The 120,571-nt window shown below is 45.1% G+C and overlaps 6 protein-coding genes and 2 long non-coding RNA genes across 18 annotated transcripts; 4 read left to right on the top strand and 4 right to left on the bottom strand.

Annotated features, from left to right (window-relative positions):
- Nucleotides 1-2,029: 2,029 nt before the first annotated feature.
- KLHL8 (kelch like family member 8) lies at nucleotides 2,030-26,345 on the bottom strand. Of its 5 annotated transcripts, XM_080366436.1 has the most exons (11): nucleotides 26,228-26,320; nucleotides 25,360-25,470; nucleotides 17,161-17,407; nucleotides 13,330-13,878; nucleotides 10,665-10,851; nucleotides 9,874-10,017; nucleotides 8,556-8,667; nucleotides 6,297-6,465; nucleotides 5,558-5,717; nucleotides 4,380-4,581; nucleotides 2,030-3,941 (listed from the first exon to the last, which is right to left on the bottom strand). In XM_080366436.1, exons 3-11 carry the CDS (start codon nucleotides 17,365-17,367, stop codon nucleotides 3,818-3,820), a joined length of 1,854 nt encoding a protein of 617 aa, XP_080222562.1. In that variant the 5' UTR covers nucleotides 17,368-17,407; nucleotides 25,360-25,470; nucleotides 26,228-26,320; the 3' UTR covers nucleotides 2,030-3,817. The 5 variants fall into 5 exon arrangements, with proteins under 5 accessions (XP_080222562.1, XP_080222564.1, XP_080222560.1 ...); XM_080366438.1 differs by lacking the exon at nucleotides 25,360-25,470 and having other exon boundaries at nucleotides 13,330-13,650; nucleotides 26,228-26,345; XM_080366434.1 differs by lacking the exon at nucleotides 25,360-25,470 and having other exon boundaries at nucleotides 26,228-26,344.
- On the top strand, nucleotides 8,675-13,569 carry LOC308056344. Its single transcript, XR_013924790.1, has 5 exons — nucleotides 8,675-9,109; nucleotides 9,922-10,035; nucleotides 11,010-12,565; nucleotides 12,676-12,736; nucleotides 13,432-13,569. It is a non-coding gene; the product is annotated as an uncharacterized lncRNA (long non-coding RNA).
- A 104-nt stretch (nucleotides 26,346-26,449) lies between the features above and the next one.
- On the top strand, nucleotides 26,450-52,559 carry LOC308056415. Of its 2 annotated transcripts, XR_013924822.1 has the most exons (4): nucleotides 26,450-35,330; nucleotides 40,471-40,659; nucleotides 44,405-46,930; nucleotides 52,219-52,559. It is a non-coding gene; the product is annotated as an uncharacterized lncRNA (long non-coding RNA). The 2 variants fall into 2 exon arrangements; XR_013924823.1 differs by lacking the exons at nucleotides 26,450-35,330; nucleotides 40,471-40,659 and adding an exon at nucleotides 43,956-44,193.
- Nucleotides 35,862-43,655, bottom strand: LOC308055860 (estradiol 17-beta-dehydrogenase 11-like; the record flags this gene model as incomplete). Its single annotated transcript, XM_080370393.1, has 7 exons — nucleotides 35,862-36,559; nucleotides 37,675-37,791; nucleotides 38,066-38,203; nucleotides 39,543-39,649; nucleotides 40,821-40,952; nucleotides 41,593-41,700; nucleotides 43,446-43,655. The coding sequence occupies 7 exons, from the start codon at nucleotides 43,653-43,655 to the stop codon at nucleotides 36,472-36,474; spliced, it is 900 nt and encodes a 299-aa protein (XP_080226519.1). The 3' UTR covers nucleotides 35,862-36,471.
- LOC308055800 (estradiol 17-beta-dehydrogenase 11-like) lies at nucleotides 47,462-55,707 on the bottom strand. Its single transcript, XM_080370273.1, has 7 exons — nucleotides 55,355-55,707; nucleotides 53,343-53,450; nucleotides 52,569-52,700; nucleotides 51,443-51,549; nucleotides 49,966-50,103; nucleotides 49,578-49,694; nucleotides 47,462-48,159 (listed from the first exon to the last, which is right to left on the bottom strand). Exons 1-7 carry the CDS (start codon nucleotides 55,562-55,564, stop codon nucleotides 48,072-48,074), a joined length of 900 nt encoding a protein of 299 aa, XP_080226399.1. The 5' UTR covers nucleotides 55,565-55,707; the 3' UTR covers nucleotides 47,462-48,071.
- Nucleotides 55,708-55,884: 177 nt separating this feature from the next.
- Nucleotides 55,885-67,579, top strand: NUDT9 (nudix hydrolase 9). 2 transcript variants are annotated; one of them, XM_080369738.1, is made up of 8 exons: nucleotides 55,885-56,035; nucleotides 58,007-58,243; nucleotides 62,287-62,382; nucleotides 63,171-63,257; nucleotides 64,564-64,675; nucleotides 65,095-65,241; nucleotides 65,492-65,576; nucleotides 66,970-67,579. In XM_080369738.1, exons 2-8 carry the CDS (start codon nucleotides 58,050-58,052, stop codon nucleotides 67,143-67,145), a joined length of 897 nt encoding a protein of 298 aa, XP_080225864.1. In that variant the 5' UTR covers nucleotides 55,885-56,035; nucleotides 58,007-58,049; the 3' UTR covers nucleotides 67,146-67,579. The 2 variants fall into 2 exon arrangements, with proteins under 2 accessions (XP_080225864.1, XP_080225863.1); XM_080369737.1 differs by lacking the exon at nucleotides 55,885-56,035 and adding an exon at nucleotides 56,101-56,370.
- Nucleotides 67,580-70,261: 2,682 nt separating this feature from the next.
- LOC308054313 (uncharacterized protein) lies at nucleotides 70,262-120,043 on the top strand. 4 transcript variants are annotated; one of them, XM_080366910.1, is made up of 5 exons: nucleotides 70,262-71,122; nucleotides 117,011-117,085; nucleotides 117,187-117,234; nucleotides 117,720-117,974; nucleotides 118,134-120,043. In XM_080366910.1, the coding sequence occupies exons 2-5, from the start codon at nucleotides 117,032-117,034 to the stop codon at nucleotides 119,403-119,405; spliced, it is 1,629 nt and encodes a 542-aa protein (XP_080223036.1). In that variant the 5' UTR covers nucleotides 70,262-71,122; nucleotides 117,011-117,031; the 3' UTR covers nucleotides 119,406-120,043. The 4 variants fall into 4 exon arrangements, with proteins under 4 accessions (XP_080223036.1, XP_080223035.1, XP_080223037.1 ...); XM_080366909.1 differs by lacking the exon at nucleotides 70,262-71,122 and adding an exon at nucleotides 97,753-97,854; XM_080366911.1 differs by lacking the exon at nucleotides 70,262-71,122 and adding an exon at nucleotides 115,864-116,189.
- Nucleotides 77,122-97,623, bottom strand: SPARCL1 (SPARC like 1). 2 transcript variants are annotated; one of them, XM_080366223.1, is made up of 11 exons: nucleotides 97,417-97,623; nucleotides 89,451-89,569; nucleotides 89,269-89,322; nucleotides 85,599-86,765; nucleotides 84,395-84,464; nucleotides 83,631-83,749; nucleotides 82,917-83,037; nucleotides 81,991-82,127; nucleotides 80,109-80,257; nucleotides 79,007-79,155; nucleotides 77,122-77,581 (listed from the first exon to the last, which is right to left on the bottom strand). In XM_080366223.1, the coding sequence occupies exons 2-11, from the start codon at nucleotides 89,502-89,504 to the stop codon at nucleotides 77,553-77,555; spliced, it is 2,049 nt and encodes a 682-aa protein (XP_080222349.1). In that variant the 5' UTR covers nucleotides 89,505-89,569; nucleotides 97,417-97,623; the 3' UTR covers nucleotides 77,122-77,552. The 2 variants fall into 2 exon arrangements, with proteins under 2 accessions (XP_080222349.1, XP_080222350.1); XM_080366224.1 differs by lacking the exon at nucleotides 89,269-89,322.
- Nucleotides 120,044-120,571: the final 528 nt, after the last annotated feature.

Genomic DNA, 120,571 nt, shown 5'->3' with positions numbered 1-120,571 from the left:
ATCCCACTGCATCTGAAAGAAGATCCTGGAGACCAGGCACCAGATCCCTCCAGCGCCTGGCTGGGATCATTAATCTGCGTCCATGCAGCAGCCCGAGGCTGTTGGTTGATTGCCTGTTGGTTCTGTGGCATAAACGTGCAGCGTCTGCAGAGTCCTCTGAGGGCTTCGTTACGTGCAGGGCTGCACCCCCCTCTACAGGCAGAGATTTCAGTGAAATAATTTTCTCTCAGCTGTCTTCGGAAAGTCTGTAGTCTTCCTGATGGGACTAAGAGGGCACACATACATTTTGTTTACGTTTTTAAACATGCAAGTAGCATGTGCATCGTCCTCTAATGTTTTCTGCCTGCATCTGAATACTTCCGCAGGGTGTCTAATCCAAACAGTTTTGCTGGAAGCATGGCTCTGTTAGGAATGAGATGCCTTTGGGGAAGAGCAGTATTCAAAAGTATTCGAAGCTGTGAAAGCATAATCAAATTTTCACAATCCCCTTTGAACATAAATAAGGTAGGAATTTAACATTATGTTGAAAGGACATATTTTATAAAACAGAAACAAACACTAATACATGCAAGATCCTTGTGTGATCGCGCTGTTACAGCATTTCCTGAAAAAAAATACAACCAGAAATTACTATGTGAATGTAGTGATCAGAAATCTAACTTAAAGGGAGATCTTTGTCTTTTTATTGATCTCCTGTACGTAAAAGTGCTCAGACTAAAATTTTCCAAATACAAACGTGGCTGCGAGTAGTACAGTAGCTGATGCGCTGCCCTTGGCAGCAGCGGTTTGGGAGGACTTGAGAGGCCACAGTCCAAGCCCTGAGGTGAGGAGCAGCAGGAGAGCCAAGATGGGGAGGCAGCACATCCCAGGAGCTGGGGCAGCAGGGTGACACTGGCTGCATGCCTGCTGGAGACACGTGGCCAAAGTGGGCTGGTCAGCAGCGGTGCAGAGTCTGGTCTCGCGCCTCCCGAAGCCCATGACGTGGTTAAAATCAGCAGGCCGGAAATGTCAGTGTTAACTGTGGCCACGCTTGATTCTTCCAAAATTTTTTCTTTGTGTTTAAAGGATGTACTAATAGACATCTTGGGGTTCATGATTTTTGTGGGTGAGGTCAAGGCTTTCAGATGCTGGAAAAACATCATAAACAGAAGCAAGAGCAGTTCCACGTTTGGGATCAAATGTGCATCGTGTTTAGATGCAATGATTTCATGACCCCGAATGTTTGAAGACTTTGCTGTCGCAAATCCCGAGTTTCGTTTTAAATCAGAAGACACGGTGGGAGTTAGAGCCTGCTGCCGGTGGAGGGCTGCCTCACCGCGGGGAACCAGCGTGGGCTGCTCTGCTCCTCAGCCTGGGTAGGTTTATTACTTTGTTATCATGATCCTGTTGCCAGGACTGGAAGAAAAATAAGTTTGCTGGTGTGTGTTAAACCACAACAGCTTTATATGCAGGTAAATCATTACAGTTTGCTGCCACAGTAATCCTATACATTTTAGATAGATATATATATATATACTTTGACATCATTATCACATTTGCAGCAATAGTGTTTCTACAACAGTTCTGCACAAAATATTTGTAGTTCTGGTGTCACCTAAGATTAATAATGTAGACACCACTATACTGGCAACAGGGTTGTTCCTTGTAAACCTTTTTTGCAGTTTTCCTGCCAGTCCTTAACAATATGCCGCATGGATGTTTGGGGGTGAGTGTGTGTGTGTGTGAATCAAAATACACCAGAAGTGTCTGTCTCATGATTGCATTCTGACCTAGTACCATTTGACCTCCAGCTACAGGGCTGACAGCAGAGCCTCCCACACACGGTACAGCGCTAGTGATGTGCTGTAAGCTCTCTGCTGAGCACATGCCTCTCCCTCTGCCTGCAAGGCGACTGCTGTCTTGTGGCCCAGGTGCATGTGGGTGCTGGCACCCAGAGGAGAAATTTCTCAGCTGTCAGGCAGCACTGCCAGGCTACTTGGTTTCATGGTCAACGTTCCTTTGTGGAAAACTTGCCTTTCTGCCCCCCCCCCCCCCCCCCCTTAAGTTTTGTTAGCCAGGACATCCATAGAAGAACCTGTTTGGTTGCAGAGAGGGAACCTGCACCTCTTCTTTCCACCCCTCCTCCTCCTCCTCCAGTCACATCACGAGCCACAGGAGGTGACCACATCCTTGCACAGGAGCGGTAGCAGGGTGGTATGGCTCAGGGCTGTAGCACCAGATTTTCCCTGTTGACAAACGCTTCTTGTTGAGAATTATACTCTGCAGAAACCAAAATATACTCCATGTTGTAATATTTCCCCAAAATAGCATGTTCCAGTCATACTATAGACAAGGTGCTTTGAAGTACAAATGTTTTATTGCAATGTTTCGTTATTTACAGTACCGTTCGCTTTGTCCCTGGGTGCTACCAAAGTGCAAGCTGTTTGAAACAGAAAAGCTAAACGATGGTAACTCAACAGCAAAACAGGACCGTGCCTTATGCTCGTACTCTCCTGCCTCCTCCCTGGTACTGAAGGCAGAGAAGTTTGCTGCTCTCCCTTGTCACTTGGCACATTCTGGCAATGTGAAACTTTGGTCACAAAGGATTGTCAGTTGTTGGTCTGTTCAAGGTGATGGAGGAACAGGAATCTGCAGTCTTCGCAGCTGGACTTTATTGAGAATTCAGGGTTTCTGACTGCGTTAACAAGACACCTTTGTACACAGCACTATTAAGTTCCTATTTCAAATTTTGATGTAAGTACTGGTTCATTTCCAATTCTTTTTGTTGCCGATTCTCTTTGGTTTGCATAAGCTTGAAAGTCATCTACCTGGTTTGAGGCTAGATCTTCCTGGCTTAACTATTTTAAGAGAGCCAGAATTGCCACAGAGTTGCTACTGGATACTGAAATTGGACTTGTCATCTCCTAGAGTTGCATTTAAAGGTCTTTACAAAATACTGCAATTCTTATTATGTGATTCCATTTTGTATAAAAATAGTGATTCAGACACCACTGAAGCCTACATTTTCACACACTTTCATCTCAAAGGAGGACAAATTACACTGGCTGCTTCAGGAATGACCTCTCAACAGAAACTTGCCTTTGTTGGGAGGGGCGGTGGTAGTTAGTATAAATTTATTGAAGACTTGAGAATTCCAGTGTTCCAATGGCTAAATTCAGGTCAAGAATCTTTTCAGCTAAGTGTATTAGCTTGAGAAAGTACTTAGAAAGACAGGTGTCAGACTTGAGTACCTGCAATTGCCACTGCAGCCAGCAGTCCCTTGGGAAGTAGGCAGTGAACTTTTCTGCTCCAGTTACTGTAGTATGAACAGGGCTGTTGTTACCTTTTAAAACTTGAGACACTTTGTGTTACAAAGCCTTGTACAATTAGGAAATGTTTAAGACTGCATTCCTGAAAATAAGTTACTTGAAATGGCACTCCCATCCTCCAGAAAACATGCAGCAGGGCTGTTGGGGTAAGGCTCAGTGCTACTAACAGCAGCGCTCTCTCCTCACCCCGTGCCTGGTTTACAGTTCAATAATGAGTCCCTGCAACAGCTGCCTCAAATGATTCTGAAATTAAAACTTCTCAAAAATGGGATGATTGTAGCTCTTGGCAGGTTTTCCCCTGCGAGTTTTTTATTCCATGTTTTCACAGGCTTTGCTGTATCACTATTGACAGAAAGTCACCAAAAGCTTTACAGTTGCAGAAGGTAACATTTTCACAAAGAAAACGTATTGTTTTCATTTCTCAACCTACCATACAAAACACGGTGTTTAAAAGCTCTGCAGTGCCTCTCTGCCGTCATTCTTCTGGAATTTGAAGGAGGCAGCAGAGCTCACATGCAGTCAACAACGCTGCTGGATCCCTGGCCCATATCCCGGATCTGGCTGCTGAGACAAGAGCACACAGCCACACCTGCTCCTGCCCTGCAGTGGGACACAGAGCCAACGAGCTCCCACCTGAGGAAGATGGCAGAGGGGAAAAAAAAGTAAGTTCCTGTCTTTTCTGAGCAACCTGAAAGCATTTATTTTCTGTGTCTGAAATTCTGTTATACAGCCTAGCTGTTTACTCTGCACAAAAATACACCCCGCTGGTTTATTCGTACTATTTGAGTAAATTTAGCGCAAAATCAGACTGAAACAACCAGAAGAATGTAGATTCTTATTGAAGGAAGGGAAGAGGACAAGGGATGGAGATGAAGAGGTGGTGCTTAAATATTTACAAGAACCACCTAATGCCATAAGCAGCACTCCTGCATCACCAGTCATGAATATTACTCAAAATTATTACCAGGAAACAATAGACAGACTCCAGCTGCACATTATTTCTGTTACGTTGTGTTTTCATATAGGCAGATTTCATTATCTTATTAAGCCAAATACAACATGTTAAATTACCTATTCACTACGGGATCAAATGCTTCCACTGTATTCAGGTACACATTGCCATTATGACCTCCAACTGCAAAAATTTTACCCATCAGTGTCGCTATGCCAACACCACCCCTCGGAGTTGTAAGCTTTGCTACATATTCCCATTTGTTACTGCGTGGGTCAAAGCGCTCCACCGAGCTCAGTGGAGAGTTGTCATCAAAGCCACCTGCAAAGAATCAGCACAGTATCGGTTTTTAGCCACTTCTAGTGCTGGTGATATCCAGCACTGGCATTATCAGGCTATTCTTAGCATTCAGTAGGTAGTGTCCAGCTCTATTTCTTTACGTGAACTTTACAAACTCTTAAAAATTAATCTAACAGCTCTCCCTCCTGTCACTGCACAAGCATCACCGAGAGGGACAGTTTATTTCTACCCAAGTTACGAGAAGAGGTATTTCTATTATTTTTCTCCTAGAATTCATCTTACACATAGTTATAATGAAACAGCTTCTAAACTGGAATAGAAGAAAACTGAGACCAGTAAAAGGATGGTCCTGATCTTATTTTGGCTTGAGCAAAACACACTCTGGTGGTGTTTTCAAATCACAGCATCGCTGAGTAGGAAAAAATAATCCTCAATAAGACTTCAGTGATGCATTCCCCTTGCTGGGGCAACTGTCAGAAGAGCATTTTACTCAAAACTATTTTAGCCACGGTAATACACAAGGCAGAGCTCTGCAACTATCACTGTGGCTTACCCACCTGGCATCTTTCTCCCTCAGGAAAAGCAGGTAAATGCAAGGTAGGGCAGAACAGGACAACAGGCTGTGGGAAAGTGTAATCACCATGCAAAAAAGCTGCTGTTGTCTACACTCAGAATAGAACCAGAGTGCTTTAAAAGTGTGCAAACATAAGAATCGTTTTCCTAAAAGGAAACTCAAGTCTCGAGGATTTTCTATATAGACATGCTGTCCTGAACAATACAGCCCTCCTGAAATGTGGGTTAGGAACTGCTTTTTATTTCCTCACCAACAATACCTTCATTTAAGTGTGCCCTGGTTGTGCTTGCTTGCTTCTCCTCCCCAAGAACACAAAGTATAGGTCAGGTCTGTCTGTTCCCCGGTCCCTCTAGCAACAACAGCCTCTTCCAAATGCCAGTACTTGGCAGAGAGAGCACCACAAAATGCCACACCCCTACTCACCGACGACGTACAAGCAGCCATGGAGCTCACTGACACCGTTGCCAGCTCTTCGCTGACCCATCTCTTTCACTTCTATCCACTTATCCAAATGGGGATCATATTTCTCCACGCTGGAAAGAGATGCTACACCATCGTTGCCACCCACAGCATAAACATGGTTCTGGAAAACAGTTATAGAGAAAGATTATTCATAATGTGCATGCATTTACTCAGCTTTCCATAGCCAATGTGACAAGTATAGGAAAATATGGTCTATCCATTCCGTCCTAATTATTTACTTTTATTTAAGAATTCCAACAGACTTAATTATCTAAACTTGTAAATGCTATCTTCCAACTAAAGTAGTGAAAAATTTATGTAGAGTTGCAGATATTTTGCAGAGTACACATGGCGACAGGGGGATTAAAGTGCAGATGTTTTCAGTACCTTTAAACATAGTAACTTAACAAACCGGAGTCAGCTGGATGAGACACGAAATATTAGCCTGATGTTAGAAGGGTCCTCGTACTTGCTCCCAAGACCTCAAGTACTGTTGGAACAGGGAGCGCAGTTCAATTCAATATGAGTATTATCCTGTATCCTCACCCTTTGCATAGTGCCATAGGCCTCCGATGACTAGAGGTGCAGAGACCCACCAGCTGCGTTTTGTTTAAAATCTTGTGTTCTTCCTTGTAAAAGCAGATTTGAAAACGGGTTAGTTCCTCAGCTGGCCCCGACCTGGGAGGAAACAGTCACTTACCACCAGGGCTACGGAGCCCACTCCTCCCCTGGGAGTGTTCATTGGGGTGACTGCGCTCCATCGATCGGAATCAATGTCGTATCTTTCCACATCGCTGAAGCAAGTGTTGTCATCTAAACCTCCTATTGCGTAAATGGGGCCGCCAAGGGAGGCAAGAGCAATTCCTCTCCTACGAAAACCAAAGGATCAATACCTCAGTGCAAATCCTTAAGGAAAGGTAACGTGAAAGAAATGCCAAGTGCAATGTTTCCTGACTGGCGCCTGTTTCAAACTATGGGAAAAAGGTAATGAAAATTTAAAAAGTGAAGTTGATAATAAATAATGACCAGTAACTGTGGCTGGCCCTCTTGCCGCGGTCTTGCAGCTCTGTCCTGAAAGCCTTTTGTGTGCTGGCAGCCTCCCGTTAGAGGGGCTCCAGAGTTTTATCTTAAATTCACCTCAGCTTTCCCAGGCACCTGTATGTTATTGTGTGATCCGTGAACAGGACTGTTGCAGCTAGAATATTTTCAGACTGCAAGAAGACAAAGCTCCAGTTTGAAAAACAAAAAACAAACAAAAAAAATGCAGGAGGGCATGGAATACTGTTTTAACTGAATGTCACCTCAGGTCCAAGTCCTCTACTTACATGCTTGGATATGTGAGACTGTCTTAGTCATTTGAATTCTCTGTCTTGGTACTGAATTTTACACCTCCTATCTTACTTTACTGAATCTGGTGGAGAACCAAAGCCAGCTGGTTTTAACTTTGTCAGTATAGCTGCTGCTACAATTTGGAAATGATTTTTTGGGGGCTGATATTAATACATATTAAAAAGCAAACCTGCGATGGACATTAGATGACTGAACTCTTGCAAGACTTAATTGCAATTTCTGCCATTCTGTTATTTTCTATTAAGTCTGTGTTAAAATAGTTGTCAGATTTTTTTTCCTACTAAATCTACCAATATGAGTACAATCAGTACTACAAAATGAAAAGTATGGTCTGAAATGTAAGCATTAAGTTTCTGCTTTAACTACCCAGACAGGTGATTTACCATTTCACCAAGAACGTTCTTGTCTCATTACAAAGAGGGCAGGCTGGAAGATACCTAGGCGGGAGCAAGGGAAGCACAGTCTTTCTACAGAACAAACATTGTGGCAATATCCTGGCCTTATCTTAAATTGCCTCAGCGGGTAACACAGATGCATGCCATCAATGGTGGCAGGTGGGTTTTTTTTAACCAAGTATTCTGACACTACCTCTGTGAATGGAAGGAGTGGAGCACAGCCAGGGTACAGCAGCCCTTTCCTTTACCAAGGTACCAAGTAAGAGATGTCACAGAAATCTAGGCCTGATGTTTGCTGATAATATGCCCTGGGGTGATGGCAGGAGGGAGGAAAAGGAGCAAGAAGCCACCTTCTAGGTGTCTGGGTCTTCTACTTTGATTAGGTCACAGCTACAAATAGCTTCAAGAACCATGCTCAATATTTTACTCCTACTTGTACATGATGTTTTTAGAAACAACAAACAGCAAAATGGAATGTAGAATTAAGGAGACTGATTTAAATGACAGCAGAAACAAAAAACTACAGATCTGTGAGTCCAGTAGCTCCTTAAAAGAATCTTAAATATCAAAAGGCAAGAAAATCATCAATCTGACTTCCATTTTCTTAGTGCTTCTGGCCTTTTGTGGCAAAAACATAGGCAGCTACTGGTTTCCTGAGCGTGTAGTATTTCATTCACTGTGCATGTTCCGCAGGCAGTCATCTTGCTCATTCTTAAAAAGAGCAAAAAGCTCACAGAACCAATTAATCAGTTTTAAGTTCTTTATCAGGCACAGCAGAAAGGCCCTAGATACCGGCACGTAAGCACAGCTAGAACAGAAGAGTTCTTTGCTCCAGAAGCCAGCCCCCTCAAAATTAGAAAAAAGGAAAAGGGTAGTAGAGTGACAAAAGAAAGCCAAACGGTAAACATAACCAATGGTACCAGCCAGGGCCTCTCCCTGGAGAGAGGGATTACACAGTTTTGCACTGAAATACATACAGTACATTATGCACAACTATGTGATGTACACAAGTATGCAATGCAGATTTGAGTCTGCTTTACAGCTAGTAAATAAAGATGTTTGACAGCGTAAAGCCCCGAAATGGGAAAAAAATATTCCTAAAACTAGCACAGTTTGGAAACCCAAACAAAGGCAGGACAGACATGTTTTTCAGCATCATCAAGAAATGATATATCACAGACCAGGACTTAAATTTTGGATCACAGGACACATACCTCTTCGTGTTCATTGATGCCTTCATCATCCACTTGTTTGTGAGAGGATCAAATACTTCCATGCTTCCTAAGTGTTCATTTCCATCATGTCCACCCACTGCGTAGACTTTACCTGAACACATATGCATCTTTCAATACAGAAATTGCTTGGCAACGTTTCAGTTTTCATTTATGTAATATCCCTGCCTACGTGGAGACAAAAAGCTCAAATAACAAAGTTTTCAAATGTTTTCGATATCAGGATTAAGTACAGACTTTATATTTTTATATGCTGTACTCAACCAGAGATCTGTTCTAAAGTGGACTTTCATACAAAGCTTGAGAGATATATAAAAAAAAATAATCAAAATCTTCCCATAATTTGAGTACTGCAGGTCAGATCAGTTTTGGATATTTCTATCAGTCTCTCCAGACTTCCTATGGGGAAAAAAATACCGCTCTTCTGCCACAGCGACACAGGGGTCACTGTGTGCAAGGAAAAGCTGCATCATGGCTGCCAAGCTGCTGTGGGCTGCACAGACCTGGTTTCAGAAGATGGAGACCCAAAAAGAAAGGTAGGTCTGCCCTTGGAAGGGTTATGGTCTTAGTGACTTGCCTGTACGGATTTCAGTATGAAGGGAGCTAGTACGCGTATTAACAAATTCTGGGTGACACTGCTGTATAACGCCGTTTCTTTATAAATAGATTTTTTTAAAAAATCACCTATTAAGGCAAGAAGCTCTATAGAATAGATAATTTATAAAATCATAGAATAGTCTGGCTTGGAAGGGACCATCAAAGGTCATGCAGTCCAGCCCCCCTGCAATGAGCAGGGACATCTTCAGCTACATGAGGTTGCTCAGAGCCCTGCCCAGCCTAACCTTGAATATTTCTGGAAATGGGACATCCAGCACCTCTCTGGGTAACCTGTTCCAGTGTTTCACCACCCTCACTGTAAAAAATGTCTTTCTTGTACCCAGTCTGAATCTATGCTCTTTCAGTTTAAAACCATTACCGCTTGTCCCATTGCATCAAGCCCTACTAAAAAGCCTGTCCCCTTCTTTCTTCTAAAGCCCCCTTTAAGTATTGAAAGGCTGCAATAAGGTCTCCCCAGAGGCTTCTCCATGGTAAACAACCCCGACTCCCTCAGTTGGCAGTAATACCTCTCCAGTATGCATGCTCTCAGACTGTTTCAGAATCAAAAACCCCTTCATGGGGAAGAAGCTTTACTAAACTAAGTACTATCCAACATTTAAGCCATTGCAAGACAGATTTATTTAGTAAAAGTATGAATTCCACAAAAGGAGCAAACAAATGCCTTTTGAATAGGGTTACTGACCTCCCACAGAGATCACGCCCACGTGCCGCCTTCTGCTGTTCATTTCAGGGCCGAAGAACCAGTTGTTCTTACTGATAGAGTAACACTCAATGCTGCGAAACGGGTCACCTGATCCGCCTCTACCACCGACACAGAACAGCACACCTGAAGAAGACAAAACTAGTGGGAAGATGGGGGATAAAGTTGTCTAGCAGAGCGAACTGAAAATACAGTAGTTTGGGAGAGGTTGTATTTCACTTTAAGGGGCATGGTCATTGCCCTGCATAATTGGATGCTGGATTTTGGCCTGTGCTTGGCATTCTGCTATGGCAATTAACTATCTATGCTCTTGCAAAACCAATGCGTATTTTAAACATACTTTTTGTGATTTTGCTCAGGGAGATGAACAGATTGTTTGTTAACTGTAACAATGTAAAAATTACGGTTTGCAGTCTAACATTCGTTGCTCACTTTTGGTGTAGGTTAGCCAAAGAGTTTAAAAGTTAGCTCAACCTTCTTGCACCAAAAGGTAAGTGTCCACTGTTCTCGGTATAGCTTTAAGCATACTGCCTGGTCATACCATAGTTAACAGTTCGAGCTTTAATACAGATAGAGCTGATCAGGATAAATAAATAATGCTTTAAAGAGAGAGACTTGCTAGGAAAATGCAGCACATCAGGTACATGATGGCTTTCCCAATTTTGCGTTAAGTCATTAACAACCATTTATACCAAGCTATCTAACCCTGCACAGATGTGCCGCCTTTTCTGCACACCAATCCCTACTGGATAATCAGACACACATTTAATTACCAGCAGTCTGCTTCCTTGGTGTTGTGCGAATGGAGTACTCAAAGTCTGGCACTGCCCTGCTGCTCAGGTGAAGGTGGTAGTTTCTTGCTTCATCCAGCAAATCCCTACATTTTAGATTCTGCTTGACAATCTCTTCCTTTGCCACAACACCCATAAGGAAACAAATGGGCAAGAGAGGCAGCCGTACCTGACAGAAATGAACACAGATGGAGTAACTGGCTGAACTGACTGAGTCTCACCATTTACAGTGACGCACGCGTAACAGATGGCAGCTTCTGAGCCAGCTGGCAGCCCCACGCTCTTCACTAAAAAGAATGATTTACTTTTTTTTCTTTTCCCCCCAAGTAACAGTGATATGAACGGTTCTTTTTAGTGACAAACATTTTCTACAACCATTTGCATTTAAGCAGTAGTGGAGAACTGTCCCTTGGCCCAGGCTGAGCGGAGGACGGAGACAAGTGCCACTGCCTGTACTGCAACTGGGCATGCCTGACATGATGCAGGCAGCATCTACGGCTTTACCAGGACAGCCTGTGTCAGGTTAGTCTGCTGAGGGTATGAATTTGCAGCTCATTGCTATGCCAGTGTAAGAGGGTTTTTGCTAGAATGGCTCATTTTGAACGGCAAGTCAAAAAGCAAACACTGTCACCATGAGCTAAGTGTCTGTTAAGGAGGTACTGCTAGTGCAGTAATGCCCTTCTCTGGTGTGGATGACAGACTACAGGATTAAAAAAAAATAAAATATTGAAAGCTAATTGTTTCCTTCCCATGGTTCCCCATCAGAGAGTGGTGACCAGGCTGAGGAATGGAAGGCTCTTTCCAGGTTAGGCTACAGGTGGTCACTACCCAGAGCAATCCCCAGTGACAGGGCAGATCTGAAATAAGGTCAGCCTCTCCAAGACTGCTTCAAAATGTCCTCCCCGCAATCATTTACGTCAGCAAATCTTTCATTTGTCCTTGTGAGAAAAACAGGAATATGAAGTACAATCAGGCGCAAAGGTAGGCCAGGTGTCAGCAGGGAGGAACTGAAGTAAACCATCATCTGACTTCCTAAGGTTTGGAATCAATGCTGTCAAGCAGCTCCCAGTTAGCTCAGCAGCAACAGTGAAGAAGTCCAGTATCTCTGGTGCTTCTCAGAGCAGCAGGATGGTGCTGTTACACAGCTGGCAAGTCTCTGTGTCTTCAAGTAAGCAAGTGTCTCTGCGAGTTCTTCCTTACCCACTTGCTTTCATCCCACCTCTTCCTTTACTTTGGCCTGGCTTATTTTAGGTTGATTATTAGCAGAACTAGGGTGGTGCTTTTAGACTCATGAGGTTAGTGATGTGGTAAGAACTGAAGGCTGACAAATTCAGAACCTCCTAACAGCAAAACCCGTAAGGCTGGTTATGATGTGGCTGTTAAGAAGCCCAGTCATGTTATCTGCTAGCAATCATGTCCAAATCAGCTGATGGCTCCATATATTCTGGCAAATAACCCATATTTATAGGAGGGGGGTTTACTTTTTCATTGCTTTGTCATAGACTCTGGTTTCCATGAATATAATAAAGCTGTTAATCTTATCTGCTAGCATAACTTGGCATTAAAAATCAATCTACCTTTTTTTCTTTTTTTACATCTCAAACTATAATTGTCTGTAAACTTAGTTATACTGTACTAACATTTTTTTTGTACCAGAAACGTCACGCTGATCTAGATGAAACTGAAGGTTTTTGGAAGCCACCTAATAAACAGTTGTAATCTTTTACCAGGAAATGTGAAAAATGATGCATGAAGACAATGACTGCAGCATGTTAGAAGACCTCTCGTTACTCACAGAACACTGATATTAGTAACTCTGCCAAATGGGAAATATTAGAGTTGTAGTTCTGTGACAACTGAAACAGCACAGTTGATCCTACCTGGTAAGATACATAGCACATTTAGCAGTGCATGGCATTTGGCAGGAGGAGCTCCAACGGGTGTTTAAATTTCAGCTGAGTGACCTTCTGATACCTGTATGTGTTTGTTTCAGAAGCAGTGAACTTGCATCAAATCTAGACGATTAAACTGCAGACTCCTTCTGGATCCTACAGGTAACCAGCAGTGCTAGTCTTGTGAGAATTAAAGGGTCTAGCATATTTTTTCTAGCCTGCTCATAGTGCTAACACATCTTGGTCTTTTCTTAATGAAATAGATAGAACATTCCAGAAGTAGCATGACTTGATGTAACATCTCCATGACAGTTTTACTTTCCTAGCCATGTAAAAAACTTCCTCAACAGCTATGCTCTCCTTTCTTAAGTACAAATACTTACCAGCAAGGGAAGTGAGTGTTTTAGGTTGTAGTAGCATCAAACCAATTGAAGTGATGGTTTTATGTTCTCCACTATGTGTAAATCTAAGAAGTTTCTGCTCTGACACAGATACAGCTTTTTGTTGACTCCCCATCCCCTAGCCACGAGCATAAAGTCAGTACTCTTCTCTCTACAGAAATTGGAGAGTATGACTTCCTCCTGATATTCAAGGTATCTAACCTGCTTCCACAGTCAACTCACAACTGTAAATACCAGATGAGGTACCAAGCACTAAGAACATTTTTCATCTCAAGATCTACCTTAAGTACAAACTGTTGATTATATAACTAAACTAGTGACCAGACAGGCACCTGGCACCTCGGTCCACCCTACCTGTGCAAGTATTTCATCCAGCCACGTGGCATGATGCTGCGGATTGGCTAGAAGCCACTTGATAGCAGCGTTGTAAACTTGCTTTTCATTTTCAACATTCAGGTCACTGGAGGACAAGAGTTTATGGAGGTGCTGTGGTGACACGCTCACAAAGTCTTCACACTCCACCACCTCTGTGAAATGTTCGCAAGCATACTGATCAGCCATGTCCATCAAGTCAATGCGGTTGTGACTCTCTGCAAATGCCCTGACTGCCAGGCAGTTGGAGGGATGGAAGTGCAGTTTCATATATTCACAGCATGCCTTTGCTACCAGTTCCACCTGAAGAATGCAAGCAGCATAAAAGAGAGGCTGGACATTATCCACCGTCAGAGTAAGCCGGGAGGAGTACACAAACTTCACTAGGTCTTCTATTGCATTGCCATCAAAGTCCCTGATCTCAATCAACGTCTGCTTGGCTTCAGCCATTTCCGAAAGAAACATGGCTCTGAAGTAAGGTATAACACAAGCTAGCACTAGTTTGTGGCAGGAGATAAGCTTTGAACCAACCTGAAAAAAAAAAAAAACCAGAACAAAAAATGCCCCAATCTTTTACTGGAATATCAGTATCAGCTATGAAAGAATGGGCAGTTAAGTTGAAATAAGAAATCTGAACTTCATATGCAATGAGCTACTATATTTTGTTCAAACAAATTAACTCCATTTGCCCTGTTCTACTGACAGATCAATGTATCTTAAGCAGATCTGAGTTGTAACAGCCACCGCGGTAGGGCAAGGCCATAAACCAAGGAAGCAACAGCACTGATGCACTAAACTTGCTTTTAAGAGCTGTGTCCTATTTTTTAAATGAAACATCCTTAGGAATATTCTAGATGCATCTTGGAGACAGGAGGAGACTGCTAGGCACTTGTTTGTTTTATGTCTATTCAGAGACTTGGGGGGAGGGTGGGCAGGCGGAATTGGAAAGTGACATTTTTAGACTACTTAATTCAAATCTCTGGACTTTTACCACTGCTGAGGAACTGATAATGCTGTTTATAAAAGCAAATTCATGTAAAACCACAGTAATAACAGCCATTACAGGGATTATTAAAAGTTACCAATCGCTTCAAGATTTTTTAGAAGCTGTTTAGCCACAAAAGGTAAGAGTATTCTCCATAAAGACAAGGTACTTTTCAAAATCCTAATCAGAAAGCTTTTAACTTTAAAAAGTCTGCCTGCGTTCTCTTTTAATGTAACTGGATTCTAAATACTGAAGGTAAATGAATAGTCCACTACTTATTTGTGTTAGAGAAGTACTTTCTTACAGCCTTTGTCATTCTGTAGTCTACACTAACACAAAGGGACGGCCAAGTTAAGCAACCGGTTTTTAAGTAACTTGAATTCAAGTTTTAAGCAACTTGAATTACATGTTCATTTTCAGATTAAGGTGTTAGTGAGCTGTCTGTCTTGCAATTTAAAAAATAAGGATACTAAATTGTAAAGGATAATCCGGAGGTTTTTGTAGCTCTGATTCAATACACAATTGCTCTACCCTTTTTTAAAAAGCGTGTATTATCAACACAAGGGTAACATTAAGTGGGGTACATGAAAGAGTATGCAGATTAAAATAGAGGAAAAGATGGATGGTTCAGTGTGAGTTAATTAGATCACTCCAGAAGAAACAATTCATAGACCTACCAAATGAACAAAAAGGCAAACCAACAGGAGAAAAGCAGATGGTGTGCATCTGCCACTCTCTGCCTTTTAACAGGGATCTGTTCATATGACGGTAACAGTACAGTAGGTGAAATTCCAAATTTTAACTCTTTGGAGCAGAGGAAGTCTCCGTGTGAGCTCCCACAGTTTCTCACTGTTACAGTGTCAGCACTCCCAACTACTTCAGTACTGATGCAAAAAGATGCTACCAGCTGGTCTGCTATACCCGGGGAACGCTCCCAAGCCATTCTCACCTTCAGGGATTTTTGTTCTGCCCATCATCCCAGTCTCTAATTAGATCTTTCTGTTGTATTAAGTGGCTTCACTATTTTACCCAAATCTGCTTAATTTTAATTATCTAGCATGACTTGATATTTCAAAATTAGGAGTTCCCCTCCAGTCATTAACTATCATATTTTAAAAGCCAGCAGTTAAATCAATGACTGGTCTGACAACAGCAAAGCCAGAATTACTCACTATCACAGACCATACACAAAAGCAGCAACTTCAGTAGAGAAATAATTATTCTTAAAACATGACAAATGCCTGAGCACTACAGAAAGAAAAATCAAGCCCTGCAGAAAATTCTAGTTCAAGATACAGTTACCAGTTACGTGAAAATCACTGATTTAGGAAGTCTTACAGTAAGATGTACAGAGGTTGCTCTATACTATCTACTTGAGGACTGGAAGCCAAGTCATGCAATCTAATACTCTTAAATTACCAAAATAGCTCCACACAAATAATATAAATGAACATCAATACAAGTCTAACTTTGGGAAAGTTAAACTGCAGCCACAGTAAAGTTTATTTTCCAAGCAAAGTTCCCCCAGCAAGAGTATACCTTTAACTATGTTTAGAAAATAAGATTTTCTGCCTTTTTTTCAAGGGTGTGTGGAAAGGGAGAAAGGTGAGGATGAGGTCAAGAAAAGGGAAGAGGAAGGTTGTTAAGAGTTCCAGTATGAACCTTCTTCCCCAAAACACCTTTTAAAATTACAGATGTAAAAAGACCTGATGATGAGCTGTCGGGCAAGTTCTGTTTCATGTCTCTTGTGCTGTCTGGAACAGCTTCAGTATTGTCATTCAGTGTCCTATGAGCATTAATTCAACTGTTGTGAGCCACTGGACCTATTCACTGCTGCATCTAGTGCCTGCTCAGCACCTGGTGACAGGCAGTTCAATATCTGCTGTGAAGCACAACAGAAAAATGTTCTTACTTATTCTACTCCTGTTGTCTACTGGGACAGAAGAGAGAGAAAACCTTTTCCTCTCAGAGATTTTCCCCAAGGGTTTCAGAAAGATGAGATGCCTACTGGGGGGCACCACAGACACACATCTGTCAAGGGTTTTCCCTGTTAATACGTAACAGTAAAAGTGGCAGGCAAACAATTTCTCCTAAAGACATCTGTCATTTCTTCTTGGTATAGCAGCTACACTTCATCTCTTTTTCATAAATAACTATCTTGCACTACTAAGATGTCTAGCTAAGCAATACTTAATATTTGCAGGTGCTGGCAACCACCGTTACAGATGCTAGATATAAATTTCTTGTGATCAGGACATAAATAATATACTGCTGAGTTACAAAGAAGGCATTAAAGCAGTGCTATGCAAGAATCATAAAACTGGTCTCCTCTTCCTCCCCCTCTACTCTTTTATCAGCTGTAGAACATCATAATCTGGGGTGGTTTTTTTTTTTTCTTTCTTTGAGAATGCTGGAAGTTAGATTTGTTCCAGAAATCCTGTTTGCCAGGAAAGATCTAGCAAAGCGACACAAAATGCCAAAATAAGAGGTAAAACTGGGGATGAAAGTGAGAACACAGGGGCTACAAGGAGCTGAAATTGCACAGTAATATACTGATTGTGGGAATTTGCTTAGAAGGCAAGTTGGGTGCAGTCACAGTCATGTACTTCTCTCAGAGTGTCAGTATCTAAGTGTTCACATTTCGGTTGTAAACTTCCTAAAAAGAAAAAAAAAACAAAACAAAACACCAGCATATTTAGAGATGCCTCAGCCCCAACAGGTATTCTGTGGCTTCCATACCCCTGCCCAAATTCACAGCCACCTCCAGCACACTTGTTCATAGCTTAACCTTCAGACTGTTAAGTGCAATGGATGTGTGACAGTATCACCTTCAGTGTCACATCGCAGAGCTCTCCAGCTTCGTAGTAGTGAAGAAGAGAGCTGTGAAAATCCTTCCAAGCTTCATTTGCCTCAAATACGAAGATGTCATCTTCACTGTCATTGTTGGAAGACCTAGTCTGCTGCTGTGGCTGCCGCCTTTTTCCCTTTATCAGATGTTGTTTAGCCTGCTCTGGGACCATGGATTCTGAAGCCATTGGCTGTTTCTTCTTTCACTGCGTAAATCTTCGAAAACTCCTGCCAAGACAAAATCCAGCCCATCAGGAGTCAAGTCCTAAAATGCAGTAAAGTACTGTTAATTGTCCTGTTTTTACAAACACAAAAAACCTCAGATGAGACATCAGGTACTGATAGTACCTAACACTTTGGTTACATGTTATAAATACTACCTATAATCTTACTTGGGGAAGGTGGGAGAAGAAGGGGCGGGGGGGGGGAAGACCCACAGTGAAGAATCCTATGCAGGTAATCTTTAGGAAAAGCCATTGTTTGTGAACTTGTTGCCCACACTTCCTGGAAAAGATATGAAAAAGAAAAGGCAAGGATGCATCTTCCAGCATTCCTGATCTCACTGCTGTGGATGGCAGAGCAATAGAAGGGACACAGCCCACAGACAGCTGTGCTGCTTTGGTCCCTAAGCAGCATCTCTTATCACTGCTGCCACAGACAAGACTATCGATCTGACCCTGATGGGTGCTTTGTGTATAATTACTGCTCAGCTTTCCTAGGTCTTCAAAAGCTAAAGCAATCCTTAAGTGTTTTGTGCATTTATGCAAATGGAAGCAAAATATAAAAAGCTTCTACAGAACTAAAGAGCAAGAATTTACACTTACAGAAAAATCTTGGAATTAAAATTACTTCCTTTTATTGAACAACCTTATTAATCCAACAGATTGATATTTAAAGCATGATAATAACTGAAATGCCAAGTTTTCTCCTGCTTGCCAACTTTTATTTTAGACTGTTTACCCAGCTTAGGTGATGATATTTCAGGTGTCTAAGATTTATACAACTTGAGCTAAAGGAATCTTAGCTATACTGACATCACAGCTTTCCCAGGGGTGAAACAGGAGTAACACAGACAACAGGGATAAGGTGTTTTCTGCTTCTGTCACTCAAATATTTTGCTCTTCCTGCTACTGTGAGCTTCCATTAGGTTAAGCTCGCAGTCCACCTTATTATTTGCAAAAAAAAAGTTCAGTAGGGGAAGAGCAAATTTTTTTTTCCAGTTTGGTAGTGTATTTTAAGTTTCAGCTCTCTGTCTAAAAGCCATGAAAGCCAAAGCCAACTCAGTGGGATTTAGGCTGTACAACCACATGCTTTGTGGAAGATTAGGAAGTCCTCAAAAAAAATGAAACACTGTTTGAAAGCATGGCGTTACTGATTCAGCTTACAAGCAAGAGTTCTGTTAGATTTTGGCAAGGGAAGCAAACAGATCTGTAAGGTTTTAAGACAAAGTCTCTGGAGAGCATATTTAGTAGCGCGTTCCCCTCTTCCACTGGCTAGCTTTGGTCTTCATGTTTTCTGGGTAATTTAGTATGCATTTATTCTTCATTCTACACTAAGAGATGATGATTGCTGTAGTTCAGAGATTTCTGCTCATGGACTCTGCTGTTGGAGGAAGTGGAATGGCTGAAGAAACAAAAAATTCTTCTACAATAAAAATGTAAATCACATGTCTGGGAGCAGAACTAATTTTCTTCTGGGCTATTTTGAAAGTATCCATGCCTCCTACTAAATTTACAACTCTTCATGCATTGGTACTGGAGAAAGAGCAGGATCACCTGAGATGATCTTACTCACTTCTGTTGCAGGTCACAGGGTTGTTACCAGCTCTGTGTCCTGTGTGGTGACAGGGCTGTCGGCTGCACTGGGCTAAGCAGGTTAAAGCAAGATCAAACGTGCCTGTAACATTCACTAACATGCCATAAGCAAGGTAAGTATTTCTTCCTTTAAAAGATACCTTACTTCTTCCAAAACCACAAACTAGCTTATGGGATATTCATATAGTTTATAGCAAGGAATACCTTTTCCTGCTGAAAATTTCTATTATGCCAGACTTGACACATTACTAAGATGTTTTTCTAGTTTTTTAGGAGGGAAAAAACCTTAACATCTTGGTTTTCCTCTTTTAACTTCAAGTTAATCCTCCGCTACTGGTACTCACCCCCTTTGCTTTGTTTAACATGTCCTTCGAAGAAGTCGCTACTACCATTCAGATACAAAGTTAACACAGAGCTTCAGAAACAACCTACTGAAGTTACCAAAGTGAACCGAGACAAGAAGAAAAAGAGAAGCTGAAACGCTGTACAAGGGTGTTGAAAATCATCATGTATTATTCATTCAGAGGTAAGACACAGCATGTTTAGCCTACACTTCTAGGGAACTCTTGCTTATTTTGGTCCTTAACTGACACTCTCACTTCACTGCTCCCTAGCTACTCACACCTAACAGTATTTTTACAGCCAAGTAGAAACGCTGCTTTCAGACAGAACTGCCACTGACTACTAAATGATTCGTTCACAGCTCCCAAGTCACAAGGTTTTTCCATCTGGCATATATGCTACATTTATCCTCATGCCTTCACTGCAACTGCACGTGTACTTCCAATACTGTTCTGTGTCTCACTGCAAAAGAGGCTGATGGTGTAAGTTTTACCTATTCTGGGTCGGCCATTGTAAACACCAGCACAAAACCCATGACTCTAAAGATAAATCAGTGCTATTGGGGTGACTTTTTTTAATGTTTTAAACAAACTGAGCAATAACATAAAAGCCAAACATAACTGATATTAAGCAATACTTTTAATCTATGTCTGATGCTTGTATCAAATGAAGTTCTTGCAGGTGATCTGAGCTCTTGCCTTAAGAAAAGACACTGACTGCATATTTGGATTTACATATTTAGTACATGCTAAGTGCACACTTGATATTGCAAGGGAAGAAACTAGAAATCATACCAGAGGAACCAAGGCCATGACTCAGGCACATAACCATAGATAGGAGAATCACATGTACAAGGGAGGTCTCAGTATGGCAATATCAAGTAAGTGTATAGGAACATGACCGCAAGTCAGTTAATGCTCTTCAGATAAAAGAAGTTTATGTGACGTGTTAGAATCTAACATGTTTAATATAACCTTAAGGAAATATTTGGATAGCAATAGCCTGACACACTTCAGTTTCCTTGGGATGACACTGTGACAGATAATAATATCTTCGGTAAAATTTTTATTCATCCCCGAAGTTATGAATTCAGGAGCATCCTGTTTCTGTAATGCATCTCAATCATCTAAATCTTTTTAGATACCTATCCACAAGTCTTCCACTTGTCTTAATTACAGCATCTCACAGTTTGAGTCTTCAAACAATTCATTATCTACTATGGAAAGTACCAGATGTAGCCATAAGACAGCTGTAAAGCTAACTCTCAAGGAGGGCCAGGTCACAGTATATATCCAGTTCGCTCTTAATTGTATCTGTCTTGAGAAATAGCACTGTTATGAATTATACTGTCTATTTGAAAAATCAAGGGATTTTCACAATTGGAGGTTTAATGTAAGTCAAGAGCCACTACTATACTTAGCTTCTGCAAAGAGCCAGTCTTAGCAACACAGTGCACTACTAAACACAAAGAGAAGTAATATTACAGATGTAAAACTCAATATTAAAATAACGCATTGAAGTGTGTGACACAATATATCATGATCCAGACAGAAGGAGAGAAAGGAGAGAATAGATGTTTTCTTTGCAGGGAACACTAGTTTGAGCTGATCTGAATGCTTAGGCCTTTACTGTTGTTATTTTTTTTAAACAGAACAGAAATTACTTTTAGTAGCGCTTGAATCAAGATACTAAACTCTGGAAATCTGAAGGTCAGTATATTTCAACTCCAAACCTACTCCTCCTTCCAGCTTGAAGTGGAATGGTAAATAGTTTTGTCATTGCGCAACCTTAAAGGGATAGCATATGAAAAAAGCAAGAAGTTGAAGTTGTATTTTCACATCTTGAATTACACAGAAGTTCACTAGTTTAAGAAGCACTAGCTAGGAGGATTCATCAGCACTTAGGTTAGCATGCATGATGCTCTGTTAATTATAAGAATCTACAAACTGAGAAGAGTCATTTACAGATTTGCTCCCCAAATCAACAGTAATGGAACAATAACATCCAAGTACTTGAGGTTACTTTAGTACTCCATAAATGCTACACAGCCTCTCCTCTCTAGAACAAAACACTGCCATGGCCATTCAAAATCCCAATATCGTGCTCCCCTTTTATCTTGGCAATTAAGTTTTCCAGCCTCGGTACAGTCTAGTATTTTGACTACACTAAGAGTGTAAGTGACCACCACAGAAAGTGACTGACTCTGAGAAAACTAAAGTCAGTCCCTCATTCGTAACATCATCTGTTACTCCTTGTCACTTTTAATGGAGTGTCTGAATAAAAACTGCCTGAATTAAAAAACCAAACTACACATTGTTTATAGCTCACCATTGTTTTCTGAGAGCAGGTCAGCAATTTCCTTGTTCAAGCTAAATATTTAGAAATATTGATGATCTCTGCTGTTCCCAGAGCGCAGCTGTTCCAGACCCCGCAGCTGGTGTTCTGGTCCTTGGTGCTGGTCCTCAGGCAAGGGACTGAGGATCCCTTCCTAGCTATTCCTCACTATCAAATTTAGAAAAGCAAGCAGGGATGGGAGGGCAGAACACAAGCACATTGTCTTTTATCTGTTGCAATTCAGGTAACAGTAACATCCTGAAGTGAAGCAATTTTGATTCAGACATTCTAGCTAAATCTGAAACTGAATTAAGTGTAAAATTCCTCAAGTCACATAAATTACTTATGTTCAGTAGAGGTAAAATACCTCAATAATTTTGAAGCAAAAAGAAATGGAAGACATTAGACAGCAGCAGGACATGAATGAACATTGCTCTGTTTTCCCCTGTAATGAAAATAAACCCCAGGAATCCTGGCTGACAAGCCAACCTAGATGTTGGACTACATGGCCGCCTCCTCCTGTCAGGTACCCTGGGAGACAGTGCCCCCCAGAAAGAGGAAATGGCCCTCATTTGTCCATTGACACAAGGGAGGAAGAAACTCCAGTGACACAACAGAAACAAAACCAAGATTCCCAGTATAACCGCAACTAGGCAGTGTTTAGATGAAAGCTATTGTGACAGCCATAAATCCAGTGCTCTTTATGAGCAGTGGTACTGAAGTTAGAAAAAAGAAGGCAGTAGTCCAGGAGAAATCAAGATACAGGTGAAGTTTCACCAACTATCCTGTATGCAATTTTGGTTACCTGGCTACAAGACAAACAAAAATCATATCATTATCTGTCCAAAGGACAGTTAACCTCACTCAGAAAACACAAGAAGCTTCTAATAGAAGGAGATGAGAAATGTGCCTTTTTTAAAATGCAAAGTTTGTAGCCCTATGAGGAGGGAGGTTTTGGAAGTGCCTCGAGTACGAACAGACTGCATGCATATAAATATATACAAGTTTGTATGTGTGGCTGTGTAAAACTAACTTGTCTCATACGGTGAGTCTCTGCTGACCTCAAGATTAGATAAGCATATGCAGCGACAAGATCTTCTGCAGTTTGATCTAGCTAACAGAACCAGTCTATCTGTTGTCCTCTGTTGTACTAAGAAAACTTGAACATTTGAAAAGAGGGCAGCTGGCAGAGCTAACCAACAGACAGAGGAAGAGAAACAGGAAAGGCAAGAGGCAGCTACAGTGCAAACTGCAGCCAAGCAGCAGCTTTGACAGGGACTGCACGAGCAGCTGTTCACTGTTCAGCCTGGTTACAGCTGCGTCACCACGAAGGAACACGGGAGGTAAAAAAACTGTTAGACAAAATAGCGTAGAAAAACTTCAGTACTCCCCTCTTCTCCATTCACCAATTCCATCAAAGGAGTTAGGGAAACCTCATGTAAAACTGCTCAGATGACCATGCTAATTAGGTCAAATCAGACAAGGTTGGAAAACTTGGGAAAGTTCAAGTTACACTCTGTATTACAAGCCTAAGCCTACTGTACTTTTCAGCAGGAAATTAATTCAACAGGAAAAAAAATAAAATTAGAAACCACACATCTAACTGGTTTAGCTTGTTTAAAACCATCCAGCTTTCTTTTGTAGAAATAAAAATTTTCTTAGACAACACTAACATAAAACTTCTAGATTCTTTTGGTATTTCAAGGTTTCTTTGTAGCAAAAAATGACATTTATTATTTTGTGTTACTTATCACACAGATAGCTCAGAAACCAGTGAAATGGGTAGGTGGCACCATCTTTCATCAGCTTCTATAACCAAAAAACCCCATCAGTGCTATAGACACACAAACAGTGAATGAGGACTGCCCTTTCTTGGAAAAATGCAACAGAAGAAGGGCACAAGAGGTGTTTTGTAAAGCATGAAAGCATAGTCTGATAAAATCTTATTTTGGAAAGAATTCTGCCTGGCAATCCCTTAATGCTGTTTTGAGACACCTTCTTCCCCACTTCCTTTGATCCAGTATATAAATATGCTCTACAAAGTTCTACTGAGGTTTAATCCCAGTTTCCATTGAACACTAGAAAGACCAACTGTCTTTTGGGCTGTATGGGTAACAGGCTGACAATTTTGTTCAATCTTGCATAATCAAAACCAAACAAACAACTTAATATGCCATGACTGATGCTTGATTTACTTTTGCTGCAGAACTACCACCCAAACCCCTCAGAAGCCCCAGAACAGCAAAGGAAGGATCTGCTTTGCAGATACAGGTATACCTAGGAAGTGATTTATTTACGCAAGGTAACCTTGGGAATATCCAAAAAATAGAACAAAACACAGAAGAAAAAAAAAATGCAAGTCAGTGCAGTTCTTGGGAGCATAATGAAATATTGATAGGTATGTAATAAAAATTTTAACTAGTACTTTATGTTTGTAAGAACACAGAATAGGCCCTTACCAAGGAGAGGCACTATTGTCTTCTCTGATGGACCTGATTAAAAATAACAGTAGTTTAATGGTCTCCACAGTACTGTTTAGTTCAGCCCTTCCTGGGAAGTGTTAACAGAGAGCAAAATAATTTCTAAGTAATTTGCTAGCTGCCCTTTATCCTGATGCATGGTAACCACCAAAGTATCCCAGAGCTGTAGCCAAACACAGTTTTCCATACACCCACCACCCCTATCTTCTCAGGGCTCTCTGCCATAGTTGGCAACCATCATTGTATTCTCTCATCTACAGTCAAGATTCACTGAAGCTGCAACCTCACGTTACACTCAAGTCAAACAGCTCAAACCATAAAGCAGTATCATCTTTCTTTTGTCCCAGAGCTGCAAGGTTCCTTCAAAATCTGTTTGAAATCAAGAGTGCGTAGAGGTAATACCAGACAAAAGGTTTCACAACCCAAGAAGCTGCAGCTATTGATGCAGGAAATGCTTATTACAAAAATCTATCTGGTGAAGCCTGCTGAGGCAGAATGAAGACACTGACTAACCGGGTACCATGCTGCCTTGCATCTCATTACTGGCAGTAATTACACAATGATTGTGCCTGATTAAACTTCCTTTTACAAATAAACAGCCAAATAGAAAGCTGGATGCCAGGCTACTGAGGTCTCACTAACAATTGATAAAGCAAGTTAACGAGTACATTGCTAATCACATGCTGCACAGAAACTACAGGTACAACCTTGGCACATTACAAAGCAGACACACTTACACAGTACAAGAGTTTACAAAGATTATATAGGGGAATCAGCCCAAACTAACTCAAAAACATCAAACTGCTTTAAGAAGGCAGCTCATCCTTTTGCAGTTTAACCTCCATTGCAAGCAATCAAAGCCGTATGTGACACAGCTGCTGTAGTTTTACCTTGTTAACATTTGATGAGCTATTTTACCTGCTGTGGTACTTTTCTACAGTCACACATGTGTGAATTGTTTCTTGATTATACCCCCAGAAGCCTTTGCAACAGGCACAGAAAGCCAGGTACATCTGAGTTTTATAACTTTCACTGCTGCAGCATACATAGGAGCGACTAGGTAAAGGTGAAAATACAGCTATGAATTGGGAGGCCCTGTTTGGTTTGTGAACTACCTCCATGCCCCTTACGGACAAGAGCCTGATTAACTGGTACTTCCATGCAACCTGTAAGTAATCTGCTCGAGTGGAGATGGGTAGGTGGAACTTACCAAAGCAGGAAAGAAATTCAAGCAGGCAATATAAAGAGCTGGCAGAGTTGTGGCATCTGAAATTCTCATTTGAGAAGGAAAGAGAGATGTGGAACTCCTGCGGCTTCCCCCCTGCAGCAACAGGCAATTTCTTGCTGTTTTTTAACACCAGAATTGGTTTGGGGTAACCGAACCGACTCCGGTTGTTATCCATTACAGGATGTCAATGTAAGCCTACCATGGCACTAGTTTCTTGGGCTGCGGTCTCCGCGGTAGGGAAATTAGACGCAGCATCTTGAACCGAGCGGACTACTAGCTCAGTTGATTTCATGGTTTTATCTCCGTGCTTGAGCTGCGCGGCAACAAGCACTCTGTACGGCCAGGACCCCGCGGTGCCTCCCAAGGGACGAGCCCCCTGACGCTGAGGAGAGGCCAGCCCAGGCAGCCGCCACCCCCGCCCTGGGTGATCTGCCCCGCTTCTAGGTTAATTTACAAGAAATCCGGGGTCGGTTTGGGTTTCTGAAGCCGGCCGTGACCGTTCGCAATGAAAGGCAGCCGGGCCCGTTACCAGCCCCACGGCCGAAGGAGCCCCTGAGGGGCGGGCTCGGGGCCGCGGCCGGGGCGTCCCGGGGGGGCTGTGAGGAGGAGGGAAGCCCACCGCGCCAACACAGGCAGGACGGCTCCCCGGCATACCTGAGGGGAGGGCGGGTTACATAAAGGCAGGGCCCACCATGGCGGCGGCGGGCCCTGACCGAGGACGAGCGCGGTACGACGGCGAGGGGCGGCAGAAGCGCGGCCGCGGGGGAAGGGCCCAGGCGCGGGGTGCAGCTCTCCCGCCGCCGGGGGGTGGAGGGGCTGGGGCGAGAGGCCCGGCGCCCGCCCCGCTCACCTGCGCTGCTGCTGCCGGGGAGAGCCGGGGAGCGCTGCGGTGCGGTGCGGCCCGGGAGGGGGTGGAGGCGCCGCCGCGCGGGGCAGGGCGGCGGGCCGGGGCGCATGCGCCGCGGGGCGGGGCGGGCTGGGCTGGGCGCGCGCCGGGGTGCCGCGTTCCGGCCGTGAGGGGAGCCGAGGTGGGGCCGCGCTGCCGTGGCGCCCGCCGGGCTCATGCCCCTGCCGCCTCGCACCGTGACGAAAACCCAGCACCTCGCCCCCCCGCGAAGCACCCCGTTAGGGGGAGGAAGGGCTCGGGCCGCCTCTGAGCTGATACTTCTCCCGGCCGCGCGGTGCCCCCCTGAGGGCAGGAGCTCGGGCGCCCGGCGGCACCTGTAGTTCCGGGCCACCTCTGAAGAAACGGGAAAAACGAGGCGCCGAGGGGAGGGTTGTGCTGGCGTGAAGCGATGTGTTGAGAGGAAAGAGGCGAGCAGGCGTGCTCCGAGCGGGGACGTGCGCTCCGGCGCTGCGTAGCAGTGGGCCAGCAGCAGTTTGTTGTGGCTCAGGCAGTGGATGGCGGCTGCACGAAGCAGCTGCTGCTGCTCCAGGGCCGTGCTCTGATGTGTTGCTGGCTTGAGTTGCTCTGGCCACGCTTTGCCTTCGTGTTCTCCGACAGAGACCCGCAGAGGTCAGCAAGAGCTGGTGGCAGTGCAGGGTGGCTAATCCTGCGGCAGCTCCTCTCGTTTATCAAACGGCCTGTGAGAACAGTTGCTCTTCTTGCTGTAGTTGGTCTGTTACTTCAGCTATTCTTTTTCCATTAGGGAGTGGTTTCTGTGAAAAAATATTTTCCAGGCCAACTAAAAAAAAAAAAAAAACAAAACAAACAAAACCACTGCCAAAATTTGCACATAACTGAAGGTGCTGCTGGAGCACATGCTAGGTATCTATTCCAGGACAGTTTCACAGTGAAAATGAATCTCTTGGCTTGGTATTCACTCATAACTGTATTTCCCTTTTCTGTTTCAATGCCATGTACCAAAACTTACCTGCTTTACTCTTGGCACTTTAAAGAACTGCCCTTCAATGGGAAGGCAGCATAATTCCTGAGTAATACCATCATCCTGTCCCCCAAAATCAGACCTAGTGCAATCTCCTAGGTAATACAGATCATAGTGATCCCACTACAGGTTTTGGAGGAGCTATTCTTCATGAGTTCAGAGAGAGCAGGGAAAAGGCTGTACCAGCTCTTTCCTCCGCACCTGTCCACCAGCTCTGGCCTGTGCAGTATGTAATTACCTGTCTTGCACAGTGCTGCCATACACCCCCTTCAGTGTAGGAATACATTTCCCTATTACACGCTTTCCCCCCAGGTTTGTTTCTGTCTCTGTAGTCTCTCTGCCTGTGGAGCAGTAAAGATAAGTCTTGATCCCATTTTGCTTAAAGCTTGAGTTGAGAACGTTAAGAGAGTTGGCTAGGAACGTTTTACAGACTGTTGGAATTGAAGAAAGACCTTATTAAAGAAATACATGTCCTGGGAAGTATGGAGTCTGCTTAAATAACTGCTTTGGACAAAAGCAAGCATCACTATAGCCAACTGAAAGTGCCCTCCACCTCCAGCCCCACAGCTAAATAGCTCAATAGTTTTTCCGGTTACATACTGCAGAGTTGAAAGCTGGACTCTCACGCTGCATGTCAGGTTCACCTCTATAGATGTGCATAATAATTCTAGGATTTCCTTTTTTTCCTGAATACAGCACAATTCTGCTGAAAAGCAGGAAAAGTGTTTCATAAATCCATGCTTATCTGAGAATGAGTGGCTGGAAGTTTATAGTTCTACACTGAATACACACATACTATGCTTAGGAGGAGATGCACATGTATTTTGGAGTTTTTAAAGGGAAGAATGTCTAGCTAAACACTGCTATTTGAGCTGGTCTGTTTGACATAGAACCAGAACACTATCCATGGGAAAATGGGGATAATCATTATTATGTAAAATACAACTATTTAATGTGTTTGCGTTGTTATTCCCTATCACCCTGCCATGTATTTAATTGAGTTCAGAGGTGGTGACAATTCATTAGCAAACAGCTGAAATGATTACATGATGTGCTGAACTGCCCAGAGTGCACTAGTTTTGATCAGCCAAAAACATTTTAGGTTTTGCATAAACACCCCTCAGAAAATTCCAATTCAGCAGTCCCTTAGTGGCTATTTTTCTGAATACAAAAACCCAAGCCATCCTCCCTAAATCCATCCATGTGTTTGAAAGCTACTAACCTGTATGTGCATGGCAGAGACACTGCTGGCCATGAGAAATTTCCAGAAGGTTGTGATCAGACAGACTGACCCATACAGATCGAGTTCTTGGTCAGAGGGTCAAGAAGAGTGCTTTCCAGCAGGCCTCAGGAGCCACAGGCACACAGCTGATGGTCTGATGGCAACAAGTTTGTCAGAGCTTTGTGTTTTGCAGTTTTCTCTTTGCGTTCTGTTGTATCGCACACTGTTATTCTTTATTGGCCTCATAGTTTCTACATCGTATGTCCACATTGTCCAGCCTGGCAGCTGCTTTACTTCCCCAGATTGATTCTCTTCAAGGTTTAACTTCCTACAACTTCTGGACGCTTAAGAAGTTGTAGGAAATCTTTCCTCCCAGCTTCCTGAGATGAGTGCCCCGGATTGGAGCAAGGTCATCACTCTGTTCTGTTAAAAGGTGGGAGGAATCAGTGGGCAGACAGCTATTCTAAATAAGAAACTAATGCCTTTGTGCTCTTATTTCTGGTTTTGAGTTAGTGATACTGCTTGTAATGTATTGTGGCACTCATCCAACACCCCTGGAAACCACCAAAAAGTCCCTTTGACTTCAGTAATGGTTTGATCAGGCCTTTAACCCACAAAGATGCCATTGTTTAGTTTTGCTGCCATTGGGGGTTTTGGCACAGTGCTCCCCTCCTTCCCTCAGATACATATATCTACCAAGTCCTTGCAAGTAGTGATTTACATGTATGGAGTGTAATTTCTGATGACAGCAAGAGGTTACCTTTTCCTGAGTGTGGAGAGACACTGAGGCTAGATTTCTTTGTGACTATTCTGGTAAATACTTTTCCTCTGTTCTCTTAGTAAATATAAAATAACTTATGTGATTGGGTTCTTTTAAAGACTTGAGTTTAAAACTACACTGGCTCATTGGATTAGCAATTGTAGAATCAGAAAACGTCTTCTAGAAAATGCAGTTAATATAAAATTGCACTGTTCAGGAATTACATTTTAGGAAATTGAAATCTGATTAGTCTCCTAATGTATTTAATTAAGTTTGTGCAGCCATCTCCTTAGCTCTGCAACAGTAATTTAAGAACACAAAAGACATACTAGTAGTGAAAGGGGCCTCAGACTCCCAAGCTTTGAACTGTGTCTGAAGTTAGGCAATGTAGAGACTATGGAATTAGAAGTTTCGTAGCAGGATTAATGATCATTTTAAGTAATCTACAACAAAAGAATAAAGCCTGGATGGTTGCTAAGCTACTTGGTTGGTTGGCTTTAAGGGATTTGTAAGACTTCAATAGTTTATCTCCTTGCTGTAAATGCTGACTTACTATACTGAGAAACGCAACAGGTTCTTAAAACTGTCATTTATTGTCCTGTATTTTTCTGCTATTTTTAAACATATTGTATCCAGGATTAATGCTAACAAACTAAGAAATGGTTTCCAACTGTGTCCAGTCAGGCAAGGGATAGACACTTTTATCAAGCAGGGATGTTTGAGAACAGGAGTACCCTCTGAAAAAAATAATTTTAAAGTATTTTGATTCCCTGATAGTAAGAATTCTCAAGGAACAGAGAGAGAAAGAAACAGATATATGACTAAAGAGCCAACTATGAAAGTTTAAATAGCTGATTTTTTTGTTTTCTTCAGTGTTACTCTTCAGGGGGGAAATGCAGTTCACTTGATCCAAAAGAGAAATCATGACCTGACAGCTCAGAGACAGGACAGAAGCATGGATGAAAAGGGTCTTTGGGTGTTGAGTGATGGTGGCTTTGTGTGCTAAGCTCAGCTAAATCAGTATGTGCCATATATGCCTACAGGGTGAGATCCTGCAGGACCACAAACACCTACCTTGAGAAGGCTTCGGATAGAGGCTGAATGCCTTGTAATTGTATCTTGCCAAGGTGTCACGCAGGGAGCGTAGGTTTGCACTGTGTCCCTTGGCATCATCCAGAGATCCTCGAGTTAGCTGCTGAATGAAGAACAATCACTTTCCCAAACACATTACTACAGAGCTGCACTAACACAGTCGGGCTCCAAGGTAGCAGCTAAGCTTGGAGCTATCTATATATATGCAAAACATCTCTTTCTCAGTGCCTTTGAGCTAGCACTGAGGGAGCTCAGCATTGCACAACACAGGCATTATCTAAAACTGCCTTCAGAATTTTGAGGATCATGCTTTAGGATTTGGTTGTCTATGACCCATATTATGTTTAAGAACTTGAGAGGATCTGATCTGTGCTTAATGTAACTGTGTATGGAGCGTACTAAGTTTCATGACTTCTGGGGCTGCAGATATAAAGTGTTGTGTGACAGGGTAAGATTAAATCAATCCATGGCTTGAAAAATAACTATCTGAAAAATCTGTGCTGCTGCTTTGTTATCGGTAGGCTTGGGGTATACATGGCCTTAGATCATCCTGCTAAAGGAGAATATACCCATTTGGCACATGCTGCCATTCCTTCCTTTTTATCTGTTCTTTGCTCCTGAGCAGCCAGAGCTGCAGCCACTCCTGTGCCTGAGTTGGTTACTGATTAACCATATGGATTAGGAACAAAATAATTCTTGTGGGTCAGGAATTCTTTATCTAGGAAATGAACATATAAGCAGTCAGTATAAAGCACATTCATGAAATGCTGCTTTTTTAAATGATTCTTAGACACTCATTCCTGATGTTATATCCATTACAATTAACAGATATAAAAGGAGTATCCTTTACAAAGTATCTCCACAGTCCTGTGCAGAGATACTCAGTTGAATCTCAGGAGCAATGTAACTGCGTTAGCTGTAACTGTGCTTCTGTTAGCGTCAGGTTGGTTTTGCTCTTACATTCTTTGTCCTTGTGAGGAATAAAGTTTAATTCATGCTCAGTAGAATATTCTTACTGCACCTGTACTCTTTCAAACTTGCTAAAATGAGAAACAGTTATTAAAAGTGTTATTTTAAACTGGCACAGTGGGATCCTGATGTGTCCTGTGGCTGATGTTAGCTGTGTGGCCCAGGCAGAACTTCCTTGGCCGAAAAGGTATCTGTTATATACCAAACAACTGGCCTGTATATATGAAATGCACAGCCTTTGTGAAGCAGGATCTGCATCATCCTATCCCAGAGTAAAGGTTTTCTTTTCCATAAAGAAAAACCATGGAAACCACATATTTTGTCATGGTGACTTAATTTAAAATATATATATATATTTGCATTTATTTTTCCTCTGATAAAGTAAACTTAGCTCAATTTATCTTCCTCAATTTTTTTTTTTTTTGGCTGAAATTATTCATTACATTCACAGGAACTGACATGTAGCTCTGAGTTACCTAAAAGGGTACTTCCAAGGAAATAGCCAGTTAACCTAAAATGTTTTATCTTTTTTTGTACCATATTACTTTGCTTGTGGTAAATCTTGGTGTAGCCTCTTCCCAGACAAACTCATTAAAATCCCCTTGGAATTGTGCTTGTGTTTAAAAGGGCTCTTGATACCATTTTATGTCAAGGAGAGAAAGGAGGACAGAAGTGGAAATGTGCCATATGAACAAAGTGTTTAGCTGGGAAGGTAACACCGATAATTAGGTGGTATAGCCAGAACCAGAAGACAGGATTCAAGCCTTTCTGGTATGAAAAAGAGTGAGGGGAGAAAAAATATTTATCTGGAGCTCAGTTCTCAAAGCCTGTTAACTGGTGTTAACTACATGTGTATGCTTTAAGGTCTTTGAGAACTGAGCTCCAGATAAATATTTTTTCTCCCCTCACTCTTTTTCATACCAGAAAGGCTTGAATCCTGTCTTTTGCCAGTATAATTTTAGTGTAACTATACAGAAATCACTAGATGAGGGTAAATGCAGACCACCACCTCCACATAATATTAAGAACAGTTATTAAATGATCTTCAATTTTTCATCTCTCTTAGAGTACACGTGTCAGTGCTATAAGGCTTGAACAAATTCTTAGGTACTATATTCCAGGTTAACTCTTCAAAGAAACCAGCAGCATTTAATCATCACAGCTATGTGGTCATCAAAAGTTTAGTACGAGTTCCTGCTCAGTGTTTGGTTTTTTTTTCCATTAGAGATTACTTTGTGATTAGCAAACTGGTAGATACTAGTGAACATGAGTGCATGGAATACCTTTATATAAAAACACAGTTGCTATGGTCACTGGATTATTTTTGAGCAATAAGCATATCTTCCTGTTGGAGCATCTGTTTAACTGGAATGTTTCTTGAAAAACATTTTGTGATGTTTTGGAAAATTATCAGCTAACAGTTGTGAACATTGAAAGGCTGAGAACACAGAGGGGAAATAGTTTGCATGGGAGCATGTTTACTCCTAGTAACACCTGGCTTGTTCATGTAAGCTTATTCATACTCTAAAAGAGGTTTTGCAGTAAAACTGCGATCCTCTTAGTGGCAAGCTCAAACCAAACATTCTGTAAGTACAGAAAGCAAGAGACCTGTTTGGAAAAGGGCAAAATGCATGGCCAGATACTAGATGCAGAATGAAAGAATCTCAGAGGTTTAGAATACCAAAAAATTGATTCAGAATGGAATTTTGGAGACAGTTTTGCAACACAGTAAACAGCCAGTGATCTCAGATACTGTATTTCAGTGGAAAAGTAGGGGGAAAAAAAACCCCCACAACAGAACAAAAACCCCTTTCACTGAACTGCTGGGTTCAAGAAGTTCTGTGCATTTGGAAATCCATGTTCTGAAATGCTGCCTAAAATTGCATACTGTCATTGTCTGCAAGCATTAAAATATTGTGAGTGTTGCCCCGGTCATAAGGCTGAGGCCTCGGTGCTAGCAGACAGTAGCAATAAGATGTACAGCTGTGATTTTCACTTTTAAGTGCCCTAGGTTTGTAACAAGAAACACAATTTGGGACGATACTCAACATTCTGAGTAGGATTCAAAGACTTAGCAAAAATGCAGCCAGTCTCCAAGGAAGAAATACTCTTAGACTTTGCTAAAGAGACACATCAGGCTGCATTGCTGTGGGGAGCTTTAATCCATGCCATTACAAATTCAGTAAGACTCCATGTGACTGAGATGAGCTGAAGCCACTTATATACTCTTGAAACTTTTACCAATCATGATGAAGACAGAAATTATGAATGTTAAATATTTTCATTAAATATTGTTTTAAATGTTCTTTCCTCTAATAACGAGCCTCTCAAATTTCAGACCAGTCAGGTCCACATATATAGTGGACAAAGGGAAAGTATCACAGCTGCTCCTTTGTTTTATTCAGTGTTGGTTTGGATGGTGTCCTCAGAAGGCTTCCTCTCCTCTTACAAAGAGGAAGGTCTCACTCACGCTGCCTGCCCAGCAGCTCTGTACGTGGGAATGCGCTGCCCCCAGACTATGCCAAAGCATGTGCTTCCAGACACAGTTATGGGCCAAAACTATGCCAGGAAGCATGCTAACACTTCAACAGTATGGGTGACTGCAAAACAGTGCACAAGTGTGGCGTCTGGCCATACAGCTCACAAAAACAGCTATAGGGTTTGTGTTACCGGTAGTTCTTTTTCATGCCTCCTGTGCTGGGAAAGAGAGCCTCTGTCAGCTAGCAGGGCAGACAGAGCAGTGGCATCTGCATGCTGGGTGGAGCAGATCAGGGAATACATAGTGTGCCTGGTACATAAAATCCCTGGGAGGGGTCACACTCCTGTACTTTCTGAAAGTGAAACAGCTGGATGAGCTGGGGAAGGAGCTCCACAGACCTCTAGCTCATGTCCCAGTGCTCTAGCTGCACTTGCGTGGAGGAGTCTGGGTTGACTGCAGTGAAGACATTCAGAGCTAGGCACTTCCTAATTTTCTCTTGGAACTTAATTCTGTTCTTAATTAACACATCAGTGTTTGGGCCAGACCCTAATTACACAGCTCAGCGGTGCTGTTATTTTCCTGGCACAGGGCTCCAGTCAGTGCCGTGGCCAAGATGCATGAGGCGGGGAAACACAGACTCCAAGAGATGCCTCAGAGGGAGGCAGAGCATGAGGCTGAAATCACTAACCTGGCTCATGATGTGTCCTAAGCCAGGGTGTGAAGTATTGCTTTTCAAATTTGGTCCTTAGATGTAGGTGCCTATGTGAAGCTTGCTTGCATTGGCTCCTGCTAGGCACCCATAATGACCAGACTTTGGGATGAGCTTCAGTTCTCTATTGTGGCCAGAAAGAGAACTGAGGAGCCTGGGAGGCTTGGTGATTCAATTCTGTCACTGGTGTTCAGGAGGAGAAGGCTTAAATCCTTCCTTTTGTGTCTGTTTCTTTATGCCAAGCAGACAACTTGCAGTCTCAGTCAATGTAAAGAGGAGGCTCTGAGTTGTGACGGGCCTGTCCTCTTAGCAGGAGCTGAACATGAAGCTCAAACAGAAGCAGCGCCAAAAAAAAGAACGTAATTCGACACAAGATTTTAAATCACTGTTCTTGGATTCGGTGGATGCCTCTGAGGCAGGCAAAACAGATTTACAAAATAAGTTACTGAACATGCATCCAGATTGGCCTCCTTTATACTTCAGGACTCTCAGCATGCTTCTCAAATGTCTTGGGGTTTGGAGGGTCTTGGATTTAAATAAAAAAACATTTCTAATACTCTTTAATAGCTTTAAATAATTCTTTTAATGCCCTGAATTTTGCAAACCCCTTCTTTCTTTTCCTATCTTGGCTACAGGAGTCTTTGCACTGAGAAGCAGAAGATCCCAAGCTGGGAACTTGTGCATTGACACACCTGAATGTCCTGTTTCATGTGCACAAAGGAACCATTTTTGTGCCGTCTGGACTGCCAGCAGCATGAACTCCTACCTGTTGCCACCTAAGAAGGCTTTCCCTTTTCTGAAGAACCTCAGTTTACAGAACAACATGAAATGCTCAGGTGAGTGGGATGGATTCTGCTGGAAGCCACCCGTTTCCAGCAGCATGTTGAGGCCTCCCTCACGTGGCTGTGAGCCAGCAAGGGCCTGGCACAGTCAGGAGTTGCACAAGTAGGTGGAAAGATGATCTGTGCTCTGAAGGGGTCTTTGACCCGTGTGTCACCAGGTGCTGTTCTCTTGTACCACAGGCCAAAGACCTTTGGGGGCCTAACCTGCTGGTCGGGGTGGGCCCTGTCAGAGCAGGCTGCCAGCTTGCGATGAGGAGCTGTGAGGTGGCTCAGGTGGAACCTTCCCCCATGCACCGTCTGCCCCCTGGCCCCCTGCCACCCGCACGGGCTGCGCTGCCGGCGTGCCATGCCTGGCCCTGCACCTCACTGATCCCGATGTGGTTTGCCGGTGTGACCGGGGACCTGCCTCGTCCCTGCGGCCTGACCTGGCTGTCGGCAGATTCTGCCTGACCCCTTCACCATTGTGGCACCTGCTCCGCTGTCCTTCCTTGGACCTGGTTGCCACTTTCATTGTTCAGAGACACCTTTGGGTTAAAGAACTGTATTTATTTGGAATAAGGAATGCTGATGGTGTAAATGCATAATTGATAATCAGTGTAATTGGGTATTGCGCTACAAACGAGGCTGTATTATTTCAGGTACTCGCTACAAAGCACATGAAACTCTTGAACGTTCATTAGAGCACATTTTTTAAAATTTAAAAAGGTGAATTGAGGTGAAACAGGCCACCCACCTCCTCTATAAATTGCTTCCTCCAAGATGCTTTTGCTCGGGGATGAGGCCATACAAACATAGTTGCAGGCGATCCCTTTGTGCTCAAGTAGACAGTGGTGCTGTCTCAGAGATGGGCTTCGAGAGAATCCCCACCTGCCTCAGCACTTGGAGATCAAGGCGATGCAACACACACAGCCAAAGCAGCCCTTTAGACTTCTAGAGCTGCATCTCTGCTTTATTAACACTTCATGTTACGCAGGTATGTCCCTACTGCAGGTGTGGGATAAACCCTTAGCTGTGCTTGGAAATGGCCTGGAAGCATCTGTCTTAGTTCTGCTCTGGATCAAACCAGCTGAGCTATGCTCAGCACATATTTGGGTTTCACTCATGCCACTAGGAAATGAGAATCAAGTTTTGCTTTTCACTGGGTGCTTCTCTGCCCAACAACTGCATCAAACTTTATATCAGTCATCTTTTTCAGAAGATCCAGGGTACGTTCTGGAAACAACCTGAAAGAGATAATAATGTGAAATTAAATCTGGCATAAGGAACTTAAATTACAGGGAAAAGTGGCACTGCAGGTGAGGGAAGAGCTGGTCTGGGAGCAGAATGCATGCACACACAAAGACTGAGACAAAGCCTTAACCTGGCCATTATTTCCAGAGAATGCGTAGCCCCCATCAGTCTCTTTCTAGTTTAATTCCAGTCCCACCCATTTCCTTTTATGACACTTCCAGGACAGGTACGTACTGGACATGATTTAGAATGCAATATTACTGCAGGATCTAGGAAGGTTTAATATTGAATATTGATATGTGCATTTGCTTTCTCTTTGATTTCAAAACCTCATCTGGTTAATTGGGGGAATTCCTGGGTAGAATGGAAACCCCCCCAAACATCTTCACACCACCTGATAAAAAAAAATTTTGGGGTTAGACCTAAGTTTGCTGGCTTTCACAAACAAATTGCCAATTGTTTAATGAGATACCGTGGAAGTTAATAGAAAACTTAATTTAGTTGTTCTGATGTGAATTACAGGTTTGGAACCTGAGCTCTGGTAAAAATGTCTCCTCAGCAGAGCAGTCTCCCTGGATATTAAATACGTGTGAGAGCACAAATCTTGCTTTATGTGGCAGAGAGAAGCAATAGAGCCCACTTAAAGCAATTTTCCCAGCCTCTGTGACGTTGACATGAAGAAACAAACACTAATTAGCAGCAGGTCCTCAGCTCTGTCTGGAACTTCTCTGAGGCTGCTGTTTCAGAGAAAGCGTTGTTTGCAGGCAAAAGGGAAATGGCATTCTGTGAAAAAAAAAAAAAAGTGTTCTCTTGTTCCCCCCCTCCCTCCCTGTCAGTCTGTAGAGTGCTCGAGTTCTCCACTGAGAACAGTTAGCTGCAAAAAGTAGATCATAATGACCTATGAGAAAATTCAACAAAATCTTTCTGTGAATGGTGTACGCTGATGGTCATTAGAAAGAAGCTGTGAACTATGTGAGCACCCTGTGATGTGTTCTAAAATAAAACTTTATCTTTAATCAGATGATGCAAGTTTGAGGGTTGTACACTCAGCAAGTTATATTTGATACAGGTGGGGGTGGTTTTTCTTAGTTTTTTCTTTTCTACTTGCCTTTCAAAAAGTAAACCAAGACGTTGATTTGATGGGACAAAAACCATTTTCTGGTTGGTCAGTATTCCTTCCATCAGGGCCTCTACAACTTCGTCAACCTCCAGAATCTTTCCAAGCCTAGACAAGAACACATATGTGTAAGAGCTACAGCGGTACAACAGGGGCAGTACTAGCTAATGTAGAGTGCTTCAAATACACACAAACTCAGGTAATTCAAATGCAACCGTTATGCATGTGAAATGGCAGCGCACATTTTCCTTAGCTGGTGCTATACAAACGTTTATCTCCAGCTTCATACAGTCAACTGGAAAGCAAGGTCTACAGCTGGGGCTAATATGTAGTGCCTTGATGCAGAGAAGGAAGGACAGGGAGGCAGAGTTCTGGTAGTTACCTTGTACTGGGGTTTTTGACAAAGCCCGTGTTTATAAAAACGGGACAAAGACATGTAGTTTTGATTCCATCCTTCCCCAGGGTAGACAGCTCCTCTGTCAGAGCCTTATGAAATCCAACTGCAGCAAACTTGCTTGAACTGCGGGAAGGGAAAAGCACAATTGAGAAGGCAGAAATACTATTTCTAGCTTTCTACAACTGCAAATAGGAGGCAAGAAAATGTAATCCAGCGGACAGACAGGGCAGGGGATAGTTCTAACTTTCCCTGTGCCAGAGGGTAGTGCTGCATTAGATACTGCTGCTTGGGGAAGTAGTTCTGGAATGCAGAGTGGGCATCTTTCAGAAGAAGTTGCCTCAGTGGTGAACAGACAAGGCAAATGTCAGGAATTCTTAGAAAATGATAGCTAATGTGCATCAATCTATGGACTTGCCCATTTTCCCATGTGAGAAGATTCTCAGAAGGAACGCACCCAGAGTCTGTACACTTCAGAAGGATGGGCAGAGCAGAAATAGAGAACAACCCTCTACTGCTTCTTGCACCACACAGGAGCATCTTGTGACAGTCGCGTGTGAGTTTTGAAATGGAAAAGAGTATTACATGTGCAAAAATTGAGGAACACATTGCCACAGAAATTGGTGCAGGCCAGCAGTATAAGCCAACTCCAAAAGAAAGCAGAGCCAGAGGATCGGTGTATTGACTGCTATTGATTTGGACAGTGTAATCCCAGTAAAATCCCGGGCTCAGGAGCTCTCCCATTGCAAACGGTGAGTGACTCTGTAAGAATGCGTATTCCCAGGAGAAGATTGCTCTGCCTGGAGCTGCTCTTTAGAGGGCTAGGTGGCACGCAGAATTGCTGTGCAGTCTAACAGTGTTTCTGTTCACGCATCAGGACTCAAGTGCTTCTAGTAGAAACAGGCCGCGTATTGACCTCTATTGACCTCTCAGTTCCATCAGTGAGGTTGCTCACAACACAGTATAATTACGTCTTCTACCTTCTGGCAGGTAATTTTAGAGTCAGAAATTAACCTTAGGTCATGATGGCAGAAGCATTTCTATACACTACCGTCACAGCCACAACAGCAGAAAGATCAAAATCTACGTACTAGGGTTTTACTTCACAACACTACAAGAACTCACAGGAGCACTGCTTTCCAAGAAGGAGAAGGGAAGAGGATACCTTTTTTGCTAAGCAAAAGTCTGCATCGGTGAGGGAGGGAAAAAAGGAGAAGCTTTCATTAGTTGGTGTGTCTCATGACTGTTCCTACACGATTGCTCCTGATTCAGTCAGACCTAATGAGCAAATCGGGCAGAACCTCCAGGCATCCTTAAGTGCTGGCTGGTGTGCTTCCTTCCTCCTCAGCAGGGTCTTTGGACGTACCATACCCAGTGGCAAGATGGTTTGGGGTGCACTGTGCTTACTGATGGGGAAGACGCAATTAAAAATAACATGAAGAGAGCTGATTTTAAAATCACTTACCAATAAGCCACCATGAAAGAAGTCACAAAATGACCTGCTGCCGAAGCCACCGTGACAATGTGACCATGGTTGTTGTTCATCATGGCTGGCAGAAAAGCTCTCGTGGTCTTGAAAGTCATTTAAGCCAAGAGGCAAAAATGCAGGGGGGGGTGGGAAAGGTGGAAAAGAACAATGTTTTGTTAGGCATGTTCAGCACCGACCCTGACTATGATTAAGAAAGCAACTAATGCTAATGCTATGTGCTGCACAGCACCTCTGATTCTGACAGCCACAGAGACACCTGTTCTCCGTTCAGCTGGCACAACTGGGAACCTGTTTTCCAAGCAGGAATGTTTCAGGAACTCTGCTATAAACAGGAGCTGATTTGCACATCTTTCCTAGGCTGCTTTCTAGGTTTCAGGTGTCAGCAGCAATGCTGCCAGTGTCTCACCCCAGCACACCGAATACAACACTTGCCAACCTGTAGCTTCTCTTTTCTTTGCCACAAACAAGGAGTCCTTAAGGGCTGAAACCGTCCCACTCTGTAACCCCTGTGGGCATGTGCCCTACCTCAGGGGTCAGCTGTGGGCATGCTGAGGACCCAAGGCTCAGCTCTGGTAGGCCCCGGCTGTGTCACCTCAACTCAGACTGCTGTGAGAAAGCTGTGAGAAAGTCTGCAGAGAGATGAGAGAGGCACAGATCATGAGGAGAGGCAGGACTGATGGCAGACGGGCTTGGAAGTAGCACAGGGAGCCGGCAGGGAAGGTGGTGACACAGCAAGGTACAAACCGTGCAGGGAGGAGCACTCGGGGAGATGAGCCTGGCTGCTGGGTGCAGTCAGGGAAGGTCCAGGCCTGGCTGTGCCCTGCAGCTTACTGGCCATTTGGGCCATGTGCTGGCTGCCCTTTGTGCAGGTCAGCTGATAAAAACATTACTTTGTATTTTTCAGCTGTGTACCTTCCACCTGCAGGATCTTGGAGCTCAGCTGCAGGTGCCCAAACCACCTGATGCAAAGAGGAACCCTAATACACCTCTGACAGAGACCAACCCATGCTGCTGCAGATGAGGCCGTCGCCGGGTGGCTCACACAGAGAAAAGAGAGAATGAAAACACTGGGCCGGGCTCAGAGTAGCAGGAGGTTAGTCAACTTTCCCAACAATCAGTCTAGCTGGGTGCCCCTGTGCTATACGCTTCCAAAAGATGCTTTTGTAATTCACTGGTAGCTGAAAAGAGTCTAAATATGCCTCCGGAACAACGCTCCCAAAAAACTATAGATAGGAAGCTGGTAGTGGCCCTTACCCACATGTGAGCAAGAATGTTGACTTCAAACATTCTTTCAATCTGGTGGTCCTGAGTCGAGAGCAGGTCGGCAGTTGTGATCACACCAGCATTATTCACGAGGATGGAGACATCCCCGATGTCCTTTTTCACCTTTTGGACAGAAAAGAACCCAGAAAATGTGTGGGTCATTCACTGTCAAAAACATGCAAGGCTGAGGAAGACAAGTGACAATTAATTTAACTCTTAGTGTCATTTTTTTTAGAGAGAGAGAGTAAGAATGCGCCACGTTTCCAGACGTGGTAGGTACTGTGCAGTGGTACCATGACACCTGGTTTAGAGCTGATGCTTGTCCCTTAATTACTGTTAGTATTTGTAGCCTTCCAGGCATTGCCCACAGGCACAGTATGCTCTGTGTACTCACAGCTGGGACTATGGACAGGCAGACTGTTCTGAACCAGCTGGGCCATATCCTCAACAGTGAAGTGTTTCATAGGTCCCCAGTGTTGCCTGCGTGCTGTTCAAGAAACTAGAAGGCAGAAGTTTCTTCAGGGGCTGGAAGTCTAAGAAGCAAACTCTGCAATGAGGTGCAATATGCCAGAGCCTCACAAGGGGATGAGACGGCCTGCAATCTCAAAGGGCTACTTCACTCTTCGTACAGAAAGCCGCAAGAAATGGGAAGATTACAAGGGCTGGCACGGTTTGCATACAAGACCTCTTTTCTTGTTTTCCTGACTTTTCTGAAAATCAAGCAGCTCTGGGTAAGCCTTTGGACGTGCCCCTGCTCCCCTACCTTCTCTGCAGCGCTGTAGATTTCCTCCCTTTTGCTGCAGTCCACCACAAAGGCTTGAACAGTGGCTCCCAGCCTTTCACATTCTGCTGCCGTGTCCTCAACGCCATGCTGTACGAGGCAGAAAAGAAAGACACGTGTGTGCAACTGTACCCTGCCCGCGTGTTGCTGCTCGGGCACCACAGCAGACCAGTTAGAGGCTACGGATTTGTCTGGATTGCCTAGCGGCTGCCAAGCCCCTGGATAGTTCCTGGCTACCCAGGGAAAGTGCTGTAGCCAGGGTCCGTGGGAGGACCAGTTTTCCAACCTTAAATTTGGACCCGTGTAGAGTGACTGTCAGAAAGGGAATGTGGCAACGAGAGTGAGTTTGCCTTGGTGAAGCACTCGTAGCTCGGCTGCTGAAAGGGCGCGCTTGGTGACTTCACAGCCAGCAGGCGCACATCGTGACTATAAACCGGGCTCATAAACCACAGGCCCAGCTGACATACACACCCCACACCCCCCTGAGATATGAAAAGTGGGCCTGTGCGTTGCTGTATTCACAGACTGGGTGTGAGACGAGAGGTGTGCTCCAAAGTGCGCAACTGAGAGGCATTTCTTACCAGAACAGTTTTTGACATACATGTTACAGAAGCTCACCTAAGTCATTATATCAACCCACTAAATGCAGGCAGAAGTGACTCTGCTGTAGCCTTGTCCCCAGGTGCCAGGAAACCATGCCGATGGGGACCTGTGCAATGAAAAGCCCCAGTTCACCAATGGCCTGGAACAGCTCAGCACTCAATAGAAGCTGTGCAGATCCCTGTGGTGGGTGACTGGGCAGCTCCACTCAGCCCCAGCTGCTGCTGAAGACTGATGGCCACCAGGAATGTGGACTTTGTCAAGGCAGCTGGCTTGAGGATGTACATTCCTAAAACGTTTGGGATCCACCACCTCCTTTGGCATTGTATTTCAGTGCTTGCTTACACCCGCCTTGCAATGTATTTCCCAGCACCAAAGCCAGGTCTTGCTCACTTTGAAGTTTATTTCTTCCCCGCCCTCCCCCAGCATTCCGGTTAACGTGGACAAGACTGCTGGGCAGTGGTCCTTTACACACTGGGAGACTAATGCCATGCCTCGTCTCTCCCCTCCATAGTCTGGTCTTAGTTGTAATGGGTAGCATGAAAGGATACTGAAAATAATTGATAATATCATCCCTATTTATACGGCCCCTTGTCTTTATTTTGGTTGTCTGTATGGTTGTGGGATTTTTTGGGGTTCAGTTTTTTTGCAGCTTCAGGATGACACGATGAACCCCTCCGGAGTTTGTGGGCCACCGTGCCAGGCACCTTTGCTGCGCCCTGCTCCCAGCCACGCACCCCTCCGCGCAGCCACTGCCACCTGCTGCGCGACATTCTCTGCGTGTTTGCACCTGACCACGCCACGTGCCCGGCCCTTGTGGCGTTCCAGCCAGTTCAGCCGAAACGCGGAGTCTGGGCCGGTGTAAACGCTTACGGCGGAGCCGTCCCCAGGGTGCCTGCGCCCGCCCGCAGCGGGCTCGGCCCCGGCTCAGCGCAGCGGCGCCGGCAGCACCGCCCGGCAGGTGCGCGGCGCGGCCGTGCCCGGAGGGGCGAGCGGGGGTGCCCGCCTCCCTGCGGGTCCCGCGGGCTCCGGCTCCGAGCGGCCGGGCACCGCGTCCCCCCGCGGCTGCCCGGGGTGGCGGCGGGCCCCGGCGCCCCGCACCCCCCGGCGCAAGCGGGGCCAAACCCCGGAGCGGGAGCCGGTGGCGGCGGGTGCGGATGCGGGTCCCGGGGTGCGCTGCTGGCAGCCCCGCGGCCCCGGGGATCGCGGGGCCGGGCCAGGAGCGGCGCCGTTACCTTGTTGATGTCCCACAGCACCAGCCGGCAGTGGCGCCGGGCGAACTCGAGCGCCGTCGCTCTCCCCACGCCGTGGCCGGCGCCCGTGACGAGCACGAGCTCCCCGCGGACGGACTTTCTCCTGGCGGGGACGAAGAGCTTCACGAAAGCCTCCAGGTAGGAGTAGACGAGCGTAGCCAGGAACAGGAGAAGGCCCAGAAACGGATTCATCGTGCCTCCGAGCGCCCTTTGCCCGCCGCACCGAACTTCAACCTCTTTTGACGTCGCTGCGAGTTGTTGATTCACCGCCAGCCCGCCCGAGCCCGCGCCGCCCGCCCCGTCAGTCAGAGGCCCCGCCCCCGGCGGGCACCGGCCCCTCCCCGCGGCCCTTCCCGCCGCGCCCCGGCCGGGCACAGGCTCCCGTGAGAGGCGGCCGCCGCGATCGCCGAGCCCGCCCTGCGCCGCGCCCGGCCACACGCCCTGCGCCGCCTCAGCCAATGAGAGCGCGGCGTTTGGGGAGGGGCGTGTCCACGGGCGGGGACAAGCCGGCGGGCTGGCGTCGCTCGCGATTAGCGGCGGCCCGGCCGATGAGGGGCGAGGTTGTACGGGCGGCGGCGGCGGTTCGGGGTGGCGGCGCTGAGAGGGGCCGCAACGTGCCGAGCCGCAGCTGGTGGGATGTGGTGGATGTGGCTGTCAAAGGAGCGGCTGCTGTCAGTGTGGCTACAAAAATGTGCCTCTGGGGTGGTTTCTGCCCCTCTGGCTGAGGAAGGTTGGTAGAGGTGTGCAAAGCTAACTCGGTGCTTTGCCCTTGGTTGTGATCGTGCCGGACAGCACCCGCTGGTGCCGTGCCCTCCAGCCCCCCCCATGACTGTTCTTTTGCTGCTTTCTTCCCCCCACCGCCCCTACAGGTGACCTTGCTGTTTCTCAGGGCCTTGTGTGAAAAAGTAGCAAAGAATGTTCTTGTTTGTCGTTTGCTGCAGGTGGAAGAGGGATGGAAGTGGCAATAAAATTGCTCATCCAGTTACTGGCAAAACCACCTTGAGGCTCCCTTTAACTCTGTATTGTAATTCTGTCTCGAATCCTGCTGTGTGACAGCCCAGTTGCTCAGTCTCATGAGGCCTTTGGCAGTTTTCTTCATGGTGAGTGCAAGTCTGTCCGTCTGTCCTTCCTTCCTTCCTTTGAATACCTTACCTGTGTGTTGTCAGCAGACTTTGTCACTTACCTTCCTCTCCTAGGTCAGTAGACCAAAGCCAAATGGCACATGTCCTTTCAACTCGTGGGATTCCACAGGTGAACTCTTCGCTGGCTGTTCCCTCTTTTTCTGTCTTGTAATTAGTTATCCGTAGCCAGGCCTTCCATCTTATGCTACAGATGTTTAGTTTCCTCAGGTCCTTTGGAAAATGACATTGACTGTGTGAATTGGATCATCCTTATCTAATTGAATCTAAAATGCACAACTCACACTTGGACATGGGTCTGTGTAATGGAGCATGCCAAACCTTAACCCAAACAGGGGTGCTTATAGGAAATGGAGAAAATAGTTTTAGGTGATTCATTCAGCAATAAAGATATAACTGCATGGTTTTATTTGAAAAGGATTTCTGAGCTTATTCCTTTGCTTTCAGTTAGAAAACTGGATATATCCAGCTCATGTTCATAACTTTACTTAAGGATATTTGTGAGCTGCTAGGGGAAGAGTGAAGCATGAACATCTGTCCTCTGATGTTCTAATCAGTCTCCAGTTAAGATCAGAGTTGTTGAAAAGGATATTTTTGTCCTGGTGCTTTAGCTGCCCTGTTACTCATCTTGTATGCAGGAGACTGGGTTGACTGCAGTGAAGACATTCAGAGCTAGGCACTTCCTAATTTTCTCTTGGAACTTAATTCTGTTCTTAATTAACACATCAGTGTTTGGGCCAGACCCTAATTACACAGCTCAGCGGTGCTGTTATTTTCCTGGCACAGGGCTCCAGTCAGTGCCGTGGCCAAGATGCATGAGGCGGGGAAACACAGACTCCAAGAGATGCCTCAGAGGGAGGCAGAGCATGAGGCTGAAATCACTAACCTGGCTCATGATGTGTCCTAAGCCAGGGTGTGAAGTATTGCTTTTCAAATTTGGTCCTTAGATGTAGGTGCCTATGTGAAGCTTGCTTGCATTGGCTCCTGCTAGGCACCCATAATGACCAGACTTTGGGATGAGCTTCAGTTCTCTATTGTGGCCAGAAAGAGAACTGAGGAGCCTGGGAGGCTTGGTGATTCAATTCTGTCACTGGTGTTCAGGAGGAGAAGGCTTAAATCCTTCCTTTTGTGTCTGTTTCTTTATGCCAAGCAGAAGACTTGTAGCCAGAGAGACAGAGGAACTGTAGCTGCATGTGGAGTAGAGCACAAGTTGTGCTGCCTGATTAATTCCTTTGAGCTGAGAGACTGGTTTAGATCTGGCAAGCTAGAGGTGAACAGGGTCTCCCTTTGCTTAGGTGCAATTGTGCTGAGCAACATGCTCTTCAGGAGAGTGCTTATTCCCCAGATGTGTTTTGTCTTCCAATTTAATGCTGCCATCAGAATCTGAGTGATGCTCAGGGCTAGTAAGAATACTGGGCCCAGAGAAGCCAAATGTCTTGCCTGATGTGTCCTACTGGAGCCAGTCCTTCCCCTGTCTGAGAAGAAGGCCTACTCATCAGATTGTGGACTTGTCTGTCTTGGGTCTCTTTGAGCTTTTTCTTTGGAATCATTGGATTGTACTGTACCCTTTCTTTGAAAAAAGATTTAAGCCATGAAATAGCAGAAATGTAAAAGGTATGTACTCGGAGAAGCTAAGCTAAGTGGAAAGTTTTAACAGTGTTTGCTAGCAATATGAGAGACAATTGTCAAATACTTACAGAAAAATAAAGTAGAGATTTAGCCTTTGGGTATCAGTGGTACGGACAAACATTTTGGCCAGTATGCTGCTCCTTCTGACAGGGCTTTTGAATCATCAGTATTTTCACATCTTTTGACTCCTCAGTAGGTAAGAATAGGTGGAACTGAACATAATGAAAAAGCCAAACAGATGTGCTCTGGCTTCAAGTGTCTCACATGTAACAGGACTGTCATCTTAGCAAAAAGGCAATAACTAACTAAAAAAAAAGGAAGGGGTGGGGAAGACAGGCAGGGCCACCACAAAACACGCAATTTGGCTTTCATTTTAAATGGCAATTGTGCCTAACTGTCCTTTAATTGGCTTTAAAACTTTTTTTATGCTCTGAATTTTGCAAACCCCTTCTTTCTTTTCCTACCTTGGCTACAGGAGTCTTTGCACTGAGAAGCAGAAGATCCCAAGCTGGGAACTTCTTACTTTGACAAACCCCGAATGTCCCGTTCCACGAGCAAAAAAGAAACCATTTTTGGCCATCTGTGCTGCCAGCAGCACGAACTCCTACCTGTTGCCACCTAAGAGCAGGAGAAGCTGTATGATGAAGGCTTTCCCTTTTCTGAAGAACCTCAGTTTACAGAACAACATGAAATGCTCAGGTGAGTGGGATGGATTCTGCTGGAAGCCACCCGTTTCCAGCAGCATGTTGAGGCCTCCCTCACGTGGCTGTGAGCCAGCAAGGGCCTGGCACAGTCAGGAGTTGCACAAGTAGGTGGAAAGATGATCTGTGCTCTGAAGGGGTCTTTGACCCGTGTGTCACCAGGTGCTGTTCTCTTGTACCACAGGCCAAAGACCTTTGGGGGCCTAACCTGCTGGTCGGGGTGGGCCCTGTCAGAGCAGGCTGCCAGCTTGCGATGAGGAGCTGTGAGGTGGCTCAGGTGGAACCTTCCCCCATGCACCGTCTGCCCCCTGGCCCCCTGCCACCCGCACGGGCTGCGCTGCCGGCGTGCCATGCCTGGCCCTGCACCTCACTGATCCCGATGTGGTTTGCCGGTGTGACCGGGGACCTGCCTCGTCCCTGCGGCCTGACCTGGCTGTCGGCAGATTCTGCCTGACCCCTTCACCATTGTGGCACCTGCTCCACTGTCCTTCCTTGGACCTGGTTGCCACTTTCATTGTTCAGAGACACCTTTGGGTTAAAGAACTGTATTTATTTGGAATAAGGAATGCTGATGGTGTAAATGCATAATTGATAATCAGTGTAATTGGGTATTGCGCTACAAACGAGGCTGTATTATTTCAGGTACTCGCTACAAAGCACATGAAACTCTTGAACGTTCATTAGAGCACATTTTTTAAAATTTAAAAAGGTGAATTGAGGTGAAACAGGCCACCCACCTCCTCTATAAATTGCTTCCTCCAAGATGCTTTTGCTCGGGCATGAGGCCATACGAACATAGTTGCAGGCGATCCCTTTGTGCTCAAGTAGACAGTGGTGCTGTCTCAGAGATGGGCTTCGAGAGAATCCCCACCTGCCTCAGCACTTGGAGATCAAGGCGATGCAACACACACAGCCAAAGCAGCCCTTTAGACTTCTAGAGCTGCATCTCTGCTTTATTAACACTTCATGTTACGCAGGTATGTCCCTACTGCAGGTGTGGGATAAACCCTTAGCTGTGCTTGGAAATGGCCTGGAAGCATCTGTCTTAGTTCTGCTCTGGATCAAACCAGCTGAGCTATGCTCAGCACATGTTTGGGTTTCACTCATGCCACTGGGAAATGAGAGTCAAGTTTTGCTTTTCACTGGGTGCTTCTCTGCCCAACAACTGCATCAAACTTGGCATTGGTCAGCTTTTTCAGAAGATCCAGGGCACGTTCTGGAAACAACCTGAAAGAGATAATAATGTGAAATTAAATCTGGCATAAGGAACTTAAATTACAGGGAAAAGTGGCACTGCAGGTGAGGGAAGAGCTGGTCTGGGAGCAGAATGCATGCACGCACAAAGACTGAGACAAAGCCTTAACCTGGCCATTATTTCCAGAGAATGCGTAGCCCTCATCAGTCTCTTTCTAGTTTAATTCCAGTCCCACCCATTTCCTTTTATGACAGTTCCAAGGCCAGGTATGGGTATCTACTGAGCAGTATTGGGGTTGCAATATCGTTGCAGGATCTAGGTAGGTTTGATATTGAACAGGGACAGGTATGTATTGAGGGGTTTATACTCTGAAAAGCAGCAGGCCTATGGAAGGATGAGATGTTAAAACTGAGGTGCAGTTTCCTTTACTAGGATTTCTTACCTTATGAGTCATGTTTTGTTAGGTACCCCTGCCCCACATTAAGAAAAAAGGCCAAGTAAGGGCTTTGACAGCTTTAGGTTTGACTTGTCTATGCTTCTGCAGACTTGCACTGTCAGTGTGGAGCTCTTGGAGATGCAAAAAGACTTAAAAGCTTTTTCCCACTGCCTGGTGTCAGGTTTTGCAAACAAGAAATTACCAAGTGTTTCATGAGATACTGTGGAAGTTAATAGAAAACTTAATTTAGTTGTTCTGATGTGAATGACAGGTTTGGAACCTGAGCTCTGGTAAAAATGTCTCCTCAGCAGAGCAGTCTCCCTGGATATTAAATACGTGTGAGAGCACAAATCTTGCTTTATGTGGCAGAGAGAAGCAATAGAGCCCACTTAAAGCAATTTTCCCAGCCTCTGTGACCTCAGTCTTTGGCGTTGACATGAAGAAACAAACACTAATTAGCAGCAGGTCCTCAGCTCTGTCTGGAACTTCTCTGAGGCTGCTGTTTCAGAGAAAGCGTTGTTTGCAGGCAAAAGGGAAATGGCATTCTGTGAAAAAAAAAAAAGTGTTCTCTTGTTCTCTCACTCCCTCCGTATCAGCCTGCAGAGCAGGTGAATATCATTAGCTGTAGAAAGTGGATCACAAGTATCTATGAGAGGGCTCAAAAAAATCTTTGTGTACGGTGTCTGCTGTTGCCATTATGAAGAACCACTGCTGTTTCATTACCTTGTTACGTGTTACTCTCATACTAAAATATTTCAGAGGTATGCCTGTATACAATGCTGAAGGTAATAAAGAAAATATGGGATAGCGTTGAAGGTGAACTGCTTTCTGGCTGTCATGCCAGGGTTTTGCTATGCTGCCAAACCATTATCTTTCACTACTATGGCTGCAAAATGCATAAAATAACTTAATCTTGAATCAGATGTTAAAAGTTAGATACTTACATACTCAGGTACTTAGCATTAATATGTGTCTTCCCACCCACCCTTTTTTTTTTTTTCTTTTACTACTTACATTTCAGAAAGTAAAGCAATGTTTAGTTGTGATGGGACAAAAACCATTTTCTGGTTGGTCAGTATTCCTTCCATCAGGGCCTCTACAACTTCGTCAACCTCCAGAATCTTTCCAAGCCTAGACAAGAACACATATGTGTAAGAGCTACAGCGGTACAACAGGGGCAGTACTAGATGTAGAGTGCTTCAAATACGCACAAACTCAGGTAATTCAAATGCAACCGTTATGCATGTGAAATGGCAGCGCACATTTTCCTTAGCTGGTGCTATACAAACGTTTATCTCCAGCTTCATACAGTCAGCTGGAAAGCAAGGTCTACAGCTGGGGCTAATATGTAGTGCCTTGATGCAGAGAAGGAAGGACAGGGAGGCAGAGTTCTGGTAGTTACCTTGTACTGGGGTTTTTGACAAAGCCCGTGTTTATAAAAACGGGACAAAGACATGTAGTTTTGATTCCATCCTTCCCCAGGGTAGACAGCTCCTCTGTCAGAGCTTTATGAAATCCAACTGCAGCAAACTTGCTTGAACTGTGGGAAGGGAAAAGCACAATTGAGAAGGCAGAAATACTGTTTCTAGCTTTCTACAACTGCAAATAGGAGGCAAGAAAATGTAATCCAGCGGACAGACAGGGCAGGGGATAGTTCTAACTTTCCCTGTGCCAGAGGGTAGTGCTGCATTAGATACTGCTGCTTGGGGAAGTAGTTCTGGAATGCAGAGTGGGCATCTTTCAGAAGAAGTTGCCTCAGTGGTGAACAGACAAGACAAATGTCAGGAATTCTTAGAAAATGATAGCTAATGTGCATCAATCTATGGACTTGCCCATTTTCCCATGTGAGAAGATTCTCAGAAGGAACGCACCCAGAGTCTGTACACTTCAGAAGGATGGGCAGAGCAGAAATAGAGAACAACCCTCTACTGCTTCTTGCACCACACAGGAGCATCTTGTGACAGTCGCGTGTGAGTTTTGAAATGGAAAAGAGTATTACATGTGCAAAAATTGAGGAACATACTGCCACAGAAATTGGTGCAGGCCAGCAGTATAAGCCAACTCCAAAAGAAAGCAGAGCCAGAGGATCGGTGTATTGACTGCTATTGATTTGGACAGTGTAATCCCAGTAAAATCCCGGGCTCAGGAGCTCTCCCATTGCAAACGGTGAGTGACTCTGTAAGAATGCGTATTCCCAGGAGAAGATTGCTCTGCCTGGAGCTGCTCTTTAGAGGGCTAGGTGGCACGCAGAATTGCTGTGCAGTCTAACAGTGTTTCTGTTCACGCATCAGGACTCAAGTGCTTCTAGTAGAAACAGGCCGCGTATTGACCTCTATTGACCTCTCAGTTCCATCAGTGAGGTTGCTCACAACACAGTATAATTACGTCTTCTACCTTCTGGCAGGTAATTTTAGAGTCAGAAATTAACCTTAGGTCATGATGGCAGAAGCATTTCTATACACTACCGTCACAGCCACAACAGCAGAAAGATCAAAATCTACGTACTAGGGTTTTACTTCACAACACTACAAGAACTCACAGGAGCACTGCTTTCCAAGAAGGAGAAGGGAAGAGGATACCTTTTTTGCTAAGCAAAAGTCTGCATCGGTGAGGGAGGGAAAAAAGGAGAAGCTTTCATTAGTTGGTGTGTCTCATGACTGTTCCTACACGATTGCTCCTGATTCAGTCAGACCTAATGAGCAAATCGGGCAGAACCTCCAGGCATCCTTAAGTGCTGGCTGGTGTGCTTCCTTCCTCCTCAGCAGGGTCTTTGGACGTACCATACCCAGTGGCAAGATGGTTTGGGGTGCACTGTGCTTACTGATGGGGAAGACGCAATTAAAAATAACATGAAGAGAGCTGATTTTAAAATCACTTACCAATAAGCCACCATGAAAGAAGTCACAAAATGACCTGCTGCCGAAGCCACCGTGACAATGTGACCATGGTTGTTGTTCATCATGGCTGGCAGAAAAGCTCTCGTGGTCTTGAAAGTCATTTAAGCCAAGAGGCAAAAATGCAGGGGGGGGTGGGAAAGGTGGAAAAGAACAATGTTTTGTTAGGCATGTTCAGCACCGACCCTGACTATGATTAAGAAAGCAACTAATGCTAATGCTATGTGCTGCACAGCACCTCTGATTCTGACAGCCACAGAGACACCTGTTCTCCGTTCAGCTGGCACAACTGGGAACCTGTTTTCCAAGCAGGAATGTTTCAGGAACTCTGCTATAAACAGGAGCTGATTTGCACATCTTTCCTAGGCTGCTTTCTAGGTTTCAGGTGTCAGCAGCAATGCTGCCAGTGTCTCACCCCAGCACACCGAATACAACACTTGCCAACCTGTAGCTTCTCTTTTCTTTGCCACAAACAAGGAGTCCTTAAGGGCTGAAACCGTCCCACTCTGTAACCCCTGTGGGCATGTGCCCTACCTCAGGGGTCAGCTGTGGGCATGCTGAGGACCTGGGAGGGAAGGTGGTGACACAGCAAGGTACAAACCGTGCAGGGAGGAGCACTCGGGGAGATGAGCCTGGCTGCTGGGTGCAGTCAGGGAAGGTCCAGGCCTGGCTGTGCCCTGCAGCTTACTGGCCATTTGGGCCATGTGCTGGCTGCCCTTTGTGCAGGTCAGCTGATAAAAACATTGCTTTGTATTTTTCAGCTGTGTACCTTCCACCTGCAGGATCTTGGAGCTCAGCTGCAGGTGCCCAAACCACCTGATGCAAAGAGGAACCCTAATACACCTCTGACAGAGACCAACCCATGCTGCTGCAGATGAGGCCGTCGCCGGGTGGCTCACACAGAGAAAAGAGAGAATGAAAACACTGGGCCGGGCTCAGAGTAGCAGGAGGTTAGTCAACTTTCCCAACAATCAGTCTAGCTGGCTGCCCCTGTGCTATACGCTTCCGAAAGATGCTTTTGTAATTCACTGGTAGCTGAAAAGAGTCTAAATATGCCTCCGGAACAACGCTCCCAAAAAACTATAGATAGGAAGCTGGTAGTGGCCCTTACCCACATGTGAGCAAGAATGTTGACTTCAAACATTCTTTCAATCTGGTGGTCCTGAGTCGAGAGCAGGTCGGCAGCTGTGATCACACCAGCATTATTCACGAGGATGGAGACATCCCCGATGTCCTTTTTCACCTTTTGGACAGAAAAGAACCCAGAAAATGTGTGGGTCATTCACTGTCAAAAACATGCAAGGCTGAGGAAGACAAGTGACAATTAATTTAACTCTTAGTGTCATTTCTTTTAGGGAGAGAGAGAGTAAGAATGCGCCACGTTTCCAGACGTGGTAGGTACTGTGCAGTGGTACCATGACACCTGGTTTAGAGCTGATGCTTGTCCCTTAATTACTGTTAGTATTTGTAGCCTTCCAGGCATTGCCCACAGGCACAGTATGCTCTGTGTACTCACAGCTGGGACTATGGACAGGCAGACTGTTCTGAACCAGCTGGGCCATATCCTCGACAGTGAAGTGTTTCATAGGTCCCCAGTGTTGCCTGCGTGCTGTTCAAGAAACTAGAAGGCAGAAGTTTCTTCAGGGGCTGGAAGTCTAAGGAGCAAACTCTGCAATGAGGTGCAATACGCCAGAGCCTCACAAGGGGATGAGACGGCCTGCAATCTCAAAGGGCTACTTCACTCTTCGTACAGAAAGCCGCAAGAAATGGGAAGATTACAAGGGCTGGCACGGTTTGCATACAAGACCTCTTTTCTTGTTTTCCTGACTTTTCTGAAAATCAAGCAGCTCTGGGTAAGCCTTTGGACGTGCCCCTGCTCCCCTACCTTCTCTGCAGCGCTGTAGATTTCCTCCCTTTTGCTGCAGTCCACCACAAAGGCTTGAACAGTGGCTCCCAGCCTTTCACATTCTGCTGCCGTGTCCTCAACGCCATGCTGTACGAGGCAGAAAAGAAAGACACGTGTGTGCAACTGTACCCTGCCCGCGTGTTGCTGCTCGGGCACCACAGCAGACCAGTTAGAGGCTACGGATTTGTCTGGATTGCCTAGCGGCTGCCAAGCCCCTGGATAGTTCCTGGCTACCCAGGGAAAGTGCTGTAGCCAGGGTCCGTGGGAGGACCAGTTTTCCAACCTTAAATTTGGACCCGTGTAGAGTGACTGTCAGAAAGGGAATGTGGCAACGAGAGTGAGTTTGCCTTGGTGAAGCACTCGTAGCTCGGCTGCTGAAAGGGCGCGCTTGGTGACTTCACAGCCAGCAGGCGCACATCGTGACTATAAACCGGGCTCATAAACCACAGGCCCAGCTGACATACACACCCCACACCCCCCTGAGATATGAAAAGTGGGCCTGTGCGTTGCTGTATTCACAGACTGGGTGTGAGACGAGAGGTGTGCTCCAAAGTGCGCAACTGAGAGGCATTTCTTACCAGAACAGCTTTTGATAGATATGGAGGACATGCTTTACTGAAATGCATTTGTGGACATTGCCAGTCTCAGTGAAGGCCTGTGATTCCCAGATGAATGCCAGAGCCCAAGCACTGCTCCCTGGAAACAAAGGCAGGGTTTTTTTTCCTCAGTAACATGTGTGAATTGTTGCATCAGTTCATATTTTGGATCTGAGCATTGTTCCTGTGACAGGAAACTGTCCCAATACAAAGGTGCTATTTTCATACAGCCACATTTAGCGTGTAGGCATTTCATCATTTGACTAAACATTTTGGAGCTTGTGTTGGATGTGACCAGTAGTGTGAAAAGCATGTGGCAATGTCCATCTTTTATATTACAGTTAAAAAAACAGTAAGCCCATCTTTCTGCTTCAAAGCAGGATCAAGAGGATCATGCTGTTTCTGACCTTCTATCATAATCTAAATTGTTCTTAAAAACTTCAGTAGCCACTGCATCCCTGGGCAATGTATTTCAATGCCTGCTTATTTTTTATCCTTACAATCTATTTCCCAGCAGCAAAGCCCACTCACTCACTATTCTTTTTTCCTTCTTCCTCCATTCTAGCGAACACAGACAACACTCAGCAGAAGCCCTTTACACACTGGGAGTCTAATACCATGTAACCCGGCACCATTTATGAAGATGGACATGGTACATGACCACACATATACACAAAGTCTGATTTTAATTGTAATGGGTAGGATGAATAGACACTGAAAATATTACACAATATCCTCCCTATTTGCGCATCCCCTTATGCTAGTAGTCTCTTGGGGTTTTTTTGTTTGTGGTGTGTTCGTTTTTTTTGCAGCTTCAGGATGACACGATGAACCCCTCCGGAGTTTGTGGGCCACCGTGCCAGGCACCTTTGCTGTGCCCTGCTCCCAGCCACGCACCCCTCCGCGCAGCCACTGCCACCTGCTGCGCGACATTCTCTGCGTGTTTGCACCTGACCACGCCACGTGCCCGGCCCTTGTGGCGTTCCAGCCAGTTCAGCCGAAACGCGGAGTCTGGGCCGGTGTAAACGCTTACGGCGGAGCCGTCCCCAGGGTGCCTGCGCCCGCCCGCAGCGGGCTCGGCCCCGGCTCAGCGCAGCGGCGCCGGCAGCACCGCCCGGCAGGTGCGCGGCGCGGCCGTGCCCGGAGGGGCGAGCGGGGGTGCCCGCCTCCCTGCGGGTCCCGCGGGCTCCGGCTCCGAGCGGCCGGGCACCGCGTCCCCCCGCGGCTGCCCGGGGTGGCGGCGGGCCCCGGCGCCCCGCACCCCCCGGCGCAAGCGGGGCCAAACCCCGGAGCGGGAGCCGGTGGCGGCGGGTGCGGATGCGGGTCCCGGGGTGCGCTGCTGGCAGCCCCGCGGCCCCGGGGATCGCGGGGCCGGGCCAGGAGCGGCGCCGTTACCTTGTTGATGTCCCACAGCACCAGCCGGCAGTGGCGCCGGGCGAACTCGAGCGCCGTCGCTCTCCCCACGCCGTGGCCGGCGCCCGTGACGAGCACGAGCTCCCCGCGGACGGACTTTCTCCTGGCGGGGACGAAGAGCTTCACGAAAGCCTCCAGGTAGGAGTAGACGAGCGTAGCCAGGAACAGGAGAAGGCCCAGAAACGGATTCATCGTGCCTCCGAGCGCCCTTTGCCCGCCGCACTGAGCCGGACCCAGCAGCGGCGGAGGCAGCGCCGCGGGCGGGAGCGGGGCGGGCCCGTGCGGGCGGTGGTGCGGGGCTCAGCGCCGTGCCCGCGGGGGCCCGGCCGGGCGCAGTAGGGCTGCGCGTCCCTCCACCGCCGCCAGGGGGCGCCCGCCGCCCGCCGAGCCCTGCGCTGCCCGCCCCGTCAGTCAGAGGCCCCGCCCCCGGCGGGCACCGGCCCCTCCCGCCGCGCCCCGGCCGGGCACAGGCTTCCGTGAGAGGCGGCCGCCGCGATCGCCGACACCGCGCAGCGACCCGAGCGCAACAGCCGGCTGCACGCCTCAGGGCCGCCGCAGCCAATGAGAGCGCGGCGTTTGGGGAGGGGCGTGTCCACGGGCGGGGACAAGCCGGCGGGCTGGCGTCGCTCGCGATTGGCGGCGGCCCGGCCGATGAGGGGCGAGGTTGTACGGGCGGCGGCGGTTATTGGGCGGGCAGTGGGGGGGGTGGCGGGGCTGGGCCCCAGGGGTACGCTGGGAGGGGGCTGGCGGCTCCCTGGCCTGGCCGGGGGTGGCTCGGAGCGGGCTGCCCTGCCCAGGCGGGGGGGTCAGGCGCCCGCACCGGAGGCCTGTGCCCGGGCCCAGCCTCGTGGAGCCGAGGCGGGGCCGGTGGCGGCGTCGATGTTTCCCTCGGTGTCAGCGTCACTCGGTTTCACGAGGGCAGCCGCCGTGCTTTCTCTCGCTGTTGCGCTGACCGCCCGGCCTGCCCGATGCGCCCAACGGTGCCGCTCTCCCCTCAGGTACCGTGCCCTGCCAGGCTGGGGCTGGCGCTCCTCAGCCGCGGAGCGTTCCTGAGCTGGGGGCTTTGCTGGCTTTTGGTCCCGTTGCGGTGCTGTCCCGCTCTCAAGGGGCCGCCTCGTTGCTGGGCCAAGGCCTCAGGGCTGTTTTGCCACCCGGGGGCTTGGGGTGGGATGTGCTGCATAGCTGAGCTTGTCCCTTTGGGACATGACAGGAATAACCATCAGTCTTTAAAACTGGACTGATGCGCTTTTTCAAAACCAGAAGAGCGGTGTAACACTGACCTGCATGTGGAGGTTGGCACCTATCAAGTGCAGCCTTTCTCCCTCTTCTGTTAAAGATGTTATGAGCCTCAGGTGATCTGTGAGGTGACAGCATCACCCCAGCAGTGCACGTGGCTGAACATGCATGCTGTAACTGTGACCAAGGAATTCTCAACTTCAGCTTGAAGATGAACCCAGCCCCCTAGAGGGACCTGAAGATTTAATAGCATGAATGAGAAATTTAGAACTGGAACCGGTGTTTTTTAAAAAGCCTGGTCTGTTCTGCTAGTTATAATCCAATATTCACATCTATATTCAAATAACAGGGTTAATAGTGTATGAGTTGCTTTTTTGATTGGTCCCGTCATCATCTTGCTCAGATGTTACTAAAACCTGGTTGTATTTTTGCAGAGATGTATTTCCTTGTATGCTTGAAGTGACTCCTTACTGTTTATAAAAAAAAAAAAGTTTTCACTAAGAACCGATAAATATCTTGTTTCTAGAATACCCTTGTAGCTTACAGTCCCTTACTGAGCTTTGAGCATCTTTTCTGGAGTGAATACTCTTGATTTTTGTAATAGTTAAAAAAAAAAAAAAGTACAGGAAGGCCACCTTGTGCATTGAAGGAAATCTTTCTAGAGTTTTTAAGAGCTGGTGATCAGGCGCTTTAACCCAATCTGCTGTTAAATATTTGATGGTTGACTAGTTTTTCAGTTCTTTGAAACCCATGGCAAAATAAAATACTAAAGATGTCGAGTATTTTTTTATTTACTTTTAACTAGTCTGATAGTTCTGGCCTTCTTAGAAATTGAAGAAAAAGGTATGTGTTATCCTGCTCAGTATTGTACAAAATAATATGTTGTTGATCACAGCAACTTGTGGAGCTGTGTTCCTCAGGCATTTGAATATCTTGATTCTTGTTTTTACTTGCGTTACCACTGGATGTGGAAGCAGGACTCTTGTAAGGCTGGGCCGATTTGTTGGTGAAATGCCCGCACTGAGATTTAATACTCAAGCAGGCCTTTCTGCTGCATTTATGGTAAATATCTCTGAGGTGTTCCTTGTATGTGATTAACAACTGGTCAGTGTTCCACACAGTACAGAATGGCAGTTTTAGTTCTCAGCTTGTCACTCATGCTATGAAATCTTCATGTGTGTCTAGCAGAATACTCTTCTGCTTCAAGAAGCTGAAGATAAAATTCAGAATTTGTTGTCCCGGTATACATTTGCATGATGTCTGAAAGAAGCAATGATGTATTACTGAGCGATGTTTTGTGTTCTGTTCTGCTTGCTATAGTGTACTGTGAAGATCTGGGATTAAATGACAGGGTTGAAGCCCAATGAATGAGGTGCTTTTTTTCTTTTTTTCTTTCAGTAACTTGTCTGCGAACTGTTGGGCTCATCTTCAACCTGTTAACATGTTCAACAGTTATAATGTTAAGTTCTACCACAGCAAAGCTCTTACCTCGCCGTACCCAGGATCGCATGTTGAGCGTAGCCAAGTTCCTAAAGATAAAGTGGGCTGGTTGGTTGAGTGGAAAGATTATAATCCTGTGGAGTACACTGCGATGTCTGTTTTGGCTGGACCCAGTTGGGCAGATCCCCAAATCAAGTGAGTGAAAATTGTGGCTCTTTTCTCCTGTGAACATGGAAGCAGAAAACAGTGATCAGCTGAGTTAATAAGATCATCAGTTTAAGTGAGACAGTGACGTGTGAAATTCAAGACCTAGAAGAATGCTGGTTAGGGAACTGAATTGTTTGGGATAGCTGTGAAGGTCTTTGACACATAATTTTACTGAGCTGGTGATTGAGATAAGAGTAGTGTTAATTTGAATAATAGCTGTTGATGCTGTGTAGCGCTGCTTCTCTGTGTTGTGAGCTAAGTAAAAATCTAATTCTCTAAGAATTTGGCAGAACGTTTTCATAATCTACTTGTCCATGGATTGAATGCAAGATGAGAAAAGAATTAAGGTAGAAGTTTAGTACTTGAGCACTCTGACCCAGGAAATGTGACAGGTTGAATGCATGATTACTTTCTGTGAACGTGTATTTTTTTAATTGATTCTGTGTGTATATTCTCCTCTCGAGGAATGCTGTATTATGCTTCTTGGTGAGAAAGATGCATGCATCCAGTATAACTTGTGATAATGTGAAATGGTGATTCCTGCATATGCACATCTGTGTAGAAAGATCAGAAAACAGTGGCACTTGAGGTTTCAGCCTTGCCTTTTTTGTTTCCCATTGCTGTGTGAACATGTGCTTCGACTTGCTCCTAATTTGTTTTAGTATTCTGCCGATTGCAAGGCACACTGCTCTTCAGGCTCTGTAGGGTGGTTGATGTTTTGCCAAGGGATAGTTGGAAAAGTGTCAGGTAATCTTTTAGTAGGTGTTGGTAGTGCTTGAAAATGCAGAGTAATGTTTTAGGTATTAGTGTAACTTCCTAAATTAATTATGTGTGGTAGAAGCTAGTCAGTAGTTTGAAATCTGTGATGGTTTGAGAGGAATTGCTTTTGGAAAAGGAAATAAGCTTATGTAGACAGCTGCTTCTCTACCAAGAGGTGGACATAGGAGGTTGGCATTAAGCTAATATTGAAAATCTGTGATTATTAGCTGGAAATTTTGAAAAATCATATGTAATAAACATTTCTGCTCAATTTTTTTAATTAGTAAAATCTTTTTTTCATTTTCTCAGTGGATAACGTCTTGCTATGTTCTCTAACTAGCCAAAGTGCATCTACACCAGTGCACACAGCACAGGCAACAAACAGGAGGAGCTGGAAACCATTGTGCAGCAGAAAAACTGACATAGTTGCCATCACAGAAACGTGGTGGGATGACTGGCATGACTGAAGCGCTACAATGGGTGGCTATAAAATCTTAAGAAGGGACAGGCAAGGAAGGAGAGGCGGTGGGGTAGCCCCATGGGTTAGGGAGTGTTTGGATTATCTAGAGCTTAATGATGAAGATAGGGTTGAGTGTTTATGGGTATGAATCAGGAGGAAGGCCAACAAGGTAGATATATCATGCTGGGAGTCTGTTACAGACCACCCAACCAGGATGAAGAGGCAGATGGAACATCGTACAAGCAGCTGGGAGAAGTCTCAGGATCACTAATCCTTGTTCTTGAGGGGGACTTCAACTTCTCAGATGTCTGCTGGAAATAGCACAGAGGAAACAGTCTAGGAGGTTCCGGGAGCGTGTGGAAGATAACTCCCTGACATAGCTGGTCAGTGAGTCGGCTAGGGAAGGTGCCCCACCGGACCTATTGTGAACAGACAAGGACTTGTGGGTGATGTGGTGGTTGGAGGCAGTCTTGAGCATAGTGATCACAAAATGATAGTTTTCAGTTCTTGGAGAAGGAGGGGGGTCAGCAGAACCGCTACCTTGGATTTCCAGAGGGCAGACTTTGCCCTGCTTGGGAGGCTGGTTGACAGAGTCCATTGGGAGGAAGTCCTGAAGGGTCAAGGATTCCAGAAAGGCTAGGCATTCTTCAAGAAGGAAATCTTAAAGGTGCAGGAGCAGGCTGTGTCCGCATGTGCTGAAATATGAGCTGGCAGGGAAGAAGACCCACCTGGCTGAACAGAGAGCTTTGGCTGGAATTCGGGGGTGGGAGGGGGGGAAGAGAGTTTACCACTTTTGGAAGAAGGGGCAGGCAACTCTGGAGGTTGTTTTGAGGATTATGCAGGAACACAAGGATGTTGTGAGGTTATGCAGGAACAAAATTGGAAGGGGAAAGCCCAGCTAGAGTTTAATCTGGATACTGCAGTAGAAGACAATTAAAAAATGTTTCTATAAATACATTAGCAACAGAGGGAGGGCTAAGGAGAATCTCTGCCCTTTATTGGATGTGGGGGCAAACATAGTGGCAAAAGATGAGGAAAAGGCTGAGGTGCTTAATATCTCCTTTGTCCTGGCTAACTGGGGAGGTCCCAGAAGACTGGAATTTAGCAAATGTGATGCCCATCTACAAGAACAGTCAGAAGGAGGATCTGGCACTACAGGCCTGTCAGCCTGACCTTTGTATTGTGGAAGGTTATGGAGCAGGTCATCTTGAGTGCCATCACATGGGCATGTGCAGGACAGCCAGGTGATCAGGCCCAGCCAGCAGGGTTGTATGAAGGGCAGGTCCTGCTTGATGAACCTGATCTCTTTTATGTGACAAGGTGACCCACCTAGTGGATGAGGGAAAGGCTGTGGGTGCTGTCTACCTGGACTTCAGTAAAGCCTTTGACACCGTGTCCCACAGCATCTCCTGGGGAAACCGGCTGCTCGCGGCCTGTAGGTGTGCGCTCCGGGCTGGGTAAAAGGCTGGCTGGCTGGCCGAGCCCAAAGGGGGGTGGGGAATGGAGCCACATCCAGCTGGCGGCCGGGCACACGTGGTGTTCCCCAGGGCTCAGCGCTGGGGCCGGTCCCGGTTCGTGTCTCTGTCTGTGATCTGGGCGAGGGGATCGAGTGCCCCCTCAGCGAGTCTGCAGCCAACACCCGGCTGGGCAGGGGTGCTGATCTGCTGGAGGGCAGGAGGCTCCGCAGAGGGGTCTGGGCAGGCTGGATCCGTGGGCCCAGGCCACTTGTATGAGGTTCCACAGGGCCGAGTGCCGGGTCCTGCCCTGGGGTCACACCGGCCCCACGCAGCGCTCCAGGCTGGGGCAGAGCGGCTGGGAAGTGCCTGGGGGGAAAGGGCCTGGGGGTGCTGGTGGGCAGCCGGCTGGGCAGGAGCCAGCACCGTGCCCAGGTGGCCAGGAGGGCCAGCAGCATCCCGGCTTGTGTCAGCAACAGCGTGGCCAGCGGGACCAGGGCAGTGACCGTCCCCCTGCACTGGGCACTGGTGAGGCCGCCGCTGGAATCCTGTGTTCAGGTTTGGGCCCCTCGCTGCAGGAGGGACACTGAGGGGCTGGAGCGTGTCCAGAGACGGGCAGGGGCTGGGGAAGGGGCTGGGGCACAAGTGTTGTGAGGGGCGGCTGAGGGAGCCGGGGTGTTCAGCCTGGAGACAAGGAGGCTCAGGGGATACCTTATTACTCTCTACAACTACCTGAAAGGAGCTTATAAGCAGGTGGGGGTTGGTCTCTTTTCCCAAGTAACAAGGAATAAAACAAGAGGAAACAGCCTTGAGTTGTGCCAGGGGAGGTTTAAATCAGATATTAGGAAAAATGTCTCCACCAAAAGGGTTGTCAGGCATTGGACCAGGTTGCCTGGGGAGGTGGTGGAGTAGTCATCCCTGGAGATGTTTAAAAGATGTGTAGATGTGGTGCTCAGGGACATGGTTTAGTGGTGGACTTGGCAGTGCTGGGTTAACAGTTGGACTTTATGATCTTAAAGGTCTTTTCAAATCTAAACAATTCTATGATTCTAACCTTAACAATAACACCTTTGAAACACTTTGGCTAAATAAAAATCTAGAGAGATGCAATGTTAAATACTTTAGAGGGGTGTGCTTATGTCTGCAGAACTAAGTACAGGGAGACTGTCATTGGTAGAGGTTGAGACTTTATAGCTTCCTATAGGAAAAGGAGGGCATTTAGCTTAAGTTCTGGTGAAAACTGCTTGTTGGTCAGGTGGGTATTGCCAGTCTGGTGGTTGGCCTTCAAGCTTTTGTAGGGCAGAGGGGTGTTCTGCATTTTATAACTTACCTATATTAAATTATTCTTTCCCATGCAGTGATAAAGGTTTTTCTCCCAAATTCAATGAGAGAGATGGAGAAGTGGAAAGGAAGAGTCTGAATGGTTTGTATGTGGTTGAAAACGGGAGGCCCCGGTGAGTGTTTTTTTTCGTTTGCATATTCATTTCAGGGATGTAGTTTTGGAGCTCTTACAGGTCTATCGTTTTTGATACATGGTGTCTGCTAGAACAAAATCAAGGTAGTGTCCCCTAGAGAAAGGAAAAATGAGACCTCAGGGCCAGAGAGTTCTTCCTGGAAGAAGGTTGTGGCAGAGAGGCACTAAAAGGTTAGCCAGTACTACCACAACAGGATTGTGGTGACACTGGAGAACAGAGGAGGTCTAACTGTTAGTAACAGTCTGTTGAATTACTTGTTTCCACAGTTTGACCAGTTGTTGGGTTCTGAAACTTTTGTACCATTTGTGTGCTATGGTCGAGTGGAAGGGCGTTTCCTTCCACTGACAAATCCTGACATAGTCCAGATGGGTAATCTTATCTAAAATTAATCTTTTTTTTTCTGCCTTTTGTCCGTAATTGAATGCTCTGTGCATCTATGGTCTTGGAAACTAGATTCAATTTCCAGACAAGCATGTGTGCACAGTGAGAGTAACACTTGATCAGGAGTATCACATGACAAGATCTGGGAAATGACAAAGCCATTTTGTATATTCCTTTTCCTGTACTTTGAAACACAAAAAGACATTGATGAAGAAGAAAAGCATGCTTTGCTCTCTTGCTCTTTAAAGCACATGGTAGCACCAGATGTATGTTGCTGCTATTTGTTGTTATTTAAGCTGCTTTGAAGCTGCTTTTTTAGAATACTTGGAGTGTCTTTTGAATGTGGGGAAGTAAATATGCTTAATGTACTGTGCTACTTATTTCAGAAATCCAGCAGGAAGGACTGGCCTCACAGGCAGAGGATTGTTAGGGCGCTGGGGACCAAACCATGCTGCTGATCCTGTTGTAACTAGGTAAGGGACGGGTGGCTGAAAAGTGCCCTGCAGTAGAGTAAAAAAACCCATGCATTTTGCTTTTTCTGTGCATCTCTGGACAGGCTAATACTTTCCGCAGGCCTCTTGTGTGTATTTCTGAATGTGTAAGCCCCTTCAGATATGGATGTCTGAAAGGAGATAGACATGTGGAACATGAATTTCATAATTTTTTAGTCTTTGTCTGTGGAGAAGAGTAAGGACTCACTGCTTATGTCAAGCAATAGCTTCTGAAATGCTGAGGAAACAGATTTTTCAAAAACTAACCCAGGAAGCATAATTCAGCAGAAATACATTATACAAATAATCATCTTTAATGAATGTAAAAATTGACAGGATTAGGTGGTACTGTGCTACTGTATAACTAATATGCCAAAAGGCCTTAGATGAGACACGTTGGATTGCAGGAGTAGGTTTTTCTGTTGTAATGAGTCAACAGTGGGGAAAAAAAGCAGTGTGCCTGCTTTTGCTCTGTAAGAAATACTAACTTGGCCTAGTATCTTGCAGGAGGAGGTGGGGTTAGGCTTCTCTTTTTTTGTGAATGTATGCTCTGTTTTCATGGTGCTTTTGCCAGCCGAGTCTGTGCATACATGTTAACTGTTTTGCACAAAGAAATTCAGAAAAGATTGTATAGTTACCAAAGGTGCAAGGGAGGAAGTGCCATGCTGAAGGTAGAACCATTGTGAAAATCACCCTAATCCATTTTACTTCCCTCTTTCAGAAGGCTGCCAATGCTACGGAGCTGGTTCCTTGAAAGTAAAAGACAAGTTGTTTTTATTTTGTCTTTGTTGAGATAGCTTTTTGCTTTAACTACACGTGGTTCTTAATTCTTTACTGAAGGCAATGATGGGTGTTTGTGGCCCCGTGCTGAGTGCATGGGTCAGAGGTATTGCAGCCTGAATGCATGTTCTGTTCTAGCAGAAGGCATGCTTATCTTCATGGATAGGCACAAGTGCAGCTCTGTGAGTGTTGCACCTGGTGGGGTGTGCTGGATGTGGCTGTCAAAGGAGCGGCTGCTGTCAGTGTGGCTACAGAAATGTGCCTCTGGGGTGGTTTCTGCCCCTCTGGCTGAGGAAGGTTGGTAGAGGTGTGCAAAGCTAACTCGGTGCTTTGCCCTTGGTTGTGATCGTGCCGGACAGCACCCGCTGGTGCCGTGCCCTCCAGCCCCCCCCATGACTGTTCTTTTGTTGCTTTCTTCCCCCCACCGCCCCTACAGGTGACCTTGCAGTTTCTCAGGGCCTTGTGTGAAGAAGTAGCAAAGAATGTTCTTGTTTGTCGTTTGCTGCAGGTGGAAGAGGGATGGAAGTGGCAATAAAATTGCTCATCCAGTTACTGGCAAAAACATCTTACAGTTTGTAGCTATCAAGAGGAGAGACTGTGGAGAGTGGGCCATTCCAGGGGTAAGAGCAAAGCTCTGGAGACGGTAGACATTTCCCCGCTTGGTAAAGCCATGAGGCAATAACTGGTGTGCGTGTGTTAAAAGCATGCTTTTTAAGGAACGACCTCATATTGCAGAGGTGAGGAGAAATGCTCCTTGATTTAGCTTTGCCCAAGCATCACCTGGTATGCCTTCTGCTGTTTCTGCATTGCAAGGTGGTATTCATATTTAATTCTGACCATACCTTTTGCTCAATGCAGGCACAATTTAATTTATTGCAGGTTTTGAAGGATGTGTATATTTGCTTTTACAACTAAATGTAAAATTCCTCTCATGTCCAGGGTACGATGCAGGTGGATGCAATATATAAAGAGCCAAAGGACAGTAAAAGAAGAGGAATCTGAGGGATAATCGTCTTTTTTTCTTTCTCTGCCTCCCAAGGGGATGGTGGACCCAGGGGAGAAGATTAGTGCTACCCTGAAGCGAGAATTTGGGGAGGAGGCCTTGAACTCCTTGCAGAAATCACCTGAGGAGAGAGCAGAATTGGAGAAGCAACTCCACAGGCTGTTCAGCCAGGAACACTTTGTGGTGAGCTCTGTCTCTCTTGTGATAGCCTCTTGAGCTATGCATGTAACTCTCAGCTGTGTGGAACTTGAAAAAGTGTGGCTCAAATGAAAGTAAGCTGTGATGCTTGGGTTTTCATGGTGTAGGAGATGGAAGGGACTTTTGAAAACTCTTAATGGCAAATGTACCAGAGGGAAAGAAAAAAAAATCTTCTTATTGATTCCACCTTGTCTGTTGTGACACTGAGCTTGTTTTGGTTTGTTTGGGGCCTTAGGTGTACAGAGGTTATGTGGATGATCCTCGTAACACTGATAATGCCTGGATGGAGACAGAGGCTGTGAACTATCATGATGAAACCGGTGGGTATCTCCACGTGTGCTCTTCGTTGGCTTTTGCTCTGCATGTGGGTTTGAAATTGGGATATGTGTTGGGCTGAGACTGACTGAAATTGGGGGAGCATGCAAGTCAGGTGTAAAATATTGGACTTAAACCAATAGGTGTGAGGGTTTCTTGTCTCCAAAGATGTTCAGCCATGACAGGTAGTCCTTTTTGGTTTCCATCAGTCTTGAAATAAGAAATATATGGCTTTGCCTGAAAACTTATTCGTTAGCTAGTTCTAAGCTATGGACCATGTATCTTTGTACGGAGATAGAATATTGGACAATTCGTGTCACTATATTTCTTGAGTTGGCTTAATTTCCCTTTTTAATGAGTTTGGGGTGGAAGGTTAGTCAGTTTCCTTTGTTATTTTTCCTTTAGTAGCTAGTGTGTGCTTCAGGAGCGTTGCTGCTGGCAGATTTTCACTGCATTTATTGTTTCGGTGTTGTAATTGCTCTGAGACATTTTATCCTGATTATTCTGCCAGATTAATTGTTGGACCTCACTTTATTTCTGTAACCCAGTAGGAATGGGCATACATTGGTAGTTCTTAGATTGATCTGTTATTTTGGATTCTCATATCTCACCTTTAAGGTAAGTCAGTCTAATTAGGTGTCTCTAACTTGTTTGTGTCAGAGACATCATTACATGAAGACTCTGACATGAACATTTCCCCTTTGTTTTGGGTAGTAGATACCAGTGGTGATGCTTCACTTGTCACATGTTCTTGATTTATCAGCCCCCAGAAACAGTGACGATACTGTTCCTTTGGTCTTTGTTTCTATTATATATTTTGTAGTACTTATAAAAGCATTTCTTCTGTTGTTTGTCTGTGAAGTCCTGGGACTGTTTTTGGAAACAGAGTAAGAAACTTCAAAGAGCAATTCAGAAGCTTTTCTGCATGCCTCTTTAAGTGCTATTTCTTATTTTAGAGCCTTCAGTAAAATTTTAATTATTCTGGTTTTCTAAGTTTATATAAAGTTTTAGAATTTGGTTTGTCCTGTAGAAGAGTACCTGAGAAAGGAAGCAGTCAAATGTTAGCGAAACAAATAAAAATCAAGCTAGAGGGATTGGCTGAACTTGCAGTAGTGAGTACATGCTGTCATAATGATTTCTTGTAACTTGTCAGGCTGCTGATGGTAACCTAGAAGTTAACACCACTTCTGCCACTCAGATTTGCCTTAAAATATTGCAAGTATGAAAAAGGTTTCTGGCACAGAATCGGTGAGGAACCTAATTGGCTTCTCTCTGAGAAGCAGTTGAAGGTTGCTGCCTGTGAAGGAGCCATGTGGAAGGGTGGAACTGATCAGATATAAGAAGGAAAAGCAGGAGAGAAGATGCAATAGCATGTCCTAACTCTTGTTTTGTGAACAGGTGAGACAATGGATAACTTGCCTCTGGAAGCAGGTGATGATGCTGGAGTAGTGAAGTGGGTTGATATCAGTGAGAAGCTCAAGTTGTATGCAAGTCATAGCTACTTCATTAAGCTTGTGACTGAGAAATGGGGAGCCCACTGGAGTGAAGATCCTGGTCCTGAGTGCTGTGAGTGATGTAAACGAGGAACCAACAGACACCGAGGGGAGAATACATTTTCCAGCTTTGAAACTGATGACGTTGTCCTTTTCAGTGGAAATTCTTTGAAATGCTTGGCACTGACAAATAGAGGCTTTCTCAGACACTTCAGATTGCTGCTTTTGATTTCTTAGTGAGAAATGAGATGAATGTGGAGCTGTTACCTTGTTTTGCTTTGTCTTCGTTATTTGCAGCTGTTTCATAGTATCTGCAGATTTGCATGATGACCCTGGAATTCTGACTGGTTGTGGTTCAGAGGCTGCCCACTTCAGCTCTGTATTTTTGCACTGATTTCTTGTCAGGAGTATAAATCCTTAAGGGATGTGAGTGAGACTTGTAGGATGATAACCTGAATGATGACTTAAGTGCTGCATAATAAAGTGAAGTTTCTTTTCTAAGTTGTTTCACTTAATATGTCTTTTCAGTGTTTTTCTATTGAGAGAGTAGTTTTCACATTTAATTGCTTTCTAATTTACAGTATTCACACTGAATGTCTGACAGTGCCTGTATCTAAAAAGATAACTGTTGGAGGATGTAACTTGGTGACTGATTTTGGGAGCTGGATTTTGAGGTTCCTTTCTTCCCACTGCTTATGGCAGTACAGCTGTTGGGGAGACTGTGCCATAAACAGGATCACTGGAAAGAGCAGCATTAAAATATTACCTTGTAAATTATGGGTTGGGTTTTTTTTTTTTGCAGTTTAGGTAATGTGCATAATTTGCAGTCAGCAGGCTGATGTGGACCTTCTGTGCATTCATGCTGCTAACAAGAGCTGCACAACAGCTGCACAACAGCTCCCTGTGTTTTTAATCAAGGTGTAATTGCTGTTAATTGTGTAGTAATGTCAAGAGTTGGTGACAGTAACAGCTGACAGTTGTGGCTGAGACTTGGAAAGGGATCTTAATGAATTTTGAGCTGTGTGTTGAAGCAGGGTGGTGATAAATGTCATGGTCTGGAATTACCTTGTGTGACAGGACTGTGGCATGCTCATGCATTATTGAGACTGTTGGCCACATCCTGCTTAACTAATGAATGATTTTAGGGCTTGCTCCTTTTCAACACCACCCCTGTGTCCCAGTTAGCTGAATCTGGGGAAGACGTGCATTTATAAAGGGAACCCTGAGAGTCTCGTAGAGTTACTAGTATGTTCCTTTCAAAACGAAAGGTAATGCTAAGAGTTACTAACTTTTCCTTCCAATCCAATTCACCTCTTCCTCCACATTTGATTTATTCTGTGGTATTAATAAAACAGCATAAATGCTTTCTGTTGCAGTAGAAGCTTCCATAGACTTGGTTTACACAAACTTTCTTCAAATTGTACGTAAGATCTAGTGGTGGCTTAGGCAGAAATTATTTTGATTAATCTGTCTTCAGCATAGTACGGAGACTGGGTAATATATAGTAGGGCCAGATCAAGACCTGAGAGAACCAATGAAACTTGGAATGGACAAAAGATGTTGCCAGCTTCAGGAATTCCTTTCCCTTTCTACTCCTGGTCTTTGGAAACAGGATCACTGAAATAATCCTATTTTGGGGTATATTTTTTCTTAAGAAAAGATGAAGACAGCTAAGAAATTAAATGCTCAGCATTTATTCAAGCTTAACAAGTAATCAGACAAGGTTTGAGAGAGCTGTGCACTGTAACTGACACTGGCTTCAGAGGTGGGCATGTGAAATAGGACTTGCTTGTTACCCTCAGTTTCCAGTGCACTAGTGAGACAAAAGGTGGGAAGGAAGATTATCTAGAAGCAACAGTGTTCTGCAGGAGATGTTCATAGTTTTCCTATTATCTGCAGAGTAAGAAGAGAATGGAAGGTTAGAATTAGTAGTAGGTTAGAATTAATAGCAGTTAAATTACTTAAATGTGCAGTTAATATGTTGTGCAGAGAAGGCCCCTGGTTAGCTGGGTTTTGAAATAATGACTGCAAGAGCAGACCCTTCTTAAGTTCATGGGAGATGAATGTGCAGCTCGTCATGCCTGAGAACAAGGGTGACTGTACTGTGACTTGTCAAAGTAGCATGATTTTTTTTCTTGAACGTTACCGTTTACATATGAAGTGCTTAACATAATGTACAGCACTAAAGATGAAAATAGGAGAAAATAATTTCAATTTTGAAAGTACCATACTCAATGAGATGGAAAAACTGCACGGTTTCCCATAACCAGTGTATTATTCCTGGAAAGCAAAAATTTCTATAAAGTATCTTTTCAGTTCTCCCCAGTCCTTTGTTAAAGCCTTTTTTTTTTTTTTTTTTTTTTTTTTTTTTTTTTTACAGGCAAAGTGGACTTGGCTATATGCTTTTTTGATTGTCGTGTTTTTAGGACAACTTTCTGGTCAGACAGTTTTCAGTTGGAATTTGATCTTCGCGTGCTATACATGATGCACTCTACTTTATGTGTAGCCCAGTACCTTACTAAACAGGTTTTGATGCTTACTTGTATCCTGAAATTTGTTGCATAATTACAGTTTTGAAAGTTTGTAAGTAAGCAAATGTAGCGGCATTTGTTTTTGTTTGGCACATCTGGAAATTGGTCAACTTCTTTATATGGGTGATGTTAGCTTGTACATTGATGCAAGTTAGGTGTGTGGGAAAGTGTTATTTTTCAGCCCTACATTATGTCTCTTAACTTACTCTGAAATACTTTAAAAAAAATACCTAAGAGACCATCTATCCCTAAGGACTAGGATACCCGGACAAATACTCAGAATATTTAAGAAACAGCAGCAGAATTTTGAGGAAGTTTCCTCAGCTTGCAAAGAGATTACAAATTGAGGTGTTTTGTATTAAAAAACCCACAGTTGTCCCATAGAATACATGTCTGCTAAGTAAAAAGCCAAGTGGATTATTCTCCTTGAGCTGCAAAGATTAATAGCATCCCTCCCCAGCAACCTTCTGTGGTAGTTTGTCATTCAGAAGCTGCGCTCTTGATATCCCCGACAGTGTGCTCCTTGGCCGGCTAGAGCTTCCTACAGTCTTACGTCCCATTATACTACCAAACAGTTAATTACCTGAGACTTGGACTTGATTAACCAGCACATCCGCCTGTGGTACAGGCATCTAAGGATGCGACCAATCTCTTCAAGGGGCACTTGTGGTTGCTGTTGAAAAGAAAGTCATCTTGTGTCTTTTTTTCCTGTTCAGTACCAAAATCCACAGTTAAATACAAATGTTAGAACTAGTGAGATTACAGTAATTTATAAAGACTTACGTTCTCCATACTGTCAGAACCGGAGCTTTCAGTACTGTTATCCTGTAGAAAAAGAATGAATTTTCTTTTAGAGTGAGGTATAATCCCTTCTGCTTGTATTTCTTAAAATAAAAAATTAAGTACTATGGTTTTGTTTTGATTTTTTTCTTTTCCTGTTAGAAAGCAAAGACAGTTCTGCAAAGGGAACTTCCTAATCTTCAATGTCTGTAATCCTGTCAGCTGAAATAGCTCACAGAGAAAATATGGGACCCATTGTTGGGCTGGGTATGAGCTCGTTACTAGTGCTTACAGTATTTTTTTTTTCGTTACAGTCTAAGGAGGGCCTAATAAGTTGAGAATCTAGGATGGTAATAACTTAAGTTTAGGCCTGTCACAACATGAGGATTTTTAAGGCTGCTGTGTAACTTTAAAAGCATGTGATTTCCAGTTCACAATGTTAACATTTCCTGCTTTGGATGCCTGTTTAGTTTCTTATTCAATACTTACCAAGTTTCCAAAAGCAAGAACAGTACTCAGAACACAAGAAAGCAACAGGAATTGCAATTTGAGAGAGAGTCCTGTAGAGCAGATTGAAAACAAAGAGTTAGTGTCCTTGTTCTGGCACAAGGAAAGATTTGGAGGGGATTATGGCTCTCTGTGTGGAGAGAGGAAAATCAGGCAGCAGGAGCTGTTCCTAGTTGAGTATGGTTTGTGGTGTGACCTTAACTGTTATTTCCATCTTAACTGCTCACATACGTGGTCAGGGTAAGTCATGGAATAAAGCTTGCTATGCTTCTGCTTTTTGCTGCTTTGTGTTTTGAGATCTTGCTAGCATTTTACTTATTTTTGTCTTTGATTTTAACTCTCCCTTATTTTACCCTTTCCTAACAACGCTTACGGAAGCCTCTTGCGATTTTTTTGTTTTAAGCAACAGGCATAGCAGCAGGGCATTGGTATTTCTGAGTAGTTATTGTCACGTGCTCTTTTTTTCAGACTCACAGAACAGTTGAGGTTGGCAGGGTTCTCTGGAAATCGTTTAATCCATTCCCCAGGCATGCTCAGAGTCAACTAGAGCAAGTTGACCAGGACTGTCCAGTCAGGTTTTGAGCATCTCTCAGAATGGAGAATCCACAGCCTCTCTGGGCAGCCTCTGCTAGTGCTTGACCACTGTCACAGTGGAAAAAAGTTTTCCCATCCCATTGAGTCATGTGGTCTACAGCTGTACCCCAAATGATTTTTGTTACAAAATTTAGTCCAGGTAACATTAAAGCATGTATATTACCTTTGGATTGCATGTTGAACAGCAGGTTGGTGGATCAGACAGTCGGCTGGCTCCAGTGACAGTGTTGTGTGAATGGCTGGTGTCTATATATACAGTTTTGAGTACTACGGCTGACCTCAGAAAACCGCAAGATGTCATGAATCATACCTTCTTAAGACCTTTTGGATATTTAATTTACTTCTTAGCTGATAAAGAAGCCTTTTTTTATGACCTGTACTAATCCTTGGAGGATTGACAGGTTTGGCAATGGAAGAGTGTTGGTATTATAAAAGGGATATTTGTTGTGTATTTTTTTTCAATACAGATATTCTGACTGTAGGGTTCTGCACACCTTAGTGGTTCTAGAGGAATACTTGGCAGATAATGCCCAGAGCTGCTAACTGAGAGGAACGTTACAAATTCAAAAATTACCTCCTTTTTCCTGAAGAAATGGAAATGTGAGTTAAAGTTTCTGCCACCTTTTGAGGCCAGCTGTATACTGGCAGCATACTTGCAGTTTGAGAGCTGTGTTTTCTACCATCTGACTATATGCAGTTTAAGCAAAAAACTATTGAAAGACAGTTTTCTAAAGAAGTTTTCAGTTGGTGCTTGGTCCTTCTGTTTGGTGATTATTTTAGTAGAAAAGTCTGAACTGTTAGTTGAAATTAATACATGTATTTGGGGTATTGCATCTTATTTTTGTAGGATGCAATTCAGAGGCAACTGGCATTAGGTGGATCTGTTTGAGAGCACTGACATCAACAGCTCATCTCCGTGCTCTTTTCTGGGGACATGTCTGAGGGTGCAAAGCATAATACATGCTTGTTGGATCACACGTGGGCTTGCAGCTGAATAAAGATGTGAGGTGAACTGTAAATTATTAAAAAGCATCCTGTTTGCCTGTTGTGGAGACAATAGATATTGGTTGTAAAGCACAGGGATGAAAGAGCAGAAAGAAGAAAACATGCCTTTAATAGGATTTTCTACATTTGTGTGTTTGTGCAGTTACTTGACTCGTTGGAAAGATTGTCCTCATCCTCAATGATAACAACTATTAACAGTGATTGTAATTAAAAGAAAAAACCAAACACAAACAAACCAAAAAACCACAAACAAAACCAAAAACCCAAAGAAAAAAAAAACAAAATCCCAGAACCAAACAAAAACTGAAACCAGACAGAAATGGAAATAAACTTTTGGTAGCCTTCTGTGACAGAGTTACAGTTTGACAGAACCAGGATGAGTGACTGATGTTATCTACCTGCACATGTGCAAAGCTTTTGACACTGTCCCACATAATATCCTTGTCTCTAAATTGAAGAGACGTGGATTTGATGAGTGGACCATTCTGGATAAGGAATTGGCTGGATGGTCACACTTGAAAGACTTGTGGTCAATGGCTCAATGTCCAAGTGGAGAGTGGTGACGAGTGGCGTTCCTTGGGGGTCCATACTGGAACTGGTGCTGTTAACCATTGTTGTTGGCAACACGGACAGTGGGATCGAGCGCACCCTCCACAAGTTTGCCAATGATACCAAGCTGTATGGTGTGGGCAACATGCTGGAGGGAAGGGATGCCATCCAGAGGGACCTTGACAGGCTGGAGAGGTGGGCCCGTGTGTCTATCATGAAGTCCAAGTGCAAGGTCCTGCATGTGGGTCAGGGCAACACCCAGTATCAGTGGAGAGTGGGTTGAGAGCAGCTCTGAGGAGAAGGATTTGGGGTGCTGGTGGATGAAAAGTTCACCACGGCCCAACAATGTGCACTTGCAGCCAAGAAAGCCAACGGAATCCTGGGCTGCATCAGAAGAAGCATGGCCAGCAGGTTGAAAGAGTTGATTCTCCCTTTCTACTACGCTCTTATGAGACCCCACCTGGAGTACTGCCTTCAGCTCTGGGGCCCCCAGCATAAGAAGGACATGGACCTGTTGGAGCAAGTCCAGAGGAGGGCCACAAAGATGACCAGAGGGCTGGAGCACCTCTCCTGTGAAGACAGGCTGAGAGAACTGGGGCTGTTCAGCCTGGAGAAGAGCAGGCTCCGGGGAGACTTTATAGCAGCCTGCCAGTACCTAAAGGGGCCTACAAGAGGCTCTAGTGAAAGGACATGGGGCAATGGTTTGAAACTAAAAGAGGGTAGGTTTAGGTTAGCTATTAGGAAGAAATTCTTTACTGTGAGGGTGGTGTGACACTGGCACAGGTTGCGCAGAGAAGCTCTGGGTGCCCCATCCCTGCAATTGTTCAAGGCCAAGTTGTATGTGGCTTTGAGCAGCCTGGTCTAGTGGAAGGTGTCCCTGCCTGTGGCAGGGAGGTTGGGAATTAGATAATATTTAAAGTCTCTTCCAACTCAAACCATTCTATGCTTCTGTGATATTTGGGAAATGTGCTGAAATGTTGATTGACACTTTTCATGTACAGTACATGCAAGGTCATTGAGAGGACAAACACGTTATTGTTATCCAGACTTTATAGTGTAAGGGTGGTTTTCTGGGGAAGCATTCCGTGCGAAGCAGATCAGTGTTCTCCCACAAAGTGTAAAATCGTGGCCCCAACACCTGTTGGCATGGACTGTTGAGCCAGAATCCATAGGTGATGTGGTGGTCACCTGTATTTCCTTCTTTTTGGAGTCCTCCATGTGGCGATGCAGGAGGACTGAAAATTAAACTTGATGCAAACACATCTGGTATCAGTACAGCACTGCTAAGGAGATCCATCTCCTTTGAAAAGGAGATTTAGATGGCCAAGTCGGTGAGAAAGAGAGAAGCCAGCTTGCCTTTGGCAGCTACAGCCTTCTGGTTTGTTAGTGCTGGATGAGATCACACAGAGGGAACCCACTTAACTGAGCAATTTCACTAAATTTTGGTGGAAAGGTTTTGTGAGTTAACTGCTTTTGTGCCAGTTGGTGGAATCTGGACAGAGGTGGTGCTGCTCATTCGTGATATTTATGGCCTTCTGTCTGTTCGTAAGCCTAAACTAACAAAATCTAGCTAAACTTCTTCATGTTTTTAAGCCTTTTTGTGGTGTCTTGAAAGCTCTATCCACGGTGACTCAGAGAAATGACATTTAATAGAGGAGATCATGCTTGCCCAGAGCTGAATGTCCTGTCTCGTAGGAGATGAGACCTAAATGGATGAGAGCAGGCTGTTTCTGTTGAATTTATTGTTGCGAGGACTGTTGCATGTAGCTATTGAGGATGCTCGCCCTGGCAGATACAGTTCTAGGTCCTGAGGACAGACCTCATCTACAGAGGACTTGGTGGTGGTATGGATCAGAGGGAAGGATTGTCTGTTCAGGTGTTATGTCTATAGCAGTGGGTGCTTTGACTTGGAATGAAGAGAGGGGAAGTGCAGGTTGATGTTTTTCTTGGAATAGCCCATGTGTTGTCAGCCTTCTGTTAGGGTTGGAAGTTACGGCTGGATCCTGGACTTTGATATGCCTTAATGGACCCGTCTAAGAACATCTGTCCCCATCTGCTTTTCTTCTTGCTTAACACTGACCTGTTGTTTTAGCTGAAATAGAGGGAAAGTCAGTAGGTCATATAATTTTAGTCCTGTTCATGTTATAACCAGCTGCACACAGTGGATAAGATTGTGCCGTGGTTTAAGTATGAGCAATGAGTGCATCTGTGAGCGTACTCTCTCTATGTGCGTATATATGTGAATGTGTGTGTCTCAGAGGATGCCTGAGTCTTGGTAGGAATGTGATTTCACTCTTGATTCTCCCTCATAGAGCGGGAAAAATACTTATGACTAAACAGATGTTTAATTTAGGTTCATTAAAACTAAATGGGAACAACTAAGTCTACAGAAGGCCAATAAAATCATCACTTAGCTTTTTCTACTTCACAGAAAGAAATAATAAGGATTAAAATATTTGTAAGTTAAGCTAGAATAGTAACAACGATATAGTTAAAGTACTGATGGGGAAACTAGCTTTCATTTATCATCCTTACTTTTCTTATAATTTGTAGATCAAATATTGGTGGTGCTTGCCCCCTCATGCACTGCAAGAGCTCAGGTGAAAATTTTTCTTGTATTGTGACTGCGACGTTTATCTATGCATGCATTAGCAAATGCTCCTTTTCTGTGTCTTGCAGTAGAAAAGTGAAAGTGGCAGCATCACTGAGAATTTCAAAACAGGTGGGATATTGATGTGCTCCTTAATACATCAGGTGCTTCATATATCCATGGCTGTAATCATCTTGGTGATGGTCAGTTTGCCCTGCAGAACTTGGACTGTTTAAAAGAAAATCTTCCCTGTTTGCCCTGATAAATTCAATTTCACTGTACCTTTTTCTAGTACTTGGGTTGAGCAGAGCAATGGTGAGTATTAGCCTCAGCGGAGAATAGGTTAATCTCTTGTGAGGTCTGCTTGTGTGAACTATATTTGATTGTTTTAAGGTGACTGACTCTTGGCTGTAGAAAGAGCAAGTAATCAATAGGTTGTAGTCAGGCAGAAAAAATGCTGCTAAAGTTACACCTTCCCCAAGACACTGGAAGTCCCAGCGGAAGGATCTTTTCCAAGTGGAATTAACGCAGAGAATGTGCTTTTGTACAGGCAATCCTGGCTGATTTATATACACTGCCTTGTGGTGTTACAGAACATGAGGTGGGTGGCAGGTTAAGCTTGCAGGAGAAGCCGTCAGTGAAACTGGTTTTGGTGGGAATTAATCTTTTGTTTGTGTAAAGTTCCTGTGTTGGAAATAATCATAGCTTGATTAGTTGTCTCCTAGGGCATCAGGCCGGAGTTGAACTAGGATTAGCAGCCCTTGCTGGTTCAAGAGCAAATTTGTGAGGGGCAAGGAGATTTCCACTGAGCTACCAAAACAGAATTTCTGAATTCCATTTTCTTTTCATTGGAAAGGTGTCATGGTTCAAGTGAAAGGTGTTTTCTGATCTTCCTTTGTAGTAATGGCATCTGGGGCTTCTTGCTTACAGCAGAGCATGACTGGAGTATTTTTGGTGAAGTGCTTGGCTCTAAAATCACGGTTAGTGAGATTCAGAAATAATCTCATTCTGTCCTTTTTTTACGCCTAAATTATGCCTGTCTTCAGGCAATCAAAAGTTGGGAGGTGGTGAAAGAAACAGTGTTTTTCTCAGGAAAAATGGTAGCAGTACTTGGTGCTTCTGTGGGAGGAGGGAAGAATGTGCCTGCTAAGGAGAACAAGGAGGTGTTGGAGCTATGATATCTTCTGCTCCTTGTGATGGTGGACCTGTTGCTCATCAGTCTTTTGACACACATCCACACTCACCATGCTCATACAATTAGCTCATTACACAGTTTGTCAGCAGGAATCTGCTGTGTGGCACTGGTACTATTACTGTTGTTTTTCAAGAGGTGGGGGCCAAGTATCAGATAAGTGCTGATTTTTTAATGTATTTTAGGGATTATGGTTTAAACACTGGTGTATATCATTTACACTCTGATTTCTTCTCCTTCCTTAAATCTATAATGAAATTTCCATTGGACTGTTGCCTTTTATTTGACAAAGTTCTGACAAACCCCATATTATCTAGGTAGACTTTCTTTTTATTTGAGCCTTCCATGCAGAATGTTAAATTGACAATACAGTAAATAAAGGAAACAAGTCCTATCTCAAGGTAGTTTTCTTCAGTGTATGGTAAAATCCACATCCTATAATACTACTGGAGAGTTTTGTGAACAGCTTAGTCATCAGGTTAGTACTATTTATTGGTTCAGAGAGGTCATGGATACATGTGGGGAAAACACTGGTTGTTTAGCTATGAACCACTTGGAGTAGTTAAATGTTTCTGCTGTTAATAAACAGAACTTTTCTGCACTTGTGTTATTTGACAGGAGTGCAGTGAACCTTGTGCCACTTTTGTCTTGAAAACTATGAAGCTGTTAATTACAGAAATAAACAGGATTCATATATTTCACCAGTTTTAGTGCAGCACTGGGATTCTGTTCAGCCAGGCTCAGAATAGGAGATTTTCATTTATGTCTTCTGCAACAAAGAAGAAAATGTTATTAACATTTGATGCCAAAGAGACATTTGTATGTTGTATCAGTGTCAAGAATGTGATGCTGTCAAGTCAGAGGGCTCATGTAGGTGAATGATGTCCCTAACAAAAACCAAGTATGGTTACTGCTGTCATATTCAGGAGCCATTCATTTAGACCCCTCTTGGCTAGGTAGTTTCTTGCTTCTAGTACTAAGTCTCCTTGATCTGTTTGTGAGTCAAGAGTCCCTTCCATGCCCCTCTTCACAAATGAGTGATCCTAAACCCCTCTTTGGATGAACAATCAATCATTACCAGCAGTATATGTGTATTACGGTAACTCCTTGCAGCTTGCTTCCACGCATGGTTTGTGACTGGTAAATTGTCATCAGAAGAACAGGAAAAATTCTGGGAGGAGTGAAGACTCTGCACGTCTGACCTCTGACCAGAATCAGCTTCCACTTAAAGTGAGGGAGTTGCTAGTAGGATTTTGAACACGTTTCTTCAGTCCGCATGCTTAGCCAAATGCCTTTGGTTTGGCTAAACCTGGATTAACCTCTGCTACTGCTACCTTTGCTTAATGACTGTCAGTATTGTTCAGCTGTCGCTTAGGGCTAGATCAGAAGAAGGAAGATTGCGAAAGAAAGCCTTACTTTGAATGTGGTCAGGTAAAATCTCAAGCGGCTGTCATGACAGCTTCTGTTCAGCTGCTGCTTATTTCTAGAGGAATCACCAGCACAGTACTACCTAGCTTTTCCCTTTCCCAGGGAAGTCTTGATGTGGATTGAGCTGAACCAAACATATGCCTGGCTCATTTAGGATTCAGAAACTGTCCCTGCCTGTGCCTAAAGCCTCCTGATGCATGCAGCCTGGTGGGTACCATCTGAGCGTGGGTACCTCTGACAAATGAAGTAAAATAGATGGTTTCACCTGCAACTACACCATGATGATAGCATTTGTGTTGTATGTAGTAATCTAGAGGTAAGCGTAGTCACTTGATCAGTGAGAGATCTCTGGTTTTTCCCCTGCTTGACTTGAGATCTTTAAATACGTTTTCAGTCAATGTGCTTTGACCACGGATTTAAAAGTACAAGCTTGCTTTGCCTTTCCTTTGGCACTGAATGATAAAGTAGCGTTTCATGGGAGACAGATGTGTAGAACGTATGGGCTGAGACACCACACAGGAATTATTTGATGTTAAGTACAAACTATATCCCAAGTTTTTCCTCATGGAAAAATTACTTTTTCCTATCTTTATAAAACAATTCAGAACCTTGCATCTTTTGAGTCTTCTTGTTACTGTTGGCCTCTGTGCATAGTAGCTGTGAGCTTCTAGCTACAATTTCTTTCCTGTATGTTGTGGTCTGAGAATGTGCCTAGTTTTGACAGGAATGCTTTGTCCTGTACATCTGCTTGTTCTTTTATGTTTACCTTCCTTAATCCCAAAGCAGTGGCACCATTCCTTCAAAGCAATGAGTTTGTCTTGGTCTCCATCACACTCCTGGAAGAAACGGGTTATGCAGTGTTCCATGGGAACAAGGGAGGCTCTCAAAGGCGCAAGCTCAGAGTGTGTTAATAATCTGAAAGAAAGTACAGGTATGTAGAGCTGTATTTCATTAATAAATCATCAGGAGTACCAAAGATGATCTAAGCTGCTAGAAGATGACAGTGGTGGCTTTGACAGATGCCCCAGTGGATTCTGTTGTAGTGCTGCTTTAGTGAATCTGCCCCAGGTCTTTATGATGATATGTAATACCTGGTAAACTAAAATGTTTTAACTGCTATTTGTTCACAGACATTATTTTTTTTTCTAAAACAAGTATTACTGTGACTTGCTCACAACTCATCAGTTATGGATTTTTGCCATTAATCTTCAGGAGATCAAGCTTGCAAAGGTACTTAGCTATGCTTTAAGACAGTAGGTGTGATCAGCACGAGGTATTGAGGACCTGCAGCCTTGAAACGTGGATCCCACCACTGAGTGTCATGACCAGAAGCCTGAAATCTGAGTCACATTTTTCAGAGGCTGGGGGCTTCCTCTGAACTCTTGACACTGGTGCCAACTTACCATATCTGCTGCTTAAACTCAGAGACTTCTGTAGTACTAGTTGAAAACTATGGGTACCTTGCTAATGAATTATTGCTGACAGGCCTCTGCCCTTTGTACTTAGTCTGTTGCTTTTAGTTTCAGAAGCAACAGGATCTCATGAGCCTTCTTTTCTTCCAGAGTCAGGGCATGAATAGCTATTAAAGACACTGTAGAGCTTTAAGGTGTAATACATGATGATTATGCAAGGCAAGAGGATAGCAGGTTCTGACCTGAGACATGGCTCCAGCAAAACAATGAGAGAAGTTCTGTGTTAGAGGTGAATGCCTCCTTAGAAAGAGGGAGATAATGGCTTCTATCAGCTGAGGGACTGGTTCTGTATGTAAAGAACCCTTCAAGTGGTTTAGAAAAGTAGAACAGCCTGAGCTTAAACAGAAAATTGGAACTGAACCCGCAAAATATATATATATATTTATTTTTTTTTACCTGTCAACAGGGTGGTGATCAAGCTGATGAAACTGCCAGTGCACAGGGTACACATACATGTGATAGTTTTTCTCAAAGTCATGCAGGAGCAGCTCAACTGCGTGGTTGCCAGCCACGAGGCGCTTGTCACTCTCATAGATTTTTTTGACCTGGACACAACAGAGAAATTGGTATTTTTTTGTTTAAGGATGAAGATCTGTTCTGGAGAGAGCTATCTAGCAAGGAGATGGTTTGGAGAAATGAAATGTGATACGATACTACTGGGGAAACTGGGTTTAGTGTTTGTGACCATATGCAGCATGGAAAACTTGCCTCAAGTAGTCCAGATGATTTTTGTTTCTGTCTATGTCTGCTTTGGTAGTAACTAGAAAAGAAGTGAAATCTGTGTGGCTTAATAGTCAGGCCCAACTAAGCAGGACAGTACTTTCAGGCTGGTAGGAGGTGAAACTAATTTTAATCACATTTGTTCATCTTCTATCCTGGGGCAAGCAACTCAGTTTTTGGTCTGAATAAGCCATCTCAGAAATCATTTAATTCGTACCATTTAGTATGAGATGTTCCAGATAGGTCAGTGTCCCTCTTGGTGACTCTGGAAGTAGCCTTTGGTGTGCTCAAGCATATTTTGTGTAAACCTGTTGTGACCTACTGCATGCACCTTCTACTCCAGAGTTAGAGCAGCCCAGGTCTTAGTTTAACTTGAACAATTTTCTAACAGTTGTGGCTTTTTAAGCAGTATGGCATCTGTATCTTCAAAAACAAACTACTGTCACCAAATCACCTGAGATAAATCCTTCTCTTAAAAAAAAATAATAAAAAAAGACCCAATGGTAATAGATGCTTCCTCCATTTTAAGACAATGTAGTGTGATGCAGCAGGTCTACTGGTTGATAGAAAGCAGCTCTTTTCTCTTAAAACTCAGTGTCAGACTTGTGTAATTCTATTACCTTTGAATATCATGGTGTAGACAGTTCATGTGGCTGGATTAAAAGGTGCCAATTATACCCTTAACTGATGAGTCCATTTTCAGGTATTTTTGTATCGATGACCGAGTAAAAAAGGTGTGTGTCAAGAACAGAAGAGGAGCTACTTTCGGTCAGTCCAAGGGAGGGATACCCTGCCCCCATGAGGATCCCCTAAACTCTGTATTGTAATTCTGTCTTGAATCCTGCTGTGTGACAGCCCAGTTGCTCAGTCTCATGAGGCCTTTGGCAGTTTTCTTCATGGTGAGTGCAAGTCTGTCCGTCTGTCCTTCCTTTGAATACCTTACCTGTGTGTTGTCAGCAGACTTTGTCACTTAATGAAAGCCAAATGGCACATGTCCTTTCAGCTCGTGCAACTTCACAGTGAGCTCTTGGCTGGCTGTTCCCTCTTTTTCTGTCTTTTAATTAGTTATCCATACTCATGCTTTCCATCTTATGCTACAGATGTTTAGTTTCCTCAGGTCCTTTGGAAAATGACATTGACTGTGTGAATTGGATCATCCTTATCTACGTATTAGTTGATCTTTCAAAGAGGTTTCTCACAAAGCACTTCCCTGAGGAGAAGCTGTTCCATGTCTTTGCAAGCAAACAATGTTTATCTAGGTGTGCACTGTTTTTCTGCCTCTTGTCTGCAGACACTAACTTCAAATACACTTGGCTTGCTTTTGCTTGGATAGAAGGAACATTCATAGCAGAAATGTGTCTCAGCTTAAATGAGTGTGAGGGGACATGTAAGTGTATTTTGCAACTTGTGAATCTAATTGAGTCTAAATTGCCTTAACCAGAAAGGGAATGCTCAATAGAAATAGAAGAACTCATAAGATGTGAATAACTTCTTTTCACATGGTTAGTCCAGCTCTAACAATGTAATTGCATGATCTTATTTGAAAAGGATTGCTGACCTTATTCTTTTGCTTTTCAGTTAGAAATCCAGAAGTATCCAGCTCACGTTCATAATATTGCATAAGGATGTTTTTGAGCCAGTCTCTCATCCGGAGTGGGAACTGATCCACTTCATAATCAGTACAGTGGGGGATGTCTGTGCCAAATAGGAAAGTTTTTGTTAATAAATGATCTGTTAAGTCCCTATTTGAGCTTTTCTTAGCCATGTTAGATTTGATTCTCACTAGCAGACTAGTTAAGCTTAACATCGATTGAGCTATTAATACATAAAATTGGGAATGCATCTAATAGGTTCAATTAAATCTACAATTCATTTGTGCACATGCTTAGCTGGTTGTGCAAGCCACAACCTTCATATATGTGTGCAACTTCTGAGCAGGGCTGTGCAGTGAGGCTGAAAGCAGAGTTCTCCACAGTAAAGCAATATTCTGGCTAAGAGTGCAGTTTCCTCCTAGGGTATGCAACAATTGAATAGCTTGAAAGTAACTTCTGGCTTTTTAGACCCTGACTTCTGCATTTGGCATCTAGGTAGCTTTTTGGGTGGTTTGTTGTGTTGTTTTTTTTCAGACTTGACACTTTCATTTATTAATTAGCTGTAAAGGCTGGTTTTCTGGTCAAGCTATTAAAAAAACTTCTTCAGATGCTATTGCAATGGGGGCATGTAAGACAGTACACAGGGAAGACAGGGTTGGCAACAAACCGGTGTAACCACAGGAGGAATGTCTTTAGGATCCAGATGCTTAATACCCTTAATTATAGAAGTGACTTGTTAGATATGTTTAGGGTTTTAAGGTCTTAATTAGCAGATAATTGATGCAGAAGAGGGAGAGCACAGGAAGAAAGCAAATAACTTAGAGCTAGTTGATGATTAATGCTACTGGCTCTTTATACCTAGGTGAATTCTTCATAGAAAAACAAGCCTTACATTTGCAGGAGCCCATGTAGTCTAGGTGCAGCTGGCGTCCCATTTTTGTCCCTTCAAGTTGACATTTGGTGCCAAAGAGTTGACATGTGCCATCGTAAGTCTTATTATCTGTACCACAGACCTAGAGGAGGAGTGAAAAACAAAACCACCCCCACCACCACTGTGTTGAGAGAAATTCTGGTCACTCATACAGACATTACAATAGTAAAAGTGTCAATCACTTATGGTGTGACAGTTGTGAATACCCAGAGGGAACATGTGATCAGTAGTATTGAAAGTTGTAGTTATATGCCTACATAAGGATTTGTTGTCTACTACATACCTAGTTTCAAGATGCTTGAATTTATTTTTGTATGGCAGTGATACAGTTTCCGAGGTGGTACAGGATTACTACACTATATATGTACTGTATTTGGTACATGCTTTAAAACATCAAATGATTAAATAGAACTTTTAGTGACAGGGAGAAGCTACAATCTCTAAGTGAAGCAAATCACTTTAGGTACTATGTAGCTACATGTGTTCATACTATTCTCAAGCTATAGTCAGTGAGTTTGGGTACTTTACACTTACTTTTACAATTGCTGGAATCACCCAAACCCAACTGCATGCTTTTTAGGGTAGAATTAGTCTAAAGTTTAGCAGGGGAATGTGTTATCTTGTAAACATTTTAGCTGGCTTTCTTCCACGCTGTGCACTGAATGAAAGACTTACATGCTCATAGTCTTTGGTAGAAGGGCAAGCAGCAGGATCTTGGCAAATACAGCTGGGTTTCCCTTGTTTGTCCACATGGCAGACTTTACCTCTTTTGCAGTGGAAGTTCCTACATGGGTCTAGCAATCATAGCAAGAAGGAGAGACCATTAGAGGAGATGACAGGATGCCAAGTGTTTGTCAGGTACTACTGACAGTCAAAGCAAAATACAGCCCAGTGTTCACCAATAAGTCAAATAATTTCTGTAAGTTTGTTAGAATGCAGCTGGATCTTGTATTCAATAAAGCCAGCCAACTTTAAATGAGAAATTTTGTGAGACATCTAGCAGTCCCAGGTTTGAGTTGGGTGGGGAAATAAATTTCTCAGAAAAAGCTGTTTCTTCTGTAAGGCCTGACATTCACTTCCAGCTTCCTTTGAAACATATCTTATCTGTCCTTGCTAAATCCAGCACTGGCACTTGTCCTAAATTCAGGCTACTGTTCTGAAACTGAACTGTTTCAATGCAAGATAATTCCTATTCCAGTATAACTGACACAAAAATTTGTGCACTGTCTACAACTCTTTTCCACAAACAAATGAGTAAATCCAAGGGTGTATGGAAAGGATTTTCTGGGAACATAACTGTAATACAGGATTATGCACAAGCAGAGTTCAGTCATGTGAAATTGCGTGCTGCCACAGGCAGAAGAGAAATGCAGACCAGCAGATTCTCCAGCTGCCGAGAGCTAGCAGTTACATGATGGCTTTGCTTGTTTGTGGCTTACCCAAGAGAGCCTTCTCGCTCCTGTTGCTTGCACTTTCCATCTCACTGTCAGAACTGCCTGTAGTCTTAACCTGTAGAGTCACAGAGACATTGTGGTAAGTCTTGGGAAGAAAAAAAGTACTTGGACAAAAGTTTTTCAGGTACAAATACAGAGCTGACTGAGGCGCGGTTTGCTCTGCTTGCAGCAGAACGAGGTTGCTGTGCAGAATGTGTGAGAAATGCATAAAGCCTCTGGTAGTATTAAGGCACTCCGTCATTTGGGGTGGGAGGGGGGAGGGAAGTAGGAGATGGAGAAAGAGACAGGAACTCAGTAAGGTCTGAGTACCTGGAAGTTCTGTAGTACTTGACATGCAGCACCATAGTACCTTGAGGTTGGCAGAACTGGTGCTTCAAGTCTTAGTTTGTACTGGGGCCCTCCAGTCAGTAAGCATGAATTGCCTCTTAATACTGCCTGGGAGCAGCATCACCATGAGCTGCCAGGCTGAACACGTGAAGAAGGAGAAAGGAAGGATAAGTCTTCAGTTTCAACCCTTCTTTGGTGCTGCGGGGAGGTGCCTGCCCTCTTTCAAATTGATGCCTCCTATCTTTTTCTAATATTACAGGTCCTTATTTAACAGGCATATAAAAACTCAGTCCTTTCTTTTGAAGAACACCCGCTGGTTATCTAATGGCTCACAGGGCTATGGGAGATCTGGGTGCAACATCCTCCTTTGCTGAAGGGACAAAGCCCACATCCTTCATTTTGTGTGGGAGTGCCCTTGCCACTAGGATAATAATTAATCTGGGGACTCTAGCCCTGCCTTTCTAAGCCGTTTACTTTTGTATGGCAGTGTTTAAAAATCTTTGGGAAAGAGAAGCGAACAGGTTTTCCTAGTTGGCTTGAGACTGGGTTCCAGGTTTTGCACCTACGTGTCCATATTTATTTGTATGTTTTGTTACACAGCCCATTGGAGCTGGAGCTCTTAATATGAGTTGTACCAAAAAGGAAGTGAGCATGATTCATCTAAATGTTGTATGTGAAGTGATGCAGCATGAACCAGATGAATGGAGAGAAAAAAGGGGAGATGAGACTTCTGTGTATTAACAAAATATTATACCCGTTTTTCTCCAAAATGTCCTTTCAATCATTGTGAATTTAAATTTGGGACTCATGTCATTCCCCCTGCTTTTTGTAGTATTCTAACTGTATCTTAAAGAGAATTTACCTTATTCTCACTTTCCATTTTCATGCTCTGAACAGAGCTAGTCGTTTCCAGTTGTTGCTCACTGTCAGAATTAGGTGGCTCATGATAGTAGTCATCTTGTTCAGAGTGAATAAGGTCTTTAATCTTGACATGTTGGTAATCCTCAGTCTTTATATAAACTGCAGTGTCATCTTCGGTGTTTCCTTCCCCTTTGTGCTCAGTGCTGGTGTTCTCCTGGTCATTACTCTGGATTCCCTCCTCTTCCTGATAGGCTGATTGTTTCCAGGTGTTGCTGAGATAGTCCTCACCATCAACATCACCGCTGTCATGATCATCATCATCAGCATTACTGTCCACCATATCTCGTCTCTTCACCACTGTGTTGTGATCACTCTGATAGTTTACTTGAATGTTGTCGGTCTTCTCTTGGCTTTGCCATTTGTCATCCTGATCTTCATTATGGGTTCTTCGAGAGAGGGAGGTTTCTCCTTTATAGGATTTCTTCTGGCTGTTTTCCCTCTCTTCTGCCTCTAGGTCAAATTTCTCACCATGTCTTTTGGTTATCCGGATTGGTTGACTGGAATCTCTCAACATTTCATCAGATTGCATACTGTTTTCATTTTGCTGTCTTTTGTATTTGTCACCTTGATTTGTCTGGTGGCCTGTGTGCTTCGTATCTCTGTAATCAGTTTCTTCACCCCATTCCTCATCCTCTTCTATCACACCTTCTTCATCACTTTCACTGTTTTTTTCAGCTAGGCCAACTGTATTTTTATTGTATTTCCACGCGTTGTGTTCATGGTCAAGACTGAGAGCATCCACTGGATTTTCTGTGTTGCCTAAAACATGTCGACTGGCTGTATTGCTGTGTTTCTCATGCCTCCTGAACTGGTAGTGCTCAGAGCTGGACTGTTCTCTGCCACTGCTTCCAGAGTCACTGTCCTGGTTATCAGAAGCCAAAACTGGTTTGTTGTGCAGCACAAGGAAATTGATGCTTTTTAGACTGTTTTTCACTTGATGCTCGCTACCGGTTCTTCCTTGTTTTCTAGTGGTCTGGGGCTCGTCCCTGTGCTCAGCATGTGGTACTGACCCCTCTGGGTTTAGGTTTTTGTGACTGGGCAGCAAATCACCCTTGTCTACATACCCTGTGTTGTCTTCCTTTGGGGCTTCGGGATGAATATCTTCAGTCTTAAAAATTAAAAAATTAACAGGTAGGTTAATAAATCTTAGAATTTATTTGAAGTCAATGGAACGTTATTTTTGCCTTGTATTACAAGAAGGGGGATGTGATACTCATCTTCCTACATAGATAAATGCGAGGCCTGTGAAAAGAGGAGCAGGGTGAGAGAGAGCACCTTTCACAAGGGGGTGTGTAGTAATTTCTGAATGCACTGCATCTTAACATCTTTGTCTGATACATCATTGCTTCCTCGCTGAATTAATCAGGAACTATTGTATTTGGTGGCAAGTACAGTATCGTAAGCTCATAAGCAGGTGTTTGAGTGGCTTTTTTCTTTTTTTGCGTGCTGTCAAACCAACAGCAAAACTACTAACTTCAGTGGAAAGGGTTCAAATGCTCGAGGAGAAAGCAGGTATTAAAATGATTGTTAGCTCTTGCTGTAGCAATTGACTTTTTATTGCTGTTAGCATCACAGCAGCTGCTGGGTGAGTACAGGCACTTCCAATAGCAGCAACATCTGGCGTATTTCTGAACACCGCCTATGGATATTCAGTATTCCTTATTGCTTACTACAATATAGCACCTGATGTTGATTTTCCTTAAAGCTTTAGGGGGGGTTATTTATGAATAAACTTCTCAGTGCCCAAGTTGCTGGAACAGCGTTTCCTTTAGTGTGGGCAAAGTCATGATGGCTTGGAAACAAACGCTCCACTAACAAAAAGTTACACAAATTAAAAAGAAAAATTAAAAAAATGGCAGGATTAGAAATATTAGTTTGGTTCTTGGCAGATCAGCTGTAATCTATTTCCTAATGTCAAGGTGGTATTTGAATTTTTTAGTTTTGTCTTTTGCCTAGCATACTTGCTGGTGCAGGAAAAGTACAAGGCAATATATTCACTATCATTTCCAACTCTTAACTTTTTCAGGGAAAGATTGTCTGTTTGCTGAAATCTAACAGAAATTTAGTGAAGAGCTTTTACAGTTTAAATGCACATTTCTTGAAGACCTTATCAAAAGTGATCTAGGTGTTACCAAGCATCTCAAGCTGATATTAAAACATTTGAAAATTAAGTTTCAGGAGCAGGGGTTTTATTCCATGTGGTTTTGGGCACTGCTGTATACAGTGTGTTATATGTCTGTAAGTTTAAGCAAAACACAGTCTTCTGTGAAGGGCTTCTAGTTCTGTAGAGTTAGAAAGCGTAAGGCTAAACAGTCATTGTCTATTATGGGTGTTTGAAGCAGTAGTTTGGGAAAGATGTGGCTCACATCTTGACAGAGAGCCTCATTATGTGCCGCAACCTCAGTGCACAGATGTGTCTGGATGTGGCTTTCAGGTGCTGCTTTCTGTTATACCTTTGTCCCAGGATAAAAGAAACTTTTAGAACTCAGTTGCTCATCAAGATACTTGGGTCTCTTAATATGATGTTAAATTTCAGCCATTGTAGCTGTCATTAGTTATTATTAGGGGACAACCGGCTTTGGATAATTGTTGCATATTCACTTGGAACTGATGATTTTTCAGGTATTGCAGTGGTTTGTTTCGATGCAAGTATCTTCTGTGTGAGTTGTTTCTGGGAGACAGTTGTAGGCTGCAGACTAGTGTTTATAATATAATTTGTTCTGCTGGATACTTCATTAAGAAAAGTTAATTTTTTGGTTTTCATAATGCGAAGCGCCATCCGGATTGACATGAAGTGCATTTGGAAAGCTGCATAGTGGGATATAATTCATAATTTAAAAAAAAAGACTAGCATAAGAGTTGGGATTTTGCATTTCTTACTACAGAGCATGCTCTGAATTTAGTTGTTCCAAAACATTTGTTGGCTTGGAGCCAAGGTCCATTGTGTCTGAGCCACAAATGCTCAGCAGAATGGTGCAATAAAAAGGAATTTTAATTTGGGACAACCATGAATGTAAAACTGTGAGCTCTATCATTAGCGTGCATATATGGCATAAGGCTGCTGAGGTCATCTGTGGGATTACCACGAGGGCTGTGTATCTGGCTTGTCAGCCACAGTGTACTTTTTCAAGATGAGCCGTAGCAATGCTCTGTATTGCAAATAATGAAACACGTGGTGGCTAAAAGTCTTACGTGCTTGAGACTGCATATGGTCACTTGGAGTGATAAATTGAGGATTGCATCCTCCTTGTTTACCGGAGCAGTGATAACCACAAGTTCAGCTGTCAGTGGAGCTTATTGTTTGTTTGAATATGGGTGTAATGATTATACGTGGGGTTTCATTCAATTTTTTTCAAGTAAGTGTAATTTTTTTCAAGTAAGTGAAACTTCTGTTGTGAGCTTTAGGTTTCATCCTGTTCTGTTTCTAGCTATGTAATACCTGAGGCATGAGATGCTTGGTACTGATTCTTGAGGTCGGGGTGCCTACTTTTTTTTTTTTTTTTTTTGACCTAAATCCATTTGCCAACCACTCTATATGTGCTAATGTGTTTTATATATTTGAGATGAATAATATATGTTGCTTCTTAATGTTTAAAGAACAGGAAGAGTACCTTTTCTGGAGGTTTCTGTCCGTGGGTTCCGAGTTTGTAGTGTAAAGAATGGGTCTAGAATAGACAAATACATTCAATATGTGCATGTAAATAAAATTCTTGTACAGGTCAATGGGACAGCACAGAGAATTCACAGAATGGGAACTTAAGTGCTCAGTAGTAATAGCATGAGGAGGACTTACTGGAATAGCAAAAGCTGATCCTATGAGACAAATGAAGAGAGCTACAGCCTTCATGGTTTTCTGATCTTGTAGAGGACAGTAGTTAATGGTACAGTGGGTAGGGTTTAGAGGTTTCCTTTCTGCAAGCAACATGAAAAAAAATAAAGTTAGGATTTGGGTATAATGGTCTGATAGAAGACAGGTAGAGGCTGCTGTAACTTGCTTAGCATGAAGATTCATAGAACTTCCATGCAGTGTCCTGTTGTATGTAAACTCAGGTGTTAGACCAGCTTATCTAGAGGACATTTTGGTCTCAGTTGTTTTACAGGACTTGAATTATATGCTGTGTTCACAAACTCCAGTGGTGTTACTGAAAGGCAGTTATTAATGTATATAGGTTCAGCCCTGTAAATCTTTATCCACTCTTCTGACATACTACTTTGTCTCAGAAATAAATACAAAGGGACATTTTTTACAATGCCTGTTTGTGGCATCTCTATGGCCAAGATGTCTTCTGGCTGCTCTCCCTTGTGGATGTAGCAAGAAGAATTAAGTGGTGAAGTTCTGCTCAGAAGGTCTGAAAGCCTAGAAATGCTGTCCAGGCTGCTTGATGGATGGGTGCTGTCCTGCCTGGGAAGCAACAATTCCAACTCTGCTGTGCAGTAGTGTGCAAGATGGATCACTGGAAGAATATGCAATGCATTACAAATTTCTTCGGTCTGTGCTAATGTCCTCGTGTGAGTGAAAGACAGGCAACTCATTTTTACCTCAGATGTCATCAGCAAATTTTCTTACTTTTGCAGTGCATGTGAACTGGGAGTTTCTATGCCTGTAGCTGTATCACAGAGGAAAGCAAAAATAAATGAGTTATATTGTTTGTTTCCTCTCCCCTCTTTTTTACTGTATGCTTTCTTACGCTTTATAATTTCTTCCTGTTCTTTTTTCTGTATTCATGCAAATTCAGTAGGATTTTTACTGTGCTTCTGTTTCGCTTCTCATTCTGCTGGCTGTTCTTCCTTGGAAATTGTTGTCTTGGTCTTCATCCCCCCTTGCCCTTTAAAATTTTTTCACTTTCTGCATAACACATCCTTTTTTGTTGTTTCCCTGTTTCCTAATGAAACGTGTATTGCTGTGTTCTTAGTTGAAGGACATCACGTCTTTTGCTGGTTGAATTCCTTGGCATATGAGGAAACCAGCAGTGATTTCAGCCAGTTAGGTCAACCATATTCAGTCACATGAGGCTCAATGTATAGTTTTAAAATGTTGTTCACCCAGGTGTTTTTTCCTGGGGTGGGGAAGGAACTCAAAACCCCAAAAAGAAAACTCTAGGGAGCTTGTGTTTATGGGAGCCAAAATGGTGAAGCAAGAAGGAAGGACTTTTGAGCATTACATGGATACTTTTTTTTTCCTATTTTTTTTTTCTTTTGATGTAGAAGCTTGCAAAAGCATACTGGCTACTGCTATGCTTAGATCTGAAGTGTACACTTTGGAAGATCCCTGTGTTATACATTATTTAATGTCAATATCTTTTAGTTAATGAAGAGTAAAATGCATCGTTAGTGGGGCATATCTAGTATGCAAATGATTTTTCTTGCAGTTAACTGATGTAGCCCCCAAATTATATCTCCTCTAATTATCTATTATCTCTTTGGAATTTAGTTAAGATGTTTTCAGAGGGAAAGACAGAATAAAACAAAAGCCATTAATGAGCATAAGCAAGATGCCTTACTGGACTGTGTAAGTGCAGCCACTTCAGATCAAGGCAAGTTTTGCTAGACTGAGGGTCATGCAGGCGACTTGCCAGAAACTCAAGAGGCATAATCTGATTTCATGTGTGGCCCTAAAATCTGTATACTGTGCTTTTGAAAGCCTGGCAAGTGCCGGAGGAAAGAAGAATTTGAATGTCAGGTAGTCTTGATTTCTGTTTCTCTTTGCTTCTGGTGAACAACACAGCTCTGCGCATGTTACTTAACTGAATTTCTTTTTCTAAAAACCTCATTTGTCATATTTGTTTTGGTAAGCTAGTTAAAGAGCTATAAATGAAAAGCTCTGCGTGTTGTATTGTATTTATAATTATATTTTGCTAACTTGTGTCTGTCACTGACTGAAAAGTGGCCTTTGCCACCTTTGTCCAAATAAAGAAAAAGTGGTTGGAATAAATCTTTGAGTTAAGGTGGCAGGTCAGGGCTTTTGTATTATTCCTCTTAGTAACTAGCCCGCAGTGGTCCGTAAGAAGCATGTCTGTGATTATTGGGAATGGACATAGTCTCATTTTTTTTCTAGTCATGATAGTCCAAATGAGTTGCAAGGTTTTACAGTACTTCCTCCAGTAGGATAATCTATTCCAAACATTAAGTAGCATTTCAAAACACACTCTTAAACTGTAATGCATGTGCGAGTATTGCCAGTGTTAATTCCTGGGATTTGCCTGTCTGGATATGGCAGCAATACTAATTCCTATGCAGTAAGTGTTTCCTCCCACTGTTTTCAGAGCAAAGAGATTTGAGATTTAGGTGATGCCTCTTAGTGGACCTGATTGCTCTCAGTTAACCGTGTGATTCTGTGTCTCCTGCCTGTGATGCCAGCCCCATTTGCAACTGGTGGCTGGAAACTGCCAGGCAAGTTCAATAGCTACAGTAAACCAATTTATTTTTTCAGTGCTGGTGGTGCTCGTGAAGGGAGAGCAGCAGGGGAATTTGGGATGGCAGATAAAAGCTGCAAGGTCAATCACAACAGCCACTTCAACAAGGAGGAAAAAAAAATATCTTTGTACAATGAACTGTGTCCTCCAGGGGTGAAAGGAGTGTTTCTGTTGGTGTCACTCCATGTTTGGTTAGGCTCTGGGGGCTTGGTTGTGCAATATGCCAAGACCTTTTGCCAGAATCCAGGAGAACCTTTTTGCTTGCTGCACATAATTCATGTGAAGGGTTTTCAGGTGGTTTGCTAGAGCAGGAGCCAAGGGATTTGCAGCTTGAAGGGTAAAGCTCTTAGTGAGAGGGGAAAAAAACACAAGGAACTCTTCCTGCAAGCCTACAGCCCTTCTTGCTGCAAAGGTTGTGGCTTATGGCAGTGGGATTTTTGTATTTGCTCATAGTCTTTCAGTGTGAGAAAGGAAAAGTCATTTTTGCTGGAGTAATAAAATAGACAGCCTGAGCAGGTGCACAGATGAGAAAGCTCTTGTGGGTTGTATGTAATACATGGCAATTAAGACGATGGTGATGGAAGAAATTAAGCATTAGCTAATTGTCATGCAATGCACAGATCTGCATTGTGGCATTCAATTTTCTTGCACTGAAAATGTGAAGACATTGTGTTCTTGCTTTAATTTCCTAATGTGTCCTACAGAACAGAATTTCTAAACCCAAGCTTTTTGTAACATCTAAGATTAATAGAACTGTCAGCAAAGAACTATTACACAAGAAGCTATTTTTAAAAGCAAGCAGACATCCCTCTAGAGAAATGTACTCACTATACTCCGCAGGAAAATCTGTAGGAAAACTTAGCCAAAGGATGAATATGAAATTTCTTGAATATCGTTGTTTTTGACCAAGAAATGAGGAATTTAACAATACTTCAGCTTGAGGTATTAAGAAAGCAATGCTAACTAGGTGCGTTGGGTTTGTGTGGCAAGGTTTTTGTAGCAGGGGAGCTACAGGGGTGGCTTCTGTGAGAAGCTGCTGGAAGCTTCCCCCATGTCCAACAGAATCAATGCCAGCCGGCTCCAAGATGGACCCACCGCTGGCCAAGGCTGAGCCAGTCAGCAGCAGTGGTAGCGCCTCTGGGATAACATATTTTAGAAGGGGATGGAGGGGGGGTGGGAAACAAAGGCAACTTCAGCCAGAGAAGAGGGGAAAGAGAGTGTGTAAGAGCAGCGACTCTGCAGACCCCAAGGTCATTGAGGCAGGAGGTGTCCAGGCACTGGAGCAGAGATTCCCCTGCAGCCCATGGTGAAGCCCATGGTGAGGCAGGCTGTGCCCCTCAGCCCATGGAGGTCCATGGTGGGGCAGATACCCACCTGCAGCCTGGGGAGGGCCCCGTGTCAGAGCGGGTGGATGCCTGAAGGAGGCTGTGATCCCCTGGGCAGCCTGTGCTGGAGCAGGCTCCTGGGAGGATTTGTGGAGAGAGGAGCCCAGGCTGGGGCAGGTTTGCTGGCAGGGCTTGTGACCTGTGGGGGAACCCATGCTGGGGCAGTCTGCTCCTGAAGGACTGCACCCCATGGCAGGGACCCACACTGGAGCAGTGTGTGAAGAACTGCAGCCGGTGGGAAGGTCTTACGTTGGAGAAGTTTGTGGAGGACTGTCTCCCATGGGAGTACCCCACGCCAGAGGTGGGGAAGGGTATTGAGGAGCCCTCCCCCTGAGAAGGAGGGAGTGGCAGAAATAATGTGTGATGAACGGGCCAACACCCCCATTCCCTGTCCCCCTGTGCTGCTGTGGGTGAGGAGGTAGAAAAAATTGGAAGTAAAAAGTTAAGCCTAGGAAGAAGGTGGGGGGTGAGGTGTTTTTAAGATTTAGTTTTATTTCTCATTATCCTACTCTGATTTGATTGGTAATAAATTAATTTCCCCAAGTCAAGTCTGTTTTGCGCATGGCAGTACTTGCTGAGTGACCTCTCCCTGTTCCTATCTCAACCCATGAACATTTCATTCTATTTTCTCTCCCCTGCCCAGCTGATGAGGGGAGTGATAGAGCAGCTTTGGGCACCTGGCGTCCAGCCAGCATCAATGCAGATGTCCTCCACTCCTTTTTCATGCTTGGAAAAAATACATTTTGCTTGAAACTTGGAAGAGGCAAGTTATTTATTCCATTGCAGTGGGTTCCCAGCAGGATACAGGTAGCTCAACTTAAAACGGGGGTGGGGGAGTTGCTTTTCTTGGTGTGGATGTGATAATTGCTCTGAGTAAACAGACCCTGAATGACCCTTTTTCAGGGGACAGCTACTGAGCTGAGGTGGAGCTAAGGGTGCTTTGGTGCACTTGGTCTTACTGAACACAGATGCAGCGGGCAGTGTTAGTCAGCTCCAAGGTAGGATCCTGCAGCTGCTGCGCAGTTGAAGTACATCCAGCTTGCGAAAGCCTCTGCCGGGACTTGAGCCAAGTTGCTTTATGAAGAGGAGTTGCCTCTCTGAGTATAGGCTGCACGCAACAGCCCTTCCTTGGCATCTCTGTATCCATCCGGGGGCCTGCTGAGCATGGCGAACGTCAGTTCCAGCCTGTGATCAGACTTACAGAAGTGTATGGTGAGGTAACTGGAACCTCTGATACATCAGTAGGTTTTAAAAACCGAACGCTTACCCATCTGCTTGGCTTGCTGAACTTGCAGACACTAACACTTTCCCCCCCTCCAGTAAGGAGAGCTGGAAAAATGGATTACAAGTTGAATGTCAGTTTCTCCTTAAGAGAAGTACTTTAAAAAACCCAGTGCCATTTAGAGGCTCGTGACTGTGTGTCTTCTGTTTGGCAACCCAAAGGTTATGACTCAACAGTTCAAGTTTTTTTAGCTGAGGTGACTGCTCGAGACCTTCAGTTGTGGAGACTGCTGCTCAGCAGTTATTTCGCTCCTTGTGGTTCTGCAGTTGCTGGTATCTTTGCTGAAAATCAAGCGATGTGCTCTTGAGGATCAGAGGGACTGTGAGCTTACCCTCGACGGGAAGACTGCCCAAGGGCTGTCATTAAAATTGTGTCAGCATTCACTCGAAATACTGATCAATGACATTATTTTTGTCTAGAGAGCTTGAAGTAATGGCATCTGGCATGCCAGCTAGTCTTGCCTGTCCTTCTCAGCTAATGCTGTACCACATGCATTTTGTACACCAGTCCAGCTCAGTCACCCAGGAACTTCACCCGGGTTCACTGCTTCTCATTGCTTATAGCAGGAAGTCTGCATCTTTAGCTGAAAATCAGAGAATTTCAAAAACAGATGAGATGCCAAGTGCAGTCTTTCCTATTCTCTCTGTATTTTATTTCTGATTCAGTATTGTTGTCAGCCACTGAAATAGAAAACCTCCTGCAGCTGAGACCTAGCAGATTCTCTTGCTTTTTGAAATGCCATCCAGAAATTATGAGCTTGCAAAGGCTGTGGCTGAAGGTGACAAATGCCTCATGTTTAACAAAAGAAACGACACAGACTGACCTACTTTTCAGCTCTGGCCTTGGCAGAAAACTGCACAGGCTTTTGTCATTGGACCTAACTCTAGAAGATGCAGTTGCCCAATCTCCTGCCATTGCTAATGAGCATGGATGTTGTCTGGCATTTAGAAAAGAGATCTGGGAAGACAAAGGGTCAACTTTGGAACTCAGTTTCTCATTGTGTAGAGTAGGCACGAATGCTCATTTCATGAAGATGAGACTTGGGTAATAAGCTTTTGTAAAACTGCAAAGTGAAATGTCTTAAGACATGATTTTCATAATTATTAAAATTATAGAGAAATTTCAGAGTTGAGCTTTCACGTATTCCCAAAGTATCACTGAAAAATCATGTAATATAATGTGATTTTTTTTTTTTTTTAAATCACCCCTTTGAAACTTTTGAACTGCAATAAAATCAGATGTCTTGTAATTATTGGAAGAGGTCTCTGCTTGGTGCTGTGTCAGGCTTGTTAGCGAGAAATGTTGATGCCCACATCTTCACTGATAAATGCGGTAAAGATGTAGTTCTTGTAGCCAGGTGATGATCACAGCTCTAGAACTCTGAGTGGATGGAGTTTTCTGTACAAGGGGAAATTCATGAGCATGGAAACAGAATTCTCTGTGCAGTGTCTGTTCTTTCTATAACCAAGATGTACACATGATATTCTTAAATTGCAACTGGTACAGCACATTCTTATGTCTAGGTGTGTTTCAAAAGACCTTGTTGAAAGTGTTTCTGTATATGTGTTATATATGTGTATAACCTAGTTCATGTGTGCACATATATAAAAATGAAAGGCAGAGTCTGAGGCAGAGATCTGAGTAAAAGAGATTGTAATAGAAAAGTAAATACCAAAGCATAAAACTTTTCCACTCATTCTGTACCAGTAAATAACCGCTGATGAGAGTTGATCCCTGTGATGCTACCAATTGTACAGCTGCAAAAGCCATTGGCCTTAAGTCCTTGATGGCTGGATGCACCCCCCCCCCCAAAAAAAAAAAACACAACCAACAAACAACCACCACACCAGTATTTCAGGACATGTTAAACCAGTTTTTAAATAAATAATTCAAATTATCTTAATGTAATTGTTTGAACTGTTATACTACTACTACCATTTGATTTTATTTTTTACTTGTTGAGATCTGGAGGTTTAGGTTTCAGAGCCCTGTCCAGTTCTAGTTTAAGTGCAGTTCAAGCCAAAAAGAGCTGCTTTGATTTAATTTGGGAAGGGTCAAAATGAGACCTCTTCAGTGGCCAAAATTATTTTCTCTATTTGATATCATTTGATGGGTTTTGTTGTCTCTCAGAATCTGCATCTCCTTCATAGATGCCCTATTTGCTACAGGTTTTTAATAGTTCTACCAACACCTTAATGAAAGGTTCCTCCAAGACCAGCCACAGTTTCTGTCAGGGTGAATTTACTTGTTGTGGCCTTGTCTGTTGGATTAAGGTTCCTGAACTGATGTTACAGGAGGTTGTGAGAAGTGTTGGGCAATCAGGCTGTGCCATGGGTTTCAGCCGGATGATTGTATGCTTCTGCAAGAGTTATGTGTTTTGCTTGACTCTTGTTGGCAATTGTATAATGTTTTATTGTTTTGCAGGATCACAGGAAAAATAATGGTCCCAGTGGTAAGATAAAGGTCATCATCTTCAACACAATAACCGTACAGTGTTTTCTCTTCTAAAGAACATTTCTTCTGTTCTAGACATAAACACCTGAAATGATTTATCCTTAAAACAAACAACAATACTCTATGAAAGCTTCAGCTATTTTACAGTAAGTGAAAAAAGAATTTGCAGAGGGTTAGATACAAAGCATTCTAAGGTTTTCATTAAAAATAAAGAAGAAACAGTACCGTGGCAGTAGAAGAGGTGCTCCTTCTTGGTTAGCCACTGCTGAACTGGAAATCCTTGAGCCTTGCAAAATCTTGCTGCTTTTCCTGTGATGTATATGGACTCTCTCAGCAAGTGTGTTTTGCTGTAAGCTTCAATGAAGGAAGGTGATGCTCTATGGGTCTTGGTAAAACTAAAGGAAACAATCTCCTAGGCTTCCATGGGATGAGGCGGGGGGTAGTGGGCTAGTGTAATTCTGCTGAAGTAATTGAATGAGAAAGACCATTCAGTGTTCACAGGCTCTGGGCCAGTGGAGCTCAGCCATTGTGTGGGAAGGACATATTTAGTCTTCTGTGGGGAGGGGAGCCAAAGGGTGCAATAGTTTCTGCTGCATCGGCTGGCCCCAGAAGAGCTGAACTAAGGGATCAGCCGAGGTGGTCACGTTGTGGGCCTGGGGGAAGGTAAAGCACAGATGATGCCGGTCCTTGCTAAACTTTTCAGTGTTTTTTTCAGTGTGCCATACACGGTGTGTGTAAGCTGGTGAAAAGCAAGAAGGTAGGGATATGAAGAGCAAAGCTCTAAATAAAAAATGTAAAAAACAAGATCAGTTGGAGAGTCTGGTATAACAATTAGGAATTAACTATTTAGAAGCTGTTGCCATGGCTGCGCTGTCTGATAGCGACAGTACAGAGCAAGCTAGTCTGAGTGTGAAAACCTCTCCAAGTGGTGTCTGCCTGCAACAGATGCTATGTGGCTTTTGCTTTCGTAATGGTTCAGTATTAATGATTCAGTGTTAATGAGTTTAATCTTTCTTTTTTTTCTTCCCATATCATTATTCCATAAAATGCACTTCCTGAACTGGAATACTTTCTGGGAGGTTTTCAGATCAGAAATAGTGGAGTGGATGCACCAGCATAAGAACAGAGGCATTTCCAGTGGTGTATGCAGTAAAGTCAGCACATCAGGCCTCAGTTTCCCATTCTGCCAGTATCATGTATTGCTAAAGAGGATGCTTTGCATATTGTGCTGACATGATTGGAAAAGAGGTCAAAGTAAAATGAAATAAGGTGTGTGAATGGTAAAAGCTGCAATGCAAATGCTGAAAATACAGTTATTTTAGATGATGGTTTAACATTTTTTGTAAGGTTACAGTTTTGCTAGATTCTACTCTGCTTATCCCAAAAAGTGATAGATATTGTGGATGTGATTAGATGAGATACAATGAGAAATGTATGAGAAGTTATCATGTTTTATATGGCCAACTGTGAAGTTTATTGTTAATTAAGAAAAAAAAAAAAGAGGCGCTAAAATAACAACCGAGCCCTGTCTCTGTAGACCAAGCAGAAAATAAAACTTTGACAAAACCCCATGAGAAATTCTTTAAATCCCTTCCCCTTTTATCTCTGCTTCTTTGCCTGGAAACTAATTCATGCCTGTTGGAGTTGAAATTCTGCTGGTCTGTCAGCCAGTCAGCATCTGAAAGGAGGGTGATATTTCAGAAATTGCCATTCATTGTGTTTTTTTGTTGTGCATTACTAAAATATGATTGGTTTTATCTTTTCAAAACTTTGTTGTGTGCCATGAGCATCCCTCTTTCTACCATGAGATTAGCTTTATTAGGGGATCAAAGATAAGTGTTTTTCTGTGATTTTTAAATATTCCAGGTGCGGACAGATCCTCAGCTAATAAAAGACAGATATTTAGGTGACTTTCCAGAAATTAACACAAATAAGCCAATGATAATCTTACGTTAGCTAAGTATTTAGCTCTTTTTCTTATAAGATTTTCAGATAATGGCTATTAGCATTGCCTTGAAATTGTTAATTCACAAAAAAAGTGCCAGGCTGCAAAGAACTTGCAGGAACATGAAGCTGGTAGTTGTAGGGGTTTGAAGGTTATTATATGAAAACATGTGTGTGATTTCTAAGCTTTGCTTGTTTCTGTGTTTAAACAGCTTTCTTGGGACTTACAGAGGGGGTGGGGGGGTGGGGAATATTTTAGTTTTGAGGATGTTGAAGGATTATACATTGCTTATAAAAGCTGTTAACTTATTTGCAGAATGTTTCATTACAACAAAATTTCTGGTTTAGGTTTGATGACAAAATGCTTTGGCTGAGAAAAGATCCCTGGTTCTGTTCTGAGTGTCATCAAGGTGGCTTGAGCTTGTCTCAGAGCCATCAGTGCTAGCAAGGAAGTCTGTAGCTGGTCCCACTGTGTCAGGTAGCATTCATTTTTGGAACTTCTTCATTGATGAATTAATAGTTCTCTCACCAGAAAAACATGCTGTACCATCATGGTAAAGTTTGGGGTGAGGACGAAGCAGAGTAGCTGCTGTGCTGGAAAACTCCAACCTAGAAATTATTGTTGTGACTCATTAGATGAGTTCATTTAGAAACAGAGTAATTCTATCCTGTCCCCGCCTCTGTTTTCACTGGGGAGGAAGAACTAAGCACTAGCCTGTTTGACAGCTAGATGACCTTTTAGTGAAATATACGTTTGCGTCAGTTCTGCCTTAACAATAGAAGGGCACGAATTCATTCAACACCAGTATTATGTCAGAGGTCCTGATATCCTGGCTTGATTTTTGCTTTGGTTTCCATTTGTGTTTCAGTGTTGTGCTTATAGGCTGTGTGCTGGATACAAAAATGCAGGACACAGCAGCTGCATAAGCGGAGAGGTACCTTCTCATTTCAGTAGGCTTTGGATTAAACCACAATTTATTTCATTAAAACCAGAATTCCACAAATTGCCTGATCCACGCTTGGCTATTAGCCAGCAGTGAACATGACAGCTTCCACCAACATGGGCTGGAGAAGCACTGGTGTATCCCTGTGGCTGGAGCATCAGTGGATCCCCTTCTGGTTGTCTGCTGTACTGTGCAATCACTGATGTACCTCACATGAAATGCCTGGGTTTATTTTAGACTTCAGCTTTTTAATTGCAGCCTACACTGTTACGGTAAAGTTGGGTATTATCCAGCATGCTGGAAGGTGGAAAAACTGGACATGTGGGGTTCCCCTTAAGCATATTTTCAGGCGAAACGAGTGCTTACTGGTGAGTGGTATGCACTGGTCTTCAGTAGTCTAACCTGCAGTGAGGAGGAGTATGGCTGTTGGAAGGAAAAAAAAGGATATGTAGAGGAAAGTGAAAGAGAATAAGCAGCAAACAATAAAAAAAGACTAAACACAGAAGAAAGAAGACAAATGAGTACAGGGAAGTGAAAAGATTTGTTTTATCTGTGTCTCATGGTGACAGCTGCTAAAAGGACACTTGAAACAATGGGAGAGGAAAAGCTCGGAGGTGCTTGTTACATTTATTAATATGCCTGTATTGCATTGTATTCCTTGGCAGAAAAGGTCTGTGGGTATGGCTATCTGTGGGGAAGAGGAGTTAGCCTCAAAAGACGTTTGTTTTTATTGGAGCTGTCTACACATCTGCACGCTCAGCACAGCCATAGGCCTTCAGAGCTCTGCCCACAAGAGAGTGGTGTTGAGCCATCCACTTCCATACCAGGTACAGGCTTCAATTTACAGGTTTTTAAAACGTAAAGTAAGTTTTAACCTCGGTGCTAGGTCTGCTTGACAAACAAACTTCGACTTTTCCAGAATATATATCCGGATACAAATCAAATATGCTTTACCCTGAAAGGAAAAACTGTAAGCAAGTTGGAGTTCAGGTGGGGTTTTTAGAATCGATAAAGAACCTGTGCGTGTACGCTGGCTGCTGTATCCAGGATACCATACCTAGCTTATGTGTCCCTGCTTTTTCTCTTTTTACTGGAGGTGGAATAAAAAGAACCACAAAACGACAGGCATGGAACGGTTTGAGTCTGGTTACAGCCAGGGCTGGTCATGCCGTGCTGCCAGGCCGGTGCTGTGGTTTCCCAGGTTGCTGTGGATCATAGTCTGCCAGATGGTGTTGATAGGGCTCTAAACATCTCTGGTTGCCTGTTAATTTCCTGATCGACTGTTAATTAAAAACTAAGGAAAGTCTCTGTGTAACTTCCTTACCAAATGGTGCACCTGAAGCCTTTTGTGAGCCCGTGGAATGGCCTGCCTTTAGGATACCTATATAAATAGTTTAGATTTGCAAAAGACCACAGCCTGTAGCAGCTCCCGTTGGAAATGTGTCAAGTATTGCTTGTCCTTCCCTGTTGGAAATAATTGCTTGGGTTGCTGTGAGCCATGGAGGCCTTTCATGAGGAGTTCAGTTTTCTTGAGAGTTAGCCAGGTAGAAAAACTGGTTGGAGGCAGCGCTGGGGGAATGAGGCATCTGGTGCCTCTGACCAGCTCTCTTCAACCTGGGTTCAGTTGTGCTGCACCAAAGGAATACCGTGAGGGGTTTTCTGTGCCTTGGTCTTGAGGAGGCAGGAGAATATCTGGATATGTCAGTATATGGCCAGTTGCGGCTCTTTAGGTATCTTATGATAGATATTCTGATAGGGGAGTTTGCCCAAGTATTTTTGCATGCATTGCTTTCTAAATTATCTACTGATAGTAAATCACTGAAAATATATAGTATTTATATATGTGTGTGTTTGTGTATATATATATATATATATATATATGTGCATATCTTTTACATCCTCTGGACTAAGTAATATTAGTACTCCTTCCTTCTATTTTATCTCTAAAGAAAGAAAACCTGACTGCCTTCTCAAGGCTCCTTGGACTGAATTTGGGCTGAAATTTTTATACTCTGAAAAACGAAATTTCGGCACAGCTTTTTTGACTCTAAAAGCTGCTCTTCTCAATCAGAGATCAGCAGTGTCCTGGACCTTTTCAAGATTAACAAGCATCTCTTAAGATGGAGCATATTAATAGATGCATATGAGCTGATGATGCATATTTTGAAACTGAGCTATCTCCTAAGAGGTTTTTCAGTGAAAAATCTCAAGTGTGGTGTATCGCTAAAAACATTTAAGAAATCATGGAGGGACTAATTCAAAAGTTCTCCTATGCATTCTTTTTAGTCTGTTACTTGGTCAGCTTTGCATCTGAAAACAGGTTCAAGTGCCATACAGACTATGTGGTTTCCTCATTTATCTTATGCACTAGTCCAGGGCCCCCCATCATCAATATTGTATTCCATATAGCAGGAGTTCTATCTACTTGCACATTATAATTATTTTATTACGTGATGTTTTCTAATCCTTCAGCAATCTCGCTTTGTCAAAACCATACATTGTTTTTCAGAAATTTTGTCGGTCTTTATTTCTTGATCTATCTTTATTAAATGCTGTGCTGAATTTATTTCTGTGTATACTCTTCATGATGCCTGAGAAGTGCCAGCCAGGACTCTTGTCGCCTGAATGTATGGACATGAGTCACATTCATAATGCACAGGAACTGACTCCAAAATGGGCCGAGGCTCTGATGAGACTGCCGGTGTGCTGCTGCTAAATCAGGCTTTCGTCTTTCGAGGCGTGATGCAGTTAGTGTATTAGAGACTGTCATCCTGTCTCCTGTGAGCTGCTGCGCTGGGCTGTGTCGTGTTTGACCACATTGCCTACATAAGCTGAAATTAAATGTTTAAAAAAGAGGGAGAGAAATAAACATCTTTCCCAGCTGGGGAACATTTGACTCCCGTTGGGGAGGAGCTATTTTAAAGCTCAGACTGAGGGATGGCTATTTTTGCTCTTCAACCAGACAGACTCAGCTAATGGTCTATATTGTTCAAAATGTTTTGTTGGCCAAATTCTTCAAAAGAAGAAAAAAAGAACAAGAAATGTCCTTAAACTAGCAAGAGGTAGACATGGCTCTAAACTGAAAAGATCTTATCTGTACCTGAACTGTAGCTTAGGGTGGTGGTGATGTGCTTTGTCTTGCTGTATTATTCAAGTATGCTTTTGTTTTAATAATGTGACGCAGAGATTGAGGTCAGCATGGGTATTTTAAAGGAGTTCTGCTGGAAGAACTCATATTGCACAAGTTGTGCAATCTCCAAGTGTGGCTCAAGAGTTGGTGGTTGTTTCACTTAATCATTTCAGACACACAGTGCAGTTAGAGGCTTTCGGGGAAGTGCAACGCAGCAGCAGTTACGCAACGCAGACGGCTGTCCACATAGCATCAGATGTTGTTGTGGCTCATCTACCTTGTTGCTGATGTTCCACTGATTACTTGCCTTAAAACTGCCTGCCTAGATGGATTTAAGTCTTGGAGCAGGCTTTCAAACAGGTTTCACATTACAAATGGATGCCGTTTCATTTAGTATTGAAACAGATTGCCATGTGAAGCAGATCTGCAGCTGTTTGGAAACACCATGAAGCAAATGTAAGTGGAGAAAAAAGCCATATCAGCTTGTGGTGGGGAAGCTGATGTAAAAAGCATGTCAAGACTTACAAAAGAGTTTGTCAAAACTGTTTATTTAATCACTGCTGTGATCTTTGGTGATGACAAGCAGCAAAGCCTTTGTAAGGAGATATAAAAATTGTGCAACGTTGCACTTAGTCTGTTCCTTATTAATTCGCATGACCATAGCCTGGAGTATCAATGTAGAATCATAGGATCATTTAGGTTGGAAAAGACCTTTGAGATCATCAAGTCCAACTGTTAACCCAGCACTGCCAAGTCCATTGCTAAACCATGTAGCTAAGCACTGCATCAATGTGTTTAAAAAAAAAACCTTCAGGGATGGTGATTCCACCACCTCCCTGGGCAGCCTGTTCCAATGCTTGACCACCCTTGTAGTGAATAAATTTTTCCTAATATCCAATCTAAATTTCCCCTGGTGTAAATTGAGACTGTTCCCTCTTGTCCTACTGCTTGTTACTTGGGAGAAGAGACCGACCCCCACCTGCGTATGATCTCCTGTCAGGCAGTGGCAGAGAGCGATAAGCCCCCCCTGAGCCTCCTTGTCTCCAGGCTAAACACCCCGGCTCCCTCAGCCGCCCCTCACAACACTTGTGCCCCAGCCCCTTCCCCAGCCCCGCTGCCCGTCTCTGGACACGCTCCAGCCCCTCAGTGTCCCTCCTGCAGCGAGGGGCCCAAACCTGAACACAGGATTCCAGGGGCGGCCTCACCAGTCCCCAGTGCAGGGGGACGGTCACTGCCCTGGTCCCGCTGGCCACGCTGTTTCAGATGCAAACGTCTTGAGTTGTGGTCCTGGTTCTGCTGCTGCTGTTCCATATAGCCTGTGAGTGCCTTATTTCAGCTCTAACGCTGGCTCCCTCTTGCTCAGGAATGGGCAAAAACCAAGCATGGTTTTGTAGAGCTAAACAAGCCCTGCCCTGCTCCTGGGCCCCTCTTACCCTGCCTTCAAGGCAGCATTTCAGGAAGCTTCCCTCGCTGGGAGCTCCAGGACAGCCACACTTGGGGTTTTTCACTCGGCATTGTCCCGGAGCGGGCAGCTGCCTTTGGAGGTTCGCAGGGCACAGGAGGGTTCTGCTATCCCCGCGGCATTGTGCCCTGGGCTCCTGCCCTGGGTAGCTGCTCCTCTCTTCCCTCAGTTTTTTCCCTTGCTGCGTGCATTCTCGACTTTATGCAATTGCCTGTTCCTCAAATAGAAATAAATAGTGAGGAGTGTGTGTTATTCGTGGCAGCACGAAGGTCAGGCTGCTATCGAATCTGCCATCTGCGCGTGTGATGTCTTGCTGCTTGCAGCTCTCGCAAGACAAAGAAGCGTCTGCGGGTGGGTGGGTGTAATGTCTGTTGTGGAGAGGCTGATGGGTTTAAAAATACCACTTGTCAATTACCTGATGGGAGCAGTTTTAGAAGGCAATCCACGCCTGGCACATTTTAATTCTCTGGTGGGAAAAGTATTTGGAGATGTTTATTTCAAAACAAAATTAACGAAACGTGAAGGGGACAGGACACTGGGAGGAGATAAATGTCTCATGGACTTAGGCAGAATCAGCGTTCTGGTGGCTTTCATTGCAGTCCCAATGCCTCTTGGGGGTAGCTCAGGTCACTGCATTTGTATCAGGGAGAGGGGGGCGGAGGGGCAGGGAGATGGGGTGAGCTGGGCGCGGAATAAGCAGGCAGCTCGCTCTTCACAGGATGACAGGGAACTTCTGGAAAGAAGGCAGGAGTGAGGAGAGAGAAACGCTCTTGCCGTAAGATGTCCATCATCTCTAGCTCCCCCAGCACCAGAAACACAGAAGGCGTTTACAAGGGCTTGTTCCCCCTTTAGGCAAAGGTCTGGGGTCAGTGAAGTCTCAGTGTGGTTGCGCTGGTTTATGTGTGTCTGACTGATGCTCAGTCAATTCCTTGGATTTTTACGCACATCCATCTCACCTCTTTTGTATGGGTTCTAAATTATTTTTTGAGTGAAGTCTTCATGGGTGACTCCAGATGGTTGTGTTTACGCTGGAGACTGAAGATGTGCCTCACATAGTAGAACTTTGGTTTTTATTTATTTCATTTTCTTGTTATTCACTTAGAGAGGTTTGTTCAAGCATTTCCTTGCCATTGCAAAAACTCTGTGGTAAGTTATGCAGTAGTGTGTGTTATAAAAGTGTTTCCATTGCCTTTTGCCTAAATGACGTAAGGATAAGGGAGCAGAGCAGTCTTCTGATAAGCCTTTTTTTATATGTCTGTTTTGGTGTGTTTTATTAAAAGGGTTTTGGACATCTGTCTTTTAATCAAAGACTGGTATTTATTTCCAAGTCCCCTTCTCTAGTGCTGCAGCAACGACTTCCTGTCTGAACGAGTGCTACTAATTTCAGTGCTGAAAATCCAAAAATAGCTGTGGGGAAAGGAATCAAATTATAGTTTTACCATGGGATGAGGTGATGGGAAGGAGAAGGATGCTGCACCTTCTCCCTGCGTGGGCACGGGTGCTTGTCTCCCTGTGCCACGAGGGAAGCAGAACCCAAACTGGGAGCAAACGGAGCATTTTGTGGAGGCGCCACCTTGCAGGGAACTCTGCCTGTTGCCTGGCTTCCACCAGAAGTTCAGTTCCTGAGGTCCACAGCCAGAAAAAAACAGCCTGTCAGCAGCACCACACAGCACAGAGCAAGACCTCCATGGCCATTGCGACAGGATCTAATCGTTACAGAAAAGGAAAGAAAGAATTAACATTTAAAATATTTCTACATGCAAAATTCTCAGTAATACTGTACATTAGCTAGTCGCTTTGTTATCCCTAAAGGCAGAAGCTCCAGGCACAAGCATTGATGAGCTGTGCATAGCTGGGGGTCTGCAGTGCCTGGCACGTGGCCATCTCTTGCGCCCCACAACTGTGCCCCTCCGTCCTGCACCTCCGTCATGGCAGCATTTCCCATCGCTGCGCTGGAGCCGTGGCCAGAAGCACCTGGTCAGCTGGAGAAATGGCTGTCACAGCCGAACCTAGTGCAACACCTGCTGCAGGCACGTTGGGAAAAGCTCAGACAAAGCAAACGTGGCTGGCATCTGTCCCCAGCTCCCACCAGCTCGGCAGAATGCTTATGGCTGCCACTGGCAGCAGTGATGCTGTGCTGCGGGGATTCCCTGGTGCAGCATGCAGCCAGCACCGGCTGCTTTTGCTCATGGATCTACACTGGGAAATGAATTTTCCTGAAAATTGAATGTTTTTTGACGATGCCTGTTCAAGCACACTGTTTGTGTTAATGCTCGGCCAGCTCTCGCTAGCTTTATTTTGGGGTTTGGTTTCATTAAAAGGAAAAAAAAGATTGGGAGGAGAATCAAACCCAAATCTTTATTTATTTTTCATTTGTAGGACTGAGTGTTGGAGGGAATGGAAAGAATTGAGCTTACCTGCTGGAGCACATTAGTCACATGAAGAGATGATGGCTGTGGGCTTGGGCAAGATTTGAATGTGGGCTGGGTAGTGAAGTGCTTAAGCTGATGATGCTGAGAGGAGTAAGGGTGGAGATGGATCAGTTTTTGTGATTCTTGCCCAATTTCTTAATAAGGAGTGCCTACACCCTTGCTGAAGGCAGAGGGATGCCCTGGCATGTCAGCTGGGCTGATGTTTCCAAGGATGCTGTCGCTCCTGCCCAGCGTGGCTGGGCGGATGGAGGAAGTCCTTTCATGGCTCTTCGCTCCCGGTTGGGCTGCCTCTGTGGGCGTGCCTGGCACAAGTTGGAGGTAGCCTTGTCTTTTTTTTTTTTTTTACAAAAAGCCACAAAGTGTACTGTGTAATTACATCTGGGCAGCACAGGGACCTTACAGTTAATATCATGACTTGAGAAGGCAGGCAGTGCCGGAGCTTGCAGACATTTCAAGAAGTACAAATACTAGAAACTCTCAGGAAGGCTTTTGTCAATGTCTTGAGCCCTGAAGTTACTTAAAAAAAAATTAAAAAAAAAATGTGTTGTGTTGTGGACCTGCTTCAGCTGTGGGACCGTGCAGGTTGGGAACAGGCAGCGGTTCTTAACCCTGCTGCTTCAGCCAGCACCTTGCCTTCATTTGTTTGCGGTTTTTTTCTGCTTGGTTATCAAACATATCTCCACATCTTTTTGTTTCTGACCGGCTATATGAAAGTGTGAATTCTGTGCATGAGGGTAATTGCTTATCCAGTATTCATTTCTTATGAGCGTTTTTTTTTTTAAGATTTCTGCTTGCATTATCTCTTGTGCAATATTCTTCTATGTGTTCAGCATGCAGAAAAAAAGCATTGTGTGACAAGAGGGATTTCCAGTGGGAATAGTGAAGGGGAAATAGCCTGAGTCAAAAGGCTGTGATTAGCACGTGCAGTCATGTACGTAACTCTTTGAGGTGTACCATTGAATTCAGCTGGAAGTTTAACAGAGTGTGAAGGTACTGGTCCAGCAGAATGAGCCTGTTGTGTAAGACTTCGGTCTGTCATTTACAGCGTGCTCATTTAAATGATTGGTACAGAATTGCAAAGGAAAAAAAAAAAAACAACTTTTTATTTGTGAATAGCTCAAATAAGGAAGAGTGTTAAAGTCATCTTGGTGTTGAGAGCGAATTGTTGGTCCAGCCCTACAACCAGTATTTGAATTGGGTAAACCGATTCCTGGGGTGAATAAATAGAACTTCTAAATGTAGGTCTTAAAAGCGGTAAGATTCAATTCCTATTGCAATACAGATGAATGTGGAGCAGAAATGCAGATTCCTGCCCCAGGGTTAGGGGTGGCGGCTGGCAGCACTGGGGTGACGTTCCTGAGCTGCCCTTTAGTGTGCTGACCGGACACTGTGCACAGCCTCCCTGGAGAACGCACACCAGTGCCGTGGCAGCTGGCTGAGCACTCGTACCAGTTTGCTACCTACAACACCACGTTGTTTTCAGGAAAAGTATTTCCAGTGAATCGTTCCAGGTTTTCCTTTGTCCCTCTGACATTCAAAATGCTGCTGTCCCCTGTGCCCCCACCTCAAGTATTTATACACTCTTTAGGAACTAAGGAAAACCAAGAAACATCTCATTGGATTTGGTACTTGTTTATTACTGAAAACAGTTTAATGTAAGCATGGAAATTCGTATATAATATAGAATAACTTCTATGTGATTTTTATTATATAGACCTTTATACAATATGAAATACCATGAAAGATCTGCTCCAGGAGTCATAATAATAAAGTTAGATCATCAACTAAGTGAAGAGGATTTGCCAAGACACCTGTGAAATGCCTTTGGGGTTTGCTAAGCATTTTGACGTTGGAAATGAGGCTGTTCCTGGTGAATCAAATAGGAGAAACACTGTGGCTTTTTGGTGGGCTCCTTGGCTATTGCAAAGCTGTAGGCTTCATGCCTGCCTAAAGTGTTCGTGGGTAAGCAAAGACACATCTGGATTCCTCCTTCCTCCTCCTCCTCCATCCTTCATAATCCAAGGAAGCAGGCAGCTTCAGACTTCCTATTCTCGTGCCTTTTCTGCCCTGAGCATCTTTTCCTGGAAGGTTTGACTCCCTTCTCTGCTGTAGGACAGCAGTTCAGCTGTGCACAGCTGTGCTGAACGAGCTCAACTCAAAGGGAAACTCACCTAATGTGTGATGTGGTCCTACATTTGGGCTTGGCTTGGGTTTTGAACGAGGAGGGTTTAATTACTTTGCAAGCAAAGGAGGAAATCTGCATATAAAGAAATACATTTGCAAGACTGTTGGAAAGTGCTTCTGCTGTCCCAGAGATTTAATATCTTCTATCTGGCTTTTATTTTCTATGGTTGTATTGGTTAAGACTTCTCTGTTTTGGGGGCTTTTTTGGGTGATGTGGGTTTTGGTAGTAGTTTTTTGTTTTCTTTTTCGGTGGTGGTGGTGGTGTGGTGGTGGTGGTCTTTTTTTAAAAAAAAGTTATTAATATTTTGAAGATTAAAAAATATGAATAAGGCTAAGAAAAAGCATGTTGTCAGCCCAAGCATGTCAGGGATTTAGCTCATTGCAAACTGGACAAACTTTGAGATAGGATTTATTGTCCCAGTTCAGACCCAGGGTCTGGTAACCCTCTTTCCAGTGGGGCCGGGCACGGGACGCATCTGCAAGGAGTGTGCAGACCTCGTCACGACAGTTGACGCTTTGACTGTGGGGTAGGCTTTCCAGTCACAGGGTTAGGCAGCGATGGGGACCGTCTTTCTCTGTCGCTCTCTGATGGAGTTGTGCGCTCTGTGGTGGCTGAAGACTGGGCTGACCCAGCTCACAGCTGCTCGTCACGGAATGAAGCTCAGAGCGGAGAGAACGCTGCAAACTGGCTTCTGTCCTTTGGAGGTATGAGCCAAATTGCTGCTGGTCTCTTGCTCAGGGCTGTGTTGATGATGTCTATCCAACTTTTCCAGGTTCCCAGGGAACTGTGGTAATGCTTCCTGTCCAGCTACACCAAGCAGCACTAAATTTAGACCAAGTGAGCCATAATGACATTACAGGAACCAGAGGAGAGCTGACCCACCCTCTGGGAGGAGGGCCTGGCTCTCTGTACGGATGTCTTCATCCCTCGAGCTGCCAAACCTCTCCTGACCTCTCTGCTCACTCCAGGCAGCCTGTGCCTCCGCATCACCCGTTGGCACTTGTGCAGTCTCCGTTTCATACAATCCTTACAATCAATCGTTTCCTCCTGATTTTTTTCCCTCCAACAAGAACCTGGTGTACCGTGGAACATCTATGGACATCTGATAGGCACACACAGTGCAGCTGGCTGTATTTCAAACCAGCAGCTTGGGACAAGTCCCCCTGAGCTGCCAGCTGATGCGAGGGCAGAGCTGGCCCCAGCTCCTTGCTGTATTTTATTTCCTGAGAGCACTGCCATTACGCTGCTTTGCCGGTGTCTGGCACAGATATCTGCAGTTCCAGCTGGAGCGGGGGCGAGCACAACGGGGTGGTTGGAGAGGGCTTTTCACATCAAGGCTCTGTTATCCTTCCATTTCCAGCATGTGACTGATGAATACTTACTGCTCCCACCTCCCAGGGGACTGACTTCTGAGCAGGGAACGATTGTAGAAGATGCTGCATTCTGAATGAATTTTTAGGAGCCGTAATTACTCATTGCTGTTGCTGTGATTACTGCTGTCAGTGCTGAGCTATTAGTCCAGCCACACTGGGGCTGCCCAGCGCCTGTGCCAGCAGTATCAGTACTGGTCCCCAGTGCAGGGCCCAGCTGGGCATCTGTTCCTTGCCCTTATTTTGACCAAGGGCAGCAAGCTGCTCTACTGCCTGTGTGCAGGAGCACGTGTTAGATCTGACAGTGGCCAGACAGAAAGTAGGCACCTGTTCCACAGCTGACGAAGCCATGGCCTCAAATTAGCGAATTCAGCCAAGCTGGCTGATGAATATCGATTTATAGGACCCGAGAGTCTGGTCACACGCATCTGGCAGAGATGGCACAAGGTACCTGCTCAGCCACGACTTCCAGCTGCAACGGGCACAATGTGAATGCCAGTTACTGCTCCGTGCATTGTCTCCGGTAGAAGCACAACTGGCACAGTAGCGCGGAACAGGTACACCACCTGGGAGCCTTTGTGCAAGCACACCCTCAGGGTGATGTGCTGGGTTTGCAGCTCCTCTGCCCAGATGAGGCTGGAGCCATGGGTGTGGAGACAGTCATGGGGAGGGATGTGGGGCTGCAGAGGGACCAGCCTTGTCCTGTCCCTGAAAATGTAGGTGCAAGGGGCTGAGCAGCCTCCATTTGTGCTTCCCAGCTGCCGCAGGTATTTGGGAAGGGGCTCTTGCATGTGATGGTTGAGCGTGCCCAAAAAGCAGCAGCTGGCAGTAAGAATGTACCCAGTTATTCACAAGTGGCACTTTAGGCTCCCATAAAAGAAATGACGCTAGCACCTGTTAGGCAAGTCATCTTGCATCTGGGAAAAGTAATCCCATTATTACTCCCATAGTTATTTTAATTTCCAGAGTTATTTGCTGCTTTCTGCATAGAGCCAAGCCTGCAGGGCTGGGTTCTCACCGCCCAGCCCATCTGCCTGCTGCCTCCAGGAGGGATGGGGGTGGCCACACAGGTCTCAGTTTGACAAGTGCCTCTGTCTGGCATTTTCTTCCGAGAGAAAAACATTTGTGAAGAGCCTGGAGCCTGTTGCTTAGAGGAGGGCAGTATAAAAATGCTAGAAATGGAAGTGAAGGGAGCATGGGGCTGGCATGGCAGGTGGGGAGAAGAGGGAGTTCGGGAACTTGGCTTGCACGTGTGTTGGGAAAGAGCATGGTGCGTCTTGTTGGTAGGACAAGATCAGCAGGCTTGTTGCCTTTCTTTGGCAGTGTCATGGAGACTTCAAACAGTCTGCAATGCAGTTCAGCCTGAAATAGGTGCTTGAAATAAGGCAAAATGACTGATGCCTTAAAAGTCCTCATTTTCCCTGGCTGTAAAGGAAACTGCATGGTAGGCATCTAAGGGTGGGTTACTGATCCCACCCCTGGGCTGTCAAGGGGCAAGGGCTGTTGGTCTTGTGCAGGGGTCTCCTGTTAGGGGGGCCCTCTGTGTGTCTGTAATTCAGGGCTCCAGGACTCAGGACCCTATGATGTGGGTTTTTTTCCAGTGAGGAGAAATAGCAAATTTTAAAGGCTTAGCATAAACTGAACTTGTGCACGCCTCCGCACTGTGAAAAACAGGATGATAACATCCATCTGCCGTATATCACAGCATTTGGGTAACTTTGGGGCTGCTGGGAGGAGTTGAAATATCAGTGCTGTTCTTCAAACTCCTAAAAGGTTATCATTAGCTGCTGTCTTACATTAGCGCTGTGAAATGTGGGTAATATGTGCTCAGACTCCAGGGAACAGCCACAATGCCTTTGCTCAGGCCCCTTGCACCTACAGAGGAGCCAAAGCCAGGCTGCTTCTCGCTGCTGCAGCCACCAGCTGCCATCTGTCCACCTGCAAAGCAGGTAGCAACCTGGGAACCTGGTTGGTTTGCAAGGCTGAGCAGCCTTTTTTAGAGGAGCAGTATGGGAATGAATCCCTGGGGATTGGGCCCTGGGTAATTCCTGGTGCTAATGTGGTATGTATGAGGGAAACATACGTTTAGGAGGCAAGGTTCCTCCGGCCTGCTGCCAGCTGAAAACACAGCACTGCACTGTAGCACCTGTCACCAGCAGGTGCTTGGTGAAGGGATTTGGATTTGGATCTGGGTGTAAGGCAGGAGCTGGTGTTGAATGTTTGGGAAAAGGCCAAGGATGTGTGCCTTGAGTCCTGCTCTCATCCTGGTCTCCTGCTCCGGTTCATTCATTGATCCTTTTCTTTTTGATACTGCTGTCAAAACCCATAGGTATAACCAGGAGAGAAGTGCACCAGCAACATAAATACTACAAAAATACCTTGAACTGAACAAAAAGAAGGAATGGTAGGTTTTTTGAGCCATACTAATTTCTTGAGTTTTCAATGCTGAAATGTCTCAACTGGTGGAGGAGAACAGCCGTTCTGTGCCTCCACCATCAGCTTGCTCTCTGCGGTGCCAACTTCTGTCTTGCTTTTGGCATCTCTAATCCCTCCTGCTGTCTGTGCTCGCATCTGTTCTCTGTCCTCACGAACACGGCACAGCCCAACTTGTCAAAGAGGAAGGTGATATTCCTGCATCTTTTTACCAGCCCTGCCAGTCCTCTTGTCTCTGACTCAGCCACCTCCATCCGAGCAGTCTGAGGGTGCCAGCTTTAGCCTGGCCAAGTTTCCCCCATCTCCCTTGCCCTGCTGCTTCCCGTCCTGGCCATCTCAAGGGACTGAGCATCTCAGGAGAGTAGGACTTGGGGAAATGCACAGTGTCATTTAAAACACCAGCCAGCCACTTCCCCCACCCTCAGTCCATTTCTCCCTTCTGATGTAACAACAGTAATCCTAAACTTTTCTTTTTTTTAAAGGTTTATTGTAAAGTACAATGTGTAGGCTGGGGTTTCCTTTCCTTGCAAAACAAAGGCAAAGCTGCTTGGGTGGTCTGGCTGATGCTGTGGGATGCTATCTGGAAGGGATTTGGGGGACAGACCTTGGTCTTTCAACCCAGGGCTATTGGAGGTCGCAGGGACCTGGGGTCAGGTTGGGGTGCTGTCAGCAAGTGCTACTGGGTGCGCTGGTGCCACAGGTGTTTCGGGTCCACTGGAGGGGAGAGAGGTGACCTGGTGGGACAGCAAGTGACCTGTGTTATAAAGAAGCCAGGTATGTGCAGCTCGGTGTTTATCCCTTTCTTGCACAGCAGCACTTGGACAAAAGGCAGCACCAGGTCTTTGGGGGCTGAGTTAAATGCAGGTTTGACATAAAAAAAAAGCAAACAAGAAAACATGGTAATTGTTGGAGGTGCCTAAAAAAGGTTAGCAACATGAACTCATATCTGGCCAGGGCCAGGGGTATAATTTTGTCCTAGATTGAGAGGAAAATACGTCCCACGGTATCTGCGGCAGGGGTCAGGTAGTGAAGAAGAAGGAAAAAACCTGCTGAAGGTGTGCGCATGCGTGACAGCGAGTGGCTTCACGGCGCCTGTCTTGAGGCCGAGGGGCTGTGGGGAGACCAGCGGGGCTGGGGTGGCACTGGGGTCTTTGTGCAGCGGGAGGGGGGGGACAGGAGGAAGGAGAAAAAAGATGCTAGTCACGCTTGGCACCCGCGTGGTCCTTGCAGTCCTCACTGGGCAGACTCACACGGTCCCCTGGCTGGTAATGATGGGAGGATAAGGCAGGAGGTTTTGGAGGGTGAAATTGTGCAGGCATCCACAATGGCAGATCAACACGTCTGGTTCCATAAGCTGCGATGTCAAGCCGCGGTGGTGTCACAGCACGGGGAATGCTTTCTGGATGCTGTTGTCTGTGGGTAATACATCCTGGGCAAATTCAGGTAATATGCAGTTTACAGAGCCCTGGCTCAATCCTGACCATACTCAAGTTTAAGTCACTTATTTTGCAGCGCCAGCATCTCATGCAAATCCCTGTAAACGTGCAGCGCTCACCGTGTCCCCTGGGCTGTGCCCCCGCCTCTGGGAATTTGGGTCCCTGTGCCAAGGGGCCATGGCAGGTGACTGTGGTTAGCCAGGGCTTTGCAGCAGGGCAGAGCAGGAAGGCGAGCCATGTGTTTCACCGGCTTCCCGCAGCAGGGCTCTGCTGCCTGAAGGCTTCTTTCTTCTACCCAGGGCAGCAGCAGAAACACCTCCTCCCACCCGGGGAGGACGTGCAAATGCTCCTTGTGGAGTATCAAGGCTGTCCTTTACACTTCCCCCCAATGCAACACACGTAGGCACCATTCTCCTGGCCCCCTCGCCCTGTGACCGTGCCCATCGTCTGTGGCTTGGCTACGGGGAGAGCCCAGTTTACAGGGGTGAGACACTGCAGGCTTCAAAGCAGCCCGTGTGCACTTGTGGCTTCTTTTTATTAGCAGGGAGGGGGTGTTGTGGGCACAGAGGATGCAGCAGCCAAATACAGGCAAGGAAGTCGCCTTCTTTCCGCACAGGCTGGGGCACTGGGAAAAGCTGGGTGTCCAGCTGGGACGTGCTGGCCCTGTCCTGAAGCGCATGAGCAGACAGGTGCAGGCGCCCTGTGTCAGGGTGTGTGCATGTGTGCGCATGTGGAGGCTGGCAAGCTCTCCCTGGTGTGATCTGTGAGCGAGTAGGGGCTGTCTGCACTGATGGCTCACTGTCTTGTTTGGAGTAGATAATCCATGCTACACCAAGAAAGCTACACCAAGAAACGCTGGGGTGCCTGTGGTACACATCTACGTAATTGCACATACATGCCTGTGTACGTACATATGTGCGTGTGTTGTTGCCCGTGTTTTCCAGAGCAGAGGTTTCACGCCCTGGCCAGCAGCTGGAGGAAGTGCTCAGGGTGCTACACTCCTTCTGCGCAGGGTGTGGGATCCCCCTTGCACACCTCCGTTTAGTGTTTCCTTTCTCCCTTGCACAAGTGCATGTGTGGGCACAAAAATAAGCGTGTCCTCTCCTTCTAGCACGGTGTTTTGTGCTTTTGCCCCGAGGCACAGGAAAAGGCTGAGTCCTGGTGGGGGAATGGTTCCACGTGGGTTTTGGCACCCTAGTCCGTAGCACGGGGCAAACGCCATTCCCACGTGCACACGTTAGGAGGATGCTGTGCTTGGACCGGGTCCGGTGCTCGGCGTGGGCAACGCCGTAGTTGTTTGTGTGTCACGGAGGGAAGTGTGTGAACGGAATAAATTTAGCAGTCAAAACACGGGGCCAGTGCAGTTGGTCATTAACTGCCAGCCTGTCTCGTCATCCTGCAACCACAAGGAGCTTTTTTAGGGCCGGCGTCCCAGCGGAGGCCAGAGGAAGCGTGGGAGGCCAGTTCCCGGTGACACCTCCGCGCGTGGCAGCGCTGCCCGCCGGTGCCATTGGCTGCCCCCTGCCCGGGGCCGGCACCGGCCAGGGGTTAAATGCCCGCGTGGCCCTGCTGGGGCACACAGCCCAGGGCATCCCAGCACAGGCAGCCAGCTTGTCCCACCCTGAGCACCGGAGGAGACGCTGGCTGGCATCACACCTCAAGGTAAAAGCTTTGGTTTCTTTGGGTTGCTTTGGAGTGAAAATAGCAACATTTGGGGAGAGGGGTTATAGATTTCCTTGCGAGTTTTGGTTGAAAGCTTTCTTTGGTAGAAAGAAAGGGGTTGCTTCGTAAGGGAAGAAATCGGGAGCAGGGCTCTTTGCTCCAGCACGTCTTGGGTGCAGGGTGATGTGCAGTGCAGTTAATGTGCCCCATGGGAACGTGGTGCTGGGCTGCTTAACGAGAGAACGTTAGCGAAGCTGGAGGGAAGCCCCCTGCCCCGGCTGCTTTACCTGCAGTGCTGCTGGGACATCAGAAGGACCCAGCAGCCACACGGATGCAGCTCTCCGTGGGGTTATCTTACCGGGGTGCTCCACTGTGCCTTGGTGGGAGGTGTTACAGGGCTGTGGGGACCACGCCAGGTGGGAGGTCAGGGGCACAGCTCTGTAGCCCGTGGTCTCACAGCTCATCTGTGGCGCTGGCTCCCATCACAGCTACCAAACTCAGCTGGGTGACGGGTGATCTTACTGTGGGAGCAGGCAATTTGGAGGAGCTTTTCCACTTTTTAGCGATGCTTAGACAAAAAATCTGCAAGAACATGGCCAGGTATTTGAAATCTCAAACTAAAGGAAAGTTCCTGCACAGGAGATACCAGGAGGTGGCATGAGCATAAATCCTTGGCTTGTTTGATGACATACTAGGCTGAACACCATGTGCTGGGACAACAAGGCTGTATCAGTTGGAAAGGCTTTGCGGGGCCAGGTTACAGCCAAGGGCATGTACAAATGCTTTGCTCTAGTGTGCAAATACTTTGCTCCCTGTTGCAGTCACAAGGGACCACAAGCAACATGAGGACTGCATTCCTGGTGCTGCTTCTCTGGGCTGTAGCCTGCACTCACCCTGTAAGTATCTACTGAACAGGTTACTCAAACCCTACACCCTGGTGGTTTTGCCCAGCCAAGACACACTGATCACTGATCAGCTGTTTCCTGGATGTGTTTAGGTGCCTGACCATGAGCCTGCCCACCCCCACCTCAGCGCTCAGCAGGAGGTAAGCCAGGGGATGCCCCTATCCTGCAGGTGGTAGCCACTCGTGGAGCAAGCCTGGGGATGGGGAGCCAGCCCGGGCAGGCATCCTCGGGCCGTGCACCCGGGGGAAGAGCTGCTGCTTGTGCAAGTCTTTGAGCTTTGCCTGTCTGCTCAGTCTTTTCACGCTGGATTGGTTTCACCTCATTTCGCCTTGCCTCCCTGTCCATGTTCCCAATTCATCTGATGCATTCTGCTGTGTTGGTCCTGAAAAAGAAGCTTCTGTGCTCTGAACCATCGTGGTTTGGGCTTTTCTGGGTTGCCCTTTTGTTGGTGGCTACTTTTTTTTGCATCAGCAGAAACAACTGAAGGGCTGAGGTGCTAGTGATGAAAAAGGCTTGAGCTCTCACATGGCTGAGGAGCCATATATCATCCCACAGCAGTAGCGATAGCAGTAAATGTGCAGTGGTGTTTAATAAACCAAAGCACCGTGTCATATTTTGTTTCTAGGACACGACAAGTGAAGATTACATCAACAAGCTGGGCAACCTCCTGGGTGATGGAGATGGCAGACATCCTCCTGCCAGTGTGGTGAGGGGGGACAATGCCCTTGCCGGGGACCTGACAGTTGGCAACACCGTGGGTGAGGAGCTGGGTGAGCACGGTGGCCGAGATGTGGGAGGCAGAGTTGGGGAGGCTCCGCACCTGAACCAAGTGGACCATGAGGACATGAGTGCCCAGGATGGGAACGGCCTTGGTTTCCTGGTGAGTGATTGGGGAGGGGTTTTTTGCTCTTCTAGGAAAGTGCACTTAGCCCCAAAGCTGGTGTCAGTCAGGGTGGTGCACGGCCTGTGCGGTGAGCCGTGCCAATAGCGTCTGTGACCTGCAAGCCTTTGCATTCATCTCCATTTGTCACCCCCATAGGAGGAGGATGCACATGATGCTGATGTTGGTGACAACAGAGAGCACCATGGCACTGGAGTCAATGGGCTTCCCTCCCGCGCCAGTGGGCTCCTGGATGAGGAGGACGACAGTGGGGACGACACCTTCGATGAGAATGGGGAAGAAGAGGGGGGCGAAGGTCCTACTTACACAGCTGGTGCTGACAGGGCAGGTGAAGATGGCCATGATGCTGGCCGTGGGGATGCCAGGGCTGGCAGAGGGCATGGTGACAGCAGCAGCAGTAGCAGCAGCGAGAGCGCTGGGGCTGATCACCGGCGGTACAGGAGCTACCTCAGCAGCCGGTATGAGCAGACCTACAGGCGGGGAGGGGGCAGCAGCAGCAGCCAGGAGGAGGAGAGCTATGACTTCGAGGGCGAAGCCATGCAGGGCGATGACCCCTCTGTCTTCGATGGCCCAGGCAGCAGCTACAAGGGGCGCCGTGCTGGCCCCCGTGCCCCGGGGAGCAGCCAGGAGAGCAGCTGGGGGGCTGGCTCCCATCGCTGGGAGGAGGGCGACAGCAGGTCCCCAGAGGTAGAGGATGCTGACTCAGAAGAAGACAGCCCATCCATGGAGGACAACAGTCAGTTGGAAGAGCCCATCGCCAGCCAGTCAGAGGAAAACAGCACCAGCCGCTCTGGGGAGGATGAGGATGGGGAAGACAGCCCCTCCAGGGAGAGTGAGGGTAGCGAGTCCAGGGAGGACACTGCTGAGCAGTCAGACGAAGAGCCAGGGGAGTCCCCGGAGGACATCTCCCAGGAGGCGGTGAGTACATCGAGCGAGCGCACCAGCAGCCAGTCCCGGGAAGGGCAGGAGGAGCGGGAGTCTGCCGAGGACACGAGTGTGCCGTCTGTGCCTGACAGTGAGTCCGGAGAAGATGAGGATGACCAGAGCCAGTCCACAGAGGACACTGTGGAGGAGTCAAAGGAGGATGAGAATGACTCTGACCCTGATGGGGATATGCCAAGCACATCAACCGAGAGCCAGAGCGCATCCCCGGAGGATGATGGCAGCCAAGAGGACAACACAGGCGAGGACAGTAGGTCCACAGAAAGCAACAACAGCGAGTCCCTGGAGGATGATGATGATGATGAGGAGAGCCACTCCCAGGAGGACACCACCCAGGAGTCCAACAGCCATGGGGATGACAGCTCGCCACAGAGCCTGGAGAGCAGGAGCCGTAAACGGTGGCCGGGTGCCTACCGCAACAAGCCTGCTGTTGACTACGATGACAATGACTGCCAGGATGGGTACTGACACGTGCCTCGCAGCCTCGTCGGTGCTGGCGGGAACAGGGGGAGGAGGGGTTTAATTTATTTGATATACAGCCTGGTTGACTTCTTCCTGAGAAGATGCTGTGGATAAAACAGAGGCGGGTTCTCCAGGGCTTGACCTGGGCTCACTACACAGGGCACGAAGCGGGAGGTTATGCCAGCCACAGGGAAAACGCCAAACCACAGCGAGAAAAGCCCTTTCTTATACCAAACCGGAGAGCAGCTGAGAGCTGTGAGTGCCAGCAGGGTGCTGCTGCTTGCCAAAAGGGCACAGCAGTGGCTCGGCACTCCAGGAGCTGCGCCTGGGCATGCTGGGCAGAAAGGTCCCTGCATTCACCTTTTGTATTTACCTACCACTGCCCTAAAAGCATCTGCCCAGACTCCAGCGGGAGCTTTCCGTTAGCTCCGTGTCCTGCACATAAGGAAGAAAAGCTGCAGCTGGTGTGCACACACAGCGTGTGGGCTCAGCGGTGCGTGAAGTACCACTTTTGGGGGGGATGTAATATTTTGTAAGAAATGTACAGTAAACATTGTATTGTATTCTTTTTGCACTTGTATTTCAAAGCTGAAATGTACCCTTGTTGATTCCTTTAATGACCATTAAAACCATCACATTCCACAGCGGTGTGGTTCGAGGTGTTGCTGTTTTCTCTCCTGAGGGAGCTGGGTGCTGTGGTTTGGGGTCAGACCAGCGCGAGCGGGGAGCAGAGGGCTGCCTGCTTGCACAAGGAGCGGCAGCGTGCTGGGGTGAGGTGGAAAGCAGAGGCTGAGGGGTGCTCCCATTTACAGGCACCCCGAGGGCCACACCTGGCCCTGGCTGACCCAGGGGTGTGGTGGAAAAGCTGGCAAATGACCCTGATAACCTGGGCTCAGGGCTTTGCTGTGTTAAGGACGTCACCTGCTGCGAGATGGGCAAGGGTTGTTCTGCTCTTCCTGAAGTGCTGGGAAGAAGATGCACCAGGGGATGGGGGCTCTCCTGGACCAGTGGCTCTGGGTGTCTCTGGTGGCCCCTGGCACCAGGTTGCCGGCAGCAGAATTGCAGGTGAGCCAAGGAAAAGGGGTTATGATGGGCTGGTACATCGTTGGTAAAGCCTCTTTTACTCAGTGTGCCTTGTAGTATTTTTCTCCTACCAGCAAGCAAATAAACAA

Source organism: Falco punctatus (assembly GCF_963210335.1).
Source record: "Falco punctatus genome assembly, chromosome: 1".
Lineage (NCBI taxonomy): Eukaryota > Metazoa > Chordata > Aves > Falconiformes > Falconidae > Falco > Falco punctatus.
This window is presented reverse-complemented; position numbering and strand designations above follow the sequence as displayed.

Bases quoted from the DNA above. Each gene is read 5' to 3' on its own strand.
- KLHL8 (XM_080366434.1), bottom strand. From the start codon at position 17,367: ATGGCTTCAGAATCCATGGTCCCAGAGCAGGCTAAACAACATCTGATA. The intron at 5,718-6,296 runs GTAAGTGACTGT...ACTGTTTTCCAG, and splicing joins TGGGCTCCGTAGCCCTGGTG to AACCATGTTTATGCTGTGGG. The intron at 4,582-5,557 runs GTGAGTAGGGGT...GATTCTTTGCAG, and splicing joins TGGCTGCTTGTACGTCGTCG to GTGGCTTTGATGACAACTCT.
- LOC308055800 (XM_080370273.1), bottom strand. From the start codon at position 55,564: ATGAATCCGTTTCTGGGCCTTCTCCTGTTCCTGGCTACGCTCGTCTAC. The intron at 53,451-55,354 runs GTAACGGCGCCG...TGCCTCGTACAG, and splicing joins TGCTGTGGGACATCAACAAG to CATGGCGTTGAGGACACGGC. The intron at 51,550-52,568 runs GTAAGGGCCACT...ATGACTTTCAAG, and splicing joins ACATTCTTGCTCACATGTGG to ACCACGAGAGCTTTTCTGCC.
- NUDT9 (XM_080369737.1), top strand. From the start codon at position 56,252: ATGTTTCCCTCGGTGTCAGCGTCACTCGGTTTCACGAGGGCAGCCGCC. The intron at 63,258-64,563 runs GTAAGGGACGGG...CGTTTGCTGCAG, and splicing joins GCTGATCCTGTTGTAACTAG to GTGGAAGAGGGATGGAAGTG. The intron at 64,676-65,094 runs GTAAGAGCAAAG...CTGCCTCCCAAG, and splicing joins GAGAGTGGGCCATTCCAGGG to GGGATGGTGGACCCAGGGGA.
- SPARCL1 (XM_080366223.1), bottom strand. From the start codon at position 89,504: ATGAAGGCTGTAGCTCTCTTCATTTGTCTCATAGGATCAGCTTTTGCT. The intron at 89,323-89,450 runs GTAAGTCCTCCT...TGTCTATTCTAG, and splicing joins GATCAGCTTTTGCTATTCCA to ACCCATTCTTTACACTACAA. The intron at 83,750-84,394 runs GTAAGCCACAAA...TATGATTGCTAG, and splicing joins GAGCGAGAAGGCTCTCTTGG to ACCCATGTAGGAACTTCCAC.
- LOC308054313 (XM_080366908.1), top strand. From the start codon at position 116,969: ATGCTTTGCTCTAGTGTGCAAATACTTTGCTCCCTGTTGCAGTCACAA. The intron at 117,235-117,719 runs GTAAGCCAGGGG...TTTTGTTTCTAG, and splicing joins ACCTCAGCGCTCAGCAGGAG to GACACGACAAGTGAAGATTA. The intron at 117,975-118,133 runs GTGAGTGATTGG...TCACCCCCATAG, and splicing joins GGAACGGCCTTGGTTTCCTG to GAGGAGGATGCACATGATGC.